A 144,179-nucleotide genomic window follows, 5' to 3' on the forward strand; every position below is an offset into this window, starting at 1 on the left:
TTGGCATCATCTCCTATAATGCCAGAATTGACTCCTGCATGCACATCAAAGACGATTCGATATCATTCCACTTTGAAATCTTTGATTTGGTTCGATGCAATCGCATCTTTTAAAAAAAATGATTTTCTGGCTCAAACCATTTTTGTCACACTGCTAGTAATCAAGCTGCATTAAATGTTGAACGGCTTGTAGAAGCAACTTGGCCAAGGATGCCTATTTTATTGCAACAAATGTGTATATTTTGGCCACAGATCAGCATTTTATATGTACTATGTTGACCGATTTGCCTTAGTGTCTGTCGCAGCATCCTGTTAAGACACTGAGAAGCACCATGTATGTTCTTGTAAAAATCAGTGACTCATTGTATACAAATATTGGATTTTATTCAGTACACTGTACATAGATTTATAAAAAAAGTTAAATGCATACATTAAGACAGAAGTCTAGGAATGTTAAAATGAACATCAGCAAATACTGTAACAGTGAAAATGGTGTGTCGAATGAGTATCCTTATCATTTTTTAGAAGTCACATGAGGATATTATGCTGTGCCGACTTTCATTCCAATGAACACGTTCAGTTCAACAAAATGTGGATGAAGCAGAGGTCGATGCTTGGTGAGGCAGGGGCAGACATGACACTTAATCTGTAGCGAGTAGTTGATGCTCCGCAACAAACATCAAGCCAATGAGAATGCTTCCGGGTGCCAGCAGTCTACCAGAACTTCCTGTAAACATCAGATCAGGTTTTTCACAAAAATTGTTCAATTTTTTTTCAGATCAGCAAATAAATTTTTTAATCAATTAATTTATTCTTTCTACTGTTTCTCATTATCGTGTGAGCTGGAGTGCTTTCCAAACAGACTTTTGGCAAGGGATGGGACCCTGGACCGGTCGCAAGACATACCGTTATGTACAGTGGTCAACAATTTTTAACTTGATGTCTTTATCAGAGATGCACATCAACCATTTCTGGATTGTTTTTTGCACGGATTCAGAAAATTCTACAATTACTTTTACACAACAAATTGATAGATTACTAGTTTGTTCAAGTAAGTGTGAACATGGTAACATTCATTCATCTTCCGAGCCGCTTGATCCTCACACTAGGGTCGCGGGGGGTGCGGGATCCTATCCCAGCTGTCTCCGGGCAGTAGGCGGGGGACACCCTGAATCGGTTGCCAGCCAATCGCAGGGCACACAGAAACAAACAACCATTTGCACTCACACCTAGGGACAATTTAGAGTGTTCAATCAGCCTGCCATGCATGTTTTTGGAATGTGGGAGGAAACTGGAGCACCCGGAGAAAACACACGCAGGCCCGGGGAGAACATGCAAACTCCACACAGGGAGGCCGGAGCTGGAATCGAACCCGGGACCTCTGCACTGTGAAGCCGACGTGCTAACCACCGGACTACCGGGCCGCCCAACATATTTCTTGCAAAATCTCATTGGTATTGCATGTGACAATTTGACATTTCGGTACAGATTTTAGCAAGGATCATTGAAGGTGACACATGATTTGCTTTTGTGGACCACATAAAACGACATGGCGGGTATGATTATGGCCCCTGGCCCTCGAGTTTGAAACCTGTGATTTAGAGTGTTCTAACCTGCCATGCATGTTTTTGGAATGTGGGAGGAATCCGGACCACCTGGAGAAAACCCACGCAGGCACGGGGAGAATTGAACCCTGCACTGCGAGGCCCGCGAGCTAACCAGTCAACTACCATAAATAATTATAATAATTTATGACATTAGGGTTAGCAAGAGGTGGAATTTTCTGAAATGCAACTGCTATAAATTAGACCACATGGTAAAATCAGCATTATGCAAGCTAGCTTTTTCATCAAAAGATAAATATATATTTCTCAAAAACATGATGTGCTAGAAAAAAAAAAATTGGATATTGTTTAAATCAGCATAAAAAATGCATTTAGGGACACAAAGCCATCTGTTTCCAATGTGCTGTTTACCAGTCTTTTTATTCTGATTACAAACATGGCTTGCTTAAAATAAAATACTTCTATGAGGCATCACAGTGATTCAAGTCATCTCAGCCACAATAAAAAATGTTTGTTTTTTTAAGACCCATGGTCAAGAGAGGTTAAAACACACAGACTATTCAGGATTGCGTATATTCACTTTTGAACACCAGCGTTTCACTTTATTATGTAAAGCACACTTACTGGGGTTGCATTCGTCTGACTCTCGGTAGCGGCCCATCAGTTCACTAGTTTTGACTGAGCTCAGAAGATCCGCACTGACTTCCCCTTTGAAGAAAGGACAATATTCACTGATCCATCCTGTACACCGTCCTTACTGATGATTTACAATACATCAGGTACGAGGAGATTATGATCAATCGTCCAAATGTCCAGGATTAGTGTCTGGATTTTTGTGAGGATTAGAATGCAAATTGTTTGTTGTAATTGGGAGGACGCTCACAAGATACTATATCTTTAAAAACATCTAACAAAGAGCCAACTTCTTTTGTAACGTCCCATAGCATACCTGATACCATAAAGCTGACTTGCTGGCATCTTCCTTCAACTACAGATGTGGGAGAGGAGCTCAAGATGGTCACTCTTGCCGTTTCCATCTGCAGGACATTAGCAACACCACTGCGGAACTCGTGTCTGGGGGATTTAATGAAGTTTTGTTTTGGGGCAATACATTTTTAAGTGGGTAGAAATTCGACAATTCCAACCGACACATGCTATACGATTTGAAAAAGTAAAATTTGAATGGTAGCAAATACAGGATGTTAAGATCTAATACATGAGGATAATGCACCCTCGAAGGACATTTTTATACTTGCCTACTAAAGTTTCTAACTCTGGGGAAGGTTTGGTCTGCAGAGGGAGACTCTGGGAAAATGTCAGCACATGCAATGATGTCATCACCGTCCTTCAGCACCAGGGATCTGTTGACCACTGAAAAAAAAATTTTTTTTAGGGCGGAGCACTTTGCTGACTTAATTGAATAAAGATACATTTCAAACTCACATCTTGTATAAACAGACTTGTCACAACGAAACAGAAACATGAAATGGAATCCCTCTCGTTTAACTTGTCTGACAGCCATGATAGTTTCTTATCTCATTTTAAGTACCCTCTGGGTTTACATGCGAGTTAATTATTGGCAGGTGGTGAAAAGCCATGACGTCATCGCACCAGGGTGCAGGACTACAGGCCCGATGACTAGCCTCATTATATTGGCTCTGTTCCGACAATACCGTCGCGTGGTCATGGCGAGCGTCATAAAGGTGTGCGTTATCACCTGTGTGATCCCCAGATAGCTGAATGATACTGTCAGTGTAGAGCCGTTCCTCCCTCAGGCTGACTGCGCCGTGTCTTGCCGAGAACTCCCCAACCACACAACTCAGGGGGTAGTCAAGAGAGCAGCTCGAACTCTGAAAAGAGGATAAATATAAATCCGTGTGTTTCGTGGTTATTGAGTAATGATTAGTCGTCACAATCGAAAATTTTGAGCCCTACCTTTGAGGTCATGTTAAAAGGATTATATGGTCCCTGGTAATTACACTGTCTGTTATCATTGGCGCCGATAAAGTTACTAGATATGAACAGTGATGCCTCCGTGAGCTGCAAGGAGACAAACAAAAAAAAACCAAGCGTTAGTGCATTCTTTTTATTTTCCTCGCATCACACCTGTACAGTGATGAGCGCATATTTCACTAAGGATTTAGTAATGCAAACAACAAAAGTAGGCGACTGTGTTCTCAACGATTGTTTTATTCCTGCCATGTTGTCTTAAATCAAGCATTTGACATAAAACATTTTTTTCCTGGTTCTCACATATCACACACCCCACATGAGTATGACTGCGTATTTCTTTCACTACGGATTTAGTAATGCAAACAACTTTGGTCCTTAATCTGAAAGGCTAGTTCCCTTCATTTACAGTAAGTGCATGCAGGTATGTAGGCCACTGCTTTCTCCGTAACTCATTTCCACCATGTCTATCATTATCATTACTTTATCATTGGCCCAGTATGTAGAACACACACAAAATAATTTTTCTTTCCGGTAGTACGGGCTAAACTAGTATTGCAATAAAAAGCAACTACGATAAACAAGGGCATGACATTTAAGTATCAAAAGACTATCCGTAATGCGAGGGTACCATTGGGCAGTAGTACCACCCAATGACATGAATATTAGACTACCACTCTCTTGCTACAAACTACGCCATGCCTTGGCCCCTTCTAATGATCACTGACAAATTCATCCCTTCCCACATGCTGCAGTCATCTGGCACTTGCCTACTCTTCATCCAAAAATACAAATTGCAGATGTTTGGTGAGCGCAACAGCCCACTTTCTCTCAAACTGCTCAAATGCCATCTGTACACCAATACATGCAGTCTAAAATAACAAGAATACAATGCCAATATTCATACATACAGACACAGGAAATATCTGAAGTTTGATCTATTATCTGAAACAAAAAGAACGTGAAAAATGTTTGTAGGCTAATTTATGGCCCACTTCGTTGATTGAAAAAAAAAGTTTCTTGAATTTCCTCAATTTTATTTCACCAAGCAGTTGTGCAAATTAAAATCATCTGGATCCAGGTGTGTATATATATATTCTACATATACTTAATATATATCTAGAGCTAGATTTATTTTGTGTAGCCACTTGAAATAAATTAAACACCAATTTTTTTTCACTGTAGATCTTTCATCAACAATCATCTCAGGTCACCGATTTTAAAACCGCAGTTACCTTCTGATTTCCAATCAAGGAAGGAAATGCACTTTTTGATTCGGTCATGTCAACAGCCATCATTCTTAATGAGGGTGACTTGGCACTTGTTATTCATACCTGTTATGTGGGTCACTGATAGCTCAGTCCTACTTTTCATTTCTTCCAAATGTCTTCTCTGGTGATCGTATCACACATAATTTTCTATTTGAGGTTTCTGTCTGCCATTGTGGTTAGGCAACATGATGAACAAAGATGAACATTGTATGTCTGAACAATTTAATTCTGAAGATTACTTTTCCTTTGGGAATGGAGTCGGGGGAGGGGAGATATCCATTTTACATGTAATTAAATTTCTCTCCTTGAAGATTTATGATTGCATTTCAATGATCCAGTTTAAACAGAACTTTTTCAATTGTTGATTTTATCCTTTGTAAATTTCAGTTTGAGATGGCTCACAAGTTGGAAAAAGACAGACGGGAACTAAAGCTCAGAACAACTAAGGTTTTACTGTTTTTTTGAAAGGAAGTCAAGAAACGCCATTCATGCCAATTACCTGCTCATTCTATCAAATTAAAAGACAGACAATTTGACCTTAAACTATCCTGCCATCCATTTTCTGATCTGCTTGATCCTCGCAAGTGTGCTGGAACCTATCCCAGCCGTCATCGGGCAGTAGGCTGAGGACACCCTGAACTGGTACTGAACCGAAACTAGTGAAAATAAAACAAGCAACACATCTGCACATGAATGCAATGCTTACATTTACAGCTTGTAGATTCACCACCAACGTGGTGTCACCGCTACTTCCATCAGGAAACATTTGCTGGACCTAGAAGAGATCAACAATTGCTTTGTATTAATTGCCTCTCTGCACGCTTTAGAAAGCCAAAGCAGAATGATCCTGATCTTAAAAGCGGGTTTATGGTAAATCATTCACCAAGCCTTCACCTCACACACAGAGGGGAAAAAAAAGCTATGTTGAATTTACTCCATTTTTTTTCTCCATCAATTGTTAACACAAAATAAAATTTGGATCCAGATGCATTTTTTAGGAGATGTATAGTCTACTTAAAATGTATCTGGATCCACATTTCATTTTGTGCTGCCACTTGACAAAATACTGAATGGGTTCAACACACCATTTTTTTTAGTGCATGCAATACTACTTTGTTCGCTCTTTTCCATAGATGCTGTCGGGCTCAGCAAGGTGCCTCTGCAAGACTGCTGACAGACACAGCTGTTCTCCTTTTGAGCTTCATAGTTCAGTCACAGGGCATTTAGGTTCGTTCCGCTTGTAGATAGATGCCAAGTTCAACTATTGATCTTGATTTTTTTTTTTAAACCTCCATCATGCAAGCTATTTTGCCACAGGCATAAGGAATTCACCGTCTCATGTTTTGTGGCAGCTTGGCTCAAGTCAAGTTGCGGCTGTCAAAGAGGACTGAATTTTACACATTTTTGCACTGTGAAGATTTTTTTACATAACTGGTGAGGTGCAACACGTCGGAGTAGATGTTGAAAAATTGCAATGCTTACCATTCTGACGGTGCCATTTAAAGAGCCATTAAACACAGCCTTGGCAATGGTCCACTGTCCATCTGCATTTTTTTCAGCAGATATGTCAGCACATTGCATCCTGTGAAAAAGGCACATGGTTGTGCATATCAATGAATGAGAAAGGCCAGGGTGTTTTCACACAGATTTTGAGCGACTAAATGAATGGAAAAATATGCATTGTATTAAAACAAGGAGGGGGTCCGTTACGTAGTACAATACATGCCTTTATACACATATCAAAAGGCAAGTCAGATCTATTTCTCTAAGAGCAGGTTTGACTGTGTGGTGAAATCACATGCCGGCTCATTACAAGTTGAACAAGAGCTGAGGTTACACTGTTAAAAAAAAAAGTGAAAGTACAATTTTTCTTCATCAAATGTTAGCCCAAAATAAGCGTCGGAATCCAAATACAATTATTTATTTTGAGTGGTAGTCCACATAAAATGTATCTGGATCCAAAGAATCTTATATCGTGCATGAAATTGAGAATATTCAACACACAATTTTTTCAGTGTATATGCATGCATAAAAATCCAAAACTTTCTCCTAAATCATCTCAGATTAATTTCAGTGTTTCATCAACAAGTGTTCTCACCTTGAGCCATTGCTGTAGTGAATCACAACAGATCTTCCCACGATGCTGTGGGGCCCAGTTAACGGCAGGTTGCTGTCGCGATACAACTCCTGCGCTTGATTCAGACCAGTCAGCAGACCAAATTTTCCACTGATATCACCTATCTCGTACTGGTCAACAGTGCCGTTTCCAGGCGCAGGGGACAGTGTTACATTGACAGACAGTGGGTTGTAGTGTCCCCCAATGTTTGCAGCCGAGCATGGTTCTGAGCTGGTCGGTTTGATGGGTAAAATGTGAACATGGTAGCCACCAGCAATGGCATTCAGGTTGGACAAGGACACAGATATATTGGTGGGGCCATTTGGGACCGACTGGTAGAACTGAATTTGTCCGGTTGACACGCCGGGGCCAAACCAAGATCCGAGGAAGGCTTTGGGTACACGCACCATCGTGATATTTGCACATGCAATCCTTGGCCCCGCTCTTTCTGCCTGATGTATGACCACGGCACGATTAATCAAGCCTGACCCTTGCAACCAGGAAGTGACATCAGTGAAGAAATGTTTGGCTTCGACTCCACCAACTGTAGAACTGAGGTTGAGGATATTGTGTTTACTGGCAAGGTCTCCGACTTCACAGGCTACTGGACTGGATGTGCCACAATGGAGATCATAACTGTTATCTTGTGTGTCAATGCCGAAAGGGTTCCAATGACCTCCTGTTGTGCTGCAGCGCGTCTCATCATCGTCCCTTTCGGAGCTGATGGGGTACATGTGGATATGCCAGTTGTGGTTCCTGGTTGATGTCGCTGTGGGGTTTCCATATGACAAATCCACAAAGATGGATACATCAGATAGGGGGTTGTCCTTCAGTTGGGTGAACCACATATCACCAACCACTGGGCTCCTAAACCTAGCCCTGGCCACGATTACCTCACCAGGATAGCCGATGCTGGCGCAGACGTACCTGGCACCATCTGTTAGGTGAATCACAACAGACCGACCAACAATGCTGTTCTGTCCAAACAGAGGAAGGTTGTAGTCTTCAAACGTCATTTCCACTTCATTTTTAGTCGCGAGGGACATGTGCTTTGAACTGAGGTCTCCAACCTCGTACAGGTCATGTGTTGATCCAGGCCCGGTGGGGTATGTCGGGGCGCTTGTGTTGACGCCAAATGGATTCCAATGGCCACCCACATTGTCGTTGGAGCACGGGTTGGAAGAAGACGACCTGCCTGAAGGAACAGGAAAACGGTGGACATGGAAAGGCCCGACCCTGCTCTGCAAGTTACTCAGGTCGACCTTCAACTCTGTCTGATCGAAAGGGGAAGCCTGATGGAAGCCGATAGCTCCATGAATCCCTTTCATGTCAAATCGAGCACTCACTCGTTTCTCTGGCACACTATAAATTTGAGCACAAATGAAAGTTGAACCTGGGCGGAGAATGAGAAAGGCCGTGTTGTTATCGTAGTTCTTTAAGTCCAGGCGAGATTTCCCAGGTTGCAAAGGCGTTCCAATGTTAACGACACTCAGATTTGTCAAAGCTGAGGCATCCAAACTACTGAGAAGAACATTGCAGCTTGTCGCTGAGCTTACTGAGCCAAAGAGTGTCACGTTGGTCGAGGATGCGTTGACTTGACCGATTGTAACGAGATCTAGTAGCAGCCTTGAGTTGTTCAGTCCAACGTTACGGCGAATATAAACATTACCTGCGATCTCACCGGTGAACCTCGCCTGACTTGTCAAAACTGTTTGACGGCTACTTACAACCGTGCATACATGACTGCTGTTACAGGTCTGTAGAGTCAGCGAGAGATCATCCAGGTTTGAGCGCTGTTCAAAGAGACTCGACACATTGATGCTGGCGCTTGACGTGGGATCAGCAGTGAATGTGAAAACACTGGAGCCAACGTTTGCCACCGAGCACGGCTCAGCAAAGTGACCATACATGACCGGGAACTCTGAGAGGGAAATGTTCAAGGTACTGCACGATCCGGCACCAGTAACGTTCACAGTGGCCGTCTGGGCTGTAGAGTTGAATTGAACCTGACCCAAGACTCCCCCCATGTTGATCGGTGCCAGGAACTGAACACAGGAAGCAAAACCTAAGAAAACACACCACAGAAAAAGGACTTCATAGCGGAATACAGTATAATTACAATTTTCAGATTTTTTTAAGATTTGTTTTTAATCAGTGCAGCATACACATCAACTCCAAAGGGCAAGTCAGCCTCAAAATTTTCCAAGCTCAATGCTGGCCCGACAGCCTAAAAAAAGGCATTGTGAATAATATCGCATTTGTGGAATACGAGTTCAGCAGCAAAATCCAGTTTGTGTCAATCCCAGAGGCGGCATTTTGACCTCTTCTGTCAACTGAAAATGACCTCACAGTTGCTCAGGCAACGGACAATCATAGCTCACCTGTTTTCAGAGGCTGAACCATGATTGGTTGTGACCTGAGCCCGAAGCAATAGTGAGGTAATTTTCAAATCGGCAGCCAGGGGCAAAATGACCACTCCTTGAGATAGACATTGATGCCAAATTCATATTCCAGAAACAATAACCTGCTCTGCCAAAACATTCTGAAGTTTTTCGAAATTCGAGAAAGCAGCTATGATTTAAGAGGTACCAATTTATTCAAAAAAATCAAAACAAGAACAAACATCAAGCAAAGAAGTGTATCTATCAAAGGTGTTAATCTGTGGAATAATTTCGAAACTGACCTGAAAATGAGTAAATCGCTTGCCGAGTTAAAAAAAAAAAAAAGTACAAACAACCTACATCAATCAGTGTAAAAATGATAAATTCTAAACGTTAAATATAATGATAAATCAGAACTAAGTTGATTAATAGAGAAAGATATTGAAATATCCATTATGAATACAAGAGAAAATTTAAACAAGAGTGCCACGGTGTGCATGTATAAAATCCTGATACAAACCAAAAGTTGTAAAAATATCACGGTTAAGGGTAAAGTATGAGCCTTAATGGAGACTTTTTTCTGATTGATATAAAAATGATTTATTAGATATAAACGCATAACACAGGGTAGGACTAGATGAGTTTTTTACTTCTTCCTACTCCCTTGAACATAACTGTTGAATGATGACTGATTTCTTTCTTTTACTTTTTTATCTACCTTATTTTCTGTCAAATTATTACTGTATATGTTTTATGTTCAATAAACAAACCAAACCAAACCAAGTCAAACTAGTGGGGGTGCATGAAACGTCATTCTCCCAGTCGGAGGCATATAAAATATCAGATTAGCTCAAATCTTGAAAATGGGTTATGCGAAAGGATACCAAGAATTCTGTAACCACACGAGATCATGTAAACCAATCCTAGTTTAATCTGGGTCAAACCTTCTGTTAGAAACATTTCAGTAGGATGTGGATAAATTTGATCCCCGAAAAACAGGATTATCCAGATCCCGCCAATGAGCAGAAATTCAAGAAAATGTTTGCAAAACTTTTGCATTGGACAAATAATCTACTTTTATCATTTTCTGTCTACACATTTTAAATATATATTTTGCACATGTTTTGTTCAGCTGTTACGGCGATGAAGTGGATAAATTAGACAAAGGCAACCATTGCCATAAGCCTTTAAAGCAGGGGTGTCAAACTCAGGTCCTGGAGGGCCGCTGTCATGCATGTTTTCAAAGTCTCCCTGTTGCACCACACCCGATACAAATGATCAGCAAGCTCTGCGGAAGCCGGACATTTAACCTGTTCATTTGAATCAGGTGTGTTGCAACAAGGAGACTTCGAAAACATGCAGGACAGCGGCATTCCAGGACCCGGAGTTTGACACCCCTGCTTAAAGTAACAATTAAATAAACATGGGAAAAAATATTTTCCTCATAAATTAAACCCCCAAACAGATTTAAATTAAAATGATTTAATCAATTTTTTTGTCACTCACTGTACATTACATGACTTTATACATATTTTTTTTTCTGACCTTGTTCAAACTATCCACAATGTGTTTTCTTGTATATTTGTTATTAGTTGTGGCTCAGATGATGAGTGTTTAAAAAAAAAAAAAAATCATAGTTGTGGATGCATGTTATTTTTGTGGTTCACAAATTCAATTAATTTAAAAAGAAAAGATTTCCAAATCTGGATCATTTTGTTGCAGATTACATATTTTGAACAACTGGCCCCTGGAGAATAGTTTTGCCTGTGTTTTGTTGTTACCATTTTTGTACTGTATCTGCCTCACAATATATTTGTCAAAATAATTGCTCTGAAAACAATCATTAAAAAAAAAACTTCTGGCCATTTTGACTTTTGTATCTTGTTTTTAAATTCTGCCTCTCATAATCTTAATTAACTGAACTAAACATATGAAGAGCAAGTGGGAAAAATAGGTATGGTTTCATTATAAGGATGTAAACGAAATGAATTTGAGGTAAAATAATGAGCTTTAAACGGTGCACTGGACCCAAAGCAGCCTAATGTCAAGCAACAATATGTCAAACTGCATAATTTAACATGAAAATTACACCACAAATTACACATTGTGGAAAGAATATTAAATTAGCTACAAAATCCGAATGGGAGTCTTAGGTTTTAGTTCAAAGAGAGATTCGGCTGACATGTGCCATTCTCCTTGCACAATAAAGTCATCAGTCTATTATTATAATGAGTCAACCAATTGAAGGTTACTGGATAAAAGACCAAAGACAAAAATAGTACCACTTTTAATTCTGGAAAAGTTACTTTCAAATTTAAACTGTTGAACATTAACATCAATGAGAAACATACTCACCCGTGAAGTATGTTAACAGGACAATCAAAAGATACATGGCAGCAGATAAATTGCAGACAAATGCAAAATAAGTCGAGTTTCTTGGTATGAAGTGTGCATGCACAAGTGCATTCTATAAGAATGTGTCCTGTGGGACTGGTTTGCAGAAGTGTGCAAGCTCTCTTATACTTCAATAATTGTGCCATCTGTCTGTGTCAGCCTGCGATTGGTTATCAGGACTGTTTCTGCTGTGCTCATTAGGATAGGGGAGGGTTTAAGGCAGACCAGTGAGACGTGGCCTCTTCAACTAGACAAATGAAACCATAGAAATACATTCAACATTTGAATATGCTCAGGTGGAAATAAAAATAACAATCGATTACCTTTGTTAGTGCTCAGTCTTTGGTTGTGTTGTTATGCATCAAGAAAATTGAGTTTAAAAAAAAAAAGTCAGAAATGCTATAATTTAGTACGCAGGTCTGGTTTACATTTCAAATTCACCGCCCTGGCCTGGTGAATACAGCTACAAGAAAAGTGTGGCAAAGCAAACGGCAAGATCTTTTCCACAGAATACTGTCGAATGTCGGAGGTGTGGAGCTGATGTTTTCTTGGAATTTTCTTTTTCCTCTTCAGTTCCACTTCTCAGCACACACGTCATCTGCCCTTGTGACCGGGCTGAGGAAAGAAAAGGGTGGAAAATAGTAACATGTTCTAAGAATAGACCCAATGACCCATCATTTTGGCCTGTTTATGGTAGGCCATACAGTTATTTACTTCCACACCCCAGAGGGCATGTGAAGTGGATTAGGTCCTTCATTTGCCTTGCTGTGGGTAACTGATTGCTGCAGAGGCTCCAATTGTTATGTGACTATTTCTGTGTCCCTGCAGAAAAGACCGTGCAGGGTTGCTCTCTGCACTGGTTTCCACTTAAAAATATGCACCGCAACACAAATTCTGAGGGTGAAGTATGCAAAGACATTGTGTCAAGCAATGGTGTCAAGCGGATGTCCCTTTTTGAGTTTCAATCTCAGGCTCAAATTTGTGACCCGTCAAGTCTCTACAGAGTCCTCCTCCCACAATTGTAAAGGTATGTCACCTTCGTTGAAGAACTAGATGCGAAAGTGAATGTTTGGCTGAGATAGGCTCCAACCCAAATCTCTCGAAAGAATTCCGAGACAAGGCTGTACTGTTTTGGCCTCATACGGAAAAAGTATCCAAAATGGAATATTTCTCTCCACGATTCTCGTAATATTTGTGGGAAATATTGTGTGCAAATAAAATTCCAATACACTGAATTGCCTTTGAGTATTCAATACAACAGCTTTGGTCTGCAAAACTTTTGCCAAGCCAGTATTTGTGGACGTCCTTGTAACACCACACATGCATGCCATCTCCTCGATCTTTTTCAGTTTTAAAATAAGCTCAATTACGTAGCCATTTTAAATCAGCAGGTATTTAATCTGATTCCTAGTCGAAGCAAAGAAATACACCTTTGACTTGGTCATGTAAACAGCTATCATTCTTGACGTGGGTGACTAATCAATGGTTTTATAATAACATTAGGCGTTGGGTCGTAGGTCATCTCTATAAGAGGAGGAAGTCGGGTGACCCCCCATGCGTCACGATATGATGAGTTCCAAATCAGCGCTAGCTTGCCCCTCCTTCCCGGTGTCTATTGTAATGCCTTTGTGTCATTTGCTTTGTTGTTGCATTGTGTATTCAGTGTCCTCGTTGTCATGAATGCACCTTATGCTGTATGTGTGCGTGTCTGTCGCTTGTAAAAGCAGCAGCACTTTAATGTGTCCTTTAACTGAGAAAAGGATAAGCAGTTAGGAATGAATGATTTATGTATCACAAATGATTTAATTCATAAACCAGAAAAAGGAGTGGGCATTGATTCACTGGGTGGAGTCCTTAGAATTTAGTGTATCGGGAGGAACCGTTTTTAAGAACTTATGTAGCTAGTGTAATTAAGCAAACATGTAATTAAAGCCCTGATGCGTTTTTAAAAGGGTGTTGTGTTAATGAAAGGTTTTAGAGAATGGGTTGGAACGGATTCATTTGAAATAAAAGATAACACATTCATCCGTGAGTCATCTTGCTATGGAAATGCTTTTACTTTCGTTGATGTCTTATTCCAGCCAACACTGTCTGGCACCTCATGTTGTTAAGTGTAATTTCAGGGTTTGTTTCTTCATGTTTCTCTCTTTTAACACATGCCAATATCAAATAATCTTGAAGAAGATAAATGTTTTATGTTTGAATATCAAATGAATAAAAAGCATTGTGTATGTGGGTTGTATCGCGTTTTACTACAAATATCAGCTGTTTTAGGTTCGTGGTTGACTAATTCGATGCGTGTTTTACCTAAAGGTCTACTGACAACTGCCGTAAATGAAGATGTGCAGTTTGACTAACAGTATTCAAATTCTTCACGTCCTCTAGATGGCGCCAGCGCAGCATATTTTAATGAGTCAACGTAGTCAAGCAGCAAAACGACTGTACATACAATACAGCAGGTCTTTTATTGGTTTTGCACGTCGCACAATGTTTAAAAGGTGTGACTGTAATATTTTTGGTCATTTTTATTCTTTCATACACAGCATATTTTGTTGTTTATATTCTATCATACAGGGAGGCAGGTCAACTGTAGATGACCCACAAGGCACGGGGGAAACCTGGACCAGAACAAAACGTCTCAACGAGCACTCTCAATTCTGCGTTTAATGCCAAACAAGCATAATGAGAAATGGAATGCAATTCATAATAATTCCTGCATCGCGATCGAACTTTCACTTCAGTCAGAGGCAAGACATGAAACAACAAACTTCGCTGTGAAGTTTCTACTGTTTAAATCTCCACGTACTGACTGGCTTTTACGGTAGGCATGCCTAAATCGGCGGTACTCTGGGTTGGAAGGAATTCTTTCTGATGTACGTCAGATGTGTGGATGACGCGTGAATGAAGCTGTTTATGTGAATGCAACCGAAAATAAATGGGGGGAAAAAGATAAGATAAGCTAAGAAAATATATCTTTTATTTGTCCCACACTGGGGAAATTTACAGCCTCCAGCAGCAAGAATGTAGGAAGAAAGACGAAAGAAGAAAGAAGAAAAAAAAAACAACAAACACCGTTTAATTACAGTAAGTGCAATATAAACACAAAAAGGATAAATCGCAGTGCTATTTACAATCGTCTTACAAAGTTTACAAAACGCACCTAGATTTGCTCTGCATGGTGTATTTCTACACAAAAAAAGGGTAACATTTGCCTGAAATAGAAACTAGTAAAGTTTTTCACTCCCATCATAAATAAATGGCCGAGTTGAAAAGATTCAGAGCACCGGACTTCTAGCGAAGAGGCTAACCCTTCAGTTGAGTAGTGTGGGTGGAAGGCAGACTACTCTCGGATCTGGTCGCCAACCAGTTGCAAGGACAATATACCTAGAGGCGAACAACCATCGACACCCTCATCAACACAGTAACTGAGTGGGAACTGTCCCCACAATTTCCTCACACAAGTCAAGCGAGTGTACCACGAAATCAGTTACCTAAATCAAGGATCTTCAATCTTAACGATCTGCATTCAATCTTGATATAATCTCGGCATTAGCCATCTGTACGACCAAAACTGTCATCTCTCACATTTCCATCCATCCATATTCTGATCCGTTTATCCTCATATGGGTCGCGGGCGTGCTGGAGCCTGACCCAGCCGTCTTCGGGCAGTAGGCGGGGCACATCCTGAACTGGTTGCCAGCCAATCGCAGCACAGGCATCGACAAACAACCATCCGGTTCACCCTCACACCTAGGAACAATTTAGAACGTTCTATTAACATACCCTTCATGATTTTGGAATGTGGGAGTAAACCGGAGTACCCAGAGAAACCCACGCACGGTGAGAACATGCAAACTCCACACAGGAAGGCCGCAGCCAGAATCAAACCCGTCACCTGTGCAATGTGAGGTCGACGAGCTAAGCAGTCGACCACTTTTCCACCTCTCACATTTCCATTACATAAAAACAAAACAACTTCCTTCAGCCGGAAAAGTTTGTGTGTCACCTCACCTCACCTCGTTTGATATAAACCTGTAAAATCAGAGGTGAAGCTCATCCAATGTGACAAAGCTTGTGTGACAGAAATCAATGCATTGCTCCCAAGCTGCTGCTGTTTTCTGGTCTTCTTATTGACTGAAAGTTACATAAATCTAATTTTATCCAATTATTGTTTTTCATGCCTAGACTAGACATGCATATCTATGGGTTGGAGAGATGGTCTCAGTAGATTTAAAGTTGTACATGTGAACTTGTCCAGAGGACTGCGATGACTTCATCATGACCTCACTGTGTGCTGCTTCGCGGCCTTATTAAAACCATGTGGCTCTGGTTGCTGTGCCTGCTGCAAAGTGATTGAATCTTAGACCACAGGCTTTTTTTTTTCTTTGTTATACGACGAGCAGGGTTGTGAAAAGTTTTTTTAACCACCTATCCAATCACAAGATGGAACGATTGCCATCCATCCATTTTCCAAACCACTTTATCCTTACAAGGGTCGCAGGTGTGCTGGAACCTATCCCAGCTGTAATTAATCGGTAGGCAGGTTGCACCCTGAACTGGTGGACAGCCAATCACAGTAGACGAACAAGCATCCACACTCACACCTCGGAACAATTTGAAGTGTTTCATTAGCCTGCCATGCAAGGTTTTGGAATGTGGGAGGAAATCGGAGTATCTGTCCATTTCTTATTGCATTTGACTTCATACACCAGATAACGTTTTGTTTAACCCTTTTAGGGACAGCGGTTATGACAGTGGACAGTTTATCATGTTATCAGGTTACAGGGTGCACTAAAGGGTTAAAAGGCGCAACAATTTGGTTTCTGTTTTGAATGCCTACATAAACGAACACTCACACGCACACACGGTGATTAATCGACTTTGGTAGAATTAAGCCCGGTGATTGTTGCAATGAGTATGTGAAGTACAAATTGCTCCTCAGTCGTCTTTTCAGTCAGCCTGTGTACCAAATGATGACCTCAACCTCTCTGAGATGAAACCCTGTCAACGCTGCTTAACTCAATGATGTTCCTGAAAACTTGTTCAGCAGGTTTATTTTGTTTGAGTAAAATGGCTTGGAACATAATTTAAAATATATTTTTCTTCTCAAGTGTGGCGCTATCCGAGTGAATTACAAATGGAAAAAACCAAAACATCTACTATGAATCTCATTTATAATTTAATTGCACTGAAGGAAAACTGTGATTATATTGCATTATGGGTTCAGATTCAAAAACATTTGCAGAGTGTTTATACAATTTGTATAATTTTTTTCTCGATTTTGTCTGGATTCTGGCAGCAAAGTAGCGTTGTGCTGTAGTTAGCACGTCTGCTTCGCAATGCTGAGGTTTTCTCCAGGTACTTCAGCATCCTCCCACATTCCAAAATAAAATCACAATTGTGTTGGTGACCACATAGAAAACTGGTCAGAAAATATGACACTTTTGTGAAAACTGATTGTCAACGCCCAGTGTTGTGTAGTGATGGTTACACAAGAAGCAATGTTGCGTTATGTCCGGTTCAAGTGATGGCAAAATGACTTGAGAGGAACGATCCCACCTGTTTGACAGATGTGGACAGACACAAAGTCACAAAGTCAATTCAAGTTCATTTCAATTTATTTCATCTCAGCAGCACTCAGAAAACAGACTTGTAAGCGCGCGCATACTGAAAATACAGTAGCAGTCAGGAGTTTACATTTAATCATCATGGACAACAATGTCATCTTCATTTGCTGATTTTATTAATTTATTTGAGCCATGTTTTTGTCATGGGTGGGGGTGGGGGGGTTACGTGCATGCGTTTTATTAAGTATTCAGATCCGTGGTTCTTAACCTTGTTAGAGGTACCCAACCCAACCAGTTCATGTGTACGTTCACCGAACCCTTCATTAGTGAAAAATAAAAATTAGACAGGGATACAAAGAGACTGGAGGAGTCACAGAAAGACATACATGGAAGGACTTGATCAAACACCCGTTATGAATTACGGTATGCCTTTCAGCTTCTTCTTAGCGAACAGCAAGTTGTTCAAAACGTACTGAAACAAAGTTGAAATTAAAGTCAAATTAAGTTTAACTGCAAATCGGTGCCTTTTGTGTTTATCTTAACTTTACCTGAAATCTGAATATGTATATAAATGTATAACCACAGCTGTACAACACACACAAACATCTACACCGAGTTTCCACAGAGGATGTGTCTGGATGGAGGCATGCAGAGATACAGTTGGACGTGTGTCACAGGATGGAGGGGCTGTATTTCCTTTATCTCAGCATAGGAAATAACTGCATCGGACCCATCTTTTGTTCTATTCTTCAACTGATATGCGTTGGGTTGGAGGTTACACAAACATCGCAGAGATCATGGCCATGTGATATCCTCGAGAACCATTTTTCGGTGTCCTTTCTGGGCCTAAAAGACACAATTTGGTATTTGAAGAGTAATTGTTGGAGACTTTTCAGATGTGCGATGTTATCTTGTGTACAATAGAAGTAAATAGTTGAATCCTATGAATTATTGCATCACTCTCGACCTGTTGCTCTGCATGGTTTCATGGCCTCCAGGATATGATAATAGGAGGAGTGATCATAAAGGTACGTTCAAGAAGAAAACCTGAAGAGCACCTACTGTCAGACGATGGGCTTGTAATTCGTTAGTGACCTTGAGTAAACAATTTTACACCTATATTCAGACAATTTTACTTGACTTTATGTTACAATGGGAGTGTCAATGTTCGATACATGCTATTGCATATTTTTCTTGCATTCAACCAAGTCCTGAAAGCTTTAACTATCAATTGAGCAATTCCTTTACGATAGAAATGTTGATAACAGTATCCAAAGCTATCTAATGGCCTGCCATTTGAGCTTTTAAAAAGACATACAGTTCATAGTTGGTCTGAATTTAATTTTCATAACTTTTGGATGCACAGGCATTACATACTGCTTGTCTTGCCAGCCACTAGAGTCATTTGTGACACATCAATTCCTTCTGCGTACAGCTTGTTATGAGTAATGGTGCCCCGATATTTTTGATTTGCTGGAACGAATGTGAAAACACTCTTAAAGCTGCCTGTTTGTGCCTGATGTGAACATGGACGGATTGGAACATGCCTGCTTGGTGATGAGAACGTGATATTCATTCCGTTCCACCTCATTCCACCCCCTTGTTTTTGTTATCCAACACAAGTCAAACACACCGGACAGTAAACACCCTCTACGGTAACTTTTCAATTCCTAATCGTAAACTTCATGATTCAAAAACAAAACCAAGAAAAACAGACCTGGCACAGCAGGTCTCTCACGTCTCCTCAATCCATTCTCACTGTGTCGAATTCATTTCGTTAGTTCGTTGTGTTAAACTGTGAATGAAATCACAGGATAGCCGGCAATATTGATGCCACTGCTTCCGGGGCTGTACAGTCACATCCAACACATCACAGAGGCTACCACATTGGCCAGCAGTGTGCATTATTTAACTGTACTAGCTGCCGCGATATATGTGAACAAATGCAGTGGCCATCTTAAGGCAGGATTCACATCTTCACACACTTTCTCAAACTTGAGAAATGGTTGAAAGTTGGGGGCGAAACAAACCATAAGGTAAGAAAACCCACACAGGCCTAGAGAGAACATGCAAAATCCGCACAAGGAGGATCCACTGGAATTGAACCCGGTACCACTGCACTGTGAGGTTGACGCGCTAACCGCTGGTACACCAGGCCGCCTGCCATAAAATATCTCAGTTAAATTTAGCATCGCTGGAGCTCCCGCACAAAATAATTGTTAAGACAGAATTGACAATTGAGTTTGCACAGCGTCGGTGGTATTTGGGGATTTTGACATTTCAGCTACAACTACGATTATTGCGGCTATTACATATCTTTCACCGCAACAAACCTATAATTCAGTTTTTGACTCTGATACAACATTGATTGTGGTTGCACAATTTGTTGCCAAACATTGCTTTGAAACTAATTTAAGAATTAGGTCATTGTTTGAGAACAATCCTTAATTGCTAGGTGCCTGTTATCATTGGAGAGGAATGCAGGCACAACACCCTCCAAAATAACACGTCACACATTCTATCAATAGCTCTTATGTTCTCAGACAGTTAACCAGCTCTTCCTGGTGTTGACACAGTTGGTGTTTGTGCACTTGGCATAGATGGGTGTCAAGGGCAGATAGAGTCCCATGGGTCATCCGCCCCTCCTCATTTAAACCACGACAGTAAAATGGCCTCTTTGGAGTGAAAACCACTCACCACTGTGACCAACAGCAGATATGCTAAGGTACACATGGTTTCTCCCCATACACACTCAACATTTAGGCCGAGAAGTATTTTAACGGTTTTGCTTTTTTTTTTTTTTTGCCTCTATGTATAGTAATACCATATATATATATATAATATAGTAATACTGTTGAAATTTAGAAAGTGCAACCAGAATTTCTCGAAACTTTTAGGAGTTTCACCCAACTGGCTTGTCTTGGCCGTTGAAGACTAACCAATGTAATTTCCTTCCAAAAGTTGTACGTTGCTCTTGCCATATTTTAAAGTAGAGCGCAGAATCTTTGTCGTGCTCAAGGAAAGAAACAGTTGGCAACGCAACCTAAGTGCAAATGTCAGTCTAGACCAGGGGTGGGCAAACATTTTGGCTCGGGGGGCCGCATTGACTTTTAAAATTTGACAGAAGGGCCAGGTCAGCACGAGCTATGGCACATAAAAAAAACTGCATTTGTTGACAGTCCATATCAAACATCAAGAGAACCAAAGCATGAAAGTACTGTATTAATATACTTTTGAAAAATGACAACAGTGTTGTTGATGACCTATTTTAGCCAGTGTATTGCTGCAGATGTGTTGTGATCAGACCAGTAGAAGTAGAGCGATACAGAGGTACTAGGTGGTCGAAAAGACCCCCTCCCCCCCCCCCCCCCCCGTGTTCTGCAACTTCAAGTCAATGCGCCACCTGGCGGTGAAATGCCTGTCATTACAAGTCCAATTGAAATGAATGCAATCATTCACATCGAACCTTAATTGTGGACCAACCTTTGGCGGGCCGGATTAGAAAGACCAACGGGCCCGCGGGCCGTAGTTTGCCCACCTCTGGTCTAGACAGTAAAACTAATTGCAAACCACTGGAACCACGACAGTAAAAGCTACCCATGTTCTGTATAGATTGTTTTGACAGATGTAGCAAAGGTTAACTTGTAGCAATTATGAGAACTGAAAAGTATGAAGAACAAAAGGAAATGCTCAAGATCCAAAGAATATCTCACATGTGCCCAAAAATGACATCGACAATTTTATGGCATGGGCGTGTATAAAGGCAACCTTAATAAAAGGGTTGATTAGTAAGCTGCTAAGCATCATGAGGTGTGTCGACCTTTCGACTTTGCGGGCATTTCCTACAAAAGTGTTATGCATTGTGAAGGGATAATCACTCTAAACATAACTGGGCCGCCCCCTTTGCAACAAATTTCTTGTATTGAAAGATCTAGTTATGTTCCATGGGCAAGTTCAATAAGGCTTCTAAGAGATTTCTGTATCACCATGCCCTCATTTCAACCTCTGCGCAACCTGTAAGAACCCTTTTTGATTGCATCATCAGAGCAGCTCTGTTTTGAGCATTATGTTGCACCATAACGGCCACACGGGAACCGTGTCAACTATACTCTGGCGCTGTCAGTTCCCCTGGTCAGTCGTTTTCTCTGAGACTTTTTTTTTCTCTGCAACTGTCTGACTTTATTTCACTGCTGAAAGTAGAGAGAGACATGCTCCTTTTTGAGATAAATGCCACGATGAAATGAAGGAATGAAATACCCGTTTCTCCTTTCAAACGTGCTCTTCCATGCAACTTGCTCTTCCAGTCCTGGTTTGGCAGTGCTCCAAAGTCCAAGGCTTGCAAGGTCAGTGAAGGATGCGAACATTCCTCATCATGTGTCACATAACACTTTCATTTTCTTTTTCATATCTTTCAACGATTACTGGATTGGCATTTTTCTCCATCAGAGGATGATCATCTTTAATTCCTGGTCTACATACAGACATGCAAAATTATACATTTTCACTAGCACCGGCACTTAAAAAAAAAAAAAATATATATATATATATATATATATATATATATATATATATATATATATATATATATATATATACATATATATAGATCTAAAATGTCAAAGCAATTTTCAATGTGAAAAAATCGGCAGTATAATCCACCGGTGTCTAAACTATGGCCCGGGGCCATTTGTGGCCCACCATCCATTTTTCAACTAAAAATGACATTTGACGTCAGCCGCAAGGTTCGTTTAAAAAAGGTGAAGGTGGGCAGAATGAGTCGGCAGGGTGTCAAGAAAAACAAGTGTGGTTACTAGTAATACATTTGTTCAAATATTGTAGAACTTTTTGCCACATTCAAAGATACAAATAGACCATTTATGATGAAAAGAATAACACAGTGTATCCTCAAAACACTGGAATAAATCAAGGTAATTACATTTTCGAGGCAAAAATAAAAGTACAAAAGAAAAATACTACTACTAAGAATAATATGACACAATAGCCACATAACTGCTGAATCAAGTCACCCAGCCCCTCCTGTTGTTTTTTCCACATTTTCATCCCCTGCTCATCTCTGTTTCCCCATCTGTGAGTGTTAGTCATCTTTTCTTTCCTTCTCGCCCTCCTCCGCTTCTCTTTTTGTCAGATGAGCTTTTCCTCCACTCACCAGCCTCACCATCAAAGGCATTTGAAGTCTTTTCATATTTTGATGATCCCAAATGTCTATCCGCATGCAAGCCTTTTACCCTGAACGATTCGGCATGCATTTTTATTTTATTATTACATGTATTGCATGTCAATGGAACACTCTAAATTGTCCATCGGTGTGTTTGTGAGGGCGAATGTTTGTTCATCTGTGTGTGCCCTGTGATTGGCTAGCAACCAGTTGAAGGTGTATCCCTCCTCATGGCCGAAGACAGCCGGGATAGGCTCCAGCATGCCCCCTCATGAGGATAAGGGGAGTAGAAAATGGATGGATGGATAGTTCATAATGCTGTCTGATTTATCCATAAAGCGTCCATGACATCCAGTACTATATGTATACTTTTGTCACTCGGTCGTCCAATATAGGTATTTGTGATTGTCGAACTCAATTTTATTATTGACTACAATTCACATGAACGTCAGGCATGGCATTATTGTTGACCTCGGAACTATTTTCTTGTGATGATCTCCCAAGCATGTGTTGTTAATAGTTTCACATGTCTTAGATCGTCCTGTGGCTGTGTTAACAGCCACTGATTGGTTGTGAAAATGATTGTGTTTATTATCACAATGGGTGTTTCCCTGATAAATAACAGCTGGTCGCTTGATGAGGCACCATCCACAGCCTCGGTCTGAGAAGGACTTTTTCATTTGTGTGCATGCACTCTATTTGACTGTTGATGATGTCGGGGTTGAATGATTTTGGATTAATAATCTGTTGTCCACACTAAAGTGATGATAGTCTAATTGATTTTGATTACCCCGCTCGGCTGAACAGTAAAAGCATCGCATTTTCCCCTGTAATGCCACCGAGTATTAACACGGACATGTGCTTAAAGTCAGTACTCCATGGCATTATGAGAAATAAAACATTTTTAACCAGTGTTTTAACAATGTATTCAAACAACTTTACCAGTGCATTTGAACGACTTTGTCATTATATTTGAATGTCTTGTCATATGGTCGAAAGACATATAGTGTTCCTCACACAAAAAGCTTTCCTTCATATTGGCAGGTTCACACTTGTCCGTGTGTTTGTGTGTGAGATGCTATTGGGGTTGAGAGTGTGTTAGGGTTCTCAGCCGCACCCCAGTGAGTTGCATTTGGTTGAATGTACCACAAATCCAAATGCATGAAAGAATATTGTGGCAACTCCCGATTCACCGAAAATGTACAAAACACACACACACACACACCCATAAGTCTTTTTCGGATACAGGTGTGCTACTGTGTTTCTTATAATAACTCTCATGCTGTCACTTTTGACATGAATGATTATCGGGTTATGTAGCACAAAGAAAACGAAAACAAAACTTTCTGTGATGAAAGGCCAGGAGATTTGTGTCGCAATACCCAAACTGTAAAATAAACTTTCACATTCACGCTCGCAATTGGGCACGCGGGTGCACAGTACCGCACTTCTCAGTTGGATGATCCATTAGTGCCTCCTCGTGTTGTAAATAGAAACATGACAAAGAGAGCAGCAACTCGGCTTTCTGAAGTTATGTGACCTGACATTGGTCAAGAAAGCATACACACTGCATTTTTTATATGTAAAAACTACATGTAGTACTTTTTTTTTTCAAATTGGTTGATTTATGATGTGTTTTCCTTTAGTGCTTGATTATTTTCATTCAGCATATCAGAAACTTTTTCCTCCTGTGCGTGAAATTAATTTTGCATCATTCCTACACAGTCTCCTTTTACAGTTGTTGTTACTTAAGAATTTCCCAGATGCCCATGTACTCATCCAGGTGCATTCTGCAAGGTCCCTTGCACACAGTTACTGCAATTGCGCACAACCTGACTACTTGCTACTCCCTAGTGTACAAATTGCTCGATTACAACTTTGCCAACTGTAACATGTCATCCAATTGACAATATCATACACATAAGAAAAAGACACAAAAAAGAAAAGATCCCAAGAAATATTCAGAAGAAGGAATGTTATACCTGCAAAAATGACCTCTGCTGGAAAAATTGTGGAATACAATAAACATGACAAATGCATTCAGTCCTCTGGTAGTCTGCAATGGAAACTTATCCACTCTGCTCTGAAGTGGAGTGGATAAGCAACAATACTGTACTTGGCAGTGGTCTGTGTGTCTGTCCCGCAGTCTCCTCTGCTGTCAGGCAGACGTGATCATTCAAATTGCAGGCGGCCTGCCGCAACCCAAGCACGCACCGGATTCAGAGACCAAATACAAGACTCTGGGGAGAAGCAAAGTCAATTGAACATAAAAAGAACATATAAAATAACATTTTTATGGAAGCGGCTGCTGGCATAGGTTTCACACAAGTAGACGCGACATGACAAAATATGACGCTTTTTTTTCTCGATGCTGTATATTATAGTACTGCATGCAAAGGTGAGAGTGTATTCTTTGCAGTAACACATTGGGGATTATGTTGTGGTCTTCTAACATGAAGACTGAAGTTATTTTTAGCTAAAATGTGCTATCACATGGTGGTAATTTGATTAAAGTCCGTGTCACGGTGTGTGCATTTAGGCCCTAATGAGCTCCCCCTGACCTTGTGCCAGACATGGACTCATTACACAAAGCACCAGGTTTGCCTCTGTCACTTGAGGTTACAGTCAACATGGGAATTAAAGAGACGAAACCCAACCCCTCACCACCGCGCCCCCGCCCCCACCCCCAACCTCTCACTCTAAGACACACATGGGAAGAGTACGCCCATTTGTCCACTAAAATGGCCTTGGGATCATCAAGCAAACACGTGAACGGTATATTCCAGAAAAATAAATCAGAATAATTAGGAGAGTAAACTGATTTTTTCATTTCATCAAAATAATAAATAAAATGACCATCTGTTGATTAAAAATTTGTCTTCTTCTTCTTATTATTAATGATTACAACATCCCGGCCAATGGGCGAACTGTGCAATATCACAGCTGACCTGCGGTGAAGGGATTTTATTTTTAAATGACGGAAGAAGAGCTCTCTGAATGTTCTGAACTCCTATCTAATTGCAATCCATCTTTTTTTTTTTTTTAGAAGAATAAAGGAATGGTCTACATGGCTGCAGCTCAACTTGCAATTTGTGCTCTTGTTATTTGGACCGCAGACCAGTTGAGAGTGAATTAGTAGCACCGCGTATTGTTTGCACATAAAGTTTGCCTCAATCAAAACACAATCAGGTGTTAATTTCACGCAATCCACCACATTCCATTCTTAATGATCGACAAATTGATTATTTTTTCGTGTCGACGCTGAAAAGCAATCTGAAAAGTGTCTGTCAGGTTGATCTTTCTGAAACTCCTTCGACACCACTCTCCCTTATTGAGGTCAAAACATTATCTTGGGGTTTCATTCCATTCTATCATATTTATAATGTATACCGAATAATAATAACCTTTTATGTAGAATTCACAACAAACTATCAAATTTTAAATGTAAAATATTACATAGCAAAACATGGCCTTTGCCGTATACACTATGTTTTAACACATAGCATTTGTTGTTGCTCAGTAATTTTGGTAGTGCAAGACTTCACTATTGACGATTGCAGTTGCAGTGAATTTGCTTCAGGTTTATTTTGTCAAAATCAAGTCATCAGTTGCTGTTCCGATCAAAGAACATCATTACAAAATACAAAAAAAAAATGAAAAATTTACTCACTATATTCAGTCTTCCTCTGCTTAAAGGAGGCATGCAGAAAAGAGTTAGGTGGTCATAAATAATCTAGATGCACATCAATTTTTGAACCCACAGAGAGGGCTTTGACCTTCTGCACATTTTCCCGCAAACGTTCTAATGTTAGACCGGGCATCCGGCTGCTGCTATGGTTTCTCAGAGGGGCAGGTTTATTTAGGGACAGGTATGTGCTTCTTCAGGGAGACTAGTCACCGTTTACAAAGAAGTGGCCTGCTGCGTATTGCACATGTTAGCTTCTTGAAAATGAAATGATGCACATGAAAGATATCTGCGTTATCTTTCATGTGCATATATGAAAGATAACTCAGATATCTGGGCTGCACTTGGATAGATGCAGTCAAACGCTTGGCTGAGTTGCGCATCGACTGTTTGGCTGGCAAAAAGAACTGCCATAATGATACTTGAGCAATCCCCCATTTGTTTATATTTGAAGAACCAGAGACGGAGAATTTTTGCAGCCTCAGCTCATGTTATTTTGATGAAATATTTCACAATTAGTCACATGCCACAACAGATTTCCTGGAAAATTACAACCTGCAGTCCTGACAAAGGATTAATTGAAAAACAAGGACCCATCATTCCGATACAAACACACACGTGCGCGCACACACGCACGATAATAATAAATAAAAATAAATGTAAAAAAAAAAATTAAAATAAATAAAAAATAATAAATTCACACCATGCTGGCTTGCTCTTTGCAGCAGATAAAATGTGTCTTTGCTCAGCATAGAACTCGGTGAAGCAGATTTTTTCTGCTGGAGGGTGGGGCTGGGGGCGGCGGGGGGCGGGTATAGAAGAGCACCGGGGCTAGAGAGGGACTGAGCGAGTGAGTAAGAAAGGGGAGGAGCGTGAAAGGCGGGCAGCTGGACCGGAAGACGATTTTGACAGTGTTGGGCTAGAATGAGAGAGGCGTGCTCGAAAGAGAGACAGAGAGTGAGCAGCAGTGCTGGCACCGGACTTACTGCAGTGCAGGTGGATCACATCCTTCTACTCTACTCCTAGAAGAAGACTCTGAGGCACCGAGAAGCAAGTTGGCTATTAAGCAGCAGGTTGGTTGAACCATTTTCCTCACAGCTGTAGCCTGGTTTGTGTGACAGACATAATGAACCTAGTGTTCGCCATCGACAAGGCTGTTATCTCGCTGCCCTGCAATCTTACGGACTGTGCAGTTGGGATGTTTCCCAGAGCTGCCAGTGCCAGGGAACTATGACCTGCTTGCATGAGTTTTAAAATTGCCATTTTGTCTTGTTGCTGCATGCGCTAAAGCTTGAGATTCAGTCATGAAATAAATAAAGAGAGGGTGAACATTCCATTGTGGCTGCTTGGAGAGTCTCGCACGTTAAATGAAATGGCAGAGGACCGTCTTCCCTCCTTTCACGGGACCCCTTTTTACGACAGAGAAGAATAGAATGGCAAGATGTGAATGGGCCCGAGATGGCTTTCTGTGTGCACAAGAGAGGTGCCGCCCTCTCAAGTGTCAGCATGCTAAGCAGCCAGTGAATGTTGTGTGTGTGTGTGTGTTGGGGGGTGTTACATGTGTTTGTAGTTTGTAGGTGGGGGCTGGGCTTTTGCCACTGGGCCCCATTGATAAGAGATCGCCTATTGCCCGTGCTCTCCTCGTCATATCTCACTTTTGTGAAAAGTGTGGGATTTTTCACTTGCTTCCTCCCACTCGACCCTCCTAGTGTGACATGGGGTGATAAATCCAAGCTTTCATTCATGCCTTTCGAAGTTGGTAATTCAATGCTTTAGTAGTGAGGAGGCTCCTTCTTCCTATTTCTGGTAATTGCGGTATGTGCTAATCCTCAAACACACAAGCATTTCCGATGTATTTTTCTTTACAGATTTGAATCATATGCCCCGACAGTTTGCCGGTGTTGTTACTTCTGTTTGGCAATGTGTCCGGCGCATGCGCCACATGCACTGATCATCCCATGACTTGACATGTAATTAAATGTACCGCCTCCACAAGTTAAAATAAAATTAAAAGTCAAAGTAAAGTTTAGTGCTCAGAACGGCTCCTTTCCTGGTTGTCTTGGTAACACAAAACCGTATTTGAGTAAGCAGTGGCTCCTCGAAGAACCCCAATTCAATAAAATTAGGAATGCTAAAACGGGAATTAATGTTCAAAACTGATGAATATTATTTTTTGTTAGTTTGGGTGTGGGGGTGGGGGGGGGGTTGTTGCAAATATTCCCTCATTTAAAATTTGATGCCTGCAACATACTTCCAAAAAGCTGTTTGGAACATTCTAGTGGTAAGCAGGTTGATTGGATGCAGGTGAGTTTCATGATTGAGTATAAAAGGAGCATCTCGGAAAGGCTTAGTTATTCACAAGCAAGGACGCGGTGAGGTTTATCACTTAGTGTTGAACCGCGTAAGCAGATAGTTCCACACTTTAAGAACCGTGGATCTCAATGCACAATTGCAAATAATTTGTGGATTTCATCATCAACAATCCATAATGCCATCAAAAGATTTAATGAATCCGAAGAGATCCCTTGCATCCGAGCGGCAAGGCTGAAAACCAACTTGGAATGCGTGTGACCTGCGATTCTTCAGGTGACACTGAGTTAAAAACCGGCATCATTGTGGAAAGGGTATTGCCACATGGGCTCAGAAACACTTCAGAAAACACAGAACATGGTTCTTATATCTGCCCACCACCACAGTTTCAGCGAATTTTGCCACAAATCTCTCGGCAGTGTGTTTTGTCTTGCAGCCAACTGTTACCAAGAGGATTGGGGAGGGAGCGAAGAGATTAGGCTCCAAGTTGTGTCTTGTGCAGCAGTCGATTTTAAGATAAATACTATTTCAAACTGGTGTTTAGTGTTGGTACTAATGGGTGCTTCTACACTTTGCAATCTCATTCATGCATGCACCTACATGCCGTAAAACATTAAGTCCAAGTGATGATTCAGTGAGATACCAAGCACCTTTTTAGTAATGTATTAAGGCCAGACATATATGACAGACGCTAGCTATCATGTCCCTTGCATTGCACTGCCATAAATCAGCTCTAAATCTTTTTATCCCCCCATCTTTTTTCTCCAAGCATGACGCTTTATACCGTATTATGAATCTTAATTTGAACCAACATTTCCACCAAAACTCAGGAATAATAAATATATAAATTATTTGTATTTTTTTTATTGTGGAAATGATGGCATTCAATTCTTTCACACTCACTCTTTGGCTCTCAAGTACGGCACAGCTGTAAAGCCGCATCAGCACCAGCATATTCACCTTGATTTCTCTTTGTGACCTTCAGAAAAAAAAAAATAAAAGCAAAACTTTGGGGAACTGGCTCCAGAATGAGCACTGAAACAATACCGTTACCGAATATGTCCTTTGACAGAAGAACTAAACATTTTCGGTTTCATGCAGGTTTGCACTCAGGGCTCCAAAGTCACTATGATCAGGTTTCTTTGCTAACAGTTGAGATCAATTCATTTTGTTAAGGTTGCTCAGAGTTCAATTTCGGTGGACAAATTTGTTTTGGTTTCCCTTTTACTGAATTTTAAGTGCAGCGTTTTATCAGATTCAGTCCAAGATTACTTTGTAATGTTGTGTCATACTATATCAGTCACGTCTAAATATAGATTGAAATGCCTGAATTATGCCACGCAAGTAAGCCAATGTGGCAGTGTAATGAAAAGCATGCCAAAGGTGATCCCACAAGTCTTCAATGAGGTTGAGGTCAGGACTGCTGGCAGGCCATTCCATCCTCTCGACTCCCAAATGCACTGATAAAACACGCTCAGGTCGAGATAGCGCTCAATCTCAGACAGTTGAGTTATGGGATTGCCACTGGTTCTGGCATGTCTTCCGGATATCTCTTTGCATTGAGATTACCTTCAGTGAGGACCGGCCTTCTTTTACCAGTAAAGGAGATGCCATCGCACACGACAACACTCTTCCCATACTTTTGATCCGATGATCCAACGATTTTGTGGGTTCCTGTAGGCATAAAAAAACATTTTGGTTTGTGCTGTTTACAATATCTTATCTTTTAAAAGAATTTAGGCTTGCTGGTTGGATATTTTGTTGTATTAAAAACTTTACTGTATTCTGTACATCTTTGGTTAACCATTTAAGTGCTACTTGACAGCACTGTGAAATATTTGTTTCTGGTTTCCAATCTCGGCTGGTTACCCGTCTTTTTGGGGTTTGTATGTTCTCCGAGTGCTTTCACTGGCGTTCTCCTGATACTCTGGTTTAATTAGTTTCGTTTTAGTTTAACTTACCGGTAGTTTAATCGAGGACTCTAATTCTACATACCTGTAGGTGTGAATGTGATAGATAGCGGTCTGTCTATACTGGATGTGCCTTGTGATTGTGCCGTGGACTGGTGACTCGTGCAGGTGTAAACCCACATCTTACCCAAATTCAGTTGGGATAGGCTCCAGATCGCTTGTTATTGTATGAATTCTACTCAAATTATTTCTATGAGGGAAGACCAACCTTTAGATCGGAAACTGCTTCCCAATAGTCGGACAAGGCACAGCCAAGTATCACTTTCAGACTTGTTGATGAAACAATTGGAAACACAGAGGAATTGAAGCCATCTGGACTGAATAGGCCCCGTTTGATGTGACTAAAGCAAGCAATAATCCAATGAGAATGAGTGGCTCATTCCTCATTTTCTCACTCTGTTGTCATTTCCTGTGCAGCTGGTTCCGTCACAGAAAAACAGAACCTAGATGAGAAGTATAAACAGCAGTCCTGCCAGTGGGCTGAGCAGTCCCCAGCGCTGAGACATGTACAGTGAAAATGGATTATTTCATAATGCGAATGATGGCACTGAGAAGGTAATGATCACAAAGGCGCAGATGTGAAGCAGCATTTGTGTTAGCAAAAGGTTTTATGAAGTAGGCTTCTACAAAGCTTAATTTGCTAATAATGCACACAAAGCTTCGTTGAGATGGACAGAATTGTAGAATGCCAGGATTATGTTGTGGCACAGGACACAGGGCAACAAAGTACCTATTAAACATGGTGGGATCAGAGGTGGTTGGTTGTCCAGCTCTCTTACATAGGTCTCTCTATTTGTCCTGACAAGCAGCTTCAGAGATTTATTGTGTAACCATGACCCTCAACAGAGTATTACATCAAGTCGAGGTACACAGAGTTCACTCGGGTTCCTCTTGATATTCATGCCTTTGCTCCAATAAATTACATGCTTCATGGGAGTTGGAAGGTTTTCACACCTGACAGTAAAATATCTGTACACAGGCAATATTTTGTTCTTGCAAGTCAACTTCACAATATTGTATAGTGTCACAAATCCATACACGGTGCTTACAGTCTATGGATACCTTTGACGTACCAGTGTGTCTTTGGCACATGCTGTTTTGGCTGAAGAGTAAGCATAATTTTTGCGGCCAACAAACCATGCCAATCATGCAATGTCCCCCCCCCCCCCCCCCTAAAACAGTCATGAGTTACTCAATGAAAATTAGCTACAACAAACCTGAACATCTGCAAATATTGAATATTGTTTTAAATTCTTAACGCCATATTAATATTATGAAACCCTGCAGTCATTTAGCACTGTTGCTTTTGCTTTCCTGTATCTTTAAATATGTAAGAATATGACTCGTATGATCAAGTCCCAACAGTTATTTCTCCCATATAAGTGTAGAAACAGGTTAACAATTGTTATTAATAAAAGTTAAAAACAAACATTGACCAATATTATGGAACTATGGCATGGAAATGAAATTACACAACCCTTTTCTTTTCATTAATATGTAAGACCGTGCGGACAAGGGTGCAGCATGAGGAGTCCTAAACCTTGTAGTGCTTCAAGATCACCAAGTGTAGTGGCAAAACTCAACCCAGCACCCAATTGTTTCATATATGTAGTGAACACCCGTTTTTCACTTTGATACATTCCGGATACGCCCACAGTAAATAAATATCTGCTATACAGACCATAAAAAATATTTGTTATAAACTTTTACCTTATGAATGTATAAACCTTTAGATTTAAACTTGTTCAAAAACACCTCTTAAAGTCGCACTTTTGAACTCACTCATTATGACATTTCAATTGATACGGAAACCTTTCAGATATTCGACCTATATTTATTAAATAGTACACAGTCAGCTTGCGCAATGGATCATGTTAAATGAAGGTCCACAGGATGCAAATTAGCCCAAAAATGTCCACCCTGTCATTGCCCACCCTGTCAGCAAGTTCACATATTTAGCTGTTTCCATGTACCGTATTTTCCACACTATAAGGCGCACCTAAAACCAGTCAATTATATGAAAAGCTGACAGTGCGCCCTCTAATCCGATGCACCGTATATATGGAGTTACAGTCTCTTTATAGTCCCCATTAATCTGTTTCACTGTTTGTGTTCCTCTGCCATCATGTGGGGATTATTAGCAGGAAGCATTTGTAACCTAAAAGGGTTCTGCCCGACACTAATTGACATGTCCATTCGCCAATGCACACTCCACAAATACTTTTGCCAGGTCTGAGCGGACATGATGAACCGAAGATAAGACCAAAAGCATCACTAACTACTGACTAAACGATGGAAGGAGACAAGCAAGACTTTTAAGGATATTTAGCCCCTTGTGGATGTGAGCCCACGAGGATTGTGTGCCTTTTTGTTGAATTAATACTCTTCATAACGTTTGTCTTTCATTTCTTGCTTTGCAATACAATTTATTTTTCCATGTCCGTGACCAGTTCTCATGGCTCTGTTGGTTGTGAAGGCTCAAAATAAATAACTCTGTAATAATAATAATAATAATAATAATACATTTTATTTCCAAGTATTGTATTGTATTGTATTCCCTTTAGCGTATCACCATCTAATGGCTGCATAGCGCAACCGAAGCCACTATTGTGGCTTCTATTCCATGCGCCTTATAATGCAATGCGCCCTATATATGAAAACAAGTTTAAAATAGGCCATTCATTGAAGATGCACCTTATAATAGGACGTACCTTATCATGCAGAAAATGCTGTACATTGCCTCTTGACATTGTCTTCTTAACTAAAAAATATAGTTTTTGAACAACGTAGCGTAATTAACACAGTAAATTTAAAATTCAATGGAAAATCTCAATTTTTTGAAGATGAAAGAGGTGACGTCTCAAAGAAACCTTGTAGATTGACGTAGAACCAGTGTATTACTCGCTCACGGGTATGTCTTTGAAATAACTCTTTTAATGCAATTCACCACTTCAAAGCATGCATTTGGGCTTTTGTCCACAACACTCGTCATCAGTGCATGGAAAGTAGCTCATTCTGAGTCTGGTCCTTGCCTCATGCTGCCGTCTGGCAGGTAAATGGATCGGTCTTATGGAAGTCATTAAAATTCCTTGGGAACATGTGGACACTTGTTTATTTTTCCACCCAAGCCTTGAGAGTGGCAGGCTGCCAGAATAATGCACTGTCCTTTCTTGTCCTCAGAGGAGATTGCGAGTGGAGCAAGAAAAAGACAGGTGGGAGTAAAAAGGACAGTTACAGAAGACAGGCGGATGGAAGATGAAATGAAGTAGAGTATGGAGGGATGAATGCAAAATACACTGTCTACTGAATGACGTTAAAAATAAATGGATTTTACTGAGCCAGATGCTAAAGTAATTCCTGCTCAGACTCAAGTTGAGATATAAACGCCGTTCTCAAAATGGTACAGTTTGGTTCAGTTCTGTATATTACTGTCCATGTACAGTTTTCCATTCCATTTTTAGAACCCAATATTGACTAAAATAACAGTTATATTGACAACTGCGATGTTATGTACAGTATGGTTGATTTTTTTTTTTTGCGTGTGTGGCATGACATATCTGTAAGATATGACCATATTTTTGAATGATGACAGCTGAATGAGGATGCTGGGTAGATTGGCACACTCGCACAGAACGGAAAGCGAGGAGGGACACATTACAATGTCAGTCATTGGCATGAGCATAGGACAGGGGTCGGCTAATCAAAGTCCCATTCGAACTGGTGTCATCATGAAAAGAAAACACCAGTAACAATAATATTTGCCATCCATACATTTCATATGCCTCTTCTTAAGACTGAGGTCTGGCCACGGTCTGTCTAGGAGCATTCCAATGTCACAGTGGGCATTCTATCTGATTGGTAAAACAGACAGGAGCTCTGCAAGGAGATATTTACGCCCTGCTTTGTAAATCAACTTTGACAATTTTAGGACACCGAACATGCCCTCCACCATTACATGCTGCATCTTTCCTTAAAAAAAACTGCAGATACTTCCATCATCCATACTCCCGCCAATGTGGACCAAGAGACAAATATTGTAGCAGCTTGATATTATTAATGTCACTCTATCTGTCGATCTTTTCTTTCCACTTCCCGCCTGTATTTCTCTATGCAATGTGGAACCCAGAGGTGATCCTCACTTTTTCTTTTGACGTGCATTTTAGTTTAAAAATACTACACCACGAGAAACTTTCATCACCGTCATAAACATAGTGTTAAATTAGTATCTCTGACTGTGGCTTTATACTGATTGCATTTAATGGCCAAATTGAGGGAAAGATTAATTTATTCCTGCGATCGCATTCAGCTCAGGCTCTCCATTTATCAGGTATAAATGATACGTGCAATGCTGGAACAACCAAATGGAGCCCATCTAAATTGACGCAGACGTTTAGCGCCTTGCGGTGGCACCAACCTAACCATTAACCCCCAGGAGATTTTCCTCAGTTAATATCTGACTCAGCTGAACGGGACAATGATCACACGCCTGTCATTTAAAGAGCTAATCCCTTCTGCTTTATAGTCGTACGTCAATAATCTACTTTCTTGGAGGCGAAGCAAAGCTTTCTTTGCTCTTCTTCTGCCAATTTTGACAGAAAATAAACATTGGTGGCCTGGTGGTCGAGACAGCTTCTTTGGCTCTCTCTGATGTAGACGTGAGATGGGCATTCAGGAGTGTTGAATGGCTGCTTCACAAAACCTCCTGTCAAGATGACAAGCAGATAAAACAGCAAGAGATAGAAGAAAAGTTTATTCTTTGTTAGACTGTATAAGCGAACATGAATTACACAACTTTTGTGTATATGGTAGATCACTGGAGGGTCGAAATGGAGTTGTGTTTGCATTAAAATGGATCTTATCGATTGCATCGAAAGGTCATGATGGCAACGTTGAGTCATAGAACTCATATGTTGTCAGGAACACTTGATTCCATTTTATTTACTGTATGTTGGCCTGCAAGCAAGAATATTGAGGATGTTCAGGAACCAGATGTAAAGCACGCTCACAGAGAGCAATAGTCATTGCTATTTGGCCCCCTCATCAAGCTTTTATGGCCAATACATACAAAATGTTGCAGTCACCTGTTTGAGCACAAATACAAGCGCAATATATACGGTCAGTGCAATCCATTTAGCATGCACCAACCTCAGAATTTTGATGCCGCTACATTTACAGTTTAGAATGCAAACTTTTTTTTCATGCGTAATCAGACAGAAAGGGGCTATTAGTGATGGCAAAGAGTTGAAAAGATGCTTGAAAACTTTACATCGTCCAAGAATGTGAGTATGACCTTACAATTGACTGCCGACCAGTCCAGTGTGTACCCCGCCTCTTGTCCAAAACTATCCGGGCTAGTCACCAGCTCTTTACTATTTTTAATTCCAATGGTGTTTGAAAGTCCAGCAAATTGACCTGCGATAGAATTTGTTTGACCTCAAATTTTCCACTGTGTGAGAAGCCACATAAAAGTTGATTTTTAACTTGTCTCTGAAAACAGCAAGGTCATAAAATTTTATGAACACGCGACTGCAGCCTCTAATATGTAATGAATAGTTCTCTACTTTCCTCCTGGAAGAATAAGCTCAAAGGAGTATGGAATAAAGCGAAAATGCAGCAACCTTCAAGACAGTGTAGGGGCAATCCATGGAGATGAATGCGGAAAGTTGACAGGCCTTGAATTGATTGTAAGAAAGGACATCTATAAGACCCAATTCACCTCCACGGTGGTCTCTGTGTGTGGTTGCTTTAGAGGCCCAGAGAGAGATGCTGATAATTGGGCTTTTTCAGGTTCAACTGGAATGCTGTGTTCCACACTATCGCAAATGAAAACTTTCTGCCGCATAGGGCTGAAGTCCCATTCCACATTGGACAAGTATTTTCCTTCTTCAATGACATGCACACTCAGCGTGTCGAGTTAAGGTTGTCAATTTCACATGAATGAATGTGCTTTCAAAAGGATGACACACACACAGTCCTGCAGACCACTAAGTTGTGACTGACGCTGTCCCTCTTCTGGACCCCATATCCTCACAGGAAGGTTGTCCTTCCTTCATGCTCACATGCATGCCCATGCACACTTTACACATGTGGGTGTTTTTTTTTTTGTTTGTTTGTGGGAACAGAATATGAGCTGAATCCTTCACTCAGGCAGTCACCAAATAACATGATGAGGAAACCCGGATAAAAAAGCACACACAGATAAGTTCAGGAAATTGACCACTGAACAGTCAAAAACCCTTACTTTTGTCATTCATGACCAAAGTGTGTGTGTGTGTGTGTGTGTGTGTGTGTGTGTGTAACTCACTACTATTTCACTGATTTTCTTGCTATTTTTCTGCCTTTGTTTAAAAATGTTTTATTTGTTGTTGTTTTTTTTTAAGGGGAAATTTATTTTACAAAAACTGCGACGTAGGTCCATTCATAATATACTCTGATTGCAATGCTCAGACCATTCAGATACTCCGAACATTGTTCAAATGTGTGGTTTGGTTGTTCAGAGTGCCCCCCCGCCCCCCAAAAAATGGAGTACCAGAGTCTCATGTGTTAGATTGTACAAGGAAAGTACACAGTTCACACACAGGATGCTGATTATAGGCTGTGTAGTGGTACCTATGCTTGCTATGACTGAATATTACAAACATTAAACCCAAAAATGCTTCCTCTGCAGTAAGATATGCCAATCCATTTTTGTTGTGGAAGGTGGAAACAATTATGAAATCAAGTCAAGTCAACAGTATTTATAGAGCACTTTCAAACAGCCATCGTTGTATACAAAGTGCTGTACAAGGAGCAATTGGAACGAATGAATAATCGTAACCACTCCCAAAGCCATATGTTTTTTTGCGCCACCCCTGAACATATTAAGGTTCTTCCTTTAAATCCAATTTGGCCGAGCCGCTCCCAGAGCGCTCTCTGCTGTAATTGGCTCCATCAGGCTGCATTCAGAAATGAAAGTAAGCGGAGCGCGCTCTGCCTCCCACAGCACACAAGGACACGGAAACATCCGCTTGCCAACTACATCAAAGTTTTTCCTTTTTAGTTTAAAATGGCTTCCCTTAGCTAGAATACTATGTTCAATTGTAGCCATAGGTACATACAATCTTGGTGAGTGACTGCACCTTTTGGCGCCGTAAATACTGTACATGATATTGAAAGCGAAAGCTAGTTGCCGAGCTTACCGTTCTTCTTCTTGGAAGTACGTTGGTGCAAGTAAATATTTCATCTCTTCGCGCCCGTGCCACTCATACATTTCATGATTTTTTAAAAAATTACTAACTAATCTTGTTTTTTGTTGCGGGCGAACGTATGCGAAAGCTGTCTTTGTTTTCTAGACTTGATGAGTGCTCTGACAAGAATGGTCAATAAATTGTTTTTGAGGTGAGGAAGAGGCTTAGGAGTCTGCATCAAGGTGCTTGACCTTGTCCGCATCATTGACTTTCCCTATCACTGATGGATGCTTTGTTTTGACTTGTGTAACAACCCCCCAATTGGCTTTTGGCTGACAGGGTTGGAAACACGGGGGACTCGCTTGAACACACGTGAACTCCGGACACGCCACTCTCTCTGACGGCATGTTATTGAGCGGTCAGATGTGATAGAATGGGTCAAAGCACAGAGCAGGGACAGTGACTCACTGAGAAGAACGCTTGTTCTTGTTTCTCTTCCTGTCCTGGTGCAGACGTGCTGAGATTCTCTTTCATACCAAACAAAAAGCCCCCTGGCCAAAGTCCAGTGTGTCAAGACCACCACCCTTTTGATCCACCGTGCAGCACACATGCGTCCAATATGGAACAGTACTTCTATCCCACTGAGCAGCATTTAAATAATATTGCATTTGTTAGCAGTTATCTTATTTTTTTTAAACAATCTGTCATCATAAAGATGAGCTGATCAATCCGATGGGCATACATAACCACCAAGGCAAGCACTACAGTCAACTATGTGTGGTGTTTTTGTCTAACGTGGTTGAGTCTGGTTATGGTTTTGCTCCCAAGTGTGTGGAGGTTCATCCGACACTGATGGGGCTGATTGTAACGTCACATTTGAATCTTTCTGGCAAATCAGTTTTTTGTTATGCTACTTTGATGTTGTTCAAAGTTGAGCAAGCCTTTTGCCATATCGTGTTGCTTCTCGCTTTCTTTTTGTCTCAAAGTCTTCACTTCCTCGTCTTTTTACATGTCGGGTTGGGTCATCACTTGTTTGGGCTGTTTGTTTGCCATCGCCATGGAAACCAGTGAGTGTGAGCGAGTGGCCCCTTGTGCGGATGTGTGTGTACTTTGTACGAGCATGATTAAACCGCAGTTGTAGTTCACGGATAATGACCTCACTTAGACACAGACCAGAAAATACCAAATCTGTCTTCTCCCTCATATTGTGTAATGGATAGTCCCGGAACACAAGCCAGCACTCAACTGTGTGTGTGTGCGCTTGTGCGTGCACTTGCGCATGAGAGTTGGGGGAGCTTGACCACAGGCCAGTACATTGCTTTTTGACAGCAGGAACAAAGCATAACTGATTTAGAATTTAATTTCTGATGAGGAAAATACTAGGTTCAGTGGAAACAAATTCAGATCATAGGAAAAGAAGAAAAGGGCAAATAGAGAATGGATTTAGGTGGTTTACTGTAGTTATTGGATTATCACCTACCCTCAAGGTGCAAATCTATTTCACTGGGAAAATGTGGAGTGCTGCCCACATGTTTAGGTACTTTCGAGTAAGAAATCATTTTCATGTGAAAAATGAAGATGATTCTTGTAGTGCCCTATTTTCATTGACAGGCGTAAAAATTGCCATGTCTTCATTTTCGTGATGGGTCAAGGCACGTTTACCGTGTTTGGCTGACAGTGTTGCGCTTCGCTGGCCATTCCGGTGGACCTAGCGCATGCACCTGACAATTTAGCGACAGAACGTTGACTAGAATTTAGTTAGTCCAAGTTGGGGCGCAGGTAGTGTCACGCGATTTTGGTCGTTTTGAGTCTGAGCTCCTCGGACATGTGTGCTGGATGTCATGGTATTTCATTCATAAAAATGGCGACAGCGTGCCTCAACCCCTCTGAATCATTTAGAAATCAATTCATTGAGCAAATTTATATTAATTAGCATCTTCAAAATATTTTCAAAAGTACCCCCGGCCCTATCTGCAGCACAATTATAGTGCGGCTCGGCACACACAGACGCATGATCAAGGGTGGAAGGCGGTCTCCAAGCGCCCATTCCACAGCGGCCAACTTTACATCATCCACAAGTGCAGAGCTTCTTGCAGTTCCTTTTAAATGTATGAGTACTTTGCATCCATTGATCTCACTCATGGTCTCCGATGAGTTCTTACACCTTGTGTTCCGCGCATCTCTCCTGCACTAAATTAAAAGGGGTTGAGGGGAGCCGATTCCATTGGATGGCAAACAAGTCGCCTTTGCTCCCTGTCACAATGGTGCAAAGGCCAAGGGCCGCCGCGTGCCAAATAGGGGTCCAACGCACAATTACATCTGCGTACCCCCCCCCCCCCCCCAAAAAAAAGCTGATTCTCAAACTCCGAATACATTTGTTGAGAGTAAGGGGTGTTCAAAGAAAATTCGGACAACCACGAGCGACGAAGATGTGATAACCATGCAAAGGGCAGGTTTTCATGCACTGAAACAATTTTTGCCAAAAGTGAGGGGAAAGTGATGCCCTCCTTGGATGAAATTACAAAAAGAAAGTAACCTGATAACATGATAAGCTGTCCACTCTAGTAGCCACTGTCCCTAAAAGGGTTAACTCAGCACTTTTTTAAAAAACTTTGCCCTTGTCTTGGGACTTTTTATTCCCAGAAGCAGGAGCTGCATCAAAAATACAAACTATTCCAGGAGACTAATAAAGTAGGGGCCCTCACATTCAAAGCAGTTTTTTTTAACCATTGCCATACATGTACACACCCTTTAATTGTAACACTGCTGCGTGCATGTCAGTAGGTGGGACGGGTCAGTTATTTTGGTGCATACCATAATGAATTGAACAGGAACTCAAATGCCTGGAGAATATCATAAACTTAAAAATGGTCCCATGTGCAAAACTCATCTGTTGTTTTGTAGAACTAGTCCAAGTGTGGCGAGTGACAAACAGGAATGTGTTCGTTTGAAAACATCAGCAAATACTTTAAGAGCAGAGCAGAGCAGCGCAGTCGATGTAAAAGGATCCATTTCCTTTGAAAGCCTCTTCAAACTAGACATTGATGTCACCAGAAGCTTTGAAGGAAGTCAAATAACTCGCACAAGAGTTAATTCAGCACTGAGCTCCTCATTGTGTCGCGTATCCATGGAGCTGCAATCATCGTTCGGCTATTCACTCTGTGCCAGATCGTAAAGTGACTTTGTGTGTATATACGTGAGGCTACACAATCAAAGGAATACATTGTTTTGTACAGTTGGCGTTTTACACTCCTTACAGGTCGATTTTAATGACTTCTTGTTGGCCTGCATCAAATGTTCTAATGAGGATTCGAGTTTGTTCTTTGCTTATGTAACATCATTATTGCAGATAATATCATATTTTTAGTCACAAATCTGGAACATGTTCTGCACCCCTCCCACCACGCACATGAAGTTTTTACAAGATTTGTCTTCGTCTTTTTACAAAGCCAAGAGTTGTCATGATGATAAATTTCTTCGAACGGAATGAACAATTCTTACCAGGGTTTTTTTTTTCCAGTGTCAGCGCACATGAAACTTCAAGGAATGCACGGGCATTCATCAGGTTTGAGGCACTTGGGGCCAATTTCACGGCAGTGTGACGGCTTTGAGCTGCAAAAACAAAAGGAGGAGGAATCCTCCATTTGAGGCTTTGATTTCAAGTAACAAGCGCTCATGGAACGTGCACATAAGATCCACATTTCTTTGCCCTCTCATTTCAGTCTTACCCTAATAGTCGCCAACATGGATTTGATCAACTGTCACATCTGCTTCGAGCATCCGTGGTGACACAATCATATAGATATTTATGTAGTGTAATGTAATGTGTGAGCCATCTCACAGTGAAAGAATTATCAAATGACATATTTCAATTTGGATCTGGTACTTAAAAGGAATAAAAATGACAGCAAATGATGAACATTGAAATGTGTTACGTCACGGTCCTGCACGCTGCCTAAATGAGCAGATGCAGCGTATGCCGTTCTGTTCTCGCTACTCAGCAATCTGTCAGTTGAGTTCAACTTGACCGAGGGTAACACATCAGATGAGATGATGACCAGGCGGAGACTTCCCGTCGTCACTTCCACAACTCATTAAATCACAATCGATGAAGGAAATGAAGCAATAACAGTGACCCTTTGGCAGATCCAAACACTCGCGCTGTTGCATCGCTTGTCCTATGCTTGTCTTCTCTTGGCAATTGAGTCCCAAGCCCACCCACACAATGCTTAAGTGCATCCTTGTTGTTTTTGTTCTATCTGCTTTGCTTGAAACACAGCAGTGCAGCCAGTAACAAGATTGTTTCCTGCAATTGTCCCCGGAAGTGAATGTGACTACGTCTCGTTGCATTACACAGGAGCATCCGACTAAATGCGTCTTCCGCCCTCAAAAATGGATTAGTGGCGGTTTAGGATCACTCCCACGGTAGCGTCAAAGTAGACAGGCTGTTAAGAACAGGATAAATGGATGGAGTGACAACTCTCTCAGTATGTGGGCGTACATGTAGGTGTGTGTGTGTGTGTGTGTGTGTGTGTGTGTGTGTACACACTCCACATGATATATGAAATAGGCCTTTTCGACCCTCCAGGTTTCAAGTTATCAGGACTACAACCCACATGGTGCCGCCCTTTGCGAAATGAGAAGACAGGCCGTGAAATTACTGCAAGATTATTTCTGCTAATTTCCTATGAATGTCCCCACACCAGTTTGGCTTTTTGTTTTTGGAGTAAGAAAAATGCAGAGGTGCAAGTCATGAATTTTGTGTTGTTTGCATTCCTGTGAATGGATGGCGATGTGCATTCAGCGGTCCTCCTCTGTTGGGTTTTTTGTTTTTGTCCACATCTTATCAGGAGGGTCACAGAAAGGACGAGTGACTTCACCACTGTATGGGATTACTTAAACGTGCAAGGGTGGACAGATGATTCATTAACTAAACCTGTCTAAAAGTTTGCACAGAGGATGAAGCCTTTTTCCCACCTGTATTTAGTTTGACGTCATCTGCGATTTATTGTAAGTGGATGTGAAGCAGTGATGTTGGTCGCCTTCGGTCTGTGATGAGCTATCTGGAGAAGACAGACCGACAGTTATCAGTGAGTCATGAATGTCACCACCTCCCTCCCGCTGTAGTTGTCCTGGTGTTCTCTGCTTGCATCATTCGGATGCTAGCAAGACTAGGCCTTTTGTATTGAGGAACCAAACTCAACTGGCACGGTCCCAACATTTGGGGACTGCCAGCCACTCATGAAAACCACTTCTATCACTTGCTCCATTAACGCAAAGGCTAAATATCTTGCATTCACCATCTACCATACAGTAGGGTAGAACTCAAAGCAGAAAACGTTCCAGCTGTTTCAAATAACTCTCCACCCTTCTTTCATTAAAACAAGTTGACTTAAAAGAAGCCCCCCCCAAAAAAATCCTTAGTTGCACACGACTGTTTGTGTGCAGATTCACAGCCACGTCACCGAGCTTCAGTTTGAAAATTATACCACAATTAAAAAAAGATTGTGTGGCATGGTGATGTCATCATTAATGATGAGCTTGAACACGTTTCCCATCTGTTGTGCCATTTAAAGACTAACACCATTTAGTCGTTGAAATACGGTTCTATTTGAGTGGATCAACTCCCACATATCTTTTTTCCATCTGTTTATTGCGCCATTCCACAGAGCGAAATCGTTTTTTGTGTTTTAGTACAAACGAAGTAAAGTTATTTTTGGGTGTGACTACTAGTGGAAATGAGGGAGATAAAGTGGCTGGTCATAGTGAGTGAGTGAGTGAGTGAGTGAGTGAGTGAGTGAGTGAGTGAGTGAGTGAGTGAGTGAGTGAGTGAGTGAGTGAGTGAGTGAGTGAGTGAGTGAGTGAGTGAGTGAGTGAGTGAGTGAGTGAGAGAAATTAAGGAACATGGTATGTGAACGCGTTCGATATGTGGCTGATCCAAATTTCAATTGTTGGATCCTAGCTCAGCTTGACATTCTACTGACAGTCTCTAGTTTTCTTTATGAATGTTTTTTTCTTATCATTTCGATCAATTAAAATAGTGTATTTTGTAATATTTCTGAAAATAGGGGTTATGTTCAGCAGCAGGTGTATTTTTTTTCCAGATGCATCATCGCTATAATTGATAATGCAGAAATAAATTAAAATCTGTATTGCACAAGCTTTTTATAGGTCAAATTAAAAAAGAAAAAAGGGAAATAACTCCAAAACAATAATTCAAAAACATGTTACTGTCAAATGTTTGCTGTACACTGCTGGAAAGTCCTTTACTCTTGTGTCTTTTTTTATTTTATTTCTTTATACCACCATTCCTCTCAAAGTTAATTCAATGAAAACATAATTTGAGTCCTCTCATTCTTGGAGGCAAAGCAAACAGTTGCTCCTTTTGCATGTGCTAATATTTCAAGAGCGCAACACCCGTTCCATGAATTATTCTGCAGCATAACAACATTATTTTAACAATTTATTCCAAACATGCATAAAAATAAGAATACAGCAGGGTAAATTGTGAAAAAAAGAATCCAATTATCATCAAAAGCAAGGAAGAAAAGAAAAACGGCTGAGCAAAACATAAAAAATAATCAATACAAGAAAGCTAATGACCTGCTTACACATTACTATTTTGAATAGCAGGAAGTATGAACTTATCTCATTCCTTCCCCCGTATTTGAAGTTATACATTAATGGACACTCTGCTGTAAAAATGACAGTGTGTATGTTATTGCACGCAGTCATTTTTTCAGCCTACTACTTGAGAAGATTGATGTGAGTTCTAGTTTCACTGTAAAATCTACACTCCAGAGTCTATTCCAAACTGTCAATCATGTCCCCCAATTTTAACATGTAATCTGATCCCGATACCAAATCCCTTACAACCTTGTTGTACCATATTAATGGGCCTGCTGATACCGCTCTAGCTTCCTGTTTTGGAACTTGTTCTTAGTTCAACATCTTACTTAACATGAGTCAGAAAAGCAGATTTTAGACCGTAGTATGCATATTTTCTTCAAAACACATTTTAAATTCTTATAGACGGAGCTGGATTATTGGCAATGTTTCACCCGGACAGGTTTATGGCATCAGAGCAGGTGGACAGATATGAAGGAGGCGCCATTGTGTACTTTTCAAGATAGCGAAACAGAGTCTCATTGGTAGTTTACCTGTTAGATGACAGCCGTTAGTTGTAAAATTACCCCCGCGCCCAAATAAATAAATAAATAAAAATCTCTTCGTTAAACCGTTGGCTAAAGAACCTGCGGCTCTGTGTAAAGATAATTGATTTAAGATAAGAAAACCTTAATTAGTCTGGCAATGGAGAAATTCCCAATTCACAGCAGCAAAGTTATGAAAGGAATATATATAAAAAAAAAAACATGCCTTTACATATAAAACATATACATGTGTATACACATATATATACACACATACACAACATACACACATATATATATATATATATATATATATATATATATATATAGATAGATACACGTTCACATATACAAATGTATTGTGTCGAAATAAGCCACGCCAAAGTGAAAATATGCACGCGGCAAAGGAGGATTTTCTTGTGCCATGATCCAATATTGAGACAGTGGAATGCATTTGATATAAATAATGTAATACACTGTACATTAATTAGCCATTGCCATTTTGAATGAATGAATGACTTTTTTTGTCTGTTTAAATTCACAACTTTTAAAAAAGAATCTGTCAGACACCCATTAAAGAGTTGGTGGACGAGTTCAGTGATCTGATGGGTTAAGCTGCAATCAAAGTTTCTCATGGTTTCTTTCTTCCTACTGGTTAAAGTGACTTTATGCTGGATGTATAGTCATTATTGTTCATCAAATGACGAATAATGATACCTGCCCAGACTATTGCAAGTTTTAGCATTTTAGTAGTAGCACTAGTGCGGGGGTTGGCAACACGCAGCTCCAGAGCCACATGCGGCTCTTTCGCGATATCTCGTGGCTCCCTGGAGCTTTATAAAAAATGTTTGAAATTGGAAAAAGATTTTGATAGCTAGGAAATCACAAAACAAATTCTATGGGGGTGTTTGTGAATACACAACAAAGGAATGAATAACTACTCTGAGACAGTCCTACATACATATAACATGTGTTTCCTTCATTGTAAATTTTATAGAAGGCTTTTATTTCTTTTGTGGCTCCAGACACTTTTGTTTTTTTTGTTTTTTTGGTCCTATATGGCTCTTTCAACACTTTGGGTTGCCGACCTCTGCACTAGTGCTAGTAGTTCATTTTATTATTTATTATTATTTTTGTTCTTGTGTAATACGGTTCAGTTCTACTGTACAGCAAACTAAAATCAAATAATTAACACGTTCAACGTTCATGTAACTGTTGTAAGTGGTTTGTCCTACTTAAAGTTGGATTGAAATTTTGTGTATCAATTAAGGATGCACAATTAGTGGCTTGAACCAGATTCACAAGCAGTTGCTGTATGGCTGTCCCGGGATATGAGCATCATTGCATTTCAATGTTTCCCTGACAAATTTCAAAGCACATTTGTTATCCGTCGCCCGAGGGGCCGTTCAAGTCTAAATGTACTATGTGTGTCTTTTGTAAACAATGAAGAATAAATCAGTCCACTGCAGCAGGTTGCGTAGTCTGCGGCCAGACGGCATCATAATCAGCAACCTCTTAGTCGAGCTGCCCAGAGACGGTTGTGGGCTATGTGAGGTTGTCTGAATGAAAGATGTAAAGAGAGCAAGGACTGCGGAATGTGGAAGAGTGTTGAGGTTTTGAACTGATCAAAGAAAATGAGAGAAGGGGGGCAGAGAGGGAGAGAGTGGACGAGAGAGGAGGAGGTAGCGTGGGAGGAGCAGGAAGGGTGATTATTGTGTGAGCCTGCTTCTGATTGGTTAATGTGTGTGTGTGTGTGTGTGTGTGCGTGTGAAAGCCGCTGGGTGGGGGATTAAGCCTGCATCACGTGGTTGCTTTAGCTTCTTTTACACACATCCCCACATTTGCAGAGCGCACACACACATAACCCGTTCCTCTCGCATATAGACTCCCAGCTGTTGATATTTCTCTCTCTGGTGAACGGCGAGAAGCAAAGAAGCCCTGCAGGAAGTTGAGGGAGAAAGCAGCTCTGCGGTTTGCTCGATTACGACTCCACCCACATGGAGGATCTGTTCTAGATTGACAAGTGCACCGATTTGTTTTTACGATCGCTTCCTGGTGATCCCTTGATTCATATCCTCCTCTTTCTATCTCACATACCCTCTTTTTCTTTTTTTCGCTCTGAGTCAGTGGGAGTTTATGCCGGATTTCAGACAGCAAGTTATAGAGGAGAAAAAGAGACATGTGCTTTTCTTTTTGTTTTGCCACCTACCAACACTGCCGCTTCTCTCCCATTCACTGACCAAAGAGGAAGGAAGTAAAAGGTTGGTTGGGCTTGTATATTTACACCTGCTTTGGATTTCCCAGCACGCTGTCCTAAAACTGTCTGCGGGAGTTTATTTCACCCAGCCACATTGTCGTTCAGTGAAGCTTAAACGCGTCTTGTGTTGCGTTGGAGCATAGCTGTGACTCTTAGTCATTCCGACCCTGCGACTGGTTTTTAATTTTAGGGGAATTCCATGTTAGCAGGGTTTGCTATGACTCTCGGTGCTGCACGATAAACACACATGGTGCAAACGGAGCAGTGAGTGTGAGTGCCAGGGGAGATTAGCGCTACTTCTTATCTCATGTGTGGAGTCCTTATGTGAAAGGCTACGCAGACCAGCCACCTTAGGCCCACTACAGCACAGCATGGTTTTCTGAAATACAAATGAATGACTTCAAAAGGTGTGATTGTTGTTCACGGAAACCCCTTATCCAAGTCAGCAAACAGACCCTCATGCTGTGTGTGGCTTTCAGTTGCTCAGATTTTGCCTTGCACGCTGTCCTTCAGTTTCACTGCCTAGCTCTGTCATACTGGCGTGCTTAATCGTGGAAACACGCCCCCTCCTGTGTGTGTGCGTGTGTGTATATGTGCATGCACGGAACTGTAAGTCTATGTGAGGATTTTGCATGTGTGGATATAATTAGCTGCCATAGAGATTCTTTCCTGGTATTGTTACTGCTGGGGTTGTAAAGTAACCCGCAAAGCAGTCTATATTTAGAGGTGACGGCTAGTAGATACGTACACAAGTGTGACTCCGTACGTGTGTCCCCAAAGTATGAAATATGTATGTAAATAAATACCGTTAGATGTTTGTCAATGCGACTGCCCAGTGATCGTAGTGACGACGAGAATGGCACTCAGAAAAGTAATGGCCTCCAACAAGAGAGTAACAGTCCGGAAAAAAAAAATACACCTGAAGAAATAGACACCACCTCCTACTCATGTTTCCTTTTGAGTGTATTTTATTTTTTTAATATTAAGTCATTACAATCTCCGCTCCTGCCTTCCTGTGTGGACATTTCAAAAATATTAATGGAAGGTTCATTGAAAACTCCAACTTATCCATAGCTCCAGGTGTGTGAATCGATGAATGTGCATGGTAAGCAGCCCAGGGTCTCTGACTCCTGCTGACCTGTGACCCAAATGAGGACAAATGCCATCGAGAAGATTGTATAGAGGAAAATAAATGAGAACATTTGAACTAATTCCCGTTTTGAAATTGCCTCTTGCAGATCTGCACTAAAAAGTAATGGTGTCCTCTGTGCCCAGTGAGTGACTCGCCATTCCACAAATTTTTGAACAAGTCAGTTGGTGTGCATTGAAGTGGTTATTCATTTGACATAATTCTCCTAAATAACAACTTTCGCGTTCAGGAAGGGAGGGTTTCTAAGATCTCACAAAATGTATGCCCCTTTTCCACTGTACCGTGCTAATCACTATTGGCGGTTGGCAAATGCATGTACAAGCGTGTTCTCTTTCCAACGGATGTTCCAAATGTACCGACCTGATAACAAATGGGTGATGGAAAGAAAGGGGGGAAAAAGACTGCTGCTCTCTGATTTTCCCAAGCATATTCAGTATTGCTGCGTCACTGTGACTTGTGAAGATGCACAGCTAGAAGAGACCAAAAAAAACAACCAAAAAACCCCCCAGAAAAGGACGTGATTTGTGTTGCTCTGCCATTGCTTTGCACAGTGCAGTATTTCGGCCAGGTCCATAAATATTTGCACATACTCATCTTTTTGGCTAAAATGAAACCAGATAAGTTTGAACTGTAGACTTTCAATTTTTATTTGAGTGTTTTTCCTCATCCAAATCAGGTGGACAGTACAGTGTTAGAGTTTGTATGTATGACTCACTTTTTAAGTGCGGTGGAAAAGTGACACTCGTCACATTTAGTTTCAATAGTTTTATGTACTGTACTGCAAAAGTAATTACAATATATGGACACGTGAGTACATGGCTGCTTGCTGTATGTGGAAGATGGAGTGTGTAGTCCGAACTGCTGGCTCCTGACCAGCTCCAGATGTCATTGGCGCAGCGATGCATGAAGGGTGAACATTCCTGCTAATAAACAGTAAGCTGCTATCATTGAGATCGAAGAGGGAGCTTATTCTGTAAACCTCAAGAAATTCAAGATGGAATGCAGTCTTACATCAGTGTCGCCGAGGTCCATGGCATATCCACCATGTTTTTGAGAAGTCTTGCTTCATTTAAATTGTTATTTTGGAGGCAGCAATTAGTGCTGCTGCTTCTGCTGAGCTGGTCTGCTCTTGTCAACCCCAATTCATTCATGTGGACCAAACACTGATTCAATCACCAGCGTTCTGTTAATTGGACAGATTTGAACTCATACATGCAGAAAAGAAAAATGATTTCAGTGCAGATCCCAATTGTGCCAAAGGGCCAGAAAAATACAAGAGGTGCCCTCGGATCAACTCGCTAAAATAAAACCTCTCCTTTCTCATGAGCACTTTGAAACAGTAATTCATGCCTTCGTCACATCCCGGCAGGATTACTGTAATGCACTTTACTTTGGAGTCAGACAATCCACCATTAAGCATCTCCAGTTGGTCCAGAATGCTGCTGCTCGCCTCTTGACTGATACTCATGAGAAGGGAGCACATCTGTCCTCCTATGGCATCCCTTCACTGGCTCTCTATACATTTTAGAGTTCTTTTTAAGATTATATATATTTTTTTTCAAATCTTTAAATGGCCTCGCTCCACCTTACCTCTCTGAGCTCCTCGCCTCTACACATCTACCTGCCTCAGGTCTGCGGACCAGACACTATTAGAGGTACAAAGAACGAAGCAGAGGCTCAGCGGGGATCGAGCCTTTTCCGTTGCTGGTCCATTTCTTTGGAATGACCTCCCACTGAACATTCGGCAAGCCTCTTCGCTGCCCATCTTTAAAACTTGTCTCAAAACTAATTTGTATTCTTTGGCTTTTGACTCGGCATGACTCATACTTGATCTTAGTTTCACTGGTTTTGTGCTGTCTATTGTCTTTATTATTAATTTATTGTTTATTGTTGTAGATATATTTGCTACATGTACAGCGATGGTTGTTTTAAAGTGCTCTATAAATAGAGTTGAGTTGAGGACCGCATGCAGCATACTAATGTCACGGGCTCAAGGTCGTGGTCACCTCACACTGGGCACCAGATCGTGGTCTAACGCTGCTTCAATAAGTATAGTCTGAGTCATCGATGGGACACAAATGTAATCTTGAGTCAATTGCAACGCACCACCATGGTCCAATTTGAATTTGCATGTGTGGATTTCATGTCAACTTCAACTTGTTGCATAGCATTGGTTATGGGACCTGATTTAATACTTGTCTAACTGCCGTGAATATGACTGATTCTGGGTTTTAAATATTGATATTTCTTTTGCAAAATATTACTTTGACCCCACCCTCTCCCAATAAGGCTCACCACCACCCCACATTCACTCTCTAGCCGAGTGTGAGGAGAGATCGGGTTCACGACGGGGACAACAAGAGACACTGAAAAGAGAATGTAAAAGCAAGGGCTGGGACACCTCATGCTGCTGGACTTGTTACACAACTCTGTGCCTGTGTGTGTGTTTGTGTGTGTGTGTGTGTGTGTGTGTGTGTGTGCTGTTTTTGTTCCGACTAATAGACTTAAAGGGGCTTAATATTTTTTGTTGAGGCGACAACTGTTGTGTTTTTGAAATGCATAATTCCCGGCATTTAGCAAATTCCTCACGTTCGCACAAATAACACCTCGTCAGATATAATTTTGATGCATCTCAATCACTTTATTGCTGGTGTGTGTCTATTCATCTTTTACTGTCCAGAGCTAATCCAATCAGGTTAACCTGTAATGTAAAATGAAATGTATAGAAATGTAAAAAATACTATACAGTAACTATTGAATGAATAACAGAATTACTGTGACTAGCTGGCAACCAGTTCAAGGTGTACCTTGCCTGCCACCAAAAGACAGCTGAGATAGGTTCCAGACCTCCAGCAACCCTCGTGAAGATAAGTGGTTGGGAAAATGGATGGATGAATTACAGTCGTCACTCTGGGATAATTAATGCTGGATGAATAAAGAGCGCAACTATACAAAACCAATAACTTTTTTTAATCACACTTTGTTCGTGCAAGACTAATGTCTCCAGATCCTGGTGGGGGTCTACAAATCCTGTAACGTTGATGTGTCACTCTTTCGCATTTTAGTATTTTCTGCTGGTGATGCAAATTGCACCACAATGTTTATCGTTGTCCTGAAAGCCTCCCCTACAGGCAAGCAGAGGGGTGAATATAATTCCAGGTTATATAACAATGGTATTCGTCTGCCCTTCCTTTCCTAAATTTCTTCCTGTCATTCCTTCGCCCTTTGAACCAAGACGCCATCTGGTAGAGCTCACATTGCCCCCCCCCCCCCTCCCTCATACACCAGCGGCTTATCCTCAGCTACAGCAGCCACTGATGCAATTTTGTATTTTCTGTCTTTCCTTTCTCCATCAATGAGTGTTCAGCTGGGATAGGCTCCAGGACGCCTGCGACCTTTGTGAGGATAAGCGTATTCAAAATGGATGGATGGATGTTGGTCTTGGCAAGGCCATGTGCCATACTGTTTGACAAAATCGCATTTTTATGAACGGAATTGAATTTTTATAGAGTACATTTTTAGTCTAACCTCTACCCTTCTCTCGATTTCCTCAGGTGTGATTCAGAGCGGCAGACATTCAGCGAAGAAGTGAAACGAAACAGGGATGAGTGTGGACAGCCACCAGGGGGTTGTGACCACCCCTCCTGCACCCAGTGGCGGGAATAGAGAGCGCTACTTTGATCGAGTCAATGTCAACGATCCGGAGTACCGCAGAACCAGGAACATGTCGGCGGACCTCCGGCAGGACTTCAACGTTCTGGAACAGAAAAAACGGGTCACGCAGATATTACAAAGCCCTGTAAGTTCAAATAACCTCATCTCCACACCTAAATTCTGGTATGCTTCACTAGTGTGAGTACACTGATGCATGCCCAAGTACGGTGCACTTTCACTTTCTCTCCTCTGATATGCTTGGAAGTGTTTGGCAAGGGTTTGGTCATGCACAGGCACATTTAAATATACATTACCATATAAATAAATACCGTACTGTGATAGAAATTCACACTGGCACATTTGATCTCAGGTCAGATTAGGTCTGTTTGAATGGCGAGTGTGAGTACACACAAAAGCGAATGTCTCAACATATTTAGGTATATATTGGTGACTCGGGCTCACTGAAAATTAATTTGATGGACTGATCACCCAATTTGCAAATTTTTGCAGGAAAACAATTCAGTAAAAATCTAGAAAATTTCATGTACAGTACTCACTGTTTCCCAAACTTTATTGGGCTTTGGCACCCATTTTAGACATGAAAAAAAAATCTTGGACCAGACCACCAAAATTAAAAATGTCACAAACAGATATGACTACTGAAATAGTGACGATCTTGTCTTAATTTACGGACCAACTGACTTACTCAGTGTGAAATCTGGGAATGCTTCGTGGAACACCAAGTTTCCATCATCCTAGCAAGCCATAACTTATTCTGTTCATTTACAGTATGTGACTGGCAACACCAACTGAATTCTCGTGTACAAATATTCCACACCCTACATTACAAGCCACTTGCCCATTTCCTTTGATCCGTCAGTCACAGTTGATTTGGATTAAATTAGTTTCCCAAATCATACAGCCTTAGTAAACATCAAACAATAACGTCATCGGTATGGGCCACACCAGTAGCCGGTAAAGCCAGTTTCAAAAGAAGCACTGCAGACATTGGTTAGCATTTGGCATAACATACGTAGTTATTCTTACTCAGTTGGATGCATTAGTGGTGTAGTAAATGTACAACGTGTTGGCAAAACGTAAGCACAAGTGCAACAGCAGTGCTATTCTCACTCAGAATGTGTCATCCACGCCCAAGACATGTGTTCTCCGTTTCCACTATGTTCACTGCTTTCAACTATGTGCTTTTTGGGACTCCAAAATGCCATTTTAAGGACAGCGTATGGCCTAAGCAACGCCATTTTTTCTTTGTTCAATTCTATATAGAAAGGTTACTTTGAAAAAAATCCTTTGACAATACAAGCCAAAGCATGACTGAACTGAAGTGAACTGTACTGTTTGGTGGCTTAGGCGACAAGCAACGTCTTCATGGGAATAATATACAGTACTTGCTATTATCAGTATATGACAAACCCCCAAAATCTGTCTTGGTTGGGTCTTTGTTCAGGACTTTTAAATAACTAAAGAAAAAATGAGTTCCAGATGAGTTAATTGAAAACCCCATGAACTCTTTCAGAACCCACACACTAATAGATTGAATAAGCAAACCTCTTCTGCAAAGGTTGAACAGGTGAGTGCATATTCAGCTACATTTTTTTAAATATAATTGGAAACAGAATATCAGTGGCAAGCTAAAATCCTGATAGAAGCACCTTTTACCACACCTTTTCTCAGCTTCAGGCCAACAGCCCTCATGTTGGATCAGGTTTTGCTGTAGTCGGCAGCTTTGAGAGGGCAGGGCATATTCTTGCCAGCACTCGTAATGCTGTTGTTTGCTTTTATATCTCTGGAGGTCCAAATTCTTGAGAATTACAGGAGTTCTCAGAGACAAACTCAAGATAAGTATTGGAGGTACAGTTTGTGATCTTGGAGCTCCTTCAAGGATATACAGTACATTTGCCAAACATTTAGGCACGCAGTTCGAGGGTGCTGTTTAGGTGAACAACTTGCCTTTTTATAAACGGTAGACCATTTATGCAAATGATTCCGATTGTTTTGTCTGCTTGCTAGGTTTGATTGTTTCCTAGGCAGGAACTCAATAGCAACACTTGTGAACTCATTTAAACACTGCTTAGTATCATGTCTGTCCATTGCACTTTGTAATTTGCCCTTTGAACACTTGACATCACATTTTGTCAAGGTGGTATAACAAACATGTCATTTCAGCCCTATTAGTGCCTGAAATATTTGTTCAGCGCTGTGTTCAACTGAAGCCCTCGCAGATGTTTGAAATAGGACTTGTTATTATTGATTCTCACACAGAGTCAAACAAGTGTATATTTGATTGTTTCAATATCATCCATAAAGTGGATCTACTGGCATAATGGATATCATATTTAAAAGGGAAACTGCAATTTTTGGAAAGAAAAATCAACTTTTTTCATTTTTGACTCTGACTTTTAACTTGACTTGGTGGTAGCAGAAATTGACTTGCTGGGGTCCGTGCATGACATTGGCACACGCTTAAGTGCGTTTGTCAAGGAAACCTGCAGGATCTCCCATTGCGGATGATGTTGTTTGCTACACATCTGACATGGGCAATCGTTGTGCTGTGCAGGCGGGCAGGTGCTTTTAAAATATGTTTATGATGATAATGATTATGATTAGTTAGATGAATTGATTTTGACAATGATTCAGAGGAATTGTCTCACACTGTTGTCATATTTATGAATGAAATCCGATGACACCCATCACACATTTCCATGGGGCGCCAAATATATCTTCCTGCGCCTTCATCAAACACACCAAAGTTGCCTTACACCACCTTTGCTGCTATTTAGACCTGCTTTTTGGTTGTCTGAAATGTAATCTATTTCCTCTCACCAATTTGGCAGGTACGTCGGGGAAGTGTAGGAGAAAACGCTCTCGGTCTGCCGGAATGCCTAGTAAACACGCTCAAGTCAACTTTGCCCGGCATCTAATTGAAGATGCGCTAGTTGTTCATGCCAAGCAGAGGGGCGCCTGCTTACGAAAATAGGACCGTACAGTAACACAAGCTGTGGCTACCATTAGCTTGCTTACAGTGCATGTTGCATACAGTGCATGTCTTGTGCACGTTTCCTTTTTTGAGGGGTGCAACTTTCTTTTCCCGTCTCCCGAAATGTTTCTTTCTCACTTTCTGACTCCAATTCATCTTTAGCAGCAATACAAAAATACAACATAACTGCACGCGTCAGTAGCTCAGTGGCCTCCTTCTCACGACTTGTCTTCCTTTCTCAGTTTCTCCTTCACTTTCTGTTTGCTTGTATTCCACTCTTCCAAGACTAGCGGACTCGTAGATTACATGCTTCTTATGCTTAGATTGCAGGTTGCATATAAAGGCAGACCAATATAGACCAGAATTGGAACGACTCAGCTATGTCCATCATGCAACTGTGTTTACTTTTTTGGAAGTTTAAATCTGTAAGGCCCAATCGTTTCGAGGCCTCACTGTCTGGATTAATAGACAACGGAGACAACCAATTGCCATAACATTATGTCCACGTAACACAATAAAATGCAAATCAATACAAGCATTGCATCAAATCTTGTGCCTTTACAAATTAACTTATTTTTATTTACACGCAAATTGGTATTAATTTAGCAACTATGTTCATCTTTTGTGGTTGTAGTTTGCAGTGTGCTATAGAATGTTCCCTTTTTTTTTTTTAAGGCACAGACAGTCATAGTGAAAGGCATACGCCCAATATGTTTTTATCTAAGGTGGACTGTTTCACATTATTCAATACATTCGTCGTTAACTTCTTTTGACACTTGTTAATGCCAATAAATTCCAAGTTCAAAATGCTCTATGAATTTTTTTTTCAAGACTGTTTTTATAGTTTAATGTAATGTGCAATGGAATTTTGTTTTCCACTGTTCACATGGGAAATAACCCCTTCCAGTTTATTGACGTTAATATTTTTCAAATAAATAATGATGTTTCCTTTGAGGCCCTATGAGGAGAAGTTGTATATGTTAGATTATGTTTGGAGATATGAATCCCACTGTAAAACTGCATAGGCCTCAAAGAAGGGAAAAGTAATATCATCTATTATGTCACGAACATTTCTGATTTCAGTGTACTCTTTTTTTTCCCCCAATGTATGGGATTTATTTGCTAAATGGAGTAAGATGATTTGTGTGACATTTCTTTGAGGGTGCTTTAGAGGCTGTTTTGGTTTTCTTGTTTGTTTTTAGCGCTTGCTAAACAAAAATTGGTTTGGATGCGGACCCCGCCAGAAGATTTGCAAAGCTAAGCTGACTGTTTGTTTTTTGTTTTTTTTGGGGGGTGGCTTCCGAGAACTAGTTAGCCGTGACTCGCTCTGTGGTCTATAAGGTCAAAAGATTAGAGCGCCTGAAACTGAATTTCAACCGCAGTTTCTCATGCTACTTTTATTTTGGGCATTTCTGGACATCGTCATCTGACCTGCTGAATGGTTGCTTTCTTTCTCCTGCACTTTTCCAGAATGTGGACGCTTATTTTAATATGCTCACACCTCAGGTTGATGCGACTCGTCCTATTTGTGGTATGTTCAATTAAAGGAAGTGTGCATCTTGCGCGCTTCCTATGCCACATGTCAGCAAGCACAAGTGGATAATTGATGAGCTTTGACAGCTTCTGCCGAGAGCCCTTTTTGTGTGAAGCTTCGGCCGCTCTCTATTAGGTTTCTTTTAAAGTCCCGATGGTCTCTTTGATAGAACATTAGTGGTTGAACTTCCTCCAGAGATTTCTTTTGAAAACCACTCTCCATCCCGCAGAGCCAGCTGTGTTTCACTCAGTCGTTTCTCGGCATCTGTTAGGGAAAGAACTTAGTGAAAGTTCCTGTGCAACTGCTGAAGCCAAGGCAAAGACTCAACCAAATTGATTTGGTTTTTATCATGCATATTACTCATGTCCTAATTATTTATCACTGGAATACAAAATCAAATAAAGCAAATTACACAGAAAATCTTCAACTTGATACCAAATAAAACAGAAAATTGTGTTTGTTGCAAAAAGAATGCATCAACGTTGCACTACAAATGCCACCGTGACTCAGTAACACATTCTTTTTTGAAAGATTATTGTTGGTGGCATCAACTGAATGACCGTACTTATTTGATAAGATTAAGATATCCTTTATTTGTCCCACACTGGGGAAATTTACAGCCTCCAGCAGCAAGAATGTAGGTAGGAAGAAGACAGAAGAAAACAACAGACACCGTTCAATTAAGTGCAATATAAACACAAAATGGATAAATCGCAATGCTATTTACAATTGTCTTTCACATCATTTAATTATTATTATTATTATTATTGTTGTTATTTTTATTCAGCAGCCTGACACCAGTCGGTAGGAACGAGCGTCGGTATCTCTCCTCCTTGCAGCGCGGGTGTAACAGTCTCTGTTGCAGCAGCAGCTTTCCTTGCTAGCTAGACATTGAATGTGAAGCATGAATGCATTTCCACGAATGTGCTTTTAAAACGAGCCTGATGATATTTATGGAGCAGGTCTTGTTTCACAGATGCATTCATTGAGGTTAAATTGGCGTAATCAATAGCGCTGCCCAGCCTGCAGGCAGACTATCCTGCTCTGTAACACCGTCACGTTGTTGGATTGCGAGAGCAACATTGTGCTGACATAACAGGCCGGGTCTCAGCAGGTTTGAGGGGAAAAGGGTTTTATTCCTTTTTTTTGTGGCTTTTTGAATGTCATTATTGATGTTTTCTTGAAATGTTGCTGTTGTTAGCCCAGCTAAAGTCATGTTTGTCAAATTTGGGGCTGTTTGAATTGAACGATTAGTACTTATGAGCAGAGGCAAAACTGGTGCCAAACACAGGTCGTGTGGTGGAATCAGTAAACAGATGTCACAATGTTATGTTTTTCCCAAGATGGCACCCGAGTAGGCAGCCTCCGGCAAGTGCTCTTCAGGAGCCTTGCTTTTTTGTTCTTTTTTGCTGTTTTTGTCTTTTGTTTCGTCACATGTTGTTTGTGGTTTCATTGTGTGGACCTGATATGGACTGTTTTCAGCGCTTTTTGGCCACGACATTCATCAAAGGAGCAGTATCTGTGCTTGGTGGTTGCGCCTTCTCGGCAGCACGCCTGTACCAGCACAGATTTTGATTGGGAGGAAAGTCGGCGCCATTGACTGTCGGCGCTGGACAGACCTGGGGCGCTTGTGTTTTTTGCACCAGTAATGGGCAGCATTTTTCACAACCCCGATTTGTTCAGTGGCTATGTCAGCGCTGTTGGACAGTTGGCGTTGGTGCGGCTGGATGGATGGCCGCTGAAGTTGAGGATGAGGAGAGAGGAGCGTTGGCGAAGAGCGCCCATGCGTATTTGGAACCGTGAGTCGCCGCTTGGATTGAAATGGATTTCCATGGGACAGGAGAAGTGAACCAATCTCTTTTTTCGTCAATGGATGCTACAGCTTCTTGTTGACTTTGAAACTTAGCTTGTAGCCGACGTTTGCACATTTTGAGCATGACGTCTCTGATCGACTGGTTAAAGGACACTTTGATTCTCTCCTCTTTCATCTCAAACTGCTTCAAACAACAAAGCGTGTGATGGAAAAGTGGTTAGGACTGCACGACTGTCCGTGTTTTATGTTATGTGTTGTGTTTATTATTTTACTTTATGTTAACTGTTTTGTAAAGCGCTTTGTTACAGCTGCCGCTGTTGTGAAAGCGCTATATAAATCAGCATGTATTGTATTGTATTGTATGTTGATTCACCTGATGTTTTATTTGATGGTTATTGCAAACCCCCGCAGCATCAACAACTTCCTTGATGTTGTTTTTGTTGCTGCGACGGTCAGGAGGGTGGTCCACGTATTAACGCTTAGATCCACTTTCAGCCCTAGAATTAATCTGTTTGCATGATGGGGTCAAATCCCTGCTGTCATAATCTTTTTGAGAATTCAGTACTGCAACACACAAACTGTTGAGCAGATGCCTGCTGGCGTATGTGTGTGTCTATCTGACGGGTACGTGTCTTTTGAAAAGCTTCAAGCAGCTTTCAGTTTGGGAGTGCCAACAAGTGATGATATTCTCTTACCAGTCACAGGATTCTGTCATGTCTGTCTTTGTTTTTGTTCCAGCTCCAGCTGGAGTGAAGGGTGTTTCCCTCCAGCAGGCGTACCTGTTACTTGTTCCCAATTGAAGCCTTGCCCGATATTTAGGGACTGCTGAAGTTACCTACTCTCCGTCGGATATTGACCTTGATTGGTGTTAATGCTCAAGTGTTGTTTACTCAACCTAATGATCTTGTTTGTAGTCGTTTTGCGCTCTTTGATCCTGGTTTTGTAAGTTTTTGATCTTGTTATTGTGGGAGTGGGCAGGGGCGGGGGTGTGTGAATTGGACCCTTGTCATTTCGTTTGTATTCTCAGTGTTACTTTACCCTGCCTTTTGCAAGCGCTTTGTGTTTATGGCTTTTTCATGGCTCCTTGTGACCAGCGATTTTTGTTTTTATTTTATTGGTGTGTTTATGGTGTGTCAATAAATCTTTTTGTTATCGCACTGTGTCTGCACCTGCATTTCTGGGGTCCTAAAACATTGTTCGGTTGTTTCGAACCTAAGCTGCCACAATCATTACAAGAGCCTCATCGGGCTGGTGCAGTCCTAACCAAGCCTTGTTGAATTGATGAAGCCTGCTCGGATGAGAAGTGAAACTTCTTTTAAGACAACCAGAACAATCCGGTTACGATCGATCCAATGCCCTGTGAATACAGTACAAGAGCTGTAAACTTCACATTTAATCAAAACAACATATTTGTATGATATAGAGCAGTTCAGCACCATCAGTTTTCCATAACACTTGTCCTCATTCGGTTCGTACAGCTCCACATTGATTTTGGGCAAAAGGTAGCATACACCAGTATCACACCAATATATACATATTGAATTGCTCAAGTCTCATTTATTTTTCGTCATAAGGAGCAGCAGTCCTCCAAACGGACCCACAACGGCATTTTCTGCAGCTGAGCTTTGATTCTGTCTTTAGAACACTGTAATGTAAATGTGTTGGCAAACCAGTCTCTTGTCCGAACTGTCCGAAACACAACGGCTGGGCCTTCACAGTCGGACATCCGCTCTGAGTCGGTCACCACGGCAACACCGCCAGGGAAAGAGGAATGTTTGGCCATGGTTCAGACTCAGCGGTGCACTGGGACTCGAGGTGTTCCAATAGAGGGGGTTGCTCCAGTTTTCACAAAACACCCTCACATGGGTCAGTTCTGTTGGCAGATGATCCTGTGGTTGGCGTGTTGGGGACGGCAACAAAGTGCAAAGGGTGTCTACAAGCAGACGGTTGCAATCAAAACTTCAACACTGTATTAGCGTATGCTTGTTAATAAAGTCCTCGCTTGGAAATGGTGCTATCGCCCATTTTTCTAATTAATACAAAACACTTATGTATGACACGCATTTTGCAGTCAAAGGCGCATGGACAGCTGATCCAGAAAAAAAAATTATGTTAATGTCTCATGTAGGCCTCAGACATTTTCTCAATTACTTAAAAAGTGTTTTGACGTAAACCTCGCCAATAATCAAGACAATTCAACTCAACTCAGTACAGACCTCTGCCAAGCCTCAATCACTGAGGTATGTAAAACTTGATCCAGATCCAGAATTGCTCTCTTTCATAAGCGCAGAAAATTACGGCCTGTTAGGATGACAATTGAATGGGAATCTGGGTTTCACACGCTCAAAAGATTTCACATTTATTTGAATTGATTTAATTATTTAATGACTTCATCAATGTGTCTTTCACAAAAACTGATACAAACTGCAATACAGTATATTGCACTCAGATATTTCCTACACAGAATGAATAAGGTATCTTTCCATCTGTCCATCTAATTGTAATTTAGTCATCAACTTTAGTCTTTTCTCCAATGCTAAGATTTACGACAAGAGTAGCTCAACCTTCGACGTTTGTATTCACATGGTTTCACAAATACATGTTAATACACACTTCCACAGGTTGAGGAGGTGACTGTGGTCTGGACGGAAAGATTAGCCTCACAAACACAAAAGATCTCACATGCTGTTAGCTATTCAGCCTATCGTGTGTATGCTTGTTAAGCAAGCAGCCAATCAGCTTCACCGAAGGAGCATGGCTAATCTGTGATTAAGTACTGCTTGTGTCTCACTTCATGTTCCCACAGTCATTCTTCCACTGTCTTCTCCCAATGTGCTCTAATCCGCCATGCCTCGACAACTTTCCACACAAGTGTGCGTGCCCACGTGCCGTCATTTCTCCTGAAGTTCTGAAAAAAAAATGTGCATATTGTCAGATCACATCATCGAATATCTTCTTTCCCGAACTTCCATCCCTCAGGCCTTCAAGGAGGAGTTGGAGAGTCTGATCCAAGAGCAGCAGCGCAAAGGGAACAACCCCACCGGTCTGTTGGCCCTCAGACAGATTGCTGACTTCTTCATGGCGAGTTCAGTGGCTGGTTACAACACTTCCCCACTTAGTGAGTACTCATTGCTGCGTGATCTGTCACCATGGTGACCAGTCAACAGTGTAAACCTTACGCCCACAGTTAAATAATAATAATAATAATAATAAGCATATTTAAAGATGTAAGATTTCCCCTCTTGAAGGCTGATGTGCTGATCTGGGCCCAGGGCCATGCATTTTTCTCGCACTTTCTCTTTGAGTTATGACTTCCATTTGCAGATGTGCAATGTGCAAGTAAATGCTGAATCATATGTTAAAGGAATTACAGCAGCTCAATCCATCTTTTTTAAGTTAGTCGATGATGTAGTACCTGGTGTGTTGAATACATCAGTGAAAAAAAGGAAGCAAAGCACTAAAGTCGACTTAATTTTTGTGTGTGTGTGTGTGTGTTTTATTTTGTATTTCCCTTTTCAGGTTTGGGCATGGTCACACCCATTAATGACTTGTACAATGTGGAAACGGGCGCCATGGTGAAAGGAGAGAAGCTGACACGCTGTAAACTGGCCAGCCTCTACAGACTGGTTGACCTGTTTAACTGGGCCCATTTTGCAAGCTCCTATGTCACTGTAAGACTTTCCAAAATCATTCTTTAGAGCAGGAGTCTCAAACTTCGGTCCCCCGAGGGCCACTTTCTCGTATGTTTTAGAAGTTTCTGTCCTCCTACACACCTGATTGAAATGACCAGCATGTCAGTAAGCTCTGCAAGAAGCTGATAACTACAGATGAGTGGGCAACTCATTTTTTTTCTTCGATATACTTGCACAATATATTACTTCAAACTGGTTTCCTGCAAAACCAAGAGTCAAAAGTGTGGAGAAGATGCAGAGAACGCTATTCTCGTGGCTCCCCCAATGCAGTTGCATCGTGTGGTGGAGGCAGTGTGATGGTGTAGGGTGGCATCTCCTTCACTGGAAAAACAAAGCTTGTCAACACTGGTGGCAATCTTAATGCAAAGAGGTTTCCAAATGAGATTCTGCAACGTGTGGTAATACCATATATCCACAGTCTGGGATATTATTATCCAAGGTGACAATGTTGACCCCCAGGGAGCGGGCTTTATCAGAGACTACCTACAGAATTTGGGAGTGGAGAGAATAGAATGGCCTGCCAGCAATCCTGACCTCAACCCCATTGAACACGTGGGCTCAGCTAGGATGGTCTGTTTAAAACACAGCCATAGTGCCTGGCTTGCATCAAATGCTGGTTATATATTATGAATAATAAAATAACATGATACATGTATGATATTTTTCATACCTCATTTCCAAATGGTCCATGTGTCCATTTTCAAAATCAAATGCGGCCCTTAAGCAAAAAGGTTTTCCCACCCATGATTTCGATTTGTGCAGTCGGAAAGCACCGTGCGAATAAACCATATTCTCTGACGGTGAAGAAGGAAAGTATTGATTCATTGTTTTTAATTACTATGTTGTGCAGGTATTTTTTTTCAATCCGTACTGTAGAGGAATAACATCTCTTTTTTTATTCCAAAGGCCAGAATCAGCAAAGAGCAAGATCACATCCTTATCATCCCCAGAGGGCTCTCCTTTGCTGAGGCGTCTGCGTCAAACCTGGTGAGACACGAGTTGCCTTGGTGCTAACCTTATGTAACAATGCAGCTTTTTCATTTTAATTCATTACCTGAAAACATTATCTGAAAAATCTACTGTGTGTTTGAATACAAATGTCTCGGTGAATGTAGGGCTATGCCATTGTTTTCTATCGTGTTTTTGTTGTGTATCTGCACACACAGTCAATAAAGCAAGGGGTCAGAAGTATAGCTATTGGTCATGTACCGGTAATCGTTGTTCCAAATACTAGTGCTCTGTATTCAAAGCTGGAAACGTTTGTTTTAATCACCAAAACTTCGTATTTAGACATTAAGGGAAGTAATTCTATTGATTTTAAGGAGGACTTGTGAAAGTGCATTATCAGGATGCTAATCGAACAAAGCTGTGACTTACAAAAAAATGAACACATGGTTTGAAGCAAAGCAATTATACCAAAATGACACAAAATGAAGAAACCAGAAATGTTTGGGGCGGTGTCCTTCAGCTAAACTTTGCTTTTAGCAAACTTTCAGCAGGACTGAAGCACATGAAAATTGTCTGTTTTCGTTAATAATTAACAGTGTTAAAAAGCCTGAGAGCGGGTCATGCATTCCTGTTTTGCTGGATTAATATGTTACTGCTTTAATAACTTGAACAATAGCAGACAAGTGCCTCTCCTCATACTTTCTGGTCCGATGTGGATGTGTTCAAACGTATATTATTGACGCAAGTGTAACCGTCATCACCCTGTGCTCTGTTTGCATTGGACCAACAAAGTAGTTAAAGGTGTTTCTCAAATATGTGCCTAGTTATAAAAAAAAAAACCCCTATAAATCCAACCTTGGAATGGGCATAAATCTCCAAACAACTTAGCTCCAAGGGTCACGGTACACGCAAAACCCTCCACCTTACGTGACCGCTCACGGAGGAAGAAGGCATGACACCATAATTGACAAGAAATAATCCTGACGTGCAAGTTGTTTGAAATTTACAGGTATACTTTGTGAAACATGTTTTGGCTACCAAATTAAACTCAGCAGCCGACACTGCTTGTTACAATGGACATTTTCAAACTGTCATTAAGCTATCAGTGACGCCTTGGTCAATTCCGATCTGCATCATGTCCCTATGTCTGTTTGAGATCCAATGTTAAGTTGGGGTTACTTCACCACTGAGAGTTTGGTTCCATCTCTCTGGACTTTTGTTTCCAGGCAAAAATCATGATTCTAATTTCGTTGATGCAGCTGCGTAGTTGCTCTTTTGATCCAAATTTTAGACATCCGTGTCACATGAGAGTCTCTGTACTTTATATGGAAGTGGTCGGTTTGCTTCCTGTCACCTCGCCCTCACTTCTCCCTGCTCTTGAGTGTCCTTGCCATTTTTAGACATTTCTTATCTTTGCCAGAAAGCCATGTCACATTGAACATCTTTCTGACACGTCCTTTGGCATCTTTCTCAGACTAATGTTGCTCATGTCGCAGGAGACCTCTCAGCTGCAGCGTTGTCTGACTGCACAGCAGCTCCTGAAGGGCACGGCGGGGCGAAGTGAAATGTTACTGGACACATGATCGCAGCACATCATTGTTCCATTGTCTGACAGCTGCCCCCTGTCTGAGTGTGTCGACATCAGTGGTGGTGGTTGCCCTGGTTTTGAAAGATCAATAAATTGCATGCCAATGATGTCGTTTCCATTTGAGCGAGGGTGAGGCCAGACCAACATTTCACAATGACTGGTCTGGTGGAGAATATCATCAGAGAACGACAAACAAAATACCAAACCAAAGTGCCAAAGAAACATGTTTGCAACTTTCATCTGTTTTCGACTGCTTATCCCGGTAAGCATCGTGAGGAAGCTGACTTAGGACAAGGCAGGCTACACATTTATTTGACGGTATAAGATCCAAACGATCCAAACTTTTGAACGTTGCTTTTCACTGGAGACGTTCGCAAACTGAGCCTTCATTGGTCGTTCCGTGATTTTCTTTGCTGCGACTGGTTCCCGCGCAGTCGCACGCCACTTCGCACACTCGATCAGAGGCCATTCCATTGTTTTTCCAAGTCTTTAAATTGTTATAATTTCCTTAATTCTAAACACATTGACACAATTTAAAAGTCATTTTGTTCCTTTCTTCAGTCTCTTTTTGGTGACATTGGTCTTGCTGGGACAAACGACTCTTGCGCTTAAAGCTCACGTTCCGTCTTTCTACTTTTGTTTAGTGTTTTTTGGGGGGGGCGGTGTTGTTGCATGTTTTGAAACGCACGACAGCATTCACGTTTGATTTATTATTATTTTTCAAATTATTATTATTATTATTATTATTGTTGTTGTTAAGGCATGGTTCAGAAAAAAACATCTATCGTGTGTGTGTGTGTGTTCAATTGAGGTGAATGTGATTCCTGTGCGTCCAACTGCATGATGGATGCCCTTTCCTCTCGCTACAAGTCACACTCACAGTTTGTGTTGTGAAAGAGAAATATGATGTTGGGGTTTTCTGCTTTTTATCCGAACAACATGTGTTGGCAGTTGCACGGTGCCTGCAGGCCACAAAGGGTTTCTGTTTGCCATTAACTTTCAGCCAGACCCTGACTTCTGCACACACTTTGGTCATTTTTTTTTCTCTTCTGCTTGACACATCTGCCTCTTCGGTCAGGTGTCTTCATTCTCTCCCGCTTATCAGTGTCTATACTATTCTCCCTTGCAGGTCTTGAACCTCTCTGCTCAAGTCCATATCACTCCAAATAATACAAGACCTAAATATTAATACAGTTGCAATACCACAAGTTGCAACTGTTAATTTCCTGAGGTGGTTCTTATAGACAGGAAAAAGGGTTGTGAATGTGATGTATGGTGTTGGCTGTATTGATTTTGTCAAGATTTATCAGCTCGATTGTTGTATGCATGTGTTTTAACAGCAGTGGTTATATAAGTTTACAATGTCAAACCATTTGATGGCACAAAGGTGGCTGTCTGTGTGATGCCACTTGTTCTTATCTTGGGGAAAAAACATTGGCGTACAAAACTAGAAACCAATTTACAGCTGTTGGGAAGACTCACAAGCTTGTTTGCAGGTATTTTTGTCCTTTCATCAAACAGATTTGTGAGGTCAGAGCCACTGATGTAATTAGGGCTCATCATCTCTGTTCTAGTTCAATTCAAAGGTGTTTGATGGGATTGAGGTCAGGGTACCGTGTTATTTCTTATACACCTGACTCATCCAAGCAGGTCTTCATGGACCTCGCTTTGTGTACTGACATCAGAAAATGGCCAATATGGTGCAATATGTTTTGGTAAACATGAAGAGATTAGATTTTGAATTGTTGGTGAATCTGTGATCATTATCGTATTGACAAAAAAGATGATGAAAAAAATGTGCTGACTCCAGCTGCTTTCCTGACTTCCCCAGATAAAGGTCAACATCATTGGTGAAGTGATCGAGCAGGGTTCCACCAACCTGAGCATCGACTCAGCTGGTTTCAGCCCCCACGCCGCCATCTACTCTATGCGTCCAGACACCCGCTGTGTCATCCATGTGCACACTCCTGCAACAGCTGCCGTGAGTTTGATTAAACATCTACTCAATTTACAAATAACTCAAAACTCCAAGAAAATGATACAATATACTGCTGAGAAAATGATACAATTTGGTTAAATGTTGTGACTTTATTTAACATTGGACCTTTTGTATTTTTTGAAAAACCACGATGCAATTTAGTAAACTTGGTATTTGGGAGTGGAAGATCACATGTAAAGGAGGGGAACATACAGCACCAAATGAACTAATGATAGAACTCTTACATCACAATAATATTATCCATCCATCCATCCATTTTCTAATCCGCTTTTCCTCACAAAACTCTAATTTGTCCCGAGGTGTGATTGGGAGCATGGATGGTTGTTCGTGTGCCCTGCAATTGGCTGTCAACCTGCCTAATGCCCAAAGACAGCTGGGATAGCGTGCAGCACGCCCCGGACCCTCGTGAGGATAAACAGATGAGGAAAAATGGACGGATGGATGGATTATATAATATTATATCATACAATAGATACATAAAAACAATACAGATGGAATGGTCGACTGTCATAAAATTACGTTCTAAACGTGTCATGATTTAATCTGTTGTGTGTGGGGCAACAGGTGGCTACTGTACACAGGTTACTTTCTGCCATCTAGTGGAAGACCGTGTCATTGTTCCATATAAGCACAATACATTGCTGTGTTCGATTGTTCAACAATGTATTGCATAATGTTTGCATTGTACTTTTTATAGCAATAAATTGGATAATTTTGTAGACAAAGCTGACGATCTCTTACGCCATATTATTCCACAGCAATAGTGGTTGGAAGTCACTGCCTTAGTTTGAGCTTATTTCTCCCTCCTGCTTGTAGGTGTCCTCTATGAAGTGCGGCATCCTGCCCATTTCTCAGGAGGCGCTCATCCTGGGTGACATCGCCTATTTCAACTACCAGGGTAGCCTGGACGAGCCAGCCGAGCGCAGAGAGCTGCAAAAAGCTCTGGGGCCCACAGCAAAGGTTGGAAAGCCTTTTGGAGACACAACATGGAACATTTTAAAACATGCAGGATGTGCGTTTTGACACTTTCAACTAAGGATGCACAGTAACTATTGAACAGGTAACGCTCGAACCAGTATTGGGGGGGGGGGGGGGGGTGACGTCATATTCATCGGTCTGATATCAACACAACTGGACCGAAAACGAGATGCCTCAGAAAAAAACAAAACACACACACACACACACACACACACACACACACACACACACATATAATATATATATATATTCTTTAAGTAGGCACCGGTGATTTTCTCATCTCTAGCAATTAATAGTCTACAAAACAGTAGAGCGGTTCGCTTTCGTGGTGGGGGAAAAAAACAGTTGTTGTGCATCCCTACTTTCAAACCCAATGACTCTGGGTGTGGTTCAAGAGAGTAACATTCCACTCTGCCCAATTCAGTGTTGTGGTTTTGGCTGTCATGACTGAAAAGAACAAACAGAATTTGACTGTGCAACAATTAAATACATAACCTTGAATAAGTATGCTTTTGTTTTTAAAGGTTCTGGTGTTGCGGAATCATGGCTTGATTGCTCTGGGTGAATCTATGGAAGAGGCCTTGCACTACATTCACAATGCGCAATATGCCTGTGAAATCCAGGTATAATCAAATGGAAAAGCATATTTTCTCTTGTGGAAAATATGCCAACGTTTTTGTGTCAGTATGGATGAACACACAGATAAAGCTACCTCTTCTCATGCACGACTGACTGTATTCATTAGTGATTTGCATTTGGGATTTTTCACATTTCTTGAGTCTTTATTTTAAATTTTTGTGATCTTGTTGTGTCCAAATCTCCCGCATATCTGCCCAGTCAAGCAAAAAAAAAAAAAAAATTTAATCCGACAGAAAAGCTCAGCTTAATTTCTATCAATAAATCCTGCCCGAGCATGTTTTTTGTGCTCTGCATGATTTATTCCTTAGTGTTGTTGAAGCCCTCTGTCTTTTGCTAAATGACATTTTTGTCCTGAGGCAGATTAGGAAAGGCAGGAAAGAAAGCTGTTGGCAATATTTATTTGGCGGATGTTTGTTGATCATAAAAGCATTCTTCCGTTTCTCTTTGTGGCTTGGCTGCATTTAGGTGAACGCCATCTCCTGTGCTGGCAGCATAGACAACCTGATTGTGCTCGACCAAGAGAAATATAAGTCACGAGTGCACACTGTGGCCGCCACAGTTTCCGAAAACATGAACAGTCCTTACAAGTGGAAGGTTGGCGAGCTGGAGTTTGAGTCTCTTATGAGGATGCTGGACAACCTGGTGGGTCAAACGGCAGCCTTGATCCTGACTCTCATTGACCCTCCGTTATTGATTATATCATTTATTGTTTCCTTCACAGGGCTACAGAACAGGTTATGCTTACCGCCATCCCATCATGCGTGAGAAGCCGAGGCACAAGAGCGATGTAGAGATCCCCGCCACCGTCACTGCGTTTATGTTCGAAGAGGACGTGGACGCCACGCGCTTTCCCTTCAAGTTTCTGCAGCAGCGGCAGCAGCGGGAGAAGACGCGCTGGCTTAACTCGCCTAACAGTTACACCAAGGTCGACGTGGAGGGTGGGCACGAGCGGTACAACCACAGCAGGACAACCACGGTCAGCACAATTTACACTGTCATAACGTCAAATTGACAGATTCACAATTTCACTGGCTCGCATGAATATGGGCGTGGGGTTCCTGTTTCTTACTCAATTTCCTCTCGACCGGATGTCAGTCTTGAGTGTAGCATTCTAGCGTAATACTACCCTGCCATCTGCTGGTTGAAGAAGATACTGTTTTACTCGCATATAGCGTTTTTTTTTAAACTTCCATGTCTTTTGATGCCAAGTATGACTGCTTTTATATATTTTCTTGCCATACATACAGACAAAAAACATTCAGAAAAAAATAAAAGGACATTGAACTGAACCCCCTAAGCCAAGTAATCACCAAGACAGGCTATGGATACCGCCTCAGAAATGGAGCTACAATCAGTTACCTCCTCTACATGGAGGACATATAAAGCTGTATGCTAAGAGCGAAAGGGACATAGACTCCCTGATCCACACAACCAGGATCTACAGCAGCGACATCGGGATGTCATTCGGGCTTGAGAAATGTAGTCGGATGGTGACTAAGAGAGGAAAGGTAGTCCGCACTGAAGGGATCTCACTCCCAGAAGGAACAATAGCAGACATTGAGGACAGCTACAAGTACCTTGGTATACCACAAGCCAATGGCAACCTCGAACTGGCAACAAGGAAATCGGCTACGGCCAAATACCTCCAGCGAGTGAGGCAAGTCCTAAGAAGCCAGCTCAATGGCAAGAATAAGACCCGGGCAATAAACAGCTATGCCCTGCCGGTGATCAGATACCCTGCAGGAATAATAAGGTGGCCAAAGGAAGAGATTCAGACCACGGACGTTAAGACCCGAAAGCTCCTAACCATGCATGGAGGGTTCCATCCCAAATCCAGAGACTGTACGCAAGCCGAAAGGAAGGAGGCCGGGGACTTGTGAGTGTGAGAGCCACTGTCCAGGATGAAACATCCAAGCTCCATGAATACATCAAGGAGAAGGCTCCAACGGATGACGTACTCAGAGAATGTCTCAGACAATGGGGAACAGAAGATGAGGCGCTGGAAGAGGGCCCATCATGGGAGGACAAGCCCCTACACGGGATGTACCACCGGACCATAACTGAAGTGGCCTATCTCAAGAAGTCCTATCAGTGGCTAGAGAGGGCTGGCCTGAAGGACAGCACAGAGGCACTCATCCTGGCTGCTCAGGAGCAGGCCTTGAGCACCAGAGCCATCGAGGCCCAGATATACCACACCAGACAAGACCCAAGGTGTAGGTTGTGCAAAGAGGCTCCTGAGAAGATCCAACACATAACTGCAGGGTGTAAGATGCTGGCAGGGAAAGCCTACATGGAACGCCATAACCAGGTGGCTGGCATAGTCTACCGAAACATCTGTGCGGAGTATGGACTGGAAACACCTCCGAAGGTGGTGGAGAATGACAGAGCAAAGATCCTGTGGGACTTCCAGATCCAGACTGACAAGATGGTAATGGCGAACCAACCAGATATCGTGATCATAGATAATGGGCAGAGGAAAGCCGTTGTAGTGGACGTAGCGGTCCCAAGTGATGGAAACATCAGAAAGAAGGAACATGAGAAACTCGAGAAATACCAAGGGCTCAGAGAGGAGCTGGAGAGAGCCTGGAAGGTAAAGGTGACAGTCGTGCCTGTGGTGGTCGGAGCACTCGGGGCAGTGACCCCCAAACTAGATGAGTGACCCCCAAACAGATCCCGGGAACAACATCGGACATCTCAGTCCAGAAATGTGCAGTGCTGGGAACAGCAAGGATACTGCGCAGAACCCTCAAGCTTCCTGGCCTCTGGTAGAGGACCAGAGCTGAATGAGGGGGACACCACCCGAGGGGGGGTGAGACGAGGATTTTTTTTTTAAATATATATACACACACACACCTGTATATATGAGATGATGGGTGGAATCATCTATTCTAAAAATATTTCATGGCAGCATGATTATTCTTAGTCTGATTTGCATTTGCATTTACAGTGGATGAAAGCAGAGGAGCCTGGAACGCCGATCAAAATTGAGGACCCCAATCAATTTGTCCCTCTCAACACAGACCCGAAGGAGGTACTGCAGAAGAGGAACAAAGTGAGTCTGACGTCACACAATTATGGATGATGAGATCTTTTAACAGGCAAGATTCAAAGACTGCAAGAAGATTTTTTAAGAGTTGGTTAATTACTCAACGAACTGTTAAGTAATTAAAGATGGGTTTCTGAATGTTTAGGGTTTTTTTTATGACTGCAAGTTTCCTTATTTTGCCTGTAGGCTGATACAGTAGTATTTTGACAACATTCGGAATTTAACCAGCACAATTATTTTGTTTAATTGATATGTAGGGCTATTGTGGTTGATCGGTGGGGTATTGTATTGTTAACTCAACCACAGCTTTCTGGCAACTTTTGTAGTCATTTCAGCAATAAGATTATGCACACAGGAAATATGTGCAAGGTTCGTGGTGGGGAAGGAAGAAATACAGTACTGTACATTGTTGTGTTTTGAAACCTAAGAAGAAAGGACGATCTGTAATGATCTTGTAATTGTTCATCCGAGGGCAGATTTTTCACATCTGCAACATCTTTCCAAATGTAGATTAGTATTAATGTAAGGAACCCAAGCCAAGCAAACAATTTTTTACATTACTCCATACATTGGCTTTCCATTTTCAGGTACTGTAAGCACACCTAATTTTTATTTAATGTAACAATTTTAAGAAGTGTGTGAATGTCATACAATACATTTTAGAATATTATACAATTATGTTTTATTTGACTTTAGTTTGCAGAAGACAATAACATTGTAATAATGCATGCTATACAATATGATTTTCTTGAACCGGACTTCTTTCACTTTTAATTGAGGACGCCAGGTCAGAAATGTACTGGCAGTTCACATCTGGATTAGTAAAACAGAATTATTAGTATTATTTTTGCTTTTTTTTTTTTTTAAATTGGCCCCTTGTTTTACAGATTCGAGAGCAGAATCGGTGTGATGTGACGACATCAGGGCCACGCTCGCAACACCTCGCTGGCATCCCAATTGATCAGCCACGACGAGTAAGACACAGTCCATAAATAAAAACCAACAAATTAACATTAACTGCTTTAGTTTTGAGGCAATCTTACGTTGAAGTTCGCCAGAATCCATGAAGTGGTTCACATAGCACTCACTGAATACAGCTGGTGTGTGATCGATCCCAATAAATGTCACGTTCACGATCCCTTTTTGATTGACTGTTGACAGTTTTAGGGCGTAGTCTGTCTTTGACCTAAGTCGTTCGCGTTTATTTTGAGATCTAAGCTGTTTATTTACTTCAAGTGGTCACGTAGTAACCCCTCGCGGCCACAAGGGGGAGCCAAGTGACGACATCCTGCTGCAAAACCTAAACAATTACAGTGCAGAATACAATGTCTTTCTATCTATCAATTGACGATGGTGCTATGAGCGTAGAGTGATTTAAAAGCTAAAGTAATACATGCATATTGATGTAAAAAACACAACCTAACTTTTTAATGGTGACTTGAGTGTGGTTGGTATCTTGTGTTGAAGGCTCAAGTGCAGATCCACATTCTGGTAAATACCCACAAATATGTATTTATTATTGTGTGCAGTATCTGAACATTTTCCTCACTTTTGTGACTTTTGTTCTTTTTTTTTTCACAGCACAAACTGCATGGTTTGTTGTCGTAGAATGGTCACAAAAAAATAATTCACATACTACACATCATCAAATCAGTGTTGTTATTTAGATGTTAACATGCAATGGCATGTTGAAATACTCGGATGTTTCACAAATATGGTCAAGTTGCAGTATTGTGTGCATGCCTGTGACTTACCACAATGGCTACGTATGTGTGTTTCATTGTCTTGACTGTGCAGTTTTGACATTTCTCCATCTGGGTTTAAGATATCAGAATATTTCTGTCTTGAATGTTTGAAGTATTGCTATACAGTTTTCCATAATTTAGAAGCTTTTTTTAAATGGAAATAATCAAATATTCTAAATACTGGAGTGGATGTGTGCTTTTATTCTTCTATGCCTTAACGATGCTATTTGTAGCCTATTCACTGTTTTATGTGCCTTTTTTGGGGGGACTACAAGTGCCTCCCTCCTAACTGTTTGTGTGTGTCCACGGCAGCCGTACGTGCCCACAGAGGAAGAACAGATGGCCCCACTGCCTCCCAACCCTTTCAGTGAGCTGTCAGAGAAGGACTTGCAAGAGTATCGCAAAAACGTGGAAAGAAGGCAACTCGGTCTCGGTAGGTGGTGCACAGCCACACACACATTTTTTCCCCCATCACAGTTGGTGCTGAATTGTTCATGCTCAACGATGAAAGACCCTTGACAGATTCAATGATGCACCTGGTTATGTGCACTCAGAGACACGTAAGATTGGCGGTTTAGGAAAAAAGTGCCGCCAGTGTACATTGAGATTATTTTAGCAATATTTCTTTTTTCCATATTGGATGAACCACAGACATCATCTTTTCGTGGTTTCGCTGTTGGCTCATTAGCAAAATAAAAGGCATTTGAAGAAAGTTGAACATTTTAATACAACTGGCCTCATTTCGCTTCATTTGTTTTCAAACAGGACTAAATGTGGATTTCTTACACAGTAACTCACAGGGCCAAAATACATTAGGCCTAGTTTAATGCCACCGAGGAAAGATATGCTTTAACAAGTCTGCTTTATCAAACATACTAATGCTTTTTCTTTCTTTTTTTTAAACGGTATCATTGAGGTATAATTGACCAATGTGTTTATTATTGTGATTCGTAGTTTGCCATGGTGTACAGCTGTTCTGCATCATACTCTTTTTTTGCCCATTTCCATGTACCTAAATGAAGAGTAAAATACGTCGGTATAATGCGCGGTATCCCTGGAAACTTAAAACTTCAATAACAAATATATTATTAAATAACTATCCATGAATTGTTAACTTTTTAAATGAATCTCATGTATCGAATCTCATTAGTGTCTTGATTGTATCTAATGGTTTTTTTTTTGCTGTGTGTGTTTATAGTCTGTTCCAGGAAACTCACAAAAACACACAACCACTTTTTTTTCCAAACAACAGACCCATTGTTTCTGTGTACAAACATACATACACACACTGAGCAGCAAATGCTAATCATATTAGCTCTTAGACAGGCATGGGAAAAATCAATAGTGAACAGAGAAGAGGAGGAAGTCTCAACACTGCATTCTACTCAATACGTGCAACCTTGCAAGATATGCATTCACATGTGTTCATTCATATACTATATGTGCATGCAGAGCACAAATACGGTGTCATTGTGTGTGTGCGCGTGTGCGTGTGTGTGTGTGGCGTGCGGGCACAAGAGGCCAGTTTGACTAAGATGGCAGAACGAACAGACAGCAGGTCATCCCACCCGCCTCATGACAGCCTTTCGTTGCTATGACACGGTTGCCCCCGCAATCCTGCGAATCCCCCAGTGGCCAATCTGGATGCCAGCTGGAGACCGTCTGGGCTGGCCTAAAACATGACATGGCTACATGCACATACACAGGGCCCAAGCAGTCATCAAAACAAGTCATTTCATAAATGTCAAAAGGGGATATTAAACACGGTATTTGCGATGTTTGTGAGTTTTCCACAGACACGTAAGCACCGACATAAAAACAAATCAGCACTTTCACAGCCTGTGATGCAACCTGAATGCATGCGAGTGTTGTGAGCGAGGCCTCAGCGTACTCAATGCGTAACCCTGAGCGTGCTAATTAACGTGTCATGATTTGAGAGCATCTTTTGTACATCGTGGTGCACAGCCACTTCTGCTGCACTGCACTAGCACATTAACTGGACTAACGAATGTTGCAGCTGAAAACATTTTGTTAGATCACATAAGATGTAAAATTCCTCCCGAAAAAAGTCATGGTCGGTGTGGTCCACGTGCCATACTTTGCCCACCGCTGGTTTAAAAAGCTCATGGTAGAGATGCAAATTCCAGCTTTGAATTAATGCAACATGTAACACCAATAACAAAATAGAACATCCTGAAGAACCTCCAGTACACTCTAAGCTACTGTCAAAGTAATAATGTCAAAGAAAGAGAAACCGTGTTCTCCAAAAAGCCAAATAGGAATCCGGCGAGCATTCTGTAAAATTTTCAGAAAAGCATCTGTCCATGTCTGAATCTTAACTTGTGTGTGTTATCACTAATCTCTTGACTCGGCCTCCCCCCCGGCTTCTCTCCCGCCCCGCTCGCCCCCGCTGTCTTGCCACCACTTCAATCCACCCAACACCCCCGCACCACCATCTTGCAATCCGCTCTTTCTGCATCCGCTACCAACCCCCATCACCCCTGCAGATGGCGAGCACGAGCTAACCTCGGACGATGGCTCCACACTCTCTCAGTCTCTGTCTCTCACCCAGTCACCACAAAGCACTCCAGCTAAAGGTACCAGTCACTGCATCAGAGCTGCCTCTTTATGCTCCTGCCCTGTGGGTCTGTTGAGATGAAACTCCTAAACTTGATGATAAATATCCATTTTACCAGAAACGGCTGCGCTAAACACAAAACTGAATGGGGAAAACTGAAACCTTCATGTCACAACTGGAATGTGGGAACACCAACTAGCTTAGCACCTCAGTCACATCAAAAAGTCTTAATAAAAAAATTGCCATAAAAATATAGACTATATATACGATAAAAATATGCTTTTTTTTTTAACCTAACAGTCTACTTACTGTATGCTGGGCACAATTTATTTTGAATCAGGGGAGTAGTGGTCCTCCCTGGCCGCTTCCCATGGCAACTTCGAGCTCTTGCCTAAGCACTCTTCCATTTTTGAAACTCACCTGTTTTATGATTTATTTTTTTTAATGATATGTTTACTACAATGCACTCACAGGTGGGAAAGGAGAGTCACACTCACCGGTGCACACTTTTAAAAAAAATCTATACTTAAGCTAGCTAGCAGCTAGGGTTATTGTGTTCAGATACATTTACACGATGCTTTAATGACGTTATCACCTATTGCAGATGGATCTGGTATGTGAACGGGTGTTCACTGTACCCTTCCCCTTCTATTTATTTCATATGTCCTTCACATGCGAAACCAGCAGGATTACCTCATTTAGCCGCTCTTTCTTAAAGATTTGCTAACAACACCACAGGATTGACTTCCTGTCAGCTTCCCTTCGAAGCCTAAACACACACAACAACACGCCAGCAGGAGCAATTAACCCGCAGCGGTGCACAGACTCACGGGAGCCATCTTTTATGACGGCGCAACTGTGAGGTCAGACAGTTGTGCTTGAAAGAAGGTCATTTGTTACATGCTTCATTTTCAGGATGACCTCAGTGTGTTGTTTGCGTTTCTTTTGTGCCATGAAAATAACCTGAGAAGTGTGACACTCGCAGGCTGTTACGTGAAGAGCGGATAGAGTCTGCTGTTCAAAACCGAGCCCTACTTTATTTATTTATTTTTATGGTGAGGCTCTTTAGGCTATCAGGTCAATAGGTTCTACCTCGCCATGTTATGAAATATGTCAAGCATGAGGACAGCGGAATTGCAGCACTCGCCTAAAATGGTGTTTGTGTACCCAAGACAGCAATTGATACATTTACCAAACGAGTATAGTGTGGTTAATTAAACCATTAAAAGCATGCACGTTAAATGCAAATAAAGTTGCATTTTTAGCTACCCGTTTCGTAGTTTGAACGAAGGAGGATAATTTCACTACAGATTTTTCATTTTTCACAGTTAACTTTTTTTTTTTACTAGAATATTAATTGTAGATTACACAATTGACCAGGAGCATGATGTCACACTTTTTTCACTTTTAATTTTTGAAATCAATACATCACCGACAAACGTGTAAGAGTATATTTTATGCATTTATTTCATTTTCAGATTTTGTGTCACTGTAGTCATAAACGATCAAATAGATAGTGTGAACATGTGACATGTTGCCCCAAGTTGGGAAAGTTGTCTCACTAAATTGGGGTAATGTGTAGCACTGGATTTGGGGGAGAAAAAAAAAATTATCACTGTTCTTTTTTTTTTTTACTTGAAAGAGAACATTGGTGTCAACCAAAGAAAATGTTCATCATTGAGCTTTACACAGCAAGCACTTGATTAAAATCCTCAGGGAACTGCTGGCACACACGCTGTGCCTGTGAGCCTGAAATGCCTCCTTTACCTTTCTTAAACTGAAATTTCAAGTTTGAATGGAATTACAAAAAAGAAAGCAATGGTCTCCCCTACTATTATAAATAATACTAGTAGTAGTATTCATTTGTCCACGTTCGGTAAAAATAAGATGTCTTGTAAATTTGACATGCCACAAAGAAGCGTGTTGTCAATAAACCTGCCAAATTTGAATGAATTTTAAAATTGCCACGCAAATGTGAGCCTCCAGAGTTGTGAAAAACAGAGACCTCATCCCAGCTGTCCGACTCTGTGTGCACTTCAAACATTCTAAACATCAGCTGTCACTCAAATACGTTTGTACGAGTTGTGCCCAAATGACTGTAGTAGGAGCCTGAGGCTGAGTAACGTGTGCCGCTGTGTTTCATAATAATAATCTTTCCTTGGACTGTCTGTTATGTGGACCCGCATAGCGATAGAACACATTGTCACAACAAATCATGTGATGAGCCCCCCCGCCAGACTGCGTGCTAGCTAGTCAGTATGAGATGAGTATGAGAGAACAGTATGAGATTCACTCTTTGAAATCAACAGATGTTTACCGTATTTTCCACACTATAAGGCGCACCTAAAAGCATTCCATTTTCTCAAAAGCCGACAGTGCGGCCTATAATCCGATGCGCCTTATATATGGAGGTAGTCCACATTGATTTTTGTTCTCTGTTAGGGTTCCTCTGCCATCTCGTGGTGATTATTAGCAGGAACCAATTGTAACCTAAAAGGGTTCTACCCGACACTAATTGGCATGTGCGTTTGCCAACACACACTCCAACAGACAACTACTTTTTTGAGCTATGTGCAGTCATTCTGAAACGAAGATAATACCAAAAGCATAGTTAACTACTGACTAAACGAAGGAAGAGGGAGACAAGCAACACCTCAGAGGATATTTAGCACCTTGTGGATGTGAGCCCACGAAGTTTGTGTGCCTATTTGTTGAATCAATTGTCTTCATAGCTTTTGTCTTTCATTTACTGTTTTGTAATGCCATTTGTATTTATATGTTTCATGTCCGTGTTTGTGACCAGTTCTCATGGCTTGGTTACAGCTGCAGCGGTTGTGAAAGCTCTATATAAGTAAAGCTGTATTGCTTTGTATTGTATTGTATTCCATTTAGCGTAGCATCACCTAGTGTATGAATAGCGCATCCCCAGCCACTATCATAGTTTCTATTCTATGCCCCTTATAATGGAGCGCAGCCTATATATGAAAGCAGATTTAAAATCGGCCATTCATTGAAGATGCGCCTGATAATCCGAAATGCATTATCGTGCAGAAAATACGGTAATTATTTTTCAGAATTAAACGTAATCCGTGTCACATTTGTTCATTGGTGTAACATGTTGCCCCCGTCCACTCCCCGCCCCTGCAGTCAACCACGAGGGCCTGATGAACGGCAAAGACAACCATTGCAACGCGGACGAAGAGTTGTGCAAACGAGTCAGCCAGCTCAACACCAGCGCGGAGAGCGTGGAGATAACGCTGCGCTCGGGCGACAAGATCGAGGAGGTGTTGTCTCAGGAGAGCTCGCCCTCCAAGTCGCCCAATGCCAAGAAGAAGAAAAAGTTCCGCACGCCATCCTTCCTCAAGAAGAACAAAAAGAAAGAGAAGACTGAGGCCTGAGGGGCCACCAAGATAATAGAAAGGGGAGGGCATCTTTTTCTGTGTTGTCTTGTCTTTGTTTTCCTGATTTTTGTTTTGAGAGTTTTTATATACAAAAAAATGATTTGGAGAAAAAAAGAATTGGTTTGTAACAAAAACAATTAAAAAAAACAAAGTTCCTCAGGCAGATGGACAGATGGAATGTGGTTGGGCACTTTCAAGTGAATCACGCATGCAGTACTCCAAGTTGGCTCAGTGACATCCTGCACAATCGTGCTGAAATTAGAATTTTTAAAAGTACCACGAGTTATTTGATGTTTTTTTTAATCTAGTTCTCAAGTCACAAGTGCATCATGCACATTTTTTTAAATCTTCATCTGGCTGTACATTGAGTCACTGAGAGCCTGCATGACAGATGACATCACACTGGACAGCTGCCCTCCCTCAGTAGCCACAGGGTTTGTGTCCATTTGTTTAGTGGGCTCTTTTTATTGTGCAACGCTCTTCTTGTTTTTGCGCTTCTGCAGCATCAACACACGTTTACTCACCAAACTGGAGTCGAGCGCCTTTTTGCGTATACATCTCAAAAGAGCCAGCAGGACACTGTATATTTATGTAGCATTCTCCTACTTACTTTTGGGACAAACCGGAATTTTTCTTTTTAGTGTAGCTTGAAGTCATCGCATGAAATCGGACCTTTTTTATTGAACATTTGTTGGAGCCAGCATCCTTTTGTACTCATTTCAAAGCTATTTTCAAGGCGCCTATTTTGTCTTTCGCCAGGAGGAGAAGCGGTTGCTCACACTATCTTTTAAAGTAGAGGACATGGATATAACACAGATATATTTGACAACTGGATATGTCGGCTATAGATTTGTAACTATATTTTTTTATTTTATTGTGCTGCACTTTCCACTGTCGTGTGGGATGGTTTCCCCGTTGAAGGAAACTGTGAAGTTGTATTTGGTCAAAATTGAGCAAGTAGCAAAGCAAAGGCCTGAATTGAGACAAGTGAAGACCCAGAAGGTGAAATCAGTATGAAGAAAGAAAAACAAAAAAAAGACTGTTCATATGCAAAATGATGTCTGTGCTCAGCAAAAATAGTATAAAAAAAACAGGAAGTGTGTTGTGCTGATACGGCTAACATCTGCAGTCACCAGCTGATATCAGAATAACAGGAGTATTAGGGCCAAACTTGGGGAGAAGAGCAATATTACCAGATAAAAATGTGGAATGGAAGAAGAATACCACATCCTGTTTCATTTCCATGCAAATATATATGTAGTGATTCTCTGCGAGCAGTATTAAGTGATTTCAACCTCAATCTAGGAAAATTTCTTTTTTTAACACCTCCATTTTCATAGTATTTTATCCTCTTACATTCTTCTTTCGAAATGAAAGAAAAAAAATTCTAACCGTACATCTATTATTGTAACATTAACAACCATTCTTGTCATATTGCAACATTATTCTCGTAATTTTGCATTTGTCATAAAATTATTCGTCGTAACATTTCAACTTTCATAAATGTGATGGGTTTTTTTCTTATCAAATTAAGTCTATCCTCATATATTGATTTTATTCTTGTAAATAAGAGGTTTTTTTCCTTCTAAGATTTTATCTATGTACGTAGCAGTCCCCCCTCACCCCCCACCCCCTCCACTTTTCAGTCTGGCCCTCATACTCCAGTGTAGTGAATGAAGTATGAAGCAGGGATGACTTTTGTACAGTGTTGCTATACAGTCTGTGCTGAACGAGTGTGAGATTTTAAAGCCATATTGTATTGTTTTTAGACAAGGGGTTGTGATCCAAAAAGTGTCTTCACTGACCCTGACGGGACCTCTTGTTTAATCCCCTTCATGACTACATGGCCCCTACTCTGCTTCACTCCTTCAGAATATAGCTTTTCATGCGCACATTCGATCCTTCTCCTCAGCCCGTTTCACCACCCCTCTTGTGCAACGTTTTTGGCAAATGTGATATCGCTCAGATGAGCTGTAGTTGACCTGCATTCCCCGCACCCCCTGCCTGGTGGGACGCACCATGTACCAAGATCAAAGCCAGCAGCGCAAACTGGTTGATTTGGACGTCAGGCTGAATGTTAGGTTGTATCCAAACACTTGATTTTGGCCAGCAGCTGGCTGGAGTGCGTGGATTTTTAAGACGGAGAAGGGAGGAAGGGTAGCTACACAACCTAATAGCAGCATGTTTTCAGCTTCTTTCATTGCATTGCTTCTCTTGATCATCCTCCATTCGTATGGCGATATTTATTCTATGTTTTTTCATTCAGTATTTTATGGGCACAAATTGCTCCCAGGTTAACTGGACATGCATTGCTTCATTTTGATGTTTTGGTTTCTTTGCACCTTGCGCTACTAACGCTTCCCAATCCATGTTTTCTGTTTTTAAAAAAAATTAAAATTTAAAATTAGTCAATAAAGTTTTCTTTGGCATGCCAACAATGAGCCAAGCGACTTTTTGACCTGTGAACACCCTCCTCTATAAATGCTAATCTATGGAGTTGCTTTTAGATGTATCGCTAATCAGTGTACATTCACAAATAAACTGTATTTTACCTAAATGAAAGCTAATTTTCATCTCTTATTGCATCCATGTCACTCAGTTTATTGTTTTGCACTTAATCCATACTCAATCATGTTCTTTTGCACCACTGTTGTAAAGCGAGCAGTTCAGTGAGGTCTCATCCTTTGTTACATTCGTAATGATTGTTCGTTGCATTGACGCGCTGCATACGGGAAATAACTGGTTCTTTTGATTTGTCTTGGATCGGAATAGATATGCAACCTGTGTGTCTGTGGAACGTTCAATCACATTTACAAACAATGCTGAATAACCAACAATGGGAAAATGGCAGGCACAGGAAATGTGGACCTTCGTGACAGGAATACCAAAGCCATTAGAAGAGGCCTTGAGAATATTTTGAGAGAAACGCACAGCCGTCTATGCACTCAAAATAATGGAATACATTTCATAATCAACCCAATTAAACCAAATGTATGCACTGCTGTTTTGTACCTTTCAAGGTTCAGTATCACTATGACATGCCATAAATATCCTTATCGTACACACCCGGTCATCATGAAAATTTAACAGAATAGTCAAGCTATGATATTTTAAGTGTGCAAACATATGCACTCATACCAGCACAATAATAGGTCTCTTAAAATGTGTTTCCTCCAGTTTATTTGGCAGTTAATTTATTATATCAAGGCTCGAAATAAACCGTTTTGTATCGCTGTTTGAACGTCAACATTTATATTTTGTGCCTCATTAAACATATTAAACAGCCATCAAAAGAAGGAAATAGAAGAGGTAGAATGACAGAGATGATCCCAAAAAGCTTTGCTGGGCTCACATGTCACCACGCACGGGCATGAGAAGGTCGAGGGGAAGCTCTTTGCTCCTCATGCAGAAGCAGCTAGCGAGCAACAGCTGTGGGTGGTCACTAGTGCACCTAAACACATTGCAGAGTCCCTCATAAGTCTGTAATCGTCATCTAATTGGCAGAAACAAGCTACATTCTAGACAAGTATCATACTCACGGAGAGATAACAAGCAAAGACGAAGAAGGCATGTTAAATGCTAAGCGAACCCAAGAATGACACGGCTAGCGTATTTAACACCACAATTAAGTGCTTGGGTGAGCAATTACACTTTTCTCAGATGTCTAGCTTGAGCCGCATGAAAGCAGAGAACATCCAACTTTGAATAGCAAAACAGTATTCGTATTCGCACTCACAATCACAACTTGGGGCAATTTAGTGTTACATTACCTTTCCATGCATGGTTTTGGAATTTGGGAGGAAACTGAAATATCCAGATAAACCTGCACTGCCATGGGGAGAACATGCAAACACCACACAGGAAGATCCAAGCATATAATAATTAAGTTAATATGAAGTTCAGTGGAAAAGCTCACATTTGTGGCAGGTGAATGGAGTCTCAAAGGTCAAAGGTACCGAGTGGTGATACTGTATTGACTTAACTGTTTTGCTAATGAGCCTTAGCACACTTCATTGATTAGCTATGAGAAGTCTCATGGTTCTACTGTCTAAAATTGAAGCATGTAACATCCATTCAGTTTGCTGCAAGTTACCTTTTATGTTTCCTTAAAGTCATACACCTTGTTAAAACTCAAAATGTGTATCCAAATGATGTGTTGTAACAATATTGGAATACTCTTAATAACTAATACCGTCCCTGTCAATGTATGCCCTGGCAATGGTAATGGCAACTATAACTCTAATAAAATGTAATCCCTTATGGCTTTGGACAAACCAATGAGAGGCTATAAATGCCGGTACAAATTGCATTTGTACTGTTAAACGCTGCGTTGGTATTTAAGTTCCTGTGATGCTGTTTTAAACGAGTGAATAAGTTTGACGTTCTGCCAAAAGCATGTAGCTAGCCAGCAACTATGACATCTGCAAGACCAAAGATGAGCTGCGCTGTATTTGTGGCTAAACGCAGTTCCACTTCTTGTCCCTAACTCAATGATCTGTGTCAGAACCCCAGTAATCATCCCATCATACAGTATTTCATAACAGTCACTCATTTTTATGATGGTTAGTTAGTTTCCGACAGAAATCAAAGAATTGTGGCAAGCTTTCGCAGACCACTTAAAATGACCTTAAATTTGACACCTACTCTAACTGAGCTGGTCTCTTGCGTGATGTCATACCAAATAATGTCTTGAACTTTAACTTTTGTGACTGATAATTATATATATTTTACTTGACTTTGCAGGTTGCACTTGAGAATGTTGCCTTTCCCTGATTCATAACCTCCGTGTATGATAAAGAACCAATGTATCATTCTCCACAAGCGTGAGCCAAAAAGCTATTCAAGGATGGCAGCATGTTGAAAGTTAACTTAGGAACTTAACTCCACTTGCGGCCCTATTAGAAAGGCATCAACTTTGGAATGAGAAGATGAAATGGACCAGACCCAATTTCTCCTCGTCACGACTTTGTGAAGAATCACAGCCGTAGCCCGTGTGCATTATTTACGGCTTTGTGCGAGCCTGCCAAGTGAATGTGATAGCTCCAGTACAGCACTTGATTTGGCAAAGCTCCTGATATAAACAATAAAAAGAGATCCAATGACTCAGCAACATTTTGTGAGTGTCATGACTGCGGCTCGTTGTGTCAGCTCGATGGCGGCTGCTCATAGTGTCACACACACACATATCCCACTACTCTTCCCTCTATCAAGGTGATTCCAGTGCATTCAAAGGGCTCTCACCTGATTTGTGATTATTATCTTGTGGCAGCATATGGAAACACAGCAATAAAAGAGATTAAACTATGGATCCCCTTAGGAGAAAATTGGTTCCAGATCAATAATGCTTGATTACATTAGTGTGCTGTTGTGGCAGGAAAACATAATTGAAAGGACGGAAAATGGCCATTTATTGTTTTTGCTCCAGGAAAAAAAAAACAATTGGCCCAGCACACCTCCAATTTCTATTCCGTCCATCAAAGTGGATGCAATTTATTGTGACAAAAGGACTCCTCAGTCTTCTCAATTGTAACAGTGTTTTCACATTAACTCACATTTACACAAAGTGCACTTAAGTACATGTTCACAGTCTAATGCAAGAACCGCATGCAATATTTAACCTTTACAAAGTTAATAATACTCACCTTGTCACTGTTGGCAAGATATTTATGTAAAAACATGCAGTATTTATTGCAGTTACCTCAAAATGTGGCAATGCATTTGAAATAGGTCTCAGTAGTGTCTTGTTTGTATTTTGGGGGGGGGGGGGGATGTATGTTAGCCCTCGAATGTCTTTTTGATTGGCATTGAAAATGTTTAGGTGACATGCACTCATGGCTTTTCTTGCCCAAAACCGTACTTGAACCCACCAGTCTTTGCATCCAATCCACTTAATGGTAATAAATAATAGAAATAATACAATACCAAATATTTATCTTTTATCTCCAACACATTCTCATATTAATATGATCTGCGAAAATATGATCAATTAACAAATGAACTTGTCTTTAACTCATTATTTTGCTATGAATAATGTCGTTTTTTATCTAGCAGCATCATATTGAGTGTTATTATTAAGATGAAGGAGATTGTCGTAGTTAGGGGAGGAAGGCAATTTGTTTCCCTGCGCTAGACAGCACCATGCTGTGAGTGTCACAACGATGAGCCTGCTTCCATCCTGATGCATGTGCTGCTGTCGTTGCGGTGGTGGAAAACATGGTCGAGCTTTTTAGGGCAAACCCCCACCCTCCCATGAGCAGCCTTGCCCCAGTCCAAACATCCCCACACAGACGCCGTGATATGACTACTAGCATCACAACTAGCAGACATTGTAGTCATGCCCAGATGCCAGCAGGAAGAACTAAAGCCTTAAAATTTTTTTTTTTTTTTAAACCACCACACGGCGGTCAGTTTGTGTCCATGCCGTTGGACCACCCACACAGAGGCTTTCTTCCTTTTGACTGCCTCACAAATAGGCCTACAGAAATTGTGTGGTCAAAGTGTGCAGTAGTGTATGAATGTACTCCTCCTGTACAACATGGTGAAAATTACACCGGTCAAGAAATATATATATATTTTTTAATCAAGTCAATTTTTCAACAGGACTGCACTGATTTCATCAGCAGCAGCATTATCATCATCATCATCATCATCATATATGTAATATATTCATGTGTTTAGTACCGTAATATTTATGTATTAAAAGTTAGGTACAGCAACGGGCGGAACTATTTTCTGAAACGTCATAGTTATCGATTACAATGCACGGTAAAATCTATCGGGTAAGCTTTTATAGGTTACAAAAAATAAAATAAAATAAAGACGATTTTGAAATCGGCATCAAGCCATCTCAGATTAAAATGTGCTGTTGAGCTGTGTCATTGGCTCTGTCTCAAAACATGGCAAAATTCATACTTAACATGGAATTTCACTAGTGCCCTTATTATATGAGTAAGTGAGCATGATACTTATTGCACATTAATCTGAAATAAAATATTATTTTTGGCAGGGGTCCTTAACCTAACCGTAGACCGCATGTGATCCACCGTGCAATGCTAAAAATAAAAAGACTCACAGCAGCCATTTTTAAAAGCTCCATGACATTCTTGACACTCTTTTTTCAGAGATCCTTATAATTCTTAAATAGAAAGAAAAAAAGTGTTGGCGGTTCCCACCCCAGCATGGTGAATTAGTGGTTTTACTCCCAGTTCTGAGGTTATGGGTTAGAATCTTGACTCCGGCCTTCCTGTGTGGTATTTGCATTTTCTCCCCATGCTCGTCTGGGTTTTCACCAGCTATTGCAGCTTTCTCCCACATTCCAAAAACATGAATGGTTGGTTAATTGATGACTCTAAATTGTCCTTTGGTGTGAACGTGAGTGTGAATGGTTGTTTGTCAGTTTGTGCCCTCCGATTGGTTGGCAACCATTCCAGTATTTCCCGCCTCTCACCTCTCTCACCCAAAGCCTCCTGGGATAGGGTCCAGCTCAACCACGGCCTCAATGAGGGCAAGTTCTATAGACAATGGACTTGTTCCCACCCCTATTTGAAGGAAATAAAATACAAATCGCATGACGTTGTTATTTTATAATTCCAGACCCGTCAATGCGGATAGGCCATAGGGGGCCGTGCCCGCCCACAAAGATGCTTGTGCCCCCCGCCCCCATTTATGGCACATATTTCTAAAAAGTGATTTGTTTTACTGTTATTTATTTTATCACAGTAATTATTCTACTGTTGTGTTCAAACGCACTCAGAAATATATTCGAAAACATTCAAACCTACTTGTAAGGACGTTCAAATGTATTACAAACGTATTTTCCCATAATGGTATTGAGGTGCTCATGCATAATGGGGGGGGGGGGGGGGATGCAGAACATAAATCATCCACTATAGCCGTAATAAAACCATAAAATTACGAATAAATAAAGTTTACTTTTATTCTCGAACATATTGGTATTGGTTTAGTAAGAAAATATTTAAGTTTGTTTTTCCCCCAGAATGCCACAAGGTATGTGCATGAGGAAGTCCAGAGGGTGGCATGATGGGGGGGGAATGCAGCATGTAAATCATGCACTCTATGACCTAGAAAAAATATCAATTTGTTGAATTACCTATTACTCTTTGGTCATGTTAAGTAATTTGTAACTAGAACTAATTACTTTTTTTAAGTACCATGGCCAACACTGGATACTGTATTCATATTAATTAGCCCCGCCCATGCAATCCATGACCCCCCCCCCCCCCCCACACACACACACACACACACACTAATGCTCGGATCTGGTGACTGGTCTGTTTCTTCCCCCTTGCTTGCCAGTCATCTTTTAGTATTCAGGGACTGAGACACAATGAAGTCCGTAACAAAAGTGCAATGGTAGAAGGAAAAAGCTGGTGATGGATTGGTCTGTGGTTAGAGCTCCTGAGTTGGCTGGGAACGTCAGAGTGTCCTCAGAGGGAGCAACATGAGGAAATAATTGAACGCTATACATCTTTGATATGCACAGGAGATACTCTCTGACTCGGTAGACGCTTTGTGAGAAGTAGATATCACAGGATTTGTACAGCAGTTGCACAGGAGTGGCCTCAATGCTCCTGCTGACTTAAGCTGTGGAAGCAGATGGAGAGCGGCTTTATGCTCTCTTACAATCAAGAGATCCCCGTGACAAATGTGGCTACTGCATGTAGGAATTAGTGGCATAGATTGCCGATGGGCCACACAATCATTTGTCCTGACTATCGACCCTCTGCTATGGCTTATATATAGGCCACTCTGTCACACCCTCCGCCCATTGTACGACTAGATTGTATCCTTTTTCTATTGGAAATCTCATCCTCCAACCCAGATCAATAGCCTCCTATTTCCTCATCGCTTGTCGAGGACTCAATACAATACTGCCATGTGCTCGACTGCTCGTCTGCTGAATTCGTTTGACACAAACTGCGCAAACTTTGCTCAAGTTGTGCGAGTTGTTTCGTTTGGTCAAGACGCATGGGGAGCATTTGAATGTGGAACGCACTGCCACACTTTGCGTCACTCAATTTGTGGCTTGTACTGAATTTATTCATGTGTGCCATACTATGTTTTAGTTCAGTTGTTCAACGAGGCGCGTTACCTTCATCCATCCATCCATCCATCATCTACCGCTTATCCGGGGCCGGGTCGCGGGGGCAACAGCTTTAGCAGGGAAGCCCAGACTTCCCTCTCCCTAGCTACTTCTTCCAGCTCTCCCCGGGGGATCCCGAGTCGTTCCCAGGCCAGCTGGGTGACATAGTCTCTCCAGCGTGTCCTGGGTCTTCCTCTGGGTCTTCTCCCGGTGGGACATGACCGGAACACCTCACCGGGGAGGCGCTCAGGAGGCATCCGAATCAGATGCCCAAGCCACCTCATCTGGCTCCTCTCGATGTGGAGGAGAAGCGGCTCGACTCTGAGCCCCTCCCGGATGACTGAGCTTCTCACCTTATCTCTAAGGGAGAGCCCGGACACCCTGCGGAGAAAACTCATTTCAGCCGCTTGTATCCGGGATCTCGTTCTTTCGGTCACGACCCATAGCTCGTGACCATAGGTGAGGGTTGGGACGTAGATCGACCGGTAAATTGAGAGCTTCGCCTTTTGGCTCAGCTCCTTCTTCACCACGACAGACCGATACAACGTCCGCATCACAGCAGACGCTGCACCGATCCGCCTGTCGATCTGCCGCTCCCTCCTACCCCCACTCGTGAACAAGACCCCAAGATACTTGAACTCCTCCACTTGGGGTAAGATCTCCTCCCCGACCCGGAGTGGGCACTCCACCCTTTTCCGACTGAGGACCATGGTTTCAGATTTGGAGGCGCGTTACCTTGACACAGTCAAATAAAAGAGTTGACATTTATTTCAGTGCACTGCGCCTGTGGTGCTCGGATGAATCACCAGTGCCATGCACCTGGAGCGATAGAAGTATACAGCTTCCGTTTTGTTCTTTCTCACATCCTTGCAATTACAGTGGCTAAAAAAGCAGTTGCAAGTCTTTGTCTCCCCCACTGGGTGACATTGACTATCGGTTGTAATAAACAGTTACCGGAATCAATGACACCAATACGATGGCTCTGTGGTGTGAGTGCATGCGTCCTCAGCGGAAAAGTGAACCCCACCCACAGTTTGTCATTGTGACACACACACACACACGTGCAAATAAACATGCACTGACCTTCAACCCCCTTGTCACGAGAAACCATGTTACAGGAAAGAAGCAACACACGGAAAAAAAAAGTATGCTGACCAAGTTGTGTTCTGGCTGGTTTTGGCTGGTTTGTTTATTGAACATAAAACGTATACAGTAATAATTTGACAGAAAATAAGGTAGATAAAATAGTAAAAAGAAAGAAATCAGTATTCATTCAACACAGTTACTATGTTCAAGGGAGTAGGAAGAAGTAAAAAACGTATCTAGTCCTACCCCATTCTTTCAATTACACATGTTGGGTGGATGAAGGATTTTGAGGGTGAACTGGGCCAGACTGCTGGGCTGGACTAGACTCCAGTGGATTTAAGTAGGACATATAGCACATCACTGCATTGCCTTGGGCCCTGGCTTCACTGGATAAACTGATTAGACTGTGAGAAACTGACCTCCACTCTGAACTTGTCCAGTCTTTCCAAGAAACATGTTTAAGGAAAGCGGCAAACAGGCTTGAAGAGTATAATTCAATAAATAGAAATCCTTAGCGTCCGATTACCCGAGGGAGAGCTGCATACATACGTAGCGAGGTCTTGTTCCCTTTCACAGACATCCATCTAAGGACTGATGGCTTTCCTCCTGCACAGAAACTACAATCACCACTCAGATTGTTCACTTCACACTACGCATTATATATTCTCTATCTGTACTTTTTATTCTTAAAATCCTGACTTTGAAGTTGTATATGGTATTTCAAGTCATCTGAATGACACATCCACAAATTAACTCAAACCAATTGATTTAACTAGTCCTCGAATGGACAGCGAACTTTTACCTGCAGGGCCAAATGTATTGAGACACACTAAACTATATTTTATCATTTCCTTTGCATTTCTGAAATTGGATGCTACCAAGTTTGGATAAGGTCCCATTCCATTGCCAGTGCACAGACCGGTCCCCCCGGGCATGCTTGGATGAGTTTGATGTGGAAGACATCTGATCTCAAGACCCAGAAATACCTTTGGGATGAACTAGAACAGAGCCTGAGAATAAGCAGGCTTTCTCTCAGGTCTAATATTAGTGAAGAATCCCCAGAGTAGATGCTGATATATTGTAGCTTTTTTTATGTTTACATGAAGGCATGACATGTCCCACTACTTTTGCCAGTGTTTCACCACCAAAAACTGAGGGCCTGTTTTTATCTTGAATATAAATCATTATCATTTTTACACATAGACGGAAGTACATTTTTGAATTGGATTTGCATCCTCTACATTTCACCTGTCACCTCAAACCCGAGAGAATAACCAGCCTCTCCTGCTTGATGAATCTATAGAAGTGTGTACTTCATGTTGTACGTGGGTATGCATCTGCGTTGTATTAAAATCACAGCGACACGGCTTCCTGAAGGACACGTTTGCTGACAATGCCTCAGCAAGGACACGGTATTATTTTCCTAGCGTCCTGTCTTTTTTCCATCCTCTATCTCCGTGGAAGCATGAGGGGAATGGGACTCGAAGGAAGATGACTAAGACAGACGCCAAACTTGATAAAGGGGTGCTCTTGCCATAAAGGGGCTCAATCGGGTCCAACCAGGCTACTGTGAGTTGGATGGGATCGTCTTCTTTTTGTCAGCCACGATGTCTACAATGAGCCACTAATAGGGGGGACTTGGATTTCCCTAAGTGACACTGATTAATAATGAGAATTAAGGCAGATCTCTCTATCCCTTATCAGTGCAAGAATTTAATTATGCCTTTAAGTCTGACAGGAGACGTACACTGAAAATATTTTTTTTTTGTAGCGCTTACGTTTCAGATTGATATAAAAAAGAAAATTGGCGTTGAGAGTGTAGTTTGATTGGAGGAAAGAATGAACTGGCCATCACATGCCTCCAATTACACGCAGAAAGTTCTCATACATGGCGCCGACGAAAATGCTGGCATACCCTGATTATGGTGCATGGACAAGGCTCGCTGTACCACTTGGCTGGATTCTACTGCTGTCGTTGTGCTTTATCTCAACCACAGTTTGTTTATTTGAGTTATTTGGCTACTCCAGAAAGAGGTATAGTTGAATGCTAGAGGATGATCATTTCCGATTCAAAGTTGGCTTTATCTTGATCACTTTGCCCCTCCTCCCGCTCCGTACTGAAACGATGGCCATGCTGTATGTGGATGACTGTTAACATAAAATTTCAAATTAATTCCTTTCACATTTACTCACGGTTGTAGAAAAGTTACGTTAATTACCGGTATGTTCTTTCCAAGACTTTTACTCACTTGAAAAATATGTGGATTCAAACAAAATGTCCGGAGTTATTCAACACAACAAGTACACGAAATAAAAGCTGAAATTCTGAACGTCTGAGTGATATTTTTTCATACAACAAAAACAAATGAATTGACCTTGCCATGCCAATACTGTTAGAGGGAACTGAATTCCTCAAACACAATTAATCAAATGAGCTTCTCCATATCGTCTTACAAAACTTATTCGTAGATTGTAAAATATTTTAATCGACAAAACAAAATGCGATTATTTGTTGGCAGTATGGAAAAGGTTGACAAGTTAAAATGGGGGAGGAGGCTGGAAGAAGGCGGGACACAAAAAGTAGCGGCTGCTTCATCCTCTCATTGTCACGTTGACCTTCCCTCTGCCCTCCCACTCAGGAATCACACTGACCTCCATTCACCGCATACTAACGAGGGCTCTGTCACCCCACGATACCCACACACAGCCAACTGTACCACTTCAACACACACACACACACACACACGAAACACTCTGGTTCACTTTTCTCTCATTCCACTCACAAGCCATGTTTTCATGTGGGCAGCCATGTAAACAATATCTCCTCTATCCCTTTATTACCGCAACACACACATGTAAGCAGACGGTGATGCAGAACCACGTTCAGTTGAAAACAATCTTGATATCAACTGGAAGTCTTTTTAACGTGTTTTGGATTTTAGTATTATTCATGCTTTTAATTCTATATTCAACTATTCGTCCATTAGTTTTCTGTCGCTTATCCTGTAGGGTCATGAACGGGTTGGAGCTATATAACGAAACCAACGTTTCTACGCTTTTATATTTCTTGCTTTAAAGCTATGAAAAACAAATGTGCAATTTTTCAACTCACCAAATTTGTATTTGCTTGTAGTTACATTATTATTGGACAGCGACCATGTATGAAATATGCTCCTTTTTATTTAATTCACGACTAAATTTTTCCAGGGTGAAGTTTGATCCAGGCACGCAAAAATGAATGTTTAATGGGAATGTGCATGTTTTTTCTCACCTCAGCACTTTACTGTATTATATATAAGCTTTCATATAGGGGCATGCATAGTGTGTCCACCCATGCACTATACACACACACCCAGCTATTAGACGTCGCCCCATGAATCACTTTAGCCTGCTTTGAACATGCATGTGTGCACATACTGTATTCACACAAGCGCAAATGCCCATAGGGGCAAATATTTTCAACATTACACACTCGTATTGGCTGTCGAAAAATATATTCCACCCCCCTTGACTGACTTTATCATGAGCATACTAAGAATTGCTAACAGCCCTCCCTCTCTTTTCTTTCTCCCCGACCAACACACACATACACAAACACACACACACACACGCTTTATACTTTCTGTACAGTGTAAGGGACATCTGCCAGAGTGCCTACGTACGTCCCTCCCGTCCATTATAATGCACACATTGTGGTGAAATCCCTGTAGATGTGAAGTGGGCTGACAAGCGCCTCTCTGTGCCTGAGGTCCCGCCTCATAAGCCATTGTAAGCCTTTCCATATCACAATATAGCCCCCCCCCCCCCCCTCTCTACATGGCAGGATATGGGTTAATGGGTCAAAGGGACAGAGCGCTGCTGTGCATTACATAGGAATTATGACTCGGTCTCCTCTCATCTTGCATATTTGCCGTAATCACCTGCAGATTATCCGACGATGAATCCCGGCCTTAATCAAAGTAAGCTTAGGGAGAGTAGACAAGGCGTGTTGACATGTTACGGTGTAGCCTAAACACGGCTGGGATGGGCTGAACGCTAATCACACACATGGAAACACTGCGGTCGTGTTATCTGAGCACGTCTCTCAAACAAGGGCGAGCTATCTGAAAACAAGTCGAGCAGCTACCGGTACTCTGGGTTGTCGTCTGAAACAAGCAGAACAGTCCAGCTGCGATCGATTCTATTCCCTAAGAATGAAATAACCTGGGTGAATGAGAATATTCACAGGCATCCTCTTGTGGAGTTGCATAAGGATGATTATTTCACTGAAATGATGCAAACAAGCTTGAATGTACGAGCAGGTGACAGAACCATCTGAAATCCATCAGGCTTTACCTAACCAATCAGCAGTTATTATTAATAATAACAACAATAACGATTTATAGTAAAATGAAAACGTCATCAAATAAACAAAAAGGTCGGTAATGTATGTGCGTGTGTGTGTGTGTGTGTGTGTGTGTGTGTGTGTGTGTGTGTGTGTGTGTAGTTTATTTCTGTCATAGCGTTTCTTGCAATTTCTGTGTTTGAAAAACCTGTTTATTTCCCTTTTAAATTATACCCCTCTGATTTGCTGGCGACCACTCTGCCTCTCCCTCAGTCATGCGGGACCGTCTCCAGATCACCCCCGACGCTAATGAGGGTTAAGCGGTATAGTAGAAAAGGAACGCATGCGTTATAGCCCATTTTTAAGGCGCATGGACGGATATGCATTGTATTCCATGTAAAATGGTTTCAAATCTTCACTCCCAATGCCAAAGAGATTATTCTTCTGTTGCTGTTGACAGTTCTTTGGTGGATTGGACCACAGTTATCATAAGTTTATCAGTAACAACCCCCCCCCCCCCCATACTTCCATTATTTATTTATTTATTTTATTTTAACAAACAAGTGAAAAAGAAAATGCAAAGCCATTTCGATGAGGCATGTCCTCTTCATGCAAGTCACACGCATGGTCATACAATGTTGTGGGATGGCATTCCAATCATAACCAGGAGACGTCACAAGTCACTCAAGCCTGAATAATATCCCACAAGTTTTCTGTTTTATGTTTGGATGAAATAAAGGTGGATAATACTGGTATTTCCTCCTTTTAAATGTATGTATTTATTTTTCTGGTTTAGCTAGTATTAAAAAAAGTTTCTTACAATGCACACCAATTGTCTTTGGATATTTTTGATAAAGGCTGTAAAGGCTTAACAGATAAAACCATGTTGGAGATAAGAGGAAGAGATTGTTCATTTTAGGTCAGCGTAATCTTATCGCTGCATTTCTCAACAGTATGGTCTGTTTCTTTTGTTTTGGTTTTAACTTTGTCATGGCCTTGTCAAAACCGAAACCGTGTGTAATGATGCTGTGTATCATGTAATGTGAATTAGGATTGTATTACTAACCTTCGTGCCCATCACCCAAATTAAACTTTACATACTTTTAAATGACGGTTTTAGTAACTCTACACCCCCCCCCCCCCCACACACACACACACTGCATTCTTTTTACCTTCGTAACTGTGCATGTGACCTGCTGAGGAGCTGGGGTCATGGGCCAGTCTTGAGGGGGTGTTAAGGTTTTGGAATGGGGGTGCGGGGGGTATCCATAAGCTCTAAGCCTTTCATGATGTGTGCAGAGCCCACCCTGTCCACCATATCTTTCTTTGGGCAGCTGAAATGAACTCCATGGGAGGGCACAACGTAACATCGCAGGCGTCTGCTTTGCACCACCCCGCCCAAAGCCAAGGCGGGCCAGCCATCTGCGCCCTTTGTCTAAGGAGGGGCAGAGCGCACCCTATTTGCTACCCTTACACCCCAACACACACACACACACACACACACACACACACACACGAGCAGCGATAGCGGTAAGCATATTTCTCAAGAAAAAAAGAAGTCTGTTTAGGCAGGGCCCCTCCTCTCGCTCATTCGCTCCCACCCTTAGTATGGAATATCAACGTTGCGTTGTCTTTTTTCTTTCCCGTCACACATTGTGGCACACAATGAGCGGCTGTGTTTGCTTGGGCGTTGCCGAGTGACTTGCCGAAATTGTTCACATAGCTCATTGTGTCTGTCCAGACCTTTATGTTTTCAAGATGGGGGGGTGACCAGACACCACCCTGAAGGATCACGCTTGAATAACTCAGCAGACTGATAACTTCTTACCAAAGTCACACTCACTAGAATTGTGGAATCTATTAAGACTAAACATAATGCAGGGCAAACTATCAGTGTCACTTATATTTAAAATCATGTTCATTTGTGTTTTGTGTATGAAATCAAATAAGTGACATTTTAAATGGAAACAGATTTGGAAATTGTCACAGGGTTCATGTCCAGGAGTGCTAGAGCAAAGCACATCAAAAAACCATTGAGGGACTATAAATGTGTGTGAATAGAAAAGAGATTGGTGCATTGGATAGAGCACAGACAGTAGAATTGGGGTGCCACTCCTGAACGATCCTCGTCTTCTTCTGGATTTTTTTTTGTGCAGTAGTGAATTGAGAATATTGAGCATATTATCATTGCCAGCCCCATTGTCTGTGAAGGGTGGCTTAGTGAATGGAAGACCTAGTTTAGGGCTTCAGAGGTCTGGAGGACCCTCTCTGCCACTCTCTCCCATTGGCCCCTATTGTTTGGCTGGGCCTCTGCCTCGCTTGAGGCCCATCCCAGACCTACTTACCCACCAACAGCAAACTGCTGAGGTTATCCGACAGCCACTGAAGGTCAATGGCAGGATGGAGAATAGTGCAGTTTTTGCCGCCCATGTGAGTTTTCAACGTCAGCCTCGCTCATACTTGGCCATTCACTGACACAGTGTCACAAGGTCAGTGTGTCACTGACTCACTATTTAGTTCAAGTTTTGGAACCTGAAAGCATTTAAATATACAAGCCGATTTTTTTTTATTCCCCCAGACAATAAATTTCAGGCTAGCGCAATGGTGTTGTGGTTAGTATCTGTGAGTGTCAATCATCAAATAATTGCTAAAGCATCAGAATCTTATGAGCTGGAAGGGACGTTTTGCATTATGTGATGTACTATTGCTTCCAGGGCGGCCCGGTAGTCCAGTGGTTAGCACGTCGGCTTCACAGTGCAGAGGTACCGGGTTCGATTCCAGCTCCGGCCTCCCTGTGTGGAGTTTGCATGTTCTCCCCGGGCCTGCGTGGGTTTTCTCCGGGTGCTCCGGTTTCCTCCCACATTCCAAAAACATGCATGGCAGGCTGATTGAACACTCTAAATTGTCCCTAGGTGTGAGTGTGAGCGTGGCTGGTTGTTCGTCTCTGTGTGCCCTGTGATTGGCTGGCAACCAATTCAGGGTGTCCCCCGCCTGCTGCCCGAAGACAGCTGGGATAGGCTCCAGCACCCCCCGCGACCCTAGTGAGGATCAAGCGGCTCGGAAGATGAATGAATGAATGAATGTATTGCTTCCACCGATGCAATGAAAGCAAGCTTACTATTATCTTTCAGTCCCAGATAAATCCTAATGGAAGTACCGTACCTTTCACTCTCAATGCTAAACTACCTTAATTACGAACATTATCATTTGGAAGATGTTGCTGCAACTAGTGCATTCGGTACTGGAAATGACACTGATTGTAATGAATCAAATTTGTTGACTAAAAGCGGAACAATTTGCAATGGGGAACATTAATAGGAGCATTTATCATGATTAGACAAAGTCTCAGAGATTGATTCTGTTGAACTTTTGTATATTTGTTTCCTCTTGACTCGATGAGGATTCAAGAATGGATTGTATATACGGTATGCTGCTGGTTTATTTTGGGCTACAGCACACAAAGGTACAGGGGCTGACTCACAAAAGTTGCTGTGTGCGTGCAGAGTGTGATGACACTTGGGGTCGTAATTTCGTAGACAGGCGCACATGCTCTTGCCGGAAAAACTGGCGCAGCTTCATAATAGTTCCTGAGTTTGGGAATTTGAATTTGGACCGACTGAACATATTCCGCAAGTGGAGCTCTTCTAGCAGTTCCTTGCAAACATACTTTCCGCATGCCAATTTCCCGCATGGACTCCAGCAAGCCTCTGATGCTTTCACCATGTAGACTGTGTACCTCAACCGCACTGAATTCAAAGGGAATGAGAGGTACGTCTTCGATTGGCCGAGAATCAAGTCAACTGCGTTCACTTCCCCAATGGCACAAACATCCATTTCTAAATGTGTCCATCTACGAAAATGCTTAAAGAATGAAAAAAAAAAACCTTCACCTACGTGCACAGTTAAGACTGAACTTTGCACTTGACTTGCGCTGAGCATGAAAATAGGGCCCTTGATCCTAATCAGGTCGTTACCAAGAGGATAACAAACAGCATGATGCAGTCTAACATCTTTACTCAGCACTTTCTGGCACATGCATCTTCTTCATCCTATTTGTATAGTCTTTCCGACTAATCATTCACTGTCGATACAACCCATTTCCTGCCATCATAACTTACCTGACCCAGACGCCCTGCACGGCAGTGTGCATGACAGGAAGGTGCGTTATTCTGCTGACAGAAACACGGAATCATTAGATTTATAGATTTAGCAACTGCAGTCGTGAGGGGCAGGGAGCAGACTTCATCAAATTGTGTGTGGCTTTCTAGAATGTGACATAGAATGGTATGTTTGTTTGCACATGCCTATGTGACAGAATGTGTAAAAAAGACTCTCCGAACAGAGGTCCAAGATGTGGAAGCTACTAAAATTGAAATTCTGTATGCCGCTGGTTACGTCACCAATATTCTACCAAACTCGTTCAGGGACTAATTAGATGTAGCAACTTGATGAATGGGAACAAGAGTCTTGGTATACCACAAAGTTCCCCATGGATCTTGATTCTTCACCTGAACATGAACCTCATTTAATGTTTCCCACTATGAATAGCCCTGGAGAACCCACGGGGTCAAATTTGGCCCCTATAAATCCTGCTACTCAAATGCTACCCTTAAATCCCAAAGGGTCAAATTTGTCCCTAATACTAAATTAGGATTAAAGCATTGAATATTTGAAAAAACATATATTTTGGTGTTCAGTGAACATATAGTAGTCATTTAATGTCAAATTCATCATTTTCCAAAGATGAAAAGGGTTCTTGGGTTCTCCAGGGATAGACATTTTAGATCTTGCATTATGCAAGGCAAGACTCAAAGGCTTGTTAGATGTGCTTGGTGTTGAAGAGGCCAATCCCATAGAACACCTCCAGTGGAGCAGAGAGTGTGAACGAATAGCTCTTTGACCACGTCCGGTGACTCTGGCCTCAGAAAATTTTGTTCTGGATGAATTGACCAAGAAAAACTCTCCTGACCAATCACACTGTTGTAAAGAAGAATCAAAAATAGTGATTTCAAAACCTGTACAACGTTTTGATAAAACTGATCCAATGGTGATGGCCGTGTCAATAAACCTCCGTCTTTCGCTACCGGCAGACTTCGAAGTCCACCATCATCAGTCCGTCATTATTTCAGGTCTGCCCAGTCCATCAGTCCCTCACTCCGTCATCATTATTTTTACCACACTTCCTTCATCAATAAATTACATTTCATCACTGCTATTTTAGGACAGTCCATAAAAAAAATGTTTAAAATGTGTGAGAGTACACAATTTTACTGCTCTTCCTCCTGCTTCTCGTCCCCAGAGTGCCCCAAAGATTTGCTTTTCGGGTTCATGGTGATTTGGGGGACAGCCGAAAATCGCTTTCGTCTGCCCTCATTCCATCAGTGTTTCTTGTCAGTCCACCAGCTAAAACGGTACTTCATCAGACCTTCCATCAACAGTGACGGACAGGTGTAAATTCCCCTCTCCGTCATCCATACCAATACTACTCTTCAAAAATGTCCTAGTACAGTTGTCTTATGTCAAACTCTGTGAACCTGGACTGGTCTGCTTCTTACTTTTGTCAACAGGTTCAACATTGTGTTGGAGGTCTGCGCTGGACTAAATGGCATTCTCGTTAAATCTCTGTGTTTACCCCACAAAGAGTCTTTGACTGAGATGAGCCTATTGGTTTGTTTTGAGATGGCTCCAGTCTGACTGCCGTCACCACAGCCTCTTAAAGCATCAAGTGATGTTTCAACCACTGCACTGACTGCCAGTGCCTCATAGTTAAATGGAAAACAAGGTCTCCACAGCACTAGTGTGTCTAAAGAACCTGCACTGCTGCAGGAACTCTACTGATTCGACCCGTAGGAGGATAATGGGCGGAGCTATGCTGGTAATTACATGATGTCACAGAATTAATTGTAATGATAACACCATCTCAGGCAGTTTACAGTATTTAATCACCCATGTGGGAGGCGCAGGCGTGTGGGAGCTCCTTTCAAGCATGAGTCATTGCATTACTCAGAATACACACAAAAATGATCCACTATCTGAATAGCACGCGCTTCATCCTCTACTCCACACACACAACATGCTAGTCAATTTGTATTAATCATTTTTCATCAAAACCGAATGGAATATTTTTGGATGTATCGTCGTCATCACCATCTGATTTCATTTTTCCAATAGTTTATTTTTACAGGTTAAGGTCTCAAGTTATGAATTTAAAATGACAGTCCTTACGCTCATATGGCCAATGATAGAGGCAATTAAAAATGTTTTAAAAAAGAAAGCAATTTGTTGAGATTACACAGACTTACATCTGAATGGACTAACAATGCTGCTTACTCGCCGTCGGAAGGTGTGGAGACACCAGCGGTCATCTATGTTGCCAACCCCCTAAGCACACCCCTAACTCGACTCCATTGATTTCTCCATAATGTTTTTATATTATTTTCTGTTCCGTTGATATACATTTAACCCAATAAGGTCGCAATTCACAATATTGAGGTAATGTACTCTGAATGGTCGATGCATATAGTGAAACTGTTTTTTTGAGAAGCTCTCATTACTCCATACGTGGATCCTCACCTACAACACTTTCAGTACAACACGCTTTTCAGTGACAAAGAATAGAAGTTGTCAGTAACAGTGACGATGTAAGATGGGTGCCCTCTAGCTTCAGCTGGGAGGGGCCAACTGATAGTCCATTCACATATAGGTCAGTGATCATGGCCTAGGTGAGGAAGAGCGTACTCCAACTTACTTTGGGCAAGAGGTGGCGTACACACTGGACTGTTGCCAGTCAATTGCAGACCCCATGAAGACGAACAACCATTCACACTCATAATCATTCATATGAGCAATTTAGAGTCTTCAATAAACCACTGGTTCAGAACCAGACATTTTTATGATTATACTCAATAACATCAATGATTTTGAAATGTGGAAGAAAGCTGGAGTACGTGGAGAAAATTTACACAAGCACAGGAAGAATTTGCAAACTCCACACAGGAGACTCAACCCTGAGGCAGATGCACTATTCCGCCGCACTGCCAATGCATCTTTTTACTTTAGAGAAAGCATTTCATGTGAATCATTTCCCAGCACGGAGTATTTAACATTAGTCTGCCTTCTACCCAAAGTCAACTGGGATAGGCTCCAGCACCCCGCACGACCCTTTTCGTGATAAGCGGTGTTGAAAATGGACGGGTGGATGTCTCCTGGCACCAGCAACACATGCAAGAAAACATTTAATGACACATTTTAAATATCAATAGCAAAACACATGCAGCAAGAAATGCAAAGTTAAGTTATAGTGTGACGGGACGGAACAAAGTTGAAGAAGCCAAACTAAGACATTTGGAATTTGAACCCCTGACCATCTGGGTAAGTAGAGCCAAGACACACACACACACACACACACACACAACATCGATAGACATAGGCAACGCGACTCCTCCCGCTGTGCACCGTCTTATACTAATGAGATTTCCACGGTGGAAGTATCCCAATAATGCAAATAATTAAATCAGCAAGAATGCAAAGAAAGGTTTGTGGTTCTCTTGCAGGGAGCAGCCCTGGCCAGACGGAACCCTCTGGCCCCCACTTCTGCATCCCACCTCAGAGCACAGACAGAAAAGCACTGGGTGGGTGACGCCGGGAGGTGGTGGTTAGGAGACTTGCGAACTGACCCCAGGGGGAGGAAGGTGCGGGAGTTGGAAATGAAGAAGTAAGCGGCAAAACAAAGAGCTTGAGAGATGAGACACTCGATCAGATCTATTGGACATTCTTCACGATCACAGACCCTCTAATTGAATAATTCGGATGCAAATGCAACATTTAGACATTTCATTTTGGTCCACAAGAGTGATGGTTAATGGGCATTGCAAGCAGAAGATCACGATAGATACGCGCTACTGTTAAAAACAACAACATAAACTGGTGCAACCACTCCTACTGCTTTAATTCACGTTTTCCCCAGAAATATTTGGGCATTGGTAAAGCAGTATCGTGCAGTGACATGAATAGGTTTTCTTTTTAATAGCTTTAAGAACTTCAGGACAGTTTTGGACAGGACAATATATGGACAAGGGTACACCTGCCCATGACAGATGGAATGACACACAGGAACTAAAAACATGGATTTAATTGTTCCTTTTTTTAATTTACTTTCTACAAGATTCTTCCAGAGAAACTTTAGTCAGGTCAGACACTGATTACATATTTGTCCAAACAGCCTTGATAAATTGAAGGATTAAAACTCACAGCCAATTAAGGAGTCTGGACCAGACTTTGGTTGATGAATGACATGATTAATAAATGTGCCACACAACATTTGTCCACATAGGGTAATTCTACGCAAGAAATACAGAATGAGCCGTGACAACCGGGTGGTAGTTTGGACGCAGAGATTCTCATCTGTCCTTTCTATATCATTGTTGTTTTTCCTCATCTACTTCCTCTTCATCCGCTCTATGTAAACTTTAGCCATCAACTTTTGCCACTTCTTACACTCTGCAAGCCAAAAGTTTTCTAATTACCGGTACATGTATATTGCCAGGATGTCTAAATGAAGTGTGCCGTGGCGCTCTTTGGTTTAACCAAGCCGAACAGACAACAGCCATGATCTGACGTCTCTTTTCTTATCCCGTTTCTTCATCTCGCCATTAAAGCACCCCCGCCCCCCTCCCGACATGACCCCCCATTACTTTTCCCCTCCCACAGAAGTCCTTTGAACCTGCACTCTCTTTCTCTCGCTATTCGTCCCACACACGCCCTCCGTCCCTGCTCTTCATCTGCTCCATCTCCTCTGTAATTTGCAGAGTAGGCATACGGACAGCCCCAAGGCCCCTTAGCTAATGTGGCAGCATCCTACATCAGACTTGGGGGGGGGGGGGGTTGTTTTTACAGTTTTAGGGAAGTGAGATTCCCTGAGACAGTTTGTCTGAAGCTCGTGAGAATAAATGACAGGCTAGTGGGACAAGAAGCAAATAATAGTCACATTACCATGTGTCTGACAGCAGAAGAAGACTTTGAACTCTCCTGTTTAGTAACTCGGTCTTTCCTGTCTCGATATTATTATATGTACTGTTGTCTGTGGTTTTAATGGCCATTTCACAGTTCCAAAGATTGTTAAAAAATGACGTACATTATTTGTAATGGGTTGGGGGGTTACCGGTATTTACTCATCTCCAGAGACGTTCAGACCTCTGGTCGGGCTAAGGAGTTTATTAGGGAGAGGCTTTTATTTGTAGAAAACACTTTTTTTGGGGTGGGGGTGGGGGGGTTATTATCTTCCTTTATCTTTGAAAAATGAATAATTGTAGGGACTGTTTCTTTGCGTCAATACATGCTGCTGTTTTGGTTAGCAATGGATTTAACATTAGATTTTAAGTAGGTTCAACATGAAATGCTTACAATCGTGTCTATGAAATGAGGTAACGTCAATAGAGACCACCTGCTGCTTTAACACACATTGAGCAGCAACACATATAAGCCGTGTCATATATTGTATATCATCTCTGCTCTGTGAGAACAACGGGGGCTTCCCTGCTTCTACTTCTTGCTCTTAATTATGTTTCATCTACATCCAGTAGGGCTCAGAGCTTCCTACCATGTTGCAGGTTTGCAGCCATTGTGGTACTTGACAAGAAAAGGTGCACAACTCTAGCTCTTTCCTGGACAGAACAGTGCACTGTAAAAGGATATGGATGTCATGTCACCAAGGTACTCCAATCCCATGGTGTACTTGTGTGCGTGCCTTAGAAAGTTTGTTCGTGCAATCATTGGTAGTGTCAGCCACCTTTTGCTTTGTCCGCATGAGCACATTTCTGCATGTGTGCAGTTGCAGGCTCTTTTTCCTCTTTCCCGCCGTGTCCATTGTCACCAGATGTCAGTGCCTGGGAACAGAAGAAAACAATGGTCACAGAGAGCCAAAGGGCAATTGCTTGGGGAGGAATGACATCAGTCTGCCATCTCCCAGGTTCATACTTGACCAGTTCGGCAGGTACAACGGTGTTTGTGAGTAGATTGGTGCTGTTTCAAATGTCTGTAATTGCATTCGGACTGAACTCTCTTGAAATGCATTTGTGAATTGGGATCAGCAGTATTTGGTTGAGGAATAGGGCGGGGTTCAGCTGTCTAATGTGTTGTTTTGATACAGTATCTCAAGGAAGGGCTGAGAATATCCTGAAATGTAGATAATACCCAGGAAGCCTTTCCCCAGCGGCCACTTGGTTTGAACCAAACAAAAGCAAAACCTGCCTGGGATCTTGATGGAAGACCGATAGTTATCTTCATTAGAAAACCCTGACAAAGCAGGGACCCACACAGATTACGGCTCCTGGGAAAAAAGAAACGGGCCGCAGTGTCAGTTGCAGTGTCAGCGTGAGGTCAGTTAAAGAGGCTGACACTTTTATTTTATTTTTTGTCACTCTCACCTCGTCATTTTCCTTGTATGAGCCTCCACTCAGCTTGATCCACGGCATTTGGAGCACACTACACTTGCACCTGTGCTTGCTCACGGTCTATTTGCACAATGTCAATATAATGTAAGTAAAAGACAGCAGCATCTATTGTGCTGCAGCTGGGGGCAATTGCGCCTCCGGATCTGTGAGTGTAAACGGCAGAGCGCCACTCTGACGAGGTTGGTGGTGAGCCAAAGAATTACATAATTGCCCTGTAGAGGGAACAACCGCAGGCCTGACACGTATTCAGTGTTTGTGTGTTTAGGCTTGACCTCCCACCAAGAAGCAGCACGGCATGAGAAAGATGAGGACAGGAGCAAGAGGTTAAGGATGAGGGTTGCTTGTTAGCTACACCGCGCAGCCGCGTCGGAGAGAGGTCAAAACAAAGAAGGTGATTTAGAGCTTTAAGGCGCCACCTATACCCTTTGGAAAATACTATTAAGAAAGTAACATTTACATCAGTATTGTATTTGGGGCCCCTGTTTTATTGGCGCTGCACTTCACACTGCTGATTGGATAAAAGTTCGGAAATAATTTCATTGTTGATTCCACAAAATGCATTGGTCCACTATGGGGGGGGGGGGGGGGTATTTATAAGACAAGGGTAAAAACAAGGGCGCTTGCTTGATTTTGAATAGTCCAACACACTGGAAAACATGGCTGTCAAAAGGACAGTTTTATGACTGAGCACTTTTGAAATCTCTACTAGGACAAGTGGGTTGCTTTGGAGTGCTGTATTGTGAAGAGCCTTGAGAGTGTTTGCTATAATAATACCCCGTTTTTGTAAATGTTTTTTACTTTGCATTTCCTGTCATTCTAGCTCAGTGATGGTGGAGGTGCCCGGGATGAATGTTGACTCATAACCCAGAAAAACACTTGCTGAAATGGTCTTTGAGAATGAAGTAAGCCATTGACATTTATGAAAATGTGAGAATTCATAGAGAGCAATAAAAGGGTGGGAGAGAAAAAAGATCCTTTATAGTGCGTTGTTTTTATGAAGTCAATTTTTCTTCCATTCCGATGATGCACAAGAGTTGAGGGTCTCATTTAGGAAGATCACTCTATCTTGAACCCGTAGAGATTGCATGGATGACGCAAAATGGCTCCAACAAAACATCCGATTTTTTTTCATACCATCCAAAAGGTTAAAAAAAGATATAGTTGCCTTACACTACTGCTGTCTTTGCTTTTGTAAAATGTTTCAAAATTAGCATCAAAAGTAAACCATCAAGTTGTGTGTTAAACATTGAAAATGAATGTTGACGCATGCAATAGTCACGTACTAATTTAAAGAACAGTATATTATAAAAAATCTGATTCTTAACAGGGGATTGTTAAGGACTCTTAACAATCCCCTGTTAAGAATCAGATTTTTTATAAAATATCCCTTAACAATCCCCTTTCAGACCATTTTCTCAACAAATAATCATTTTAAAGACTTCTTACATTACAATTAAAACGTTTTATAATGACATAATTATTTCTAACGCCTCTTTGTGAGACATAAAATGCTTTACATTATGTTTCCATCACTCCTCTTGATGTCCGAGCTCTCTGGCTTTTTGGCGAAGGCTTGTCCCACTGTCTGAGAAGGGAGTTGCCTCATGACTAAAGCGATTCCTTTAATTGTAGCAATTGCATGAGGATCATTTGTTCAATTCTTGTAGGTGGGTCTGGCTACAGACAAGGTGTCTATAAAACATCAATAGCCCAAGCTATAGTATCTCGGAAGTCGTTACCTTCACACAGTGATCACAGTTGGTTTGTGAGTCAAGTGACGTCTGCCGTCTATGCAATATTCCACCCAACACTTTCTTGAGACCTTTTCGATTCATATCTAAAAATCACAATGACACAAAATCTTCTAATTCAACACAATTCTAAATGCTAAACATGGCTTTGCTCTCTGCCTGTGTCATGAGTATGTTTAGCAAGGTTCTGGGTATATGTGGATTTAGGTTTATGAAGCCATGACTGTGGATGGTATGACAAATAAAGACTTCTCAACCGTGGTGGTTGTTTGCAATTGTGTGTAAATAATGACTTTGATTGATATTGCCTTTTCTAAAGACAGCTTCAATTCAAATTGGCTTTCAAATCAATTGTGATTTTTTTTTCCTTTTAAAATGTAGTTCATTGTGACAAAGTATCAAGGGGTGTAAGGATATTTTATCCTTGTGATCCAATAGTGCCCACTGGCAGCCCAGGAGGAATTTTCACGGTGCTTCCGATGGGCCACTTTGGACCTAGTACTCACTTACGTTATCTGTTGCCCCACCGCCCAAGCGCAGTGACAATGGTCCAGTCACTTACAAATCACAGTGTCCTTTGTCACACACAGATGTCTCTAGGAAAGATGTGAGGTGCTGCTTTCATTGGCGGCAAATAGTCAGTTGTGTTCATGCACATAACAGTGTAAAACACCTTTTTTTCTTTTAAACGTCTCATCTCGCATGTGTCTGTACAATTATGAACAGCTGTTTTAACATGGCTTTGTGCAGGTTTACACTGCACGTCACACCAGACTTGCAATGGTCACGGAAAGAGTCCTAGAGTTTGGTAAACTTTATTTTAGGAATGCTCTGCTTATCGATATAGGACTGACAGTCGAAGTTTTTACTTATTCGTAGATGCGTTACTGAACATATACTATGCTGAGACAGCATTGTTGTTGTTCCTGTTCGGAAGAAGTTTTGCGTGGCGACCTGAATGCTTCTCTCTCAAGTGCAATGCTTTTCAATATTGACGATGAAAATGTGTCATTTACAAATCTTTGAGACCTCTTTTTAAGGGAAAAAAAATCTCTTGTTGGCCAAAATGCTCAAACGGGTCTTCTGTCTTGACAAAAGGTGGAGCAAGGACCATCAAAGATTCCCCTGTGGGTTGCACTTAAAAGTTTCTATCTGTGTGAACTTTACATCAAACGAACACGGGCTGCTACTGGCACTTTGAAGTAGCAAAGGTGAGGATGGGGGTTGGGGTTCAGAGCTGTACGCAGGCCTGCCTTGACATGTTCTGGTTGAAAATGGACTCAGCCGCAGAATAAAAATGGCTTGGTTAAAGGTCTAGTGACAGTGGTACCGGATCAAGGCTCAGGTCTTAACTGTGCTTATCATGTCTGTCACATACAGCTTGATCTGTCGTGTGTTTACAACGTGAACTGGTGACTTGCTCTTCCCGGGCAGTAAATCCAACAATTGATGTATGAAATAACATTAGGTTGCAATCACAAAGGTCTCTAAATGGAGAAGCAATTGAAGAATTTGTACAGTATATTTTTTTTATACTGTACATTTACATAACATACAGACATAATCAAAGGCGTCAACTCGCAGCTAGGATATTGTCAATATATAGTACAATGCAATATATGGGCATCAGAAAACGCTCAGCTCTTAAATATTCTCAATTTGACCAGGGGTTACAGCAAAGGTTTCACTTTGGTGAGACAATGCATTTTCACGTTTCTTTTTTTTCTCTCTTTTTTTGACGGAGAGTACGTTAACATGATTTCAGCTCTATCCGAAAAACTAGGAGTAGAGAAATACTCAATTTTGCCTTATGTATGTTATATAGTACGGTATATGGTTGTGAGTGTGTACAGATGAGTCTAACGCAGTGCTTGTCAATATTTTTTTTTCTGTTGATTTTTTTTGTCATCCCAAAGGAAGAAGAAAACTATCCGCCACAACTGTATAAATAGTATTAATTTGCCTATGAAATTGTTCTAAGTACACTTCTACAGAGGTAGTAATGACCCTAGTGCACTCTCTGACAACGAGAGCGTCACTGCCAAATACTGTCGTGAATGAGCAATTAATACTTTATTTGAGTACAAACCAGAAATATCCGGAGGTAGGTCACACACCTCTTTGAGGACTGACCGAACAACATGACTACTTCAATTTAAAAAATAATAAATATAATAAAAGCAACGAGCACAGGGACCATGCCGAGCTCCTCGACTGGAGGGGCGGGTTTAAATTTTCTTGTCGACCAGCATCCACTGACATTGGCTGCTGCTCCACATTAAACAGCCCACATTCATTAAAAAAAGAAAAAAAGAAAAAGATCAGGTCGATCTGCCACGAACAGCTTCCACTTGCACAAGTCTCACCAGTTTCTACGAAGAAGTCACGCAAGCCCACAGGGGAAAATGGCCAAAAGTGAGAGTCAACGAAGAAGTTTGAAGAGCGAGGAGTTCTTCTATGAATCCGAGGCGTCTGTCTCGGATCAGCAAGACTTGGAGATGTCTAATTGTCCTTTCAATGACGTATTCAACCCCAAAGACTCCCACATGGACCACATCAACACTTTTCTGAAAAATGTGCAAGTGTTGCTGGAGGCTGCTCGCTTTCTCGAGGGCTCCGAGAGGAAAGACGGAAGTGAGTTGATGTGTGCTGTGCGATGTTGTTCTGTATTTGACTAACACACTTATTCGTGAGCACGCAGACAACAAAGAACTGGGTTAATTCAACTCAGTACAGTGTCGACTACGAGCACCGTTTACGCTTGGTCACCGCCACCCTCACAAGACTAATTTTCCTTGCAATGAAAAGATGTTACCCCATCGTAATAACGTGGATCTTAGTACATTAAATGCACGCGATCCAAACCGGTATGTGCACGTATCCACACAGGACAGGATCTATCGCTGATCTACGTACAGTTGAAAATAGAAAAATGTGACATTGATTGGATTGGGGGTGTGCATGCTCGCTCCTACTCAGATGCAATATATCTGACCACATTGCAGCGTGTTGCAAGTCACTTCTTGGATGATGTCATCGTGCCCCCGCAGAATGTCATAAAAAGCCTCCAACTCGCACGAGCAACCGTGTAGAACAATGTGTGATTGTGAAAAATGTGCATTTACAAAAATAGCATTTTATAATAATTATTTTTACATTGCGTACTACATTTGATATTCTGCCGAATGCCTTTTAGATCAGATTTTTTGCGACCACTTGTTCTGACTTTGTTGGAACGAAACAGCGATGCAGCCCTCTAAATTATACTGCTTTGGGTAAATGATTGGAAGATTTGCTCATACAGTTGCTGCATCTCCACTCGATTGTTTGCTTCCTGCTATTTGTGGGCGTGTCGCGCTGGGTTCCACATGGCGCAAAGTCGCTCTATCATTGGATGGAGGCGAGCTCAGCCCTCGACGTCTGTCAAAAACATGTGCCAATCAAAGACCCGTGCAGCATCTATGTCACGTGTTGCTGGGCCTGGCTTTGAGTGTTAACCACTCCCTTTGCTCCTGGTGTCTCATGGGAATTGTAGACTTTATTGTGGACAGGCTGCAGACAGCAGTTTGCCAATTGCCAATAAGGAATACATATTTAGCTTTTCCTGTACTCTCTCTCTCTCTCTCTCTCTCTCTCTCTCTCTCTCTCTCTCTCTCTCTCTCTCTCTCTCTAGCTCAGAATAGGTCTATTTCAGCTAACAGTGTTTTCTTTTTGTCACTTCATCATTTGAAACACTGTGGTGACAGTTGGTTGCTATACAAGAAAAAAAAACACAATTTCCCAGAATGCCCCTCACTGAATCCGGACCATCCCTCTTTATGTCCCCGCCTCCGAGCTGTGCAGTATGGAAAGCAAACAGGAGAGAGGAAGCGAGCAGCATCAGGCACTTGCTGGCTCATGTTACCTTCTGGGAATTTTTATATTGTTTCTATTTAATTTTGTAGCAAATTAACTGTGTATTTATTAGAATGTTTTATTATTTTTATTCGCTGATTTTGACATTTTCTACTAACGTGGCATAGGATTGGCAGTCGCTTGCTACCTTGTCAACACTGGGAACACGATTCCCGTCCTCTCAAAAGACAACGAATAAGATTGCTAAACAAAGTTTTTTTTAAAATATACATATTTTGAATTTGTTACATTGATAACTTAAGCACTGTCTTCCGTGCCCGTGTGTGTATTTTATCGTTATATTACTGGTGTCAATGTTAAACACTGTAAGATAGAGCTAGCCATAAGGTGAATAACAGGAAGGATCAGGAAAGAATGACGGCTGTTCAGCTAATGAATATCCAGCGACTATTGGAAGCGGCGGAATATCTCGAAAGGAGAGAAAGAGGTAATTGCACCATGTGACAGTGTCAACAGGAATGTTGCCAGGGAAGCTTCCTGCGCAGTCGAGTATTTACCTGCAGCCCGTTTACATCATTTTAGAGATTATATGTTGAAATACTCATGGTTAAATGCTGACCAAATATTTTCTTCTTCCATCAGAGTGTGAACACGGATATGCTTCGACATTTCCTTCAAATCAGGACACAAGTTACCAGAGGCAAAGGAAATTCCGAAATAAGAAATTCAGCAGTAACCACAACAGGTAAGAGAAATCCTGTTCTAGTAACAGTGCCGGAATAAAGCAATTGTTTTGTGCTTAATTACCGGTAGCATGAATCGAGTGGTGGATGGAAACGGACTCGACGTCCACCTATATCACGGTGTCCGCTTTGAGGCCAGAGGGCTCTGTGAATGCTTTTCATCAGGTGATTGTCAAAGAGACTGGTGCCGGAGGCTAGAAATCGTGTCAGAACTGAAGACTGTAAAAAGAAAAACATCCTTGCTGTTTTGCAAACGTGAGTCACCTGGAATTGTTTTGATAGTTAACATGGTGGCTCTGGCCTGAAGCATGCCATGGAATTGGAGGCGGTGGGGGTGGAGGATGTTTACCTCAGGTGGAAACTATACAATGTGACTAGTGTTTGTACTGACCTAAACATAAATATCTTGAGCCCTTTAACATTACTTAACGACAACATTAGTTAGTTAAACCTGCCTGAACTAATGAGAACAAATACAAGACATTCATTCATTCATTTCCGACCCACCTTATCCTCACGAGTGTCGCGGGGGGTGCTGGAACCGATCCCAGCTGTCTTCGGGCAGTAGGTGGGGGACACCCTGAATCGGTTGCCAGCCAATCGCAGGGCACACAGAGACAAACAACCATCCACGCCCACACTCACACCTAGGGACAATTTAGAGTGTTCAATCAGCCTGCCATGCATGTTTTTGGAATGTGGGAGGAAACCGGAGTACCCGGAGAAAACCCACGCAGGCCCGGGGAGAACATGCAAACTCCACACAGGGAGGCCGGAGCTGGAATTGAACCCTGTACCTCTGCACTGTGAAGTCGACGTGCTAACCACTGGACCTCCGGTCCGCCACAAGACATTCATTCAACAACAATTATTCTGCCCAATGATGATGACAATAATAAATCACGTGCCAACAACAAGTAGCACAGTGAACAAGTGATTAGCATGGCTGCCTCACAGGAGATGACGTGTTCAAATCTGAGGTCTGGCCTTCCTGGAGTTTGCACGTTCTCTCCGTGCTGGCAAATGTTTTACCTGCATATTCAGGCTTCCTCCCACATTGCATCAATATGTGAGGTCGAGTTAATTGAAGACTCTAAATTGCCCATAGGTATACTGTACATGTGAATGGTTGTTTGTCAAGAAATGCCCTGAGATCACTCACTACTCTTGGGTGTACCCCAGCTCTCCCTAAACTAAGTTGAGTCAACTTACTAAATTAGGCCATCCAAATAGTTGTATCGCATCTCATTAGATTGTTTAAGTGTTCCTAATGAAGTGTCTCGTACATGCGTACACTTAACCCCCCCCAAAAAATGCAGAAAAGATACATCCGCTCATCAAAATTTTTGTGTCTTCCTTAATGCCATAGATGCAGTTATGAGATGGCGACCATATGTTTGTTCAGGATTGATTTTCCTGCATGACATGTATGTCAGAGAATTATCTTTTGATTAATGAAACTTGCAATTAGGAGGGCAAGGAAATCTCCGAAAATCTCCATTGTCATCGCGGTCTCTTTGGTGCAGGGCTGCTTACGTGGGTCTTGTTGTTTGATCGGCGTACATCAAACGAAAGCGCCACTCTCTTGCTCAGAATGCTTCAATATTAATGTGAGAGCGAGCAGCAAACAGGAACTGCGCATTACTCATCATCAGCACAGAATGCTGCCTACTGCATAGCAACAGTCAGGATCATAATTAATTTGAGGTTTCCCTCATAACGCTTTTCATGAGCTGGGAATTTTCTTTCGAATGCGAATGATGTTGTACAATGTAGTTGAATAATTACGAAAATTAAAGTCACCGATATGGAGGATAGCACTGCAAATATATTTTCATGTTTCATGTGTGCAGTTCCTCACGAGATTTTTTTATTTCATTAGAGTGAATGTGCAAGATAGCGTGATGAGAGAGTGCCAGCCACATTCTCTATTTTCATGCAATTTATCCAGCAGAATACGTTAATTAAATTTATAGCAGAATGCGAATATATACTGTATATATTTTGCGTATTCGAGCAATGTCGCATGCCTTTTTTTTACTTTTAAGTTTGCTTCTATTGTCATAATAAATTCCAGTCGAGAGAAAATGTTTGGTCTCAGTTTCGCTCACCACAAACACATTCTAGGTCAGTAAAGTAACGTCGTTCAGAAAGGCCCACAGAAATCAGAGATTAATTACTTTTGAGAGACTGAAATCAGAGGATTCGAATAATCTTAAATTCAACAATGACACTAAACGATTACTTAGTTATTAAAATAGGTGTTGATTAATTTGATAATAGATACATACATGCATGGACACTAACAGTGTAACTAGTGTCGGTATTTTGATTAATTGTGATGTCAATTTAGTCAAATAACTGCTGCTACCACGTTTAAAATATGATGCGGCTGCATGTCATCTACTGGTTGTAAATGACCGAAATTATTATGTTGAGCTAATACAAGGCCATTTATGTAAACTGAGAATTTTAAATTCAAGGTAAAGCCTCATAAAATAGAAATGGATTTCTAGAAACAGCACTTTTTTTTATCCTGACTTGACTCTGTAAAATGTCAAGGCTTAAAGTGATGGGTTTATCTGACTGTCCTCACTTGCCTTCCGTTTATAGCAGGGGTGCTTTATCTCTTTGACCCACTCGGTGTCTGTGTTTACATGCAAGTGATGGTACACACGCACACACACTTCTGTGCGTGCACAAATAATGTCTTCCCCCCCCTAAGTGAAGTAAGCAACGTACTGCAGTTGTGCCCAGTTCATTATCTGGTTTGCAGGATTGTTGAGCTGAAGACATGTCGCTGTCTGATTCAGGATGAAGGGAAAGCCTTGCTGATGATAAAGGGCGATAGGACAGCAAGCTGACTTGGATTGATCCCCGTGAATGTGTGGCTATATAAAGTATATAGAGAGTGCCAGCCTCACGGCTCAACTCGGAATAACGGCATATCTGCCAGAGTAATGGACAGTGTAGGCGACATCAGTGTTGCTCCACTTTTTTTTTTCCCCCACATGTCGTTTGGATTTCACACTTAGTGATTTGTGCTGATTCCAAGTCGGACTCTTCATCTTTTGCTTGATTTGAGTGAGTGCTTAACAAAATGGACTTTATCGCACACAACATTGAAACAATGGGATGGATGTTGGTGTTCAAAGCAACCGTGACACATTACAAGCTCAATTGCAGTTGGCTGTGAATCTTCTTGCGAAAAGATGTGCTTTTGTGTTTCAGCTGCATCGATTGAACTGGTGCCATTTGGAAGTAACACCATGTCCACAGGACAGGGTTTCTTAATTTTGTTTCGACTCGACCCAAATGAGGAACTATTTGTAATCCCTCCCTTGTGCTCAAACATAAAAAAAAACATACTGCATTTTCCCGATCATAAGACTCATATAAAAAGTCTTAATTTGTTTTCCAAAATGGATGGGGCGCCCAATAATGCGGGTCGGCTTGTGTATGCACCGAGTTCCAAATCTGTGAATGCTGTTGTGTGACTGCGGGGACACCTCGGGTCCACTTGACAGACTGATATTGTGCCGACACCGTTGCTTATATAGAGGAAAGGCGAATGCAACCGTGGACAGCATGCGGATGTTTGAAGTGAGATGGGTGAGCATGAAAGAGGATGCTAAATGCACGCCTCCATGAGGTGCTTGGATGTGCATTGTGCAAACCAACATCCCGAAAACGGCACTCCTGTCCATCCCCCACACTTAACCCCAAGCATACTTGGAAGTGCACAGCTTTGTCATGGCTACAATTTACTTAATCAACTGTATTTCTTTGGCTTGATGGTGGGCGAGTCTGGTCCACTTTCAAACCTGGAAATCTATATTTGGCGTGTGTGGATGAGGTCATGACGCTGGTGTGCGTGAACTGTTGCATTCAAGTGCGCCATGGAGAAGCGCCAACTCCGCCACTCCCACACATTTACAACTCCTATAGAAGCCCTTCGGAGCCGAAACATGGTATTGTTTTGATTTTGCGCGAACCGGCGCTTGGTACTATCGACCAATTAGTGTATACCAAGAACAGTCCTTGGTACCCATCCCTAGCTTTATGCAGTCCCACAATGCCAACATCTACTATACATAAACGACACCAAAGACGAATCACTATTGCTTTGCTCAAAAACTGCCTATTTGTTCAATGATCAATAAAATAGTTGACAGAATTTTGCTTTGTCAATACATCACCTACAAACCACTTTGAGTCCACATTCCTTCCTTAATCTGGGGACCACTGAAATTCAAGAACTCACCGGTTGTTAATAGCTGATCATATAGTCCCAAAAAGGTGGATTTGGTTCAAAATGCTTAGCTGAGTGAGATGAAATACGCTAGTCTCTGACATCCCCCGGGCTGTAGATTGCCTCTTGTATGAGTCTGGCCTCATGTTCAGGTTGCCAGTGGTAGCCTTGTCTTCAAAAATCATATTCTTTGCCACAGCTGACCACACAGCCACTCTTGCATACCTAAGTAAATAAAGTAATGTAGTCTACTGCAGACATATGGTGTTTTAATTTGTCAATTATTAATCTGAGAGCAATCATTTCTTCCAAGGCAGTCTCACCCAACGATTGCACTTTCCTCTGTCTCAATCCAGGTTACAATGATGATGGAGGTTGTGTATCAAAGACATATTGCAGTCTGTTTATATGCCTCAGGGGCAAGTTATACATGTCACCCTCCCTCAAAGCTAACACTTTGAGCTGAGATGGAGTGCAGTTTGATTGAACGGAAGCCGAGCCATTTAGGCATGGGGAGGGTGTTTTGTCTCCTCTCAGTATGTTGCCCCACAAAGGCAGTGTTGGGGACCATCTCATTCACATTACATTACTAACGATGCACTGAACCCCGTTTGTTTCCTGCACAGGGCATGCACATGTTCCTCACACTCTCCCCAGCCGTCCATGCATGTATACACACACCCATCATGTGCAGTGTCAACTTAAGTGAACGCAATTCACTGTTACATGTGCACCCCCCCATTCCCTCAACGAGTAGTGTTGTGTATTATTGAGGAGGAGATGATAGTGCTCTCCTGCCTGTCACATTGATGTTTGATGGTGCAAAGGATTCAGAGAGCTCTGCTTGAACTTTGTTGGCGAGTCTCTCCTTAATGATTACTATCCTCTACAGCAATGGCTATGCATACTCACTGTGGATTATAGTTTATAGCCTTCTGACGGGCAATTCAAGACGTCATGCAGAGACAACTTTTCACAACTGCAATCAAACCTACAAGACAAGTCAGCGTTTCTCTTTAACTTGACGTAATATAGGAGGCGGTTTGAGGGGACCACATAAACGCAAGTGTACTTGAGCGTTCTACGATGAAGTGACAGTTGAGGCTGGGAAAAGAGAATAAATCAAGTCAGTTGTGTCGACCACAAACATTTGCAAAAGGGTGTGGACAAAAGGTAGCGAGTATGACAAACATCATCAGGTACATTCAAATGACTAATTTGATAACAATTATTTTCTTTATTCTCATTCAGGTCCTCTTGCAACTGTTTACCTATTGCAATGTTCTCCAAGCTGGGTTTGAAATCAGGAAAATGTATCTGATCCAAGCAGTCTATGTAACCATATGTTCTATGTGTATGTATACAGGGCATGTATGCCTGTACTGTTCATGCTGTGTATGCCACGCGCACAGAGTTCCATTTGCTTTGTCTTCAGTCGTGCTTTTTATGCGTGGCGAACTAAGGATCTAAATTCATCACCAACATTTTAAAATTTGAACGATTCTGGGAGAAGCGGAATGATAGCACCGGTTCCACCTAATTCTCGATTCTCCATGCCTAATCCTAGATAAAGTTGAGACTAATCTTGTGTAATATCAAGGAACTAGTGTATAGTATGTCAAGACATGTTTTTATTGGAAGTTTAAAATACCTCTATCGGGGTATAAAATGTTGTCTATATCACATTAGCACACATGCAGAGCATAATCGTCATCATTTTATTTATTTATTTATTTTTGTTGTATTTTTTCTTATCTTATTTGATGTTGTTTTTAACATTGTACTCGTGATTTTAACTGCTTGATGTAAGGTGTCCTTGAGTTTCTAGAAAGGCGCCCACAAATAAAATGTATTATTATTATTATTATTATTATTATCAACCAACATGATTAATGATTCAGTTAATCACGTCATTTTTAGGTCACGGTGCCTTGGCCATTAACCCTACTGGAACAAAGGCCTTGGAAAATCCTTTATGTGCCAAACATACTGTCTATGTGTACGACATATACTGTATTGCTTTCCTTCTGAATAATGTGTGTCTAAAGGTCCATTTGTGTTTTGTACTTTTGCAGGTCCACACACAACGAGCTGGAGAAGAATAGGTGAGTGAACCCCCTTCTCCCAACATTTCATCTTCAAGTCAGAACACCCCTCTCACTTGCCAAGACACTTTCTTTTGGCCTTTTTTTCAATGTATGCCTTTGCTGTTCCACACGTCTCCATAATCAAAACGAACCCTGGCTTCCTTATTTATACTTCAGCACATTTTCAAAGCACAAGATCTTTTTTTAAACAAGGTGTTTGTTTAAACACATGCATGTCATGTACAAGCCTGAGCAGGCCTTCATGTGCACAGTCATATGTTCTCGTGTAAGATGATGGACAATGTGGGAAATGTGGTGGTTTCCCGCAAACATGGCAAACTGGTGTGTTGAATGCCATTGTCTGATTGGAGTTCACCACCCACTTTGCTACTTGGCGGTGTTTACCATATGATCGCTGACAGCTAGAGTCAATCTATAAAGAGCTTTTTGCGACCCCTTAAATAACGGCGGCTAGACTTGCACGATTTATGGTATATGGGAGAGAATAGCGTGCCTTTCATTTCATTATCTCTGAGGATGTGGGTACATTGAAAGGATGCGGGAGGGTGGTATCCATTCACTGTTATCACATATCAGCTCGGTCTGTTGTTCTCACCATCTTCCCTGGCGGACTTCAGTAAAACGATGGGAACATTGGATTCAGTATGTTAAATATAGACGGACGGGTTGATGTGTCACCGTGGTGCTCTCATGCGATGCCACACATGGCAACGCAGTTGGCTGGCTAGTTACTCTGGCAGACTGTAGCTCCCATACCGGTTTGATTTTTTTTCCTTTCTACTATTTCACTCGCAAAGCGTGTTTTATTGTTTGTTCACACAAGACAGGATGAGTCTCTCCACATTTTTGCTTTTGCTCTTTGAAGCCTTTTCCTTCACCTCCTCCCCCGTCCTGCTTGTCCTTTGCTGATGCAGGCAGTCCTGTAACCAACCACACTGAAATTGATCATGAATCTTGAAATGCATCTTATTTTTGAAGGAGTTCACTTGGCATGTTTTTTTTCTTCCTCTCAGTCTTAGAAAATATATATATATATATATATATATATATATATATATATACTGTATATATATATTTTCTGTTCCCAAAAGAAACTGAGTAGAATTGATGGAGTAATCCGTCTTTTTTGAAAGCGCACATGTCAGAATAATTTATAATCCCCCGTTTTTGCCAGCAGTTAATCCAATTCCCTTTCAGGACATGCCCAACTGTGAACTATATGTAACCGCCAAAGTTGTTCACCCGAGTGTATCAGGCTTATAACATGATTCTCCTAAGGCAGACAAGTTGTGAAAAAAAATTCCAGTCAAGCTGAACCAAAATGAAACTCAAATTTATAGTACTGTAGTAGTGAGTCTGGTGGCGGTGAGATGCTCTGTCTTGCGTCGACACCACAGGTTCACAACACTAGGAGAAACAAAAAAAGGTGGGGTGGGGGGACATTCCAGATGAGATAGCATGATTGTTATGCCGCTTTGATCGTATACCTCCCAAAAGCCCTTTTGCACTTCAACACTGGGCCTGCATGTTGCATTTTTCACTCCTTTTTCCCCGGGGGTGTCAAACTCTGATCCTCCTATTTCAGTTAATTTTCCTGAAAAGAACAATTACATTGAAGACAACTTTTTTTTTTAAATACAAATGTTCTGGAGGTAATGTTTTCAATGCTGTTTGTTTGTTAATCGAATTGCACAAAACTACTTCAATGTTAAATGTCTTCATTTGTCAGTGTCAATGCATGATTTTTTTCATGGCAACATTCAGATAAATGGCAGAGGGTGTTTTCTAATTCTATTTGGACTATATCCAGTTTACTCAGCGTTGTTGAAGGTCTTCACTCTACTTAGTGCCATTCCAACGTCAGTATTTTTCTCAATTTGAATACGCCAATTTACAACCGCTGCCACCGCACTTTCATTTTCATATTTTCTGAGGTTAGGCTTTAAATGCAGCGAATCATATTCTGTTCTTCAATGTTGGAACAGATTCAGTGGCGGTTGTAAAAAGTTTGATCTGGTGAGGCAGAAGGTTCAGTTAGAGGAGCGAAGGTTATAAAACACACACACACACACACACACATTTTCTTGTTCATGAAACTAATCATCGTGAATCATGTTGCAATTATATCACCTGAGGTGATCGTTAAATTTCTCAAGGAGGGACACACAGGGTGGCCGAGAATTTCAACACACTTTTCAACTTCACTCTGGCAATGTCCGTAGTTCTAGTCATTTCGAAGTTCTTGAACACATCATTCTGCCCACCAGTATGGAAACGAGAGAGAGCGCGAGAGCTAGCAAGAACAAGCAGCATGTGTGCTGTTTGTTGTACTCGTTTCAGCATCAGCTATGGCTGAAGAGTACCCGTGGGTTTTGTTGTCAATAAACATTGGTTTACCGACTAACGTACTCTTATCTACGTAAGACGTTGGAATATATTGTTTGCAAAATATCGTTCAGTATAGCCAGGTAACTCGCAAGCTTCTAAATTACCGGTAGATTAAAGTTAACCCCTGCCGCCTTAGTCAACTCCATATAGCTAGAAATACTGCTCACTACATTTCACTTAAGTTGTCAAACTTGACACGCCATTTGAACATTTTAACAGGGTTGCACGTGTTGCAGATTGACACGAGGCGGCTCGCATCTCAAGTCCACCCCACAACCAGTCTCTGACATTCTCATTGGTTCTGTGACCAAAGTGCCGGCCTTCACGGGCAACGTCAATCATTCTTTGTCATTTTGAATCTCTTTCGAAAACTCTGTCATACAAGATGCATCATTTGTGACTCAACTGCACACAATGAAAAATATACCTGTTAGGTAGCGTTGACTCAACACTACAGTAGGTGTAACGTTTTCTTGCACATACCTTGCTCAAGCCCTTCTTATAAGAGTGGGAACTGAACTGAGCTTTGTTGTGAGAGGCCTCGGGGTTGGATGAGCCGTTAAGCATGAAAAAGCCCGGGCTACATTTTCTGTGGCTGTGCTAGAGCTTGCTGTTTTCTGCGCAGTGAGTGCAGCCTATTCTGAGGCCTTGCTGCGAGCCCTGGGACTGGGACCGTTTGTCCCGACCAACGTGACGACTTGTAAGCTTTTCTTGGCTCCGAAAAGCCGCTTAAGCGGCTTGATCTTTGGTCTGGTGAGCCCAGCTAGAGCATGTACACGTGTTGGAGCACGTTCATCATCCCCCCACGAACAAACGCACACGCACACACAGAGGCCACCCGGTTCTATTCTTTAATAGCCGCGCTTGATGCTGGATTAAGAAACGATGGAGTCAGAGGACAAGGAACTAACTGACGAGCTGATGGGATGAGCAGAGAAAGAGTCAAACGCACCCGATTAAGTGTTACTGAATGTAGGACTAACCTATGCTCCCTTGTGTGCCAGTGTGTGCACAGTGAGCATTTGCACCGCATAATTAACGCAATGAAATATGAGCCACTATTAGGTTTGAAGATATGACTTTGACTTGAGGCTTGATGAAAGGACGTTTGAGGGATGGTGAAATTGTTGATGACTTGTGCATAATTTCGTCTTTCATTTCCTTTCAGCAAAGGGAAACTTCCAAGAAAACCGTGTAGCATGTGGTTGTTTTCCATGACTCGATGTGTAAGACCAGTAGATTTATCGGAAAAAGGTTTATCAAAACAAGCTTTTTGTTGATTGACTATCTACTCACAAACAAGATTTCTGGCCTTTTCACCACAAGCGTCAATCAAATCAATAGGCCAGAAAAGACACAGAGTCAGAAGTCGGTCAAGTCTGGGCTATTTCACTACTCGGGGTGTAACGATACATGTATGTTCTATATGATATTTATTGATGTCAGGCCTAATAATTATACACAGTGATTTTTTTTTATTTTTTGCTATGCATTTCAAAGCGATCTTTTGATACGTTATTTGGTTACAGTAGCAATGGCTTTGCTACAAATAAACCAATACTTATTGAAGATAACTCCAAGTGAACAATAGGATTTTTCAAATTGGATTTTATTTTAAAACCAACTCAGCTTTATAGATTCCAATACTGTATGTAAAACAAAACAAAAAATTGATATTGGAACAATACACTTGGTTTCTTAATATTATTTCATAAACAGAACAAAGTGGTTCTCTGTTTATATTCTAACCTACCTTACTGTCAGAATAGATTGTTTCATCAATGTAAACAAACCCTTTTGATAGTGCCTCATATATCTGAACAATATTTATACATTCTCTTTGTGAAACAAAAAAACACGGGTATGAAACTCATAATTTCAGATCAAATGAACACGCTGTTGTGATTTTTCTGTATGAAAAACAACTGTATTTTACAGGAAACAATTTTGCCAAAGGCTTACCTATTTTCAAAAATATCATCTCATCGACGTGGTCTGGAGGAATAAGTTCTCTCTGCATGCTCTCAATGGGCCTCATTTTCTAATGGTGCTTGGGCACCAAGCTGAGATGGCTCATATGAGTGAAAAACAAATGATAGTTTATAAAAATAACATTCGGATTAAAATGAAAGAAACAAAAGGGTATTAGGATTTTTTTGTAGAAAATTATTTTTTAAATTATATTGATTACATCGATCAATAAAAATAAAAATGTGATTCTGTCTGTGTGGCGAGCACCAATGTAAAGTAGCCCAGTTCTGATTGAAGTAGCTGGATTGTAGGGCAGTCCCATTGATGCATCGAAAAAATTTACTTGGCGTTCCGCCCGTAACCGCCGGTCTTCCAATTTTATATCAAAAGTAGAAGTAATGTTAGGGAAATACATTTGGACTGATATTTGGAAATGTTAGTATGATTTTATTTCAGTTTATTCAAAAAATATTTTTTTTAAACTGCCAAGACAGAATAACAGCTGAGAACAAGTTGAATTTAACATTCGGTATATAACCTGTCTGTCTTCCCTGACCTTTTTAGCTTGAGCTCTTATTGTTGTAGCCTTACACTATGAGCATTCTGGAAGCATTTAGGAGAAGAAGACACTATAATCAAACAGAACACAGCTAGAAATGACACGCAGTCAGCAAGCTGAAATCCAGGATTTACAAGGAAAAGGCATGTGTTCCAATAACACAACTCACCAGAGTGACTTAATGGCCAGCTGTACGGCAATATAATATTTAGTGTCCGTCAAATTGTAGGTTGTCCAACATATGCCATGAAAAATATTCTTTCTGGGTGATTGAAAAATGAACAATGTTGCTGTTACATCCTGGGGAGTACAAAGGTTTTTCAATCCCCCTTCCTTGTTATGATTTCTGCTGAACTAAACCTTACCTTGAGGTGATGTTTGGGAGTTTGGGGGACCGAAAATTAAACAAAGGCAAAAAGGAAGGAAAATAGGATGCTGGCAGAAGAAACAAGACTCAGTAAGACTAATTCTGACTACAGCTTCTATTTTTAGCGTTACAGCTGGGGCAGCAGGGAGAAAACACCACTGCCTTCTGACCAATCACATAGGTTAGCTGTGCACCAATGAGAGCCTTGCAATGAATGAGCGGTGAAAAAGGTAGTCGCTCCTTATTCCTATGAAACTATTTCCACATGCTCCCACAGATACTTGCAATTACCACAATATTGGAAAAAATAAATTCATACCAATAACAACGACTTCTATGCTTACAGGTCAAAGCAAGCAGTCTCCTCATAATCTAAATGGGAAAATTAGATACTAGTATGACTGAAACGGGGGTAGCTTTGTGGAAGATGGGCTTGGAAGTGAAGGGTAGTGTGACTGTGTACGGTGAAGCAAATTCATCATAAATGTGCTGACAAATGAGATCGTTAGCTCTGAGATCATCTGGAGGGAATGTGCAGCGAAGTGACCTCTCGTTGACTCTGAAGACCAGTTGGAGTTTAGGGAAGGAATTGTCCAGTGTGTGAGGAACACATCTCTTAATTTTTCAACCCCAAATATCATGTAGCAAGGTTTAGAGCATTCATCAAAATACACTTCCACATGACTCAGTGCGACCATTCCAGACGACTGGGACAGTGGAAAAAACATAACTGCCTGAACACATGTTTGTATTTGCACTATAGCAATTACATTTGGATTACATACGTTCCCCGCAGCCACTGGTGAACACGATAAAATACATCCACGTGTATTACGCTACCATCCCCCAGAGCCAACATCTGGTCAAATCTCCCTTTTTTTTTTCTCTCCATCAGACTCATTTTAGAAGCCCATCCATATTAGTGCTCTAATCCAAAGCTCCCGCCCTTTTCCCCTCAGGTCAGGTCGCAGTGGGCTGAAGGGGAAAGTTTGCGTTCATCTGTGGTATTGGGAGGCTTGAATCAAATCATAGTAGAAGACCAAAGGGCATGCTATATTTAATATATTGCTTATTCAAGTCAGATGTTGCATGTTTAGACACATAAAGAAGAGGTTCGGGGATTAGGGGTTGATTGCATTTCAAATCAACTGATTTGTATGTGTGATTATGAAAGGAGATTTGGACGTTCGATGAAATTGTTTTCACAACATGCTTGTTTGTTGTAGTTTTTAAGCTTAAACCTCTCTCCACCTCTTTGTCTCTGGCCTTTCCTTGTTGTTTTTCCCCCCTCTCCCTCATTTGTTTCTTATTGGAGCAGATTAAAAGGCAGTGTGCACGTGTGAACTAATCCATGAGTTAGTGATGGGTTTGAGCCCCGGAGTCTCTTGGCCCTGTCATGCAGCGAGCACATTCCCCCGCTGCCCCGCTCTCCTCCCTCACCAGTGAACTTTGCACAAGCGTGTGTATATGTGTGTGTGTGTGTGTGTGTGTATAAGCACGTGTTTTTGCCTGTGAGCGATGGCTGAGGAGGGTCAATTGCTTCTCTGTTGTTTTATTCTGACATGACATATTTTTTTTTCTCTCATACATTTGCCCATTAGTCCTTGGTCACTCGCCTGCACTGTTGCTATGGGTCATGTTGCATACTCTTTGTGGCTCGGGGTGACCTCAGCAGTTAGCGTGACAACAGCATTCATCTACTTAGTGATGAACTGAGGTTTTATTGTATTCACTAGTCGTGGTCATTGCGGGGCGGGAATATTTTATATTTCCCAGTTTGTGGTGTTGTGCTAAATACTTGTGTATGTATTTTGCGAAGGTTTTTCATGCTCATCCAAAATATTGGTCCATGCAATAAATCTCCATTTAGGGATTGAGGTCACAGCTGTATGCTCACAGCTATCCAAGTCGTATTTTCACCCACACACCCAAATACAACCATTAATGAATCTCCTCTACATTTCCTTCATGTTTGCTGTCATGTGAGCATCAGAGGTGAGCGCTTCAGTAAATTTCACCGGTCCGTCATTCGTCATTGCTCTACCAACTGTCATTGACAGTCCGTCACTCAGTCATCGTAATTTTAACCGCGCGTCCGTCATCGCTAAATTACAGTATGTCACAACTAATTTAGCTCCTTTGCCCATTTTGACGATGGTGGGATGGAAGTGAACCTTGTGGTGGTGCGGCAGCCAATCAGCTTTAAGAACATACTTCGTCACATGCAGGCACAGCCAAATTACGAATAGAAAATATCTATATAACAGACACACACTCACGGCATGGTAATTGGTGAAATAAAAACAACATGACAGAACGTCATTGAGGTCTGTGGGAGAGAAAGGTACAACATATAAAACTCAGCCAGCTTCCTTGACCAGCGGGGACAACCTAAAATCGGAGCACGCTTGAAGAATGGGAAGCGAGATTTAGCAGCCGACATAACCACAGGTCAACCAGCGATGTTCAAAATATTGTATTATTTATTACTTTTTTTCTGATATGCTCTAAGCTACCGGTCAGTCATCAGTGAAGGACTAATAGACCTTCCGTCAGTTCTGATGGACTGCCCACCACTGAGGTGAGTGACAGTTCAGGTGACGGCCGAAAAAATACGGTTCCGTCGGCGCCTAGTACGCCAATGTTTCAAGGTTTCTGCCAGTCTGCCAGTAAAACAGGAGTCCATCAGTGACAGACTGACAGACCCTCCGTTGGTATTTACAGAATGCCTACCACTGGTAAGCGCATAATATACAAGAGGCCAGTAACCATCACATTTCTCATAAAATCCTCTCAATTCTCAAGATTAGTTTCCTCCAGTGAGTTTGGCTTTGCTGTGTGTGAGAGGAAGAAGAACAGACACTTGTTCACACTCTTAGGCACTCAGTTTGCACCTTCAGTTAGGACATACCATACGTAGACTTCCAGTTTTTGCACAGTTTTCCATTTCAAACTAAAAATCTGTATAGAACAAATGTCCTCTTTTTTAATTTTTTTTTTATAAATGGCACCCAGCCTTACTAAACCGAGAATTAGTTCTGACTGGTTCCGGATTTGTGCCCATGGCCAGTTTCTGGGCAGATTATACACACACACACACACACACAGCACCCATCTCCTCCCCCATGCTCTACATCTCTCACCCGCTCTATCTCGCTCCAACTCTTGTTGTAACTCGCCAATCTGTCCCGATTTCATAAAGGAGAACAAGAATGCATCGGTCAGACTAATGAGAAGATCCTGCAATTGCTGTAGGGAAATCATTCATTCATCACGGAGACGTGATGGACTGACTTTTGTTTGCAGAAAACAAAAGAGAACTGTATGCAATATTGAAGAAAAACATTGTCCAAAAAGGTTCCCCTCATATGCGCACACACACACAGACACTAAAGTGCTCAATTTTAGTTGTATATGATTCAAAATCTGATGTAAATGTCCCCCTTTTTGTAAAAAAATAAACAAATGATATATGATTTACTCGTTTTGATTGTGTGGAAACGATGTGCACATAATGATTTTTTTTCTGTGAGGAAATTACAGCAGTGATTCCTCAGTTATTCTATTTTTTCCTTTTCCACTCAATGTCAAATTTGCAGGAAGGCGAGAGCACTTTTTATTTTTATTTTTTGCTTTTCTAAAAGAATGTAAAGAGATTTTCCGATATTCCATACATGGTCATTTCAAATAAATCCTGCATCTTTGGTTTACTACATTTGTGTGTCACTATCATGTTGTCCATCATCTAACGTTGCAACCATCAAATCTCCTTACACACATGCAATTTTGAAGCTTTTTTTTTTGTCACACCTGGCCATTAGTGTCATACAGGCTCTTCTGTCCCAGAGAGCGCTGGCATTTCAATTTCGGCTCCTAGGACTCTGGTCTTGTTCATGGAAAATAACTACGGTACTCAGACATGGTAGTGTGGCTAAAAAGGCTTGCTGTCAAATCCAGAAGTTTTCTCCATATAGTTTTGTCACCCATCTGTTAGAGCCATTTCGTGACCTTTAAATGTATGGTTCACATAATAAAGCTGTGGGTCGAAGCAGTTAGGGTGCCGCCCAGTTTTGCGGCCACGCTCGTCACTCTCTCATGACTTTTCCAGTAGTTGTGAGTGGTAGATTCCCCATTAACATGAACAGCCTACTCAGTCAGGTGGTACAGGTTCTATAGGAGAACATGTGACTATGTGCGCTCATGTGAGTGAGAAAGGGAGAGAAGGATGCCTCACTCGATGAAACACAGGCACAGAAAGATGATGTGGGGGATGTGAAACAGCCATGTAACTCTAATTGCCCCACGGGGATAAATAGTTTTCTGAATCTGAATCTGAATGTCCTAGCAGCGGAATGCTTAGTACAACCACCCCCCCCCCCCCCCCGCCCCCCTGATGTCTTGCTACTAATCAGCTACCCATCATGTTGCTGAGTCAGCTCAGGGAGTGTCTCTGTTATTTCCATTTATGATCCCAATTCCATTTCAGATCAAGACCATTACTCCAGGTCATCATTACATTGCACAGGTACAGGAGGTGCTGTAAGACATGATGTTGAGGTACAGCATAAAGTTAACTTGGTAAAGCACCGGTGAAGTGTTGCCTTGATTTTTCAGTGCATGCAGTGATGTGCCCTCAGCGGAGTGTGGAAGCTCCCTGGGACCAGCACCAGTCAGTTAGAATGACAGCAAAGCATGATGGGGGATGGACGTACAGTATAAGCTACCACGTGAGCCAAGCCCTTCCCCTTGCTTTGTATATTTAATGTTACCATCTGCACTGTGGCGTCATGTGCCACACGTTTACATGTATTTTCTTGATGCGTGTGTTCTCAGGAGGAATGGTCTTACATGAGGTTTGCCTTTGTTGGCCAGTCGGGATTGTTTCCACTGCTTAGCAGAGAAACTAAATACAGATTGTGTGCATATTGACTGGGTTTGATTTAATTGCTGTGATTGGCTGGCAACGGGTTCAGGGTGTCCCCCGCCTACTGCCCGAAGGCAGCTGGATAGGCTCCAGCACCCCCCGCGACCCTAGTGAGGATAAAGCGGTTCAGAAAATGGGTGGATGGATGGATTGATTTAATTGCAATCCTCCGTAACGTGAGAGAATTTCTTCTTTTCGTAACTTTGCTGCTGTAAATTGTGAGACGAATCAATGTTTTCTTATTCTTATTATTATAATTTGATGTTGACATAATGTTGTGCCCACTGGATTCGGAGTAGACTGCTTTAAATGAGGCTATGCGTCACAAAATACTCCAAATGTGTTCCTCTAATCTTTGTCATCGCCTTGAATTGGGTTTTTGGGCTGCTTCAAATGAGCCTTGGCCATAAAGAAGTTGCAACAAGGGAAAGTTGCTCTCCCGTGTAAGGTTGTTTCTTTTGTTTTCTTTTCCAGGAACATCAAGCTTTGTCATGATTATGATTCCCTTTGTAAATCAAATTAGGAGATTTACCTATGAGAGGGACGGCGCTGATGTGTAATTAGTGTAATAACTGGGTGAAGGATCACATTTTCACTCCCTCTAGATAGATGAAATAGAATTGGGTCAGAGTGTATGTGCGTGTGCGTTGGGGATTTGCCATGGAGAATATGTGTATTGACTCTTATCTGGGCTGGAAATGTGACCCTGCCTTTAAGAGCACGGCCAGTAATAATGTCAGACATCTTGGGCCTGAGAAGTTATCTATTATTTATGTATTCACAAGTTTGGAATCTAGGGCAGTCTTTTTTTTTTTCCTCTGTCACCAGTGCTTTCGCTTTAAGTATTGCTTTAAGACCGCTTTGAATAAGCCGTAACACGGTTTGGTTTATCAGTGCAGTTTTTAAAAAAGAGAATTACAATTTTCTTCATGTTCTATCCTCAGGCTTGTTTTTATTGCAACTAATTTATTCAAAGCATGTAAACATTTGCAGAAATAGCCTTGTGTGTAATATAGTCGAATTTGCTTTCTCATTTCCTTCAAGCTATCAAAAATACAACATTTGAGTGACATTATGGCTAACGTTTTGGAAAGGAAAGTAAGGAGCACCATTATTTTGGTTTGGAAACCAAATTAGCGATGGTGATTTTATGTTTAACCAAGACAGCAAAAACAGCTCTTGCTTACTGTATCTTAATGTTGTGTGGGGTGGATTTTCTTTGTGCTGCCACAGCGATGCATGCATCTGTTACGTGCTGGACAGTTGCTCGTCATATGTATGTATGTTCAGGGATGATGGCAGATCACGGGAGTAGGCGAGTAGTAAACCGCACTCTTTTGAGCTGACGAAAAGAGAGAGAGAGAGAGAGTGCATGTGATGTGCGTTGTTCTGTAAGAGTAGGTGGGCAGCTCTCATATACCAGATGGGGAGAGAATCATAGTGCTTCTGTAAAAATAAAACCCCATACTGGAGTCTGTTTTCTCACATTTCAAAGCTCAAGTGACGCTGCTACCAAGCACATTAGTGAAGCTGAATTAAGAAGAAGAAGAAAAAAAAAAGATTACATTCACACAGTGCTGCAAATGGAAATGAGTTAAAGTCGTGCGATACAAAAGGCACTGTGCTCATGTGATGGACGGGGAGGGTAGATGAGGCAGGCGAGGTGCAGGGGTGCAGTGACCCGTGGTCGGCTGGCTCCTCGCTCACATGTCAAAGCCAAAAAGGCAGAGCTGCCCTCCCGCGTACCCATCTGGAGACCATCAGGAGACCATAGGAACACGCTGACACACACAAACATGAAGACAATTGTGTAAACAAGTGCACTCATAGAGTAGAAGTGCCGCATTGCCGTGAAAATACATTTTAGGTACACGTTGCATTGCAAGAACTGCAACCCCACCCAAAAAATTGTTTGAAATGTTCTATTTTGATTGACACTGTCAGAAAAGTATTCGTAATATAATTATAGCTGTGGTTCACAGTGGCGGAAACATTTTGGTTACCTATTATAGCACATGATATAGGTGAGTGATCAATATGAAAATAAACACAATATTGTGAAATAAATACCTTTCTGGCATTCAATGCACACATTGTTACATAAGTACAGAATCCAAGGCCAGCTATTCTCTTCCAATTGGTTTCCTATAAATAACTAGTTGCATCATGCACAATCCGCATTTCAGGGAGCCAGTGTCAGAAATCAGCTTTTTAGTCATGTAACCATGGTTGAAAAGAAAAAATACATTAACATGATTCTGGCTCACTGTTGTAGAAATGTGGATATCCTTCTGGATTCCACAGGAACCCTGACGGACGCCTGCTTTGTCTTGTGTTGTTTTCATTGTTGAGACGACTGGTTGTATCTACACTGCCCTCCGTAATTATTGGAACCCCTGGTTAGGGTGTTTTCTTTAGCTTGTAATAAATTCATTCCCACCCCCCCCCCCCCCATCTCCCCACCACCACCAATAAAATCGGATTAAACTTAAAAAGAAAAAAAAGGTAAAATCCAACCTTTAATTTATTCGGTGGGACAAAAATCCCGCATGAAGCAATAGTTCTTTTTCATCAAACTGCGTGTGGTGCATTTATTGGCTCTCCCATTAGTCTATGCGCACTCTCTTTAAATCATCCAATGACCCGGGCCCTCTCCTCTTTTGCTCACTCCACTGGCTTTCAATGGGGTTGAGGTCTGGGAGCTGACGAAGCCATGGGAGGAACTTGATTTTGTGTCCGGTAAAACATTCGTACAATTTTCAGTATGGGAGTACGCTTCTACGATTCAGCAAAAAAAAAAATAGCTTAAGGCTTTGAATACATCTTGACGAGGGGTGCCAATAATTATGGCGGGCACTGTATCTATTTCTGTCACCCACTACTGTTTTCTGAGGGTGTCATCGATTTTGGTGAGCAAATTAAAATCTAAAGTACATATTTACTGAAAGTAATTAGGTTTTTTTGAGTTGGAGTAGATCGTTTCCTAACGGTGTGAATCTGCTTGCACACGCTGATGAAGGTCCACTTATGCATTTGAGTCTATTACTCATCTCACCACACTATATGAGGTTTACTCATCCTATGATGTCATAGCCATCCATTTTCAATTGCACTTTTCCTCATTAAGTTCGTGGCTGAGCTCAAGCCCATCGTAGCTCACCTCGGGTGAGAGGCTGGGTAGACTCTGGAATGGTTATCAGCCAATCGTAGAGCATTTAGCCAAGCTACTTTTCACACTCCCTTTCACACCTATGAACAACAGAATCCTTGCTCCTTGGTCACATGCATATTTTTGAAACGTGAGAGGAAGCCAGAGTACATGGAGAAAGCCCTCGCAAGCATGTGGAGAATACGTACACTCCAGTCAGGAAGCTGCAGAGTAACGAGGGGACGCCGTGCTATGCAACTACAGTATTTATGGTGGCATTACGCCACTCATATTGTAAGTAGGAAATGACCTCAACATTCTTAAACTCTTTGGTTCTATGTGATAAACTATCAATTGCAGGGCTTAGGAACCCTTTGAGAGGGCCTCCCAATTAGCCACAAGCTCATGGCCTTCATTCTCTCAGTGACACAGTTTCAGATAATGCTGGCCGGACAACTTTGCATGATAAACCTGCATCCGCTTTCAGCTATCTTTAGTCACTTGCTTTTTCCCCTATCCACAAAGGAAATGAGGACCCCCCTCCACCCCAATACATGCTTGCCAGGCACAGTCTGTATCGCAATAAACCTCCTCCTGCTCATACATGATCAGCTGAGGAGTTCTTCAATTATCAGAGTGTTCTCAACAAGAGGCTGGCGCATGTCCAGACATCAGGACAAAAGCCATGTAGACATTCTGCAATCTTGCCTATCCCCGAGAGACACATTGAGGGTGTTTGACGGCAACATGCTGCCAATGAGCCACTTGTGTTTCTAAAACAGGAGATCACATGGTACACAAGATAGCGTCAAAGAGAACAGAACCAGAACTTGGAGTGCTTTGACAATGCACACTATCAACAATTGGACATGATGTGCAGGTCTACAAAATAAAGCCAGCGCAGAAGGAATGGATAGCTTCTTCTTGTAGCAGGATGAAACAAGATGTGCTTCAGGAATTCCTTTTGATGTGCTACCATAGCAACCTGTTAGCCCAGATAGAGTAATGCATATTCATGTGATTGTGATTTGTATTTGTTGTCTTAGCTACAGTATGTATTATTTTATTTATTTAGTTTGTTATTTTTAATGGCAATCATCTGCAACAGCGACAAAATTTCAACAGTCGAACAGTCAGAATGCCCTCCAACAAAACTACTCCACCGATATTAGGCATGCTGGAATTACTGTTGGCCGAATTGACCATAAGCTTTTTCGACCTTCTCCAGATCTAATGGAACTTTTGTTGGGCTTTGGTCTATGTGACTGCACGACATCATTGCCATGTGGGCGTTAAATGATGCTTGTGATTTTGCGGGTCCTTGGCGAAAGCTGCGCAAGTCAAGTCAACAGTATTTATAGAGCACTTTCAAACAGCCATCGCTGCATACAAAGTGCTGTTCATGGAGCGATTTAGCATGCACAATAAACAGTAAGACAAAGCACCAAACAGTAAAATCAAGAACAAATCTAAGTCATGCTGAGTCGAACGCCAAAGAATACAAGTGAGTTTTGAGGAGGACTTTGAAGATGGGCAGCGAGGAGGCTTGCCGAATGTTCAGTGGGAGGTCATTCCAGAGAGAGGGACCAGCAACAGAAAAGGCTCGATCCCCTCTGAGCCTCAGTTTAGTTCTTGGTACTTCTAACAAAGACTGGTCCACAGACCTGAGGCGCCGGGCACAGGTGTGTAGGGGCGGATGAGCTCAGAGAGGTAAGGTGGCGCGAGATTATTCAGTGACGCCTCACAGTCACAAGTAGAAATCGTGGTGCAAGGAGCCCAAAGTGAAATTACAATGGTAGCACGGCGCTACTCAGGGACAAGTGAGGTCAAAGGGGAGCAGGAATGGTCAGTGGGCTGGTGCTTTGGTTGTCTCTTGCGAGCCCATTGTGGTTTCAGTCCTGGTCAGAGCGGAAAACAACATCTTGGTGCCTTCGGTCTCTGTCACGCATGTGGCATGGCGTTGTAGTCGTTGATGCACAGATGTAGGATTCATTTTTTTATTGGGACATTTAAATGTCACTAGGCAATCAAGTCAAGTATAGTATATCCCTCCACCCCTTCACCACCATTTTTTTAACTGTCCCAAGCAGCCTGTTGCCATGGAAATGTAACACTTCCTCCTTATTTAACTTGGGTTTTGGACAGTAAAAAGCATCAGGCTTGCGATCAGTCCTTTCAACAAGCGTTATTTCTTTATTTGTTATACTGAGACTGGCTGTGCATTAGAGAGCTATCCGACATGGTGCACCTCCCAGGTGGTGCCAGGTGTCTCGGAAAGAGAGATGAACTGTCAGCTGATAACGTGATGGTTGGAAGCATGACTGCGGGTGTCCGTGTGAGGCAGACGCAGACTTTGCGAGGCCCCATCGGTAGAAGATAAGGTGTTGACAAAAGGCCCGAGCCAGACTGATAGACATCACGCGAACAGCCAGACGAGAAGCATACTTTGCGTGCGTGCGTGTCTTGTGACCTCCACACTTTAAGCACCAACAGATTGCATCATGGCACCTCCTCTTTCATTCGAAGAGCACTCTACTTGCTTGGATGGCGTTTAAGCGCACCCTCATACATACTTCCGCTGCTCTAATGGTTTGCACTCTTGTTCTTATCGCCGGCGTCCATGTATACCTTAACCCCCGCCCCCCCTCCCCCTTTCACGCACACTGACAGGGGGGATTCTGGGTTGCAGTTGTCTCCACCAGTCTTAGAGCAACAGAAAGTAGATGTCACTTTGAACCCCACTTGTTTTCATCTCCTGAGTGTGGGTCACTACACTGAGCCCCCAGACTCCTAATCGCCCTCCACCCAGCCCTTCAGGCGGGCTGAAATGGCAGCTTCTGTTAATGGAGCACTGATTGGGTTATAGCCATAATTATCTCTTTTTATCTCTCAACTCCGGGCCATTAGCAGGATGGATGTCACCCCAGGCCTTCTCCCAGTCATCCAATAAGGTGCTGTCGAGATGATGGAACGTATGGGCTAAGAGAGGTCCAGGAAATGCCATTACACCTTTCCTCTCTTTACGGCACCGATCAACCAAAACATATTTGTTATGGAGATGAACGGGGTAACTGAACCCGGCTAAGAGAAATGCCCACACGTATCGCGCAGAAGCTTCAAAAAACAAAAACAAATGTAACCCGCTGAGGCACTCGCTAAAGCTTTCTGCTTATTGGCAATGCAGGAAACTGTTCAGGAGCTTTTCCTTTCTACAAGTATGTCGTAGCGTGTGCCGTACAATATGCGCCGAGACTACGGAGCACATTTGGCGTTAGGGTGCTGAAGTGCAAATGTTTCACGTCTCCTCATTAGCACTCATTTGCGAATGGGTTGCTGCCGCAGCGAAATCGGTAACGGTTGACATCTGTGTTTAGCCGTTTGAAACGCTCACTGATTAGCACTGACACGTGAGGAGGAGAAACAACGTGTATACACTGTAACTTCGATTTATCGGATTGAATGGACGCAAGAATGATTGGTGACAGCTGATTGTCCAATAAAATGAAGTACCGGTACTTTTTTTCATGGTCTAAAAATGCCCAGTACATTACAAAATTATTGTAAATAAACATAATAAAGCTTCATACTGTTTGAAAAGTTGTAAAGGTTATCCAAATATACCTCACTAATGCGTGAAGGGTGTAGGGTGGCAAGGCAATGTAGCAGTCTTCATCTTCACTTAGTGTTCCTTCTTGGAAACATACAAATGGACTCAAATGCCCTGAAACGTCTTGTCTGTTTTGCTGACTTCAGCTTTCACTTCCGTAACACTTTGATGTTTTCTTTAAAATTAATTAAAATTAATTTTAAAATTAATTTTAAAAAGTGCTATTTTAATTAATATATTGGCCACACGGCCATTGGGGTTCATGTCCAAATATGGACGAAAAGCATTTGCTGCACACTGCTACTCTATGAAATTGGTCTGCTTGTTTCATTGTAACTTCTGGTCGGTGATTTAAAAAAAAAAAAAAAAGTTAGAAAAAGAAGTTTCACACAAAGCAAAACAGACCAACCAGTTAATCCTTTGGCACAGGTTGAAATGAGATCTAGTGAGATGCCGTAAATACTCCTGCCTTGTTGCATTACCACAGTTGGCTGTTATGTTTTTCCCCAATAATTTTACCAGCATTGATGTGTACAACTGGCAGCTAAGATTCTGTCAAAAGTGGCACAATGGTCACCGTAGCCTGGGCCACATCGCATGCATTGTATTTCACACTTTTTTCCCTACTGTTCAAAAATTCAATTACCTCTCCCACATTTTGTCTGCAGACGGGCTCATCTGCGGCTGTGTCTGGAGCGCTTGAAGGCCCTCATCCCACTGGGGCCGGACTGTAGCCGCCATACCACCTTGGGCCTGCTCAACAAAGCCAAAGCACATATAAAGGTGAGCCAGCTTTTCGAAGTACATCCATCCAGTTTATCTACTGCTTGTTTACTTGAGTTCCCCGTGAGCTTCAGCCTATCCAAGATTGCCTTTAGTCGCTTCTCCATTGTACAGATCCCACACTGAAACGGCCCTGCTCAGCCCTGAGCGAGCGAGAGTCGGGTTACGACCTGGACTAGTTGCTTGTCAAGCAGTCATCAATGAACGTAACTTGCATTTGCACCCTGAGAAGTGGCCACCGTCTTTGTGAAAATATCTCTAATTAAAAAATGTTTGAAAAAATCCGATGATCACTTCAAATTCCTCTAAAGTACTACTGCTAAAGTAGATGACCTATGCTACTTTGTTACTCCCCACACTGCTCTTCTCCCTGATATTTTTTCTTTACGCTAGTCAAGTATCGGCATTTGAGGCTGTCATAAAATGTTAATTTTGACCTGCCCGAGGATTTGATGAATGTTTTTAACTCAAACCTGTCAGCCAGTCAGCATAAGAGGTTTTCCCGAATAGAAAATGACATGAAAAGGTCGAGGAAAACTTAAAATAATGAAGTTATAGTGTTTTACTCTAATTTGAAGGTCAGTTTTGACCAGATTTTCTCAAAGCGACGTCACACAATAACATTCCTCCATTCCCCCCATATTCCTTCAGCCGTCTTCCTTACCTGTGGATGCGCCTGAATGTAACTCCGCCCCCTTTCTCTCCCGCTTCCAGAAACTTGAAGAAGCGGACAGGAAGAGCCAGTACCAGCTGGAGTCTCTGGAGCGTGAGCAGAGACACCTCCAGCGCCAACTGGAGCTGCTGAGAGGAGGCGGAGGTGCGGCCGTGGAGGGCGAGAGGATACGCATGGACAGCGTGGGCTCCACCCTAGGCTCCGAGCGCTCTGACTCTGACCAAGGTCCGATGTTGCGTCTACTAGTAACAAAGCAGAAATCATCGTGACAGATTCTGTGAAATTGGTTGAGCCTTTGAGAGTTTCAAGATAGTCACATAAGATAAGAAGTGTGGACACTGTATCACAGGAAGACTGGGCAAATATGAGTCGAAGTAAGACAACATTTGTGCTAGCCAACAAGGTATTGTAACCAAATGCAAATGGTGTGCTCACGAGTTACGCGGTAGGTAACATTTGAAACTCAACCCAGTTTTTTCTATCAAATATTCCGTTTTGATATTTCAAAAAGTCTACATCCTTTAAACCTTGAAAATGATTAGCGATAAAGGCATACCGTAAGTAAATATTGCTTGTCGGAATTTTGATATTTTGGCACCCTTAAGGGCGGCATGGCACAGTGAGAGAGTGGTGTCTCCCAACCCAAAAGTTGGGGGTTCAAGCCCCAGCCATTGTGACCTTGATGGAGGAGTGTTCTTGAGCAAGATATTGGACCTCCAGTTGAGGAAACAGTGTAAAGTGCTTTGAGTACCAAAGGTAGAAAATGCGTTATTATAAGTGACAACCCATAACCTTCATAGTTGTGAATATAATTTGGCAAAGACCGTTTAGCAATTGTGAATTTGTTTTAATGATGCAACCCATGTTGTTCAGCGAACTTTTCAGTCAGCGAAGTTTTGAAGTGATCTCGGGAAGAAGGCAGTCATTTAACTCTGTGATAGTCAGAGAGGGAAAAAAATCGATGCGGCTGACTCTGTACAGCCGAAGTGTGTGGCATATCATCAATTGACATTCGGTAGCATGGGAGCTCCATGTCAGACATGTGGAAGATGTACATTTTAAGCCACATCGTCAGTTGTCCAATCCATGCCGGTGCCGATCAAGCAGTTGACGTTTCTTCTCTTGTGCGCTGGTCTGTCATCACAGAGATCGAGGTGGACGTGGAGAGCACGGAGTTCTCCCACGGAGAGCTGGACAGTCTGAGCACGGCCAGCACCAGCGACCTGGACGACCACAGCAGCCTGCAGAGCATGGCCAGCGACGAGGGATACTCCTCCTGCAGTGTCAAACTTGCCTTTTCCTCCTAGAAGCTACACAACGCCGCCGCCAACACCACCGCAAACACCTCCTCCCCATCCTCCTCCTCCTGCTGTTCCCTGTCCTCCCATCTGGTGTATCCGTAGACCCGTCCAGCTGTGCCCACAGGCATCTGTTCACCTGCTTAGTGTTCCCTCACCATACAACAAAAGACAGTGTTAGAGCGGAACCTAATTTCTTGGACATAGACTTTCAAACTGTTTGGGTCTGGGGACCATCTACAGGGGAGACATTTTTGCAAGAACCCAGCTCTTAATCCTTATGCCAACTCAACATATTGTGCACTAGTCATTAGTGTCAAAATACTTCAACCTAAATACAGGCTCTACCCACTTCAATCGAGAAAATCCCTAAATAATTGACTCGTCCTCTAAAAAAAAGGGGATATCATTGCTCAGAGATGCCACAAGAAGGTGGCAAAGCACTGCTTTTGTCAGAATGAAGCTCCCCAATTCACTTCAATATAGTTCCTTAGCACTGAGATGCCACAAGATGGCACCAAAACAATACTAGTATTGCTTTGGCCTGAGCACAAAAAAAAAAGGGGAAGTAAGTGAGTTTTTCAGCAAATAATGAAAGTGAATGCCATATATGCAGGGAAACACAACTCAAATATATTTTCTTAGTTCAGTGGTTCAGGGTAAGAACCACTTGAGAGTTATACAGATTTATATGATGCCTCACAAGTAATTGGTTTACTCTGCTGGTCCCTGTACGTATTCATGCACTTTGCCCCCCGCAAAAAATAAAACCATGTAGGTAATTATTTATTGCAAATCATTTCCTAGCTCACGGACCCCAGTTTAAGACCCCTGATCTAGGACCCCCACAATTTGGTTTTAGTCATTTCAGGAAGACAAATGGCAAAATACTCCCTTGGAAAACCCCATGCATACAGACAACTATGACCCAAAACGCACTTCAAGCCTCTTTGCTATTGAAGTTGCTGTAAACTGATTGGTGCTTCGGCCTTGGGCCCAGCCAACGGAAAGCAGACGTCGCGGCAACATCACCCGGCGCCGCCAAAGACGCCACATCTGTCTCATCTTGGACACTTGACTCGGTGCTATTGCGGAAGTCCTCCGTCAGCTGGGCAAGCAAAAGCGTCTGCTTCCACACGCTAGCGCGGAGCAAGACGGCCACACAAAATTCCTTCATTCCTGTTGAAGGCGACTCGTTCTCTCTCACGCTCTCTTTCCCTCTCGACAAGCGACGGGCGATCCTGCACTTAAATACTTTCCAGCTGACGCGGCCCAAACAACAGCGACAAGATATGTTGGGAATAGACGTCCACCTTCTCTCCAGCAGTAACAAGCAATAACTCTACATCTTTTCTCCCTCTGTGACCGTCCAAAAAGAAGCAGTTGTTTTATTTTTTTTTCTTTGTACATACAGATAGCTTAATAAATTAATGTTAAAGATGGGGAAAAAAAGGTAGAGCTCATGGATAGAACTTTTGCCTCTGTTGCTGACTTGTGTTTATTGTGCATTTGAAAGTCCATATTTGGAAGCGCGGTGGGCGTGGCTTGGACACTTAGTTTTTGCTGGTTGACATCCTACAATTTAATTATTGTGTTGCTTTCTGGTGCTGCACAAGGTTGCGGGATGGAAGCTGCAGTTTAATTTATTTCACGTGATATTCTCTTGGAATGTGTGCGTGTGTGTGTGTGCGTATGGCATTCCACTGGTGGTCCCTACGTGTTGGGGAAAAGAAACGGGTTGTCAAAATTAGCCATCCCAACTCCATTGGCATTAAGAATTGCACTTCGCCGCCCCCCCAACCCCCTTTTTCTGCCCTTTTGATTTTTAACTAAACATCTTGTGAATATTTATTTCTCCATCCCTCTAATGAACCGATATCACACGGGGGGAAAAAAATAACTTATTTTCGTCCTGTCTTACTTTGACTTCATTTTCGATGCGTCGTCCTCATTCCTTATTTTAAGAATAATGTATTTGATGTTTTATTGGTCTTTTGGGGGATTTGGGAGGGTAACATAATGTAGCCATTTTCTTTTGCTTTTGATGTTTAGTCGATGGACACTTGAAATGTAAGTGACCCCAAAGCTGCTCTTAGTTGCTGAGCCTATTTCGAGTCACCTGTCTAGTTTGGAGGTTGACCCCCACCCCTCTCCACCCCCTTGCCAGCTCCACACTCCATACTCGGTCCACGTACAATTCTACAACAGAATTGGCTTCCCTCCAATCCTGGCCTGCCAATCGAGCGGACACAATTGTATGTGTGTGTGAATGCTGAGGGGTGTGGGTCATCACCACGGGCATATGCTGAGCCAGCTACTACCCAAACTGGGGTCTTTCAAAACACCACTTTCCTCTTTGGATTGTATACTCTTGACTAGATTTGTCCTTGTAGTTGACAACGCGTGTCTTACACTTACAACACCTCCATAAGGGGATTCAACAGAAAAAAAAAACAAGAGTAGATTTTAATCTTGTTAGTCTTGGTGGCACTGAATTAGAAAGTGACCACTGGTGCTTGATCCTCCAAACAGAAATGCCAAAACCACGTTTGAACACTTCAGTGTCCTCTCTCTCTGCCTCTCTGCCTGAGGGACAGTTTACATTGATTCTGGCCCTCTGTGACTTTTTAGCAATCGTTGTTTCCATTTCCTCCGCGTTGCTTTGACACAACTATTCTGTGCCACATCTCCTTGGAAGCTGACTGTCCTGAACGCTACAAGGTGTGTCAGAAAGGTTTCAGGACTTTGTGTCACAAAAGATTTTACCATTTCAATGTTGGTCAGACAAGACAACCGGCACATCTATCAAGTAATGCTCCAGCCTTTGCGTCGGTCAGTGTGTGAGAAGAGGCGACAGTCCTGAGCATCTGAAATGTCGTGGCGGAGAAGAACCTTGCCGTGCTGAAGGAAGCTCCCTACTCACCTGACCTTGCGCTGTGATTTTTTTCTCCCCACTGTCTTAAGCTCAGGGAGGTAATCAAGGAAACCTCTTATTCAGACGTCACGACACCCAAGATGGCAGAGACATCAGAGCAGTGGAGGAGCCTGGAAGAATCACTCCAGGCGTACATGACAATGTGGCACTGAAGGCAGGCGAAGTGTGTTCAACTCCAGGCTATTACTTGCGCAGGAAAAATGTATAGTTTGGATTGAAATTATGATATGTTGTGACACAAGTCCTGGAACATTTCTGACAAGCGCATAGTTTTTACCTCTGCAGACGTTTTGGTTCCAAACAAACAACCTTGAGTGTGCGGTTAACTTTGCAGGCAGGCTCTGCTCTGCTTTTAATTGTCCAGGCAGCCCATAAAAAAATGGGTGTTGCAGTGTTTTTGTTTTGCTTTGGTAAACCACACTCCATTCCAGTGTCGGAGAGGAAAACGGGTCCATGAGTTAAGGCAACGAGACGCGTCCCTTGTGGGGAGTCGTCCTGTTGTTCTCAACCTGTCCTTTGTAGAACATGCACTCTGATGAACGTGTTTTATTGCAAAGTTGGAAATGCAATACTTACAATAAAAACGAGATTTTCAAACCTAAACCCCAGACTCAACCTTGACTTCACATGACGTGGACATTCATCGGTGATCGATGTTTAGACCGTGCACTTTAATTGAAGTTTAAGAAGTATTGTGAATTATCGCTTTTTCATGCACAGTAACTTTATTCTAACTCCAAATCTTAACCAATTTGTTTTTAATACTTTACAGTCAAAAGTGTATCACACGGGCATCACTAAATTGTAGGTTTCCTTACTGGAGATGCTTTGGCATTTACCGTTTGTAGGCACCTCTTTTCCGATCTTTTGCAGAGGGTCCACTTTTTTTCTTTTTGTTTTTAACTGACAGATAAGCCAGGACCATTTGTCATGATGTACACTAAATGCTGAAGCGCTAAGAAAATGGATGGATGGAGGCTCTCTTTAGTTTTTCCCCCTGGCACACCTGTTTTGAGATCTATAGTTTCCTTTGACGCCTGACGCACAGTAGCACACGTCATCGTTGAGCCTTCAAAGCTATCTGCATGGCAAAAGGTGGCGACCTTTTTATTTCTGACTTTAACACACCACGGGAACATTAGGCACAGCGTGCCCCCCCCCCCCCGGCCCCCCTTCCCCACAAGTATTCACGGCTTGTGAAATGTGCTCGACCTCCCGTGTTGAACAAAGGCGCCGTGACACACTGCATGGAGACTGGAGAGAGTCCTTTCAAAGATGATGTCAATGTCAACAAGTTCCTCCTGGATCTCAAACAAAAGAAAATCCACTTTAGAGTGCAACTGCAAAAGGTCAATATACGCCTTCAAACAAATGACACTTAAGGCAAAATTTACACACACGCACACACACACACAAAGTTGCATTTAAAAGACAGATCCTTCGTTTCAATCGACATTAGCGTAATGTTTCTAATGGCGGGTGCAGTGTGCAATGGTGCGAACAGGAAAACATGTTTCGAATGTTTTACCCTCCGTTGTTTCTCAATAGGATGCACAAAATGCAAACGATACGTTTTTAGCGTTGCTATTTTTGTAAAAGTAGAATGTTTGACGGCGCTAATACACGATGAACGAACAGTGTGCACTTGGTATATGTAATTAAGAACCGACACCAAACGGCACCACAATGCACGCTCAGTTGCGGCAGTGTTATGTTTATCTTTATATTCACGGCCTGGAAATGTGTTTCACGTAAAGATTTGCATTGGGAATATTGCTGCGATAGCGGAGGTCGGTGATAGACGACGCTAGTTCCGACTTCCAAACAAGGTTCGTCGTATATGGGGGACACCTTGTGCGTGGGACAACACAAAAGTACATTTGCATGCCCATGCCAGCATCTCAAACGAGTGACATGCGGCCACCTAGAGGATCAAATGACCTACTTTGCCTGATGAACAAGTCTCATTTTTTAGAGATGTGAACGTGGATTTCCGCGGTGGTTGGTTGTAGTTTTCTAACATAAAGCCACGGTAAGATTTTTTTCTCGAAAGTGAACGTGCACAGGTTAGGAAAACGTTAATGCCGATACAATTCAGAATCCTATGGCAATTGCTTTGATATTTTCAGAGGTTGAGGTGGACATAAGGCGGAGATGTGCGTGTGAATTTTGGTGGCGATTGGTTGTGGTTTTCTTATACGTTAAGCTTTTTTTTTTACATCCACATTAAGCCTGTTATACCGTGCTGCCAAAAAGCATACTGACATTTACCGACAAACAGTATATATTTACTCCGTGTTATTTTTCACATTCCACAACCGACAATGTTGTTGTTGTTGTTTTAATTGCAGTAATATCCGCAATGCCACTAGGTGACAGTATCGCACTGCAAACACCTGGCTCTTCTGTCTCCGTGAAAAGTCTGTCACTCTTCAAAGTGTAAGTAATTGGACATTTTTATACTGTTGTTTACTGTTGTGTACTATTCATACATATAAGCTTTCTTTATTCTGGACTTGCACGAGCTGGAAATACAAAAACATGTTGCCATGTGTGAAAAAAAACCCACGCCTTTTTTATTCTAGACTTGTACTTGCTGGAAATACAAAAAGATGCTTCCCATGGGTGGAAAAAAAACATACTAAACTACTGTTATACACTGTGCGTTATTTTCTAGTGTAGAGTTTTACAATTGGAGTATTGTGCCTAGGTGGATAGAAATAATTATCCATAAATATGGGTCATATTCATATAATTTGATCAATGCTGGCAAAAACATACCCAGGGCTGGAGTGGGACTCATTTACCCAAGACTCTTAAGCAAGTAAGATTAAGTCAGCCAACTCTTTCTGTAAATGTGCTTGTTTTGAAAGCTATTCACACCACTTCTTGGTGCACTACTTAGCCAATTGGCGGTAACTTTAAAATAGCAACTGTAATCGAAGGATATTTTCCCATCAAGCGTTGTTGCTGTTACAAGTAATGTTAGCTTATGTCATGTCATGTCGTGTTTATTTTGAACATGCAAATGATGTACCCCATATTCATGAACAAGCAACAAAAAGCAAAGCAATACAACAATATTCATACAATAAACAAACTAATACAATACAAAATGTACAACACAAAGAAAAAACTAAACAGCAATTTCACCAAAATGTCTGAAAAGGGGTGTGAAAAAGTGCAACCTTTTTCTCCCACCCCTTCTCCATCAATATTAATTGCTATTTATCTACCTCACCATTTAATATGATTATTTTCTTATTTATATCATGCATAACTTAACCACATGCATATGTATTAACATACATATTGTCAATATGTACAAATACACTGTAACATATAACTTCATGTAAATGTATAAATATTCAGGGGAAAAATCAATTATTCATAATTGTGCATATAAACATTACCACATGAACGGATAGGCCACAGAAACATGCAAAACAAAGAAACAAATGCTGGCAATCAATACAACTCTTTCCTATATCTTGCGAAAAACGTTTTTGTATTGGTTTATGTTTCAACATTCTTGTGCTCCTCCTTCAACCTATTCCACAATGTGACACCACACACAGATAAACTAAAACTTCCAGTTGTGCATACTTTCTGAGCGTTGAAATGAAAATTTTGTACAGACAGGGTGTGTTATGGCAACACTGTAATCAATCGAAAAAGAAAGCCTTTGCTTGCGCTCTACTTTCTAGTTGGATCCTGTAAAATCATGAAAATGTGATTTAAAAATAATTTAATGAACCTTTGCATAGCACTGTACAGACCTTTATTGGGATGGCAAGAATTTCAGCTATTTTTTCCAATTAAATTCGAATGTAGCCATCAGACAGTATGTTGTTCAAATTACCTTTTCATGCAAAACATTCATGAGCGGGCACCTGACTTTCCCTCTAAAGAAGGCCTAAAAAATAGTTTGCTGCCAAATGAAACACACTTTCATCCATACTTTGTATTTGCTGGAATAAAATAAGAGAGTGAGGGTTGGCACGTTGGGAACATCCCAAATGGGGAGGGGGAGGATGTTGGACTCTCCCCCCCCCCCCCCCCCCCTTGCCACCCGCCTTCACTCCCATCATGACTCATCCTCTGGAGCTCATCTTGTAGTTGTTTTCCAACCCCCTCCTCTTGCCTCGCTGGAGACCATGCCACCAATTACGGTGCTGAAAGTCCTCAGTGGGAGACCATGGGGGATTGCCAGGAGGTAAAATAAAGGAGGCCAGCGGGGCAGTGTGATAGAAAGGGTGAGGTGGCTGGTGCTACTCCACTGACAAGCGTGAGTCATTGTCCCCAAGGCGACTGGTCCCTTTCTCTCCAACCCCCCCGTCCCCCGCCCCCTTGAAAACTCTCCTCGGTGCTCCTTACGTCCTTATGTTTTTATGATTTTATGTCCTGTTTTTATATAATATCTCGTTTACAAATTTTTACATTGTATTTTCTTATTGTCTGTACAGTGTCCTTGGGTGGCATGAAAGCCGCTTTTAAATAAAATGCATTATTATTATTATTATTATTATTATTATTACGAAGCACCAGCAGCTATCGAACTTTAACTGGCTACTGGCGGCTTATCAAGTTGGAGAGTCGCTTCAAAATCAGAAATCTTTGCATCCATGACGACGTATCAGGCACAATTCTGACAAGTATCGTTCTCACGAAGGGATGCTGAGCAAAGACGGAGAAGCCGTGCTAATTGCTAAGATAAACCAAGGTTGGAATGTAACCATTTAACACCGGAATTACAGTAAGCGCTTGGGCTATTGAGCACACTTTGGGGGGGGGGGGCTGGAACCGCATTAAAGCGGGGCATATTGGATCCATTGGATCTTTGAACAGTACCCAAGCATGGAGCTGCAAATGTGGAGTAAAAATATTTTGAATTGCAAATACGTTCAAACGTACTCGCAAATACGTACGAACGCCGTAGGCTGAATCATACACACGTAACGTTCATACGTACAGTACTTGCAACTACGTTCCAACATATTTAAATACATTTAAATGTACAGTACTGGCAAGTATGTTGGAACGTATTTGCCCGTATTGGCCCATTATTGATGATGGGACAGCTGACAGAAATAAAAAGATCACAATTTTGCGGCATTTCGAGCTAAACAATCCAG

At 41.8% G+C, this 144,179-nt stretch overlaps 3 protein-coding genes and 2 long non-coding RNA genes across 11 annotated transcripts; 3 read left to right on the top strand and 2 right to left on the bottom strand.

Moving 5' to 3' along the window:
- Positions 1–361: 361 nt before the first annotated feature.
- On the bottom strand, positions 362–11,834 carry cusr (Copper-only SOD repeat protein). The gene is made up of 10 exons (XM_052084174.1): positions 11,638–11,834; positions 6,884–8,966; positions 6,268–6,367; positions 5,492–5,560; positions 3,500–3,604; positions 3,282–3,414; positions 2,821–2,935; positions 2,514–2,638; positions 2,189–2,272; positions 362–726 (listed from the first exon to the last, which is right to left on the bottom strand). The coding sequence occupies exons 1-10, from the start codon at positions 11,672–11,674 to the stop codon at positions 641–643; spliced, it is 2,937 nt and encodes a 978-aa protein (XP_051940134.1). The 5' UTR covers positions 11,675–11,834; the 3' UTR covers positions 362–640.
- A 5,631-nt stretch (positions 11,835–17,465) lies between these two features.
- Positions 17,466–19,213, bottom strand: LOC127613257 (uncharacterized). Its single transcript, XR_007966126.1, has 2 exons — positions 18,961–19,213; positions 17,466–18,089 (listed from the first exon to the last, which is right to left on the bottom strand). It is a non-coding gene; the product is annotated as an uncharacterized LOC127613257 (long non-coding RNA).
- Positions 19,214–21,307: 2,094 nt separating this feature from the next.
- Positions 21,308–81,280, top strand: add3a (adducin 3 (gamma) a). Of its 6 annotated transcripts, none has more exons than XM_052084178.1 (16): positions 21,308–21,586; positions 51,663–51,907; positions 61,084–61,222; positions 61,624–61,775; positions 62,703–62,783; positions 66,164–66,313; positions 67,148–67,291; positions 67,834–67,932; positions 68,414–68,590; positions 68,670–68,924; positions 70,896–71,000; positions 71,882–71,968; positions 72,462–72,485; positions 73,052–73,172; positions 75,247–75,336; positions 78,465–81,280. In XM_052084178.1, the coding sequence occupies exons 2-16, from the start codon at positions 51,713–51,715 to the stop codon at positions 78,713–78,715; spliced, it is 2,070 nt and encodes a 689-aa protein (XP_051940138.1). In that variant the 5' UTR covers positions 21,308–21,586; positions 51,663–51,712; the 3' UTR covers positions 78,716–81,280. The 6 variants fall into 6 exon arrangements, with proteins under 6 accessions (XP_051940138.1, XP_051940140.1, XP_051940136.1 ...); XM_052084176.1 differs by lacking the exon at positions 21,308–21,586 and adding an exon at positions 26,974–27,177; XM_052084177.1 differs by lacking the exon at positions 21,308–21,586 and adding an exon at positions 46,489–46,962.
- An 8,282-nt stretch (positions 81,281–89,562) lies between these two features.
- On the top strand, positions 89,563–93,738 carry LOC127613258 (uncharacterized). Its single transcript, XR_007966127.1, has 2 exons — positions 89,563–91,379; positions 91,437–93,738. It is a non-coding gene; the product is annotated as an uncharacterized LOC127613258 (long non-coding RNA).
- Positions 93,739–107,692: 13,954 nt separating this feature from the next.
- Positions 107,693–139,647, top strand: mxi1 (max interactor 1, dimerization protein). Of its 2 annotated transcripts, none has more exons than XM_052084192.1 (6): positions 107,693–108,067; positions 109,931–110,033; positions 116,359–116,388; positions 134,024–134,138; positions 134,853–135,036; positions 135,958–139,647. In XM_052084192.1, exons 1-6 carry the CDS (start codon positions 107,839–107,841, stop codon positions 136,116–136,118), a joined length of 822 nt encoding a protein of 273 aa, XP_051940152.1. In that variant the 5' UTR covers positions 107,693–107,838; the 3' UTR covers positions 136,119–139,647. The 2 variants fall into 2 exon arrangements, with proteins under 2 accessions (XP_051940152.1, XP_051940153.1); XM_052084193.1 differs by lacking the exon at positions 107,693–108,067 and adding an exon at positions 109,249–109,775.
- Positions 139,648–144,179: the final 4,532 nt, after the last annotated feature.

Source organism: Hippocampus zosterae, chromosome 13 (assembly GCF_025434085.1).
Source record: "Hippocampus zosterae strain Florida chromosome 13, ASM2543408v3, whole genome shotgun sequence".
NCBI classification, from domain to species: Eukaryota; Metazoa; Chordata; class Actinopteri; order Syngnathiformes; family Syngnathidae; genus Hippocampus; species Hippocampus zosterae.

Bases quoted from the DNA above. Each gene is read 5' to 3' on its own strand.
- cusr (XM_052084174.1), bottom strand. From the start codon at position 11,674: ATGTATCTTTTGATTGTCCTGTTAACATACTTCACGG. The intron at 5,561-6,267 runs GTAAGCATTGCA...GATCTCTTCTAG, and splicing joins TAAATGGCACCGTCAGAATG to GTCCAGCAAATGTTTCCTGA. The intron at 2,273-2,513 runs GTATGCTATGGG...CTTTCTTCAAAG, and splicing joins AGTCAGCTTTATGGTATCAG to GGGAAGTCAGTGCGGATCTT.
- add3a (XM_052084178.1), top strand. From the start codon at position 51,713: ATGAGTGTGGACAGCCACCAGGGGGTTGTGACCACCCCTCCTGCACCC. The intron at 71,969-72,461 runs GTAAGACACAGT...CTTGTGTTGAAG, and splicing joins CAATTGATCAGCCACGACGA to GCTCAAGTGCAGATCCACAT. The intron at 72,486-73,051 runs GTAAATACCCAC...TGTCCACGGCAG, and splicing joins AAGTGCAGATCCACATTCTG to CCGTACGTGCCCACAGAGGA.
- mxi1 (XM_052084192.1), top strand. From the start codon at position 107,839: ATGGCCAAAAGTGAGAGTCAACGAAGAAGTTTGAAGAGCGAGGAGTTC. The intron at 108,068-109,930 runs GTGAGTTGATGT...TTCTTCCATCAG, and splicing joins CTCCGAGAGGAAAGACGGAA to AGTGTGAACACGGATATGCT. The intron at 135,037-135,957 runs GTCCGATGTTGC...CTGTCATCACAG, and splicing joins GCGCTCTGACTCTGACCAAG to AGATCGAGGTGGACGTGGAG.